Source organism: Telopea speciosissima, chromosome 11 (genome assembly GCF_018873765.1).
Source record: "Telopea speciosissima isolate NSW1024214 ecotype Mountain lineage chromosome 11, Tspe_v1, whole genome shotgun sequence".
NCBI lineage: Eukaryota > Viridiplantae > Streptophyta > Magnoliopsida > Proteales > Proteaceae > Telopea > Telopea speciosissima.
The window spans coordinates 38,656,576-38,800,754 of record NC_057926.1 but is presented as its reverse complement, the minus strand read 5'-3'; the positions used below and the strand labels follow the sequence as shown (position 1 = coordinate 38,800,754).

Genomic DNA, 144,179 nt, shown 5'->3' with positions numbered 1-144,179 from the left:
GCCAGCCACCCAGATGTGTTTGACCCATTCGCAGGATAAGAAGAGATGCCAGTGAGATTCGATACAGTTGCCACAAAAAACACAGGTGGGGTCGATCGTTGGCCATTTGGAAACTGAAGCCTTGAGCGGTAGTCCTGCATGAATCACACGCCAGAAGAAAATCTTAAATTTAGGGTGAATTTTTAGTTTCCAAAAGAACTTCCACCAATTGGTAGACAACTTATTTATGGGAGCAGGGGAAACGAGAAGAAATTTTGTAGCTATTTTTGTGGTCAATATGCCATTTTTATGAAAGATGCACCACCATTTATCATCTGAAAGGAGCAAATTAAAATTAAAAATTGAGGGGTGCATATGAGCAGGTAATAAGGATCGGGAGGAAAGACTGCTATCATCCTCACCCACAATCTGAGAGACTTTAGTTCGTTTGGCAATATAAGATAGCGGGCATAGCGCGTGGTGGGCTAAGTAAGTTGAAAAGGAAGCATTCCATCTATCAATCCAAAAGAAAGTATCTTTACCATTGCCCACCTTTCTATTATAATAAAAACCCCAAAAAACCAATGAAACGAAGCCTTTTAAAACAATTAACCCACTAAAGGGTTATTTGGTTCTTTTAATTGGAAGGGTAGAATAGGTTCTTCATGTCGTAATAAAGGCAGAATTGTCTTTTAAAACAATTAATCCGCTAATATCATTACTTAACAACCCTCGACTAACGGTAGGGGGTGTGTGTGCAATTTTTTTTTTCTAAATTAAGGGAATGGGTGATAACTTCCATACTTCGTGTGGGTGCCTTAAAATATTGGCAAACCTCAAGGGTATTGTTGGTGAAGTCTGATCTCAGTTCTAGTCCAGAAAATATTGTGGTCATTTTTCGGCGGGCCATTTCGCCTTCGAAATGTGTCAAAAGGACCAAGAAGTGCATGCATCAACACCATAAGCTCTAAGCCTTAGAGAGCTCGTCGAGAGCTTCGATTTAATATGTATTTTTGTCCTATGTTGGTTCGGACCGGACCGGACGGGTTACTGGGGGCAGTTTTGTACTTTCTGGGGTTAGGGATTTCCAATATATTGTTGTTATCTCTTTGTGAGATGTGAGTAAGGGTTTGTATTTGCTTCACAAAAATAGTGGATTCATACTATCTTTTGGTCGTGGATGTAGCCTTTCTTTTTGGGGGGTGAACCACGTAAAATCTTGCCTTGTGTGTGTGTGTGTGTGTGTGTGTGTGTGTGTGTGTGTGTGTGTGTGTGCGTGCGTGCGTGCGTGCGTGTGTGTGTGTGTGTGTGTGTGTATGTGTTTCCTCTGTTCCTTTGTATTTCTTCTGCAAAATCGTCATTCTGTTGTGTTATGTTTCTAACAAAGGGGTGACGCTGAAAATTTCCCAAATATTTATCATTTGCTGGTTTGGTGAAACATAAACTGTTTGAATTTTTCGAGCTTGAGTTTTTTCACGTACCATATGACTGTCAATCTTGATATGTTCCATTCGTTCAATTGGATTTGCCGCAATATATATGGTAGCATTAAGGGTGTCAATTTGGGATCGGAACGGGAACCGCCCCAATACCATCCCGCTAAAACCGGGACGGACCGTCCCATTAGTAAATGGGACGGATCGTATCTGATTTTGGTACCGAATGATAAATGAGACGGGATGGTTCGGGACGGATTCCCAACGGTACAAAGTGCGAAATACCAATTAGGTGACGGATGGTACCAAACTACTAGTACCGTTTAAAAAGAAAGAGTACATAAGATCTTTTTTTTAAAAAAAAGAAAGGGTATAAGAATTACGACTCATTAGGGTTTCATTAGTTGCCTTTTGAATACGAAGAGGAGCAATAGGTCAACAGCCATAACTTGAAGTATCTCCTCACGTAACCTCGCTGCGTGCCACTCCCTCCTCCCCTCCTCCTCGACCAACTACCTCTACCAGGTTCTTCCTTTTTGCACTTCGTCGTGCTTGCACATACACTACCATGTGACATGTGTGATAAATAGAGTTTTGTTTTGGAAAATCAAAGAGGAAACACAATGGGATTCTTCCATTTTGTAGGACTTCTCTAGATTTAAAAAAAATGAGAAGCTTATTACATGTGATCTTAGGGAGTTTAAAGAAGTAAAAATATGATTTCATAATTTAAGTTGCTTTATAAAAAGCAGTAGAATTTCATGATAGTGAAAAAATTCCACAACACTAATAAACCCGCCTTGTTAGAAACAATTAAACTTCTTCTTCCTTTTTCTACAGTGCCAAGAACCGTTTAAGAACCGGTACCGTCCCATCCTGCTAGTAATCGAGATTGGGATCTAAGTTTGGTCCCGTTAACTAAATGGGACGGTATTGGGATTGGCACTTTTGGTATCGATACCGGTCCCGTCCCGTCCCAAATACCGGGAACCGTCCCAATTGACACCCTTAGGTAGCATTATAATCACAATATAAATCCATAGGCTCTGAGTGTAGTACTCATAAGTCCTTGAGCAATTAACGTAACCAAGTCAACTCACAAATCGTAGGAGACATGGCCCTATATTTAGCTCTAGCAGAAGATTGTGAAATAGTTGTGATAAACCCAAAATCACCCTGACCAATCAGGGGCCGCCATGTGTCCTAATCCAAGAAGGGGGACCATAACCCAAAATGGGGAACCAAGCTAAATTCAACCCAGACCGGACCCGGGCGCCAACCCTGGGCACAGACTCGGGCGCAGACCGCCAACCTGGGCATGGAATTGGGTGCGGACCGCAAACCTGGGCGCGGACCACCAACCTTGGGCCCAGACTGAAGACCCCGGGCGCAGACTTGGACTCGGACTCGGGCGTGACCTCCCCGAGCATGTCATCCCCACACACGTCATCCCCGCGGCACGTCATCCCAGGCACAGTCTCCCTCAAACACGGCAGGAACCACCGCCATCAACAAGGCAACGTCATCAAGGACTCTAGGCCACTGCCTATCGAGTCACGTGGAGTGAACGGACTCATACACCATGAACTTCATCTACCTCGTAGATGATCTATCCATCAAGGATACCAAGGCCATCAGGACACTACATCCCACAGGAAGGCAACCTCCAAAGACACCACATCTCTAAGGAAGGCAACTACCTAGTCTATCAATGACACCACATCTCTCGGGAAGACAACTCCCAAGTCTATCATGACACTATGTCTCTCAGCAAGATGACTACTAGGTCTATCGTGACACCGCCTCTCACGGGAAGACAACCTATCAAGGATAAACCCTACTACTCAGGAACTCTATCACCTACGACAAACACTCTACATCAACTGGGACTCTCCACACCGCCATACACTACTATAAAAGGCAAGGTACACAACCCCATCTAGGGGACAATCTTAACTCACCTTGAATACTACTATTCATTCATCTGTTTGCTCAGAGAAATCTAACTTAGGCATCAGAGAGTCCTAGGCCGGAACCACACCGGTTCTCCTTTGTTACCCAGGGTCTTTTGTAGGTTACAGCACTCGAAGGACTGCTGAGCGATTTCTTGACTCAACAGATTGGCGCCGTCTGTGGGAACGACGCTAGCCATCACCTCTACTAGCCTGTTCCTACATCTGATTAACTATGGCACGAAGGAAGACCGCTTCCTCCACCAACAATGCCCCAGGAGAGGGGAATGGATCTCCACCTCCAAAGAGTTCACGTCGCAGAGTCCATGACCATGCCTCACATGAGGAGGAGATCCTCGAAGACCAATAGGTTGAGGTAGCCAACCTCAACCCTAAAGCCGCCGTTGAACACATCGTGGAAGTCATACCTGATCCCAATGCACCAGCCACTGTGGGTCAGATTAACGACCTCCAGCATCAAATCCTCCGTGGCCAACAACTGTTCCGTGACTACTTGAGGTAATGGGCGACATTTCACCGTTACAAGGTGGATCCCCGACAGGAGCCAAGTCCCAAGAGGTCACCTCATGGGGGTGATAGATCTGGAAGACATACCAGGTAGTGGGGAGAACCCTCCCAACCTCTGAGGAGAACAGAAGACCTTCCGTACGGTTGGACCAAGGAAGGACACCATCACACCGATCCATAGTACCTGACCCCAAAGGGTCTATGCGGAGGTCAGTGTTCAATGGAAGACTTGGTGGGAGACATGCATCAGAGCGAAGCTGAACCAACCATGAAGAAGGCCTCTCGCATTCACGCCAAGGTTCATCACGACTTGATTCCACCCCATCCTACCAACAGTCCAGACGGGAGGGGAGCTCCAGGAGAGGACGTGAACGAGGTCGTAGTGAACGACCCACCAGGCGAGGGACACGGGATGAAGAGCTAGACAAGCGACTTTGAGAGTTAGACGAGAAGCTGGAAGGGTTGAAGAAGCAGACCAAGGGCGAGACACATTCCATACCTGGACAACACCCCTTCTTAGAGGAGATCATGTCTGCGACACTACCATCCAGGTTCAGGTTACCTACCTTTGAACTCTACAGTGGTACTACCGACCCTAAAGACCATATCAATTACTTTAATGGCATGATGACTCTATATGGTGGATCGGACGTGGTATCCGATCGAGCATTCCCTGCATCCCTCAAGGGTGTAGCAACTTCATGGTTCTCCCGACTACGACCACGGTCGATTGGATCATTTGCAGAGCTATGCAAACAGTTCGTGACCCGCTTCCAAAGCAGCGTCAAGCAGAAGAAGACCAAGGTCAACCTACTGAACGTGATCTAAAACCCTGGGGAGTCCCTCAGGGAGTATGTCAGCAGGTTCACCAAGGAATCCTTGGAAGTCATAGACTTGGATGACCAGACCCAGCACGTCGCCCTAGTAGGGGGCATCCGAGACATGGAACTAATCAAGGACTTGGCATGTCATGAGACCAAGACCATGAAAGAGCTCCTAGAGCGATGTAATGAGTTCGCCAACATGGCTGAGATAGTGCAGTCGTGGATAAAGGCAATTGAAGGCAAGACCCAGGACAATAAGAGGTCAGCACCGGATGACCGCAGGGACAATAAGAGGTCAAGGACTGAACGTCGACAGGAGAAGGGCGATCCCTCGTCTGAAAGAGGTGATCGTCGATCAGAGAGAGGTGAAAGGGCAAGCAGTCCAGAGTTCACACCCGGGAACACTACCAGGTCACAGATCCTCATGCAGATACAAGACCGTGACCTAATAAAATGGCCACGACCTATGCTGGCAGGACTTGAGAAGCGCAACCTTAACAAGTACTGCCTCTTCCACAAGGACTAAGGGCATGACACAGAGAAATGCTACCAACTGAAGAGAGAGATAGAAAACCTTGTGAAAGCAAAGAGCCTAGACAGATACATGAAGGGAAGACGCAAAGGCCGTTCGGGCTAAGGAGAGCAAATCGAGACAGAGAAAGAGATCGCACTGATGAAAGAAGAGATGCGGCAGAACCAAGTGGCACCAAGGGAGCCCCCATCCTTACCATACTTAGAGGACCGGGGCAAGAGTCAATGAGGAAAGCCAAAGCTCATGCCAGGTTCGTGGGAGTAGGAGAGAAGCCAAGCAAGATAGCAAAGACCGAGATGGTGATTTCCTTCTCGGATGCAGACTTACGCCTTCCACATGAGGACGCCCTAGTAGTATAAGAGGAAATAGCCAACCGCCCAGTACACAGGGTGTTGATTGATACAGGGGCATCCGTGAACGTGCTATCACTGGAAGCATACCGCCAATTTGGGTTCGGAGATGACCAACTCAAGCCAGAGCCCACCTACCTCCATGGATTCTCGGGCGCCACAGCCTCCATCAAAGGCACTATAGAGCTACCCGTCACCTTTGGGGAGCACCCTCAACAGGTGACCATCATGGTAAATCTCATGGTTGTCCGGTCTATGGTGTCACTCAATGGACTCCTAGGGCGACCATCTCTGACAGCCCTCAGGGGCATCGTATCTCCAATCTTCTTGAAAATGAAGTTTCCCACGGACAATGGAGTGGGTGAAGTACGAGGTGATCAAAAGAAAGCCAGAGAATGCTATGCCACCTTCGTTAAGAAGAACAATGGCAACACACGAGGGATGGCACTATGCATAGAGAACCTGGTCAGTGACCTGAGAGATGAATTGACAAAGAAGAGAGCAAGACCAGTTGAGGACCTAGTCCCATGGCCACTCAGCAAGGATGACCCTTTCAAGGTCATACAGATTGGTTCACTATTGAGCAACGAGCAGAAAGAAGAATTGGGACACCTCCTGTAGGAAAATATGGATGTCTTCGCATGGTCAACTGCAGACATGCCAGGCATACCCAGATCCATAGCAGAGCAAAAGCTACATGTAGACCCAACCAGGAAGAAGAAGACCCACTTGCAACCATCAATGCAAGGTCAATAAAAAAAAAATTTGATGAATGTAGATACTACATGAAAAATCAAGAAAGGAAGAACAATACTCACCAAGGACATCGACCGAAGCAGGGTAGGCGCAGACTGCCTATAGGCATAGATCGAATGAACCAAGGGCGCAGACGGCTATGAGCGTAGACCGCCTACAAGCATGGATCGGCCAAGCAACAGGGCGCAGACCCCTACGGGCATGGACCACCTATGGGCGTGAACCGCCTACAGGCGCGGATCGGCCAACAAAGCGCGGACCCCTACAGGCGCTGACCACCTACAGGAGCGAATCGGCCAACAGAGCGTGGACGCCTAAGGGAGCGGACCACCTACCGGTGCGGACTGCCTACAGGCGTAGATCGGCCAAAGCAACAAGACCACCTACGGGCGTGGGCCACCTTGGGCACAATCCAAATGTAAACCAGGGCAAGAAAGGAGTGCGTAGCACAAAGGACAAAAGCCAAAGACACCAAGCCAAGCAAAGCACCAAGGACAAGGCAAGGGCCTAAGAGCTAAGAAAAATGCCCCTCCTTATGACAAAAGATCAAACACTTGGGGGGCATAGTCATGGAACACAAAAGCCAAGGATCAAGCCAAAAAGTGAAAGAAGAAAAAACGAGGGAAGAGAAAAAGTTAGAAACAAGAGAGAAAGAAAGAAAAACAAAAAGGGGGTCTTTGGCCACGGCCAATGACCACAATCGACAGGCCATGGGCATGGACAATGTTCAAAGTTCAAGGATCGAGGTTCGAGGTTCGAGGTTCGAGGACCGAGGTTTGAGGTTTGAGGATCGAGGATCGAGGTTTGAGGATCAAGGATCGAGGTCCAAGGTCAGAATTTACAAAGGTCCGAGTTTAGAGACAGAGTCCGAGGAGTTCATGAAGTTCGAGAATGCCACCGCTGACACACTACCCAGGCTAGCCAAGGATGAACTCAAAAACCTGGTCAGGGCAGTGTACGTATTGCACATCAGGAAAAGCAGGTCAATGAAATTGAGGAGGGGCCTAGCTAGATGGACTCTATACTCAACTACCTATAGAATGACATCCTACCTGAAGACAAGGTTGAAGCAAGGAAGATGAGAATGAGAGCGGCAAAGTGCACCATCTTGGACGGAGTACTGTACAAGAGGGGGGCCACAGCGCCACTACTTCGATGCCTAGGGCCCAAGGGGGCACGGTATGCCCTGGCAGAGGCACACGAAGGAATCTGTGAAAGCCACATGGGAGGAAGAGCTCTAGCCTATAAAATCCTCCGACAAGGACTCTACTGGTCAAGAATGTAAGAGGAAGCCATCCAGTATGTCAAGGCTTGCGAGCAATGTCAATTGTTCGACCCAGTACCCCAACTACCCGCCACCAAGCTGACATCGATCCTCAACCCCATTCCCTTAGCCATGTGGGGGGTAGACATCTTTGGGGACTTCACCGCAGCATCAGGCAACCACAAGTACCTGGTGGTCACCATAGACTACTTCACCAAATGGGTGGAAGCCAAGTACTACAATGCCAGGGTACGTGAACGGTTATTCCACCAGGGGGACCTAGTCCTAAGGAGGGCAAGTGCATAACCTCCACGGAAGGAAGGGAAGCTATCACCAAACTGGGAAGGACCCTATATAGTTTCCTAGCAGATACATCTAGGGACATACCGATTAAAAACTCTAGGGGCAAGAAGGTAGACCGCACCTGGAACTCAGAACAGCTGAAGAAGTATTACCAGTAGAAGCAATATTGAGACAGCATCATCAGCAGTAGCGGCAACAGCACTGCTTCAAGGATAATTTGAAAAAATTTCATAAAGAGTCATTTCAAGAATACTCGTCTTCCATTACTACTCAAATCACGACTACCACACCAAGGTCCAGGCACGGATCGAGGCTTGGGCGCAAATTGAAGCCTGGGCATGGATCAAGCACTGGGCGCAAATTGATGGACGCCAACCACAGGCACGGATCGATGGAAGACAACCCCTGGGCACGGACTGATGGGCGCCAACCCCCTGGGTGCAAACCGATGGGCGCCAACCCCCTGGGCGCGAATCAATGGAAGCCAACCCCGGGCACGGATGCGATGGGCGCCAACCCCCTGGGCATGGACCGATGGGCGCCAACCCCCTGGGCGCGGATCGATGGAAGCCAACCCCTGTGCGGACCAATGGGCGCCAACCCCCTGGGCGCGGATCGATGGAAGCCAATCCCCAGGCGCGGACTGATGGGCGCCAACCCCCTGGGCATGGATCGATAGAAAATAACCCCTGGGCACGGACTGATGGGCGCCAACCCCCTAGGCGCTGATCGATGGAAGACAACCCCCAAGCGTGGATTGATGGACGCCAACCCCAAGCGCAGATCGATGGAAGCCAACCACGGGGCACGGATCGATCACCAGGATCGTCACCCTCTAAGGCTCGGATCGCTGGAACGAAAGCAGCTTAGCCACACACTAGTAGCACACATCCAAGAAAATGATAAGCACAAGATGCATGAGCCCAAGCGGCAGAAGCACAAGAGACGCAAGGGTAAGAAGGCAAGAAAGAAGCCACGCACTATCCCTTGCCACCGAAAAGCAAACACTTGGGGGGCACCTAAAAGCAAAGGCAAATGCCAAAAAAAAAAAAAAAGAAGAAGGAAGAGAAGGACTGGAGGTGACAGGTCATGGACAAGGACGAGGTTCGAGGTCGGAGATCGAAGTTCACGAAGGTTTGAGGTCCGAGGATCGAGGTTCATGGTCCAAGGTTTGAGGATCGAGGTTCGGGGTTCGAGGTCCGAGTTCGTGAGGGTTCGAGGTCGAGGTTTGGGCAAAGGCGTGTCCATGGCCAAAAGACCAAGGAACAACAAATATTTTATATACTAGAGAAACAGGCATGGACCAACAGAAGTAGAAGCTCTGGAGGCCCTAAGACCCCTACTAGGGGTAGAATCTCCAGAAATGTCCTCCTCCCCATCACTAGCAATAGGGGAGGACAAAGAAGAAGAAGTATCCACGGGGGAAGACAACCCCGAAGAGGACTCCTCAACAGATCCAACCACGACCGCAGTCGGATCAGAATCGTCAAAGGAAGACATGGACAAACAAGTAAGCAAATAGGCTACTTACTCAAAGACGATCTCCCAAAACCAAGTAACCGGTGAGAAGAGAAGGATGCCAACCTGCAACCACCAATGCAGAACCAATTAAAAAAAAAAAGGAGAGAGAGAAGAAAATTATGAATGGGCGCCATCCACCAATGGACGCCGCCCAAAAAATAAAAGAGAAAAGTAGGAGGAAGGAAAAGAGAAAAGAAGAGAAAGGAAGAGCAACACGTACCAAACGCAGTCCAAGGAGCGGATCACCCTGGATGCGGCCTAGGGCGCGGATCGCTTTGGGCGTGGATCGAAATACTGTGTGCCGATCGAAGCTTGAACACACCTAGAAGGACGAGCGTCAATCGAGGCAAGCCACACACAGATCAATGGGCATGAGAGCATGAGCATAAACCAAAGGCCAAGCACTAATTCATGCACGCCAAAGCAAGCCAAGTCCAAGGGCAAGGCTAATAGCCAAGAGGCATTAAGCCAACAAGTAAAGTACACTACTGTTCACTGTGACCCAGAAACAAACACATGGTGGGCACAATGAATAGTAAGCAAGCTCAAAGCCCAAGAAAAAGTGGAAGATGCAAAAAGCAAAACTTGGAAAAGCAAGAGACAAAGAAAGAAAAATATAAAGGGGATCTTTGGCCATGGTCAAGGACCGCGATCGACAGGCCATGGGCATGGACGAGGTTTGAGGTTCGAGGTTCGAGACCGAGACTTTATGCCTAAGGCATTATGCCACCACCGAGACTTTATGCCTAAGGCGTGATGCCACCACTGAGGCTTTATGCCTAAGGCAGTACGCCACCACCGAGGCTTTATGCCTAAGGCAGTATGCCACCACCGAGGCTGTATACCTAAGGCAATATGCCACCACTGAGGCTTTATGCCTAAGGCGTTATGCCACCACTGAGGCTTTAGGCCTAAGGCGATATGCCACCACTGAGACTTTATGCCTAAGGCGTTATGCCACCACTGAGGCTTCATGGCTAAGGCGTTATACCACCACCAAGGCTATATACCTAAGGCGTTATGCCATCAAGGCGTTATATCACCAAGGTCCGTAGACCATCAAGGGCGTCGCCACGAAGGTCCATAGACCACCAAGATTCAAAGCCACCAAGGTTCGACAACCGTTGAGGCTCAAATAAAAAATACAAGGTCTACTCTCTTGAGCACTCCATTCCAAGAGAGTGGGGGGCAAATGATAAACCCAAAATCACCCTGACCAATCAGGGGCCGCCATGTGTCCTAATCCAAGAAGGAGGACCATAACCCAAAATGGGGAACCAAGCTAGATTCGACCCTGACAGGACCTGGGCGCCAACCTCGGGCGCGGACTCGGTCGCAGACCGCCAACCTGGGTGCGAACCACCAACCTTGGGCGCAGACATGGACTCGGACTCGGACTCGGGCATGACCTCCCCGAGCATGTCATCCCCACACACGTCATCCCCGCGGCACGTCATCCCAGGCACAGTCTCCCTCAAACACGGTAGCAACCACCGCCATCAACAAGGCAACGTCATCAAGGACTCTAGGCCACTGCCTATCGAGTCACGTGGAGTGAACGGACTCATACACCATGAAATTCATCTACCACGTAGATGATCTATCCATCAAGGATACCAAGGCCATCAGGACACTACGTCCCATAGGAAGGCAACCTCCAAAGACACCACGTCTCTAAGGAAGGCAACTACTTAGTCTATCAATGACACCACATCTCTCGGGAAGACAACTCCCAAGTCTATCATGACACTACGTCTCTCAGCAAGACGACTACCAGGTCTACCGTGACACCACCTCTCACGGGAAGACAACCTATCAAGGATAAGCCCTACTACTCAGGGACTCTGTCACCTACGGCAAACACTCTACATCAACTAGGACTCCACACCGCCATACACTACTATAAAAGGCAAGGTACACAACCCCATCTGGGGGACAATCTTAACTCACTTTGAATACTACTATTCATTCATCTGTTTGCTCAGAGAAATCTAACTTAGGCATCGGAGAGTCCTAGGCCGGAACCACACTAGTTCTCCTTTGTCACCCAGGGTCTTTTGCAAGTTACGGCACTCGAAGAACCGCTGAGCGATTTCTTGACGCAACAAATTGTTAGCTTTTTGGTTTTGCAATCCGAGTCAATATAGTCAATGCCATGATGGGTGCTAGAAGACAACAACAAAATGTTGGACAAATTCTGTCAAATTAGTCAATATTCCAACAACTCTCTTGGAATCTATTGGGATTAGAAATAAGGTCACCATCATCACCACTCAATTTCAAATCTTATTGTGAAAATTAACTGGTTTGGATCCAAGTAAATCTGCATCACTAAGCATCTCCACTGTACATTTTTTCTGGGATAAAAAAATGCATTTAGTTGACCTAGCAACCTCAATGCCAAGAAAGAATTTTAAGAAACCTTAGTCTTTTATTTGAAAACAACAAACAAAGGAACAATTTCAAGGCATTGATGGCAATATTGTTTCCTATAACAATTATATCATCAACATACATTAAGGTTGAGTTTGATATGCATTCTCGTTGTGGGAGATGTCCGGCCATAGGGCCCGGACTACTTCCTAGCCGCACTTAAAAGCCGAGTACTCTACCGTTGAGTTAGCAACCCGAAGAATTATAGTTTATGATATGATCGGAATTAAATAAAAAATAACTAAAATAAAGAAATTGCAGTCGCCATCTTCATCACTCAATTTCAAATTTTGTTGTGAAAATTAATTGGTTTGGATCCAAGTAAATCTGCATCATTAAGCATCTCCAATGTATATTTTCTCTGAGATTAAAAAAAGGCATTTAGTTGACCTACCAACCTCAACACCAAGAAAGAATTTTAAGAGACCCTAGCTTTCCTATAACAATTATATTATCAACATACACTAAAGTTGTGTTTGGTATGCATTCTTGTAATTCATTCTAGGTTGATTTCACATTCTCGGATGATAAAAATAGTTGTTTTTATTGTTTAAAAATACGAAATCGACCTAGAATGCATACTAAACACAACTTAAAGCAACTATAATGCTAGATCTACTAGAAGATACAAATAAGGAGCAATCAACTAAGGATCGTTTGAACCCGACATGTTGTAAAGAATATGTAAATTTGAAAAATCAATAGCGATATATTTGTTGCAAACCATATATGGACTTGCAAAGATGACAAACAAGATTATGCTCTCCCTTTCGAGAAAAACTTGGCGATAAAGACATATAAACCTCTTCATCAAGATCACCCAGAAGAAAATCATTATTAACATCCATTTATGGGGGAAAAAAAAAACAACCTATAATGGAAGCAATGGCAAGGAGACATCTTTTTTTGATAAGCATGGCAAAGGGACATCTCATAGTAACTAATTTTGCAACTGGTGAAAAAGTTTCATGTAATCAACACCCTCAACCTAAGTAAATCCTCTAGGGGCCAACCAAGCCTTACATTGTTCTATGAAGCCATCAGCATGATATTTAATTTTGTACACCTACTTGCATTGGACAACTTCTTTACCTGAAGGAAGTGGTTACAAGGTACAAGTCTGATTGAGTTCAAGAGCCTTGATTTTTGTAGCCATAGATTCAAACCATTTGGGATTTTGAAAAACCTCATCAAAGTTATGTGGTTCAGAATAAATATTGGACAAAAAAGCATGATATGTTGGAGAAAATGCTTAATATGAAAGAGATTGACTGAGAGGATCAGAACAAGAGGTAGATGAATAGGAAGGAAGAGAAGAAATAACGCTAGTCACATGAGTACTTCATTCCTAACTGGAAGTAGTTTACGCCTGAAGAGCTTAGAATAGAATAGTATATAAAGTTATAAACCCGTCATTTTCGTGGTCCCCATTATTGCCCTGTTGTCTGATCCTATTAATGATGCATTTTTCATTACCTCGGCTTCCTTTTACATTCTGGTTCTCCGATGACACGGACAAGCATTGTTCCGCAATAGCTCTCAACGCTAATTTTTGGTCCAATCGTTTCCATTCGGATCTCTTGGGGGCTAAATTCCTCCGGTTAGTCATTTATCTTCAATGAAGCTTTAATGGAGATTTCTTGTTGGATTATTCTTCAATGCCGTTAATTTCAGGTGTTAAATGCTAATGGATTTGAAATTGAAGAATGTAATGTACAATTATATCTTTGCTAGGGCATAATTATCAAAATGCCCTCATCTTCGTCAAATCGTTTCCCGAGATTCATCTTTCTTGTTAGGGCATAATAATTGTACATTACATTCTTCAATTTCAGGCTTTAATTTAACTCCTGAAATTAACGGTATGGACTTAAATGACTTTAGGTTGAAAAATAGGGGTGATACGTGGAATTTTCAGGGGGTGCATGTGGACTTGTTAGAACCTTAGTTGGGCATGAGGAATGTTGGGTGTATTTAGGGGGTATGTGTATTTTACCCTCAAAACAATCAGAAAAATAGAAAAAAGTGAAGAATGCCTATTTTTTGTGAAATAATGGAAAAAAAATTTGAACATACTTGTAATAAAAATGTAAGAATCTTAGAAATATTTTACAAAACAATTTTTTGTGGACCAAAAACCTAAAGACTTGTGACCTATATTGGGTCAGATTGGTCGATCCAGATCGGATATCAATCTGAATACTAGGGGTGCAAGTTTGGCTCTGTCGGCCCGAACCCGCCTTCGGCCGTTCTGAGCCCAAACAAGGCCTGGGCTAAGATATCTTGGCCTTGAGGATGGGTCAGGGCTGGAAATTTTTAATTCTGAGTCAGGGTCGGATCGGGTCAAGGTTGAGGCCTTAGGCAGAGCCTGGCTCGGACCGGCCCGACCCTGTTTTAAGTTATACTATAAAATATATATTATAAACTTTAAATGTCATCCACCTTTTGTTATATAATATATTATATATGAAGATAATAAGTGATAGAAACATTTTATCATAATGTTATTTTAAGTAAAATTGATAATTTTCTCTCCGACACAGTCCAACCCATGCATCTCCCTTCCCCCTCACCAAGATCAAGGCCAATCAGGATCAGCCCTGCCCAACCCTGAGGGCTGGTCAGGGTTGGATTTTTCATATCCTAAGTCAGGATCGGGTTGGGCTTGGGCCCAGCTAAGGAGACTCAGGGTTGGGCGTGGGTTTTATAAAGCCCGGCCCAACCCAACCCTATTGCACCCCTAAATCTAATAGCCAATATCGATTCCCATCCTAGGTTCGACCAAGGATCGATATCGGCCTCAGTCGATACCGTGCCAATCCCACAAATCCGATACCGATACTTCAATCCATGTTTAAGGCTCAAATCCCTTTGAGTAAAGAAAATTTCAAAGCATGATGATCCTTTTGGAAATTAGTTTGACAATTGTGAATATGAGAGTTCTATGGTAATGATTCATCATATAACATGTAAACCCAGGCCGAAAGCGTTACAACTAGTTGCCCTACAATTGGGCCAGCATCCAAAGCATCTTTCAAGCATCAGGATACCCTATGATTGGGCCACATAATGAGTACAATTCAATCGAGGTCTCAGCCGTTTGATAGAATCCCACACCGTTGATTGGTCCAGTGATCCAGATCTCATCAATGTTACATTCGTAGTCCTTCTCTGGGGTGGACTTATAAAACGCCCGAACCAGATAATGGAAAGAAGTTCCTAATAGAGAGTCCCTCTCTCTCCTTCTCTAACTCGAACTTAAAATTTTTTAGAGTTGTAGTAAGGGTTGGATTGGCAAACACGTATTCACCTCTTTCTTTCATGCAGAGTATCTATATAAATTAGGCCCTTCCGCTACACTGTACTGAACTTCACAAGTCATAACTCTCGATCGATCAAGTACCCAATTCTCTCTAATGGCGATCTTCAAGTCTTCCCTACTGGTTCATACTTCTTTCCTCTTCCTTCTTATTCTTCTTCTTCCTCTGCTTCATCCCTGTACTGCCACTCGATTCGTCAAGAGCTGTTCATTCAATGCAATGTATCAATTTGGAGACTCCATAGCCGATACCGGCAATCTAATCCGCGAAGCTCCAATCGGAACTCCGTTTGGTCATCTTCCCTATGGTATGACATTGTCCAATACTCCTACCGGTCGATGCTCCAATGGTCTTCTCATGGTTGACTATATTGGTAAGTCACTCTCCCTAGCTAGCTAGTTAATGTTTACAGTTTAATCTTGGATCAAATCATTGTCTACTAAACTAATTCTCTACCTTTTTGATGAATGGCTTAATTAACAGCAATGGCTCTTCAAGTCCCCCTTCTTAATCCTTATTTGAAACGAGATGCCGATTTTAGTCATGGAGTTAACTTTGCAGTAGCTGGATCTACTGCCTTGGACACTACTGTTCTTGCCAAACAGAACATTTATGCCCCTGTAACCAACAGTCCTCTATTTGTCCAACTTGACTGGTTCAAGACCCATCTAAAAACCATTTGCTCTACTGAGACAGGTAATTATAATTCTACATGAACATATGACTTCAATTAATCTATTCACTTCAATGGTCAAATTCCATGACTGAAATATTTGTGTTTTTGTAATTAATTAGAGTGTAGACAGAAGCTTGGAAAGTCTCTCTTTATGGTTGGAGAGATTGGAGGGAATGACTACAACTATGCATTCTTTCAAGGGAAAACCATGCAAGAGGTTGAAAGTCTAATTCCTTCTGTTGTTCAAAGGATCAAAGATGCTGTCACTGTAAGTTCTTTGCTAATTTTATTCTTTAATTATGGAAATATTTTCTTTCCCTTTTAATCATCCTTCTGAATTATACTCTTATATTGCTGGATATACAGGAAGTGATTAAACTTGGTGCAACAAGAGTGGTGGTTCCTGGAAATTTTCCTATTGGATGTATACCGATCTATCTCACTGCATTCAAAAGCAATGATTCCGCATCTTACGATGAACTCAAGTGCCTGAAAGGATTAAACAGTTTTGCAATGAATCATAACATACAACTTCAAGGAGCTATTAGTTTGTTGAGGGAAGAGCATGGTAGTAATATTGATATTGCATATGCTGACTACTACACAGCTTATCAGTGGGTGCTTTCCCATGCCCCTTTCCTTGGTAAGCCAAACTTTTGTTCTTTAAGAGTTTATAATTAGAAACATAAATACAGAAATATTGCATACTAATTAATCCTTTCTTCCTAATTTTTTGTTTTTAAGGTTTCGATATGACCTCCATTCAAAAAGCATGTTGTGGAATTGGGGGAGAATACAACTTCAATGTGACAAAGATGTGTGGAGCTGAAGGAGTTCAAGTTTGCTCAAATCCAGAAACACATATGAGCTGGGATGGTGTTCATTCCACACAGAATGGATACAGGTTGATGGCAGATTGGCTCCTTCGTGACATCAAGCCTAAAATCCGATGCTTCTTTTGAATTAATTAATTTTAGTTCAAATAGGGTTTTAGAATTTGATTTTCCTTTTTCAGAATTGTAACTAGATGATTATCAGTTGTTCTTAATTTTACTGGTTTTATAAGGGTAGCATTGCCTCTGATTTCCAAATCAAGTTATTGAGGTTGTACAATGTTACAGTTTCATTAAGATACCTGTAATTAATGATACTTTGCCAGACACAAAAACCATGGTGAAGCAGACATCTTCAACATTAAACTTATAGCATATAACAAAGATCATTACCCAAAATTAAAGCCAGAATGTCTTTAACAAAGAATATCAAAGTCGATGCTTAAAGTCCTTTATAGAATTAACATCCAACAATAGGGATAGCCTGTTCTACATTAATAATACTTGGAAACTAAACAAAGAAAGAAAGTAATATTCCAAAAAGCCTAGACAAAGATATTTACAGAATTTCAGCCACTCAAAGGATCAATCCTTCCGCAGGTGCAGGCCCAGGTTTGGTCGGCTTCTTGTCTGCCTCAGCTTTCGGAGACTCGTCCAGATGTACCTTAGCAAAATCGCTCACCATTTCTCTTTTGTGTTCCTCCTCGGCCATGTCAACCTTCTCTTTCGTTTTCTGCCCAACTCCCCCAGCTGCCTTAGCAACATTATTGAAGGCCCCAGTTACCCATGACGCCCCAGTGAGTATATACCGGTTCTTCATGATGGCAGACCCAGCAGTACTGACCGTTTGTTCAGCAGCTGCAAAGGCAGATTTTGTCTTTTCAGAAACTTGAAATTTCTGGTCCATTTCCCTGACTTTGTCGTTGACAACAGATGTGCCCATGGTTATTTTCTCAGTAAGCCCTATCTTTTTGTCTAGTGAAGCAACCTTGGCAGTGGCTGTGGAAGTGAACTGATGCGTTTCATCGAAGGCCTTTGCTTTGTCAAGGGCATCCTTGCCCAAGATAAAACCCTTGGCAAGCATGCTGCTAACAACATCTTCTGCTTTTTGTACCACAGATTCAGCACCACTAGGAGCTTTGGTTTCCTTTGGCCAAAGAGATTAGACAATCAATTATAAAGTAATTTGGCATATAACATAAATAAATACAATATGAAGAAACCAGCCTCAGCACTAGATCTTACTGCAGGTGGAGCTGAAGCACCAGGTGGCAACTGGTAATCTGGAGCTAGAGTTATGGCGACAGATAGATCAACTATTGTTGCTCCCTATGATATCAAAAAATGTTTGGTCATATCAAGAAGAAATATTTCATGAAAAACCATTCCATTAGACAATGTCAACAAATCATGTTGATATTTCAACCACAGCTGGTAATGGTATTTCAATAAATGAGGGGGCAAAACACAAAAAAGTGAAGCCTTGACCAACAGCTCACCATCACTCACCCACCCCCCAAAAAAAATATTTAAAAATAAAAAAGAAAGTATTACATTAAATGATATCTATTTATAGTATTATCTTTGAAGAAATCCTCGAGTGAGAGTCAGGACATTGTCGATTGTTTAGAGAAGCCAAACCCATAAAATATGCAACTACACAGGTCTGGGTGTTATATGAATTCTTAAGAAGTAAACAGCCAAGGGTTATAAGATAATATGGGAACAGAATACCTCCCAACCATGTAATAAATGAAGCAGAAACAGAGTTTCTGATGCAAATAAATCGCAGAATATGTATAAGCCTTGGGTTGAGTTTTATACTCATTGTACTGTGCCACCTTAATGAGCTTAAAATATGGATTGGAGGAGGGAATACAGGATTATAACTTTATTAGCTAATTTAGTTAGAGCCATATTCTTTAATTTTTTTGTTATTAGGTGTTTCTGTTGAGCTGGATGAGAAATCTATTGAGTCCAGCCTTGTTTTAAGATGTTTACCTTTATTTTAGGTTGAGTTTTAGTTGTAGTAGACTACCTCCAAGGTAAGCTATTGGCTAGAGGAGTTTCAACCTTAGTTTAAGTATTTTATATAAATTAGTAAGGGGCTACAGCCCTACCCAAGAATTTGATGATGAATTATGGTTTCTGCCTCCATTGTTCTGTGAGGTCCAGAATAACTTGATGTGCGATGCAGTGAGATCCTTGGTGACATGCTAAGGAAGGCTTGCTGGGATTCCAAAGTAGGGTTTAAAGGGATGCCAGCTCTAAGGGTCAAGTGGGGATTCCTGATTCATATTCTCTTCTTTATTCAATCAACAACACCCCCCCCCCCAAAAAAAAAAGAGTAAATACATGCGCATCCCTTGTTTCAATTTTCTGATTTCTGTTCTAGTCTTGCACATACCCTACTTGATGGAACTTCAAATTCTTTGTTGTTTACATCTGAGATTTCATATCAGACATCAGATTTGGCAATAGGATTACATTCTAAACATATTCACAGTTTCGAAATTTGATCTTGTTACTGTTTTCTTAGAGTCCTACTTCAAATTGGATTCCTAGTTCTACTCTGTTTTCAGATCATTATTTGATTTTGTGTTTCAGATTGGCATCCTTGTACTATTTCTGAAATCTGTTGGATTCCCATTAAGATCTGCTATCAGTAGTCAATTCTACAATCTTGTTTTAAAGAATCCTATCCCAAATAGGATATTTTTATAACTGCAAATCAAAACATCAGATCAGACTCATCTTTTGAGCAGTTGTTCCCCTCTACAAAATACAAATCAGACCTTCAACCAAGGTTTCCCTCCAATCTGAGCTTCTGGTTGATATTTGATTTCTCATAAATTTGGTCTTTTCTCCACTGCGGTTCTGGTTTTCAACTGAGTTTCTAAACCTAATTCCTTAGGCTTCAAGGAACCCATCAAGTGAAATCAGAGCTATAGCCACCAGTAGTTCAAGGAAACCTCACATGGCTAGTATGGCAAAAATATTGGCTGAGAAGGTTAGGAAAGCATCAATACATGTTGATATGTCTAGTCAACTGGTTAATAGAGTTGATGCTCCAGTTCAGCAAAGAGGGCATATCAGAAAATAACTCTGATATGAGGTTTAATGAGCAAACTGATTTCCCTTCCAAAGTACAGGCTGAGCTAGAATTTGCATTGCCAAAGGAAGATGAAACAACACTAGTGAACTAAGCGGAGCCTGAATTTGAGGATAAAGTTGAAGAAAACATAGTAACCTACAACAACAATGAAGAGGCAATACTCGAAGACTTTAAGATGGACAAACATCAATCAGAGGCTGCTAATGTGGAGGATCACATTGCAGAGGTTAACAAAGACACAGTTAGAGCAGTAGTACTAGATGAGGTCAGGATTAAGGAAGGCTTTGAATACACGCTGCATGAAGCTGTCACCACCCCGGATGCTATTCTTACCTTCAGAAAATTTTTTTGGTTTGTGATTCCACCACACTAATTTGAAGAGAAAGCTCCTAGAATTGAAGACTTTCCTATTGTCCCTACATCACCAGAGTTTTGTTTAGGACTGATCAAAGTTGCTACTCACATGTTATCCCATCGTCACTAGAAAACTCGTGGATGAGTTTTTTCTTTGTTTTTTTCCAAGCAGGAAGAATTGATTCAGATAAATTACAAATGTGTGCCTATTATAGTGGAAATAAATCTTGGGTTGAGTTTTATACATGTTGGTGCCTTTGGTCAACGGGCATTGTAATGGGCCTAAAATATGGGTAGGAGGTAGGAATAAAGGATTTACTTTATTAATTATTTTAGTTAGAATCCTATTCTTTCTTCTATTTGTTATTAGGTGTTTCAGTTGGGCTAGATTAGGACTATTGATCACAGCTGTCACGGTGTCTAGGCAACCCAAGGCATTGGAGGGGGTCCAGACACAAGGCGTCCAAGGAGCCTGCCTAGGCAACCAAGGCATCCAAGGCGACCAAGGTGCCTGGACACCAAGGCATCATCTTGACAACTATGTTGTTGATTCAGAATTTCAGCAAGAAGAGACGATGGGCTGTTGTTTTAGGTTTGGTTCAAGTTAAGCTTAATTTTCAATGCCCAATGGGTTATATGGGCCATGGGCTTAGTATTTTTGAGTTTAATATTGTTATGTGCCAATTCTATAAGCTCAAATATTAGAGATTTAGGTTTTGTATGAGATTAATTAGTTAGTTTCTATTTTGGTTACTTAGTAGTTCATCTTTAGTTTCGAATTTTATTCCCTTGATGTACAAGGCACACTACTACATATGTGGGCCTATTTTTAGTAGTTTCTATTTATTACTTTCTTTTTTTTAAGGTAGTAAACTCCTCTTTATATTGTAAGAGCCATAAAGCCTCACTCATTATTTTATGAATAAAGATTGCTTTGGCTTCATGCCTTTGTTGCTGTGAGAAACAGTGAACTTGGTAAGAATCCTTGCAAAGCATGGTGAGATGCCATAAGGATAGTAAGAGCTGACCTAAGCCATAGGTGAGAGGCCTTGATCATATCCCCCTTATACTTTCCTCCTCCATTCCTTCTTCTTCTGTGTTTCTATTTCTGCTACTCCTACAATCCCTGCACTGTAGAACATCTGACACCTTCAACATCAGTGCTATTGTTTGTTGTTTATGGAGAGGAAGTATCGATCTCATCAAAACATCAACATGTATAGATTCTGTGGCAATCATCCTTGAACTGCAGCATTATTCTGGAGGTTATTTGCAGTAGATCTTCAGCAACTCCTCTTCTGGCCAAAAGATTCAACCCTTATTTTGAGAGTGCAGTCCCGCCTTTGGGACCTCCATTCGATATCAGATTCAGCCCCATCCATTGGCTGGATTTCCTTCTGGTCTGAGTGGCTATTTCTCTCTTAGTTTCTAATTTCATGTCTCTGTGTTATCTACAGATCTGACCATCAACTACCTACAGAGTTTTGAAGAGTTTTACTACTGTTAATAGCCTACCTCTGACCTCAGATTCAGTCACATCCCATGGTTGGATTCTGCTATAGGTATTAAGTTACTACTATCAGTCCTTCTATTATATCTATTAATCTAGCCTTCATCTTGCTGTGACATTTGGAGGTATAACTCCGTTGACCAAGCCCTACGATTGAACCAATTTTTGTATTCATCCCTCCAATGGATTGTTACTTCTGGTTTGTTACTAAATCTGTTACATAGTTTTTCTATGTTCTGTTTGTGATAGCCATTGATCCAACCCTTGGATCATCTCCATATTTTAGGGTACTGTTCTCCTACCCTAGCAACCCTTTTGACCAGACTTTGGGCTTCATCTGAACGATGATCCTTTATCTACCGGGTCCACTTTGATTGGTGGAATTTTTTGTTTTCATTCCTACCAGTCGGATGGGTATAATTCTTTCTGCTCAGTGAGTTTAGCCCTATCACTTTGTCCTACATTGCTTGAAGCTGTTTTCCTTTATTTTAGGCTGAGTTTAGTTGTAGTAGACTACCTCCAAGGTAAGGTATCAGCTGAAGAAGTTTTAATCTGAAGAAATCTTCTACATAAATTTGAAATGGGCTACAGCCCAACCCACGAATTTGATGAATGAATTGTGGCCTTTCAGAATAACTTGATGTGAGACCCTTGGTGATATGCTAAGAAAGGCTTGGTGGGATTCCAAGCTAGGGTTTGGTGGAATGCCAGCTCTGAGGATCAGGTGGGAATCATGAATCATATTTTCTCTTCTTTAAGTTTCTTATTTTTTCAATCAGAACCAACCCCACACACCCCCCCCCAAAAAAAAAAAAAAAAAATCAAGCATGTATCGTCGCATCCCTTGTTTCAGTTCTGATTTCTGTTCTGTTCTTGCACATACCCTACTTGTTGGAATTTCAATTCCTCCATTGTTTACATCTAGATTTCATATCAGACTTCAGATTTGATAATCGGAAGGCTCGGCTCCCTACTTGCCAGAGAGCATCTCTCCGTCGAGATGCTAACTACTGATTTCGGGTTCCGCTGTGCTTACAGGGTCTTTAGACAGGTTCCTTATTACATTCTAAACATATTCACGATTTCAAAATCTGATCTTGTTGCTGTTTTCTTAGAGTCCTACTTCCAGTTGGATTCCTATTTCTACTCTGTTTTAGGATCAGATATGGTTTTCTGTTTCAGATTAGTATCCTTATATTATTGCTGGAACTCTATTTTTTTTTTAATCCTATCCCTAATATGATATCTTCATAACTACAGATCTGACTCATCTTTGGATGAGCTGTTCCCCTCTACATAATAGACCTTCGGCCAAGGTTTCCCTTCAATCTCAGTTTCTGATCGTTAGATATTTGATTTCTGCTAACTCTGGTCTTCTCTCTTCAATGTGATTCTGGTTTTCAACTGAGTTTCTAAACCTAATCCCTTAGGCTTCAAGGAACCCTATCAGTTTCTGGGACCAATAATCTGATAAATAGATTCCCCTTTGCAATTCCATAGGTGAATCTTTTCTAAATAATCCATTTCACTAAATGGCTATGATGATACTATCCATCAGTCTTTTACATAGCCCTAGAACAAGGAAGATAAATTCTTTACTTGTGAAGGTATGCAAGTCACCTCTTTCCTTTAATTTCTTCCTCTCACACCATCTGGTGAGACAAAAATCTGAAAATTTAATGGAACCTGAAATGATTTTATCAGAAAGCTTGTTAGTTGCCTTACAAGTTGTCTTCCAAAGGCAAAAGACTTTCTAAGATACTCCGTGTTTCTAATTTTGAGCGTTGCATTTTTGCCTAAACAGCAACTTTCTGAAGGAAATAAAATGAGGCCATATATTAGTAATTAGACTTATAATGATTTACTGTCCATTCTATCCTCAACTAGATGCCAAAAGGATGTAGGCTTCACCCTCAATCCCACCCCCAACCCATTGTGCAAGTACAAGGCTTCCATGTGCCTTAAAGGAGGAAAAGAAATGTGGAGAGAAAAAAATAAACAAAAGGAAAAGGAGGCAGGAATAGAATAGTTAAAGCTGGTTTATCAGATGAAGAATAATTAATTACCATATTTGATTAGACATGTTTCAACATTAAAAATATAACCAGATAACCATTGATAAAATGAGAAAGTGTTTGGGCATCCCCCATTGAGCAGCAGTCAAGAGTAACCTCATAAAGGAACAGAATCTAGACCATTTTTATATAAATAAGGGAAAATATCATCCCCCTCCCCTCTAAGTTTGCCTTATATCAATCCAGTACCCAAGTTTTGAAAAATATCTTCCCCCTCCCCTACTTTATAAAGTTACTATCAACCGTACCCTAACCGTTAAAAACTACTATTAATTGATGACGTGGACAGGTCCACTTTATCTAAAACCCCAAATTACCCTTAATTTATTTTAATTTCATTTTTACCCCTCCAATCCCAAAATCCCCTTTTTGCAGGATTCTGACACGTGTAAAACAGTTAATCCAACGGCTAATTTTGAAAAACTAGAAAAGTTTGAGCTAAAAGCTGTCAAAAGTCTTGCAAACCAAACGGACCGATGGCTCAAACCAAAACCGGTCATGGTCCAGCTCGGTTTTAACTAAAACTAGAGCAATCGTCCTCTTTACTTTCTGAAACCCATTATTCCGAATTCCAGCGATTTTTCGAAGAAGAAGAAGAGGGATGGAGGAAGATCAAAGAAGAAGAAGATGAGTTCGAATTGAGGTTGTAGCAGTGGGGAATACTTTCGTCCATGTGAAGCTCCTTTTTTCTTTTTTCTTAATTTTCTCTTATGCTCAAATTGCACAAGACAGGAGAAGCAGAGGCAGCACCGGTGAATACTTTCGTCCAAACTATGAAGAACCAAAGAGGTTCTTTCTTTTGTTCTTGGCCACCCCATGCTGTTGAGCACGCAGGGGTTAGACATCTGGGGTTGGATTCCAGACTTGACTACATAAACAACGTACTCCCCCCATCAACTCGAAAGATTTTGAAATGCTTCTCGAATTGGTGTTGAACAAACTCCCTAACAATAATAATCGTTGTAAAACCCAGATCAGATGTGGAGGAAACAACCAAGTAGGTGCAAAGGATTATTAAATTTCTGAAACAAATGATGGCCAGGACTTTAAAGGTCTTTCAGTGTATCTTCCATCATGGTTGTGGTAGCACCATGGTATAAAATCTCGCGAAATATCGGCGATATATCGCGATATTTCGTGAATCTCGACATGACCGAGATACGAAACAAGGTCGAAATAAAAGTACAATAACTCGTCCGATATATCGAGATATTTCGACGATATATCGTGGAACTCACGATATATCGCGAGATATCACGATATATCGCGAGATATTGTAAAGTGACAATAGTGTCACATTCAAAATCCTTATAAAGTTCATATTTCGCAGCTCTTGGTCGATATTTCGACCGAGAGCTGCTGAAAAGAAATTTTCTCTCTTCTTCCTCCCTTCCAAGCCTCATTGAAGCTCCTTGTGCGGGAAGACGTCGGAGGGTCATCTAAGCTCATCATCCAAGCCTAATTTCATTATTTAAGGTAAATTATATTTCTCTAAAACAATTTTTTTAAAAAAACTTTGTACAAATGTTGTTGGATGTTGATGATATTAATATATGTTAGACACCGGAGGCCGATCTACAGCCTCACGGTGTCAAATTTTTTCCCATATGTATTTTTTTATTTTTTTCTGGTTTTAAAAATTCATTTTCCTACAACTAAAATAGGAAATAATTAGGGGTAATATGACTTAGATGGTAATGAATTAAATATATGTTAGACACCAATGGCCGATCTACGGCTTCACAAGTGTCGGATTTATTTTTCTGTTTTAAATAATTCTTTTAATTTTCGAAAATTAAGAAAAATATATAAAAATTAAAAACAGAAATAAATAAGGAAAAATATGAGTTTTAAGTTTAAAAAATAATGAAAAATATGAAAGTTATTTCTATATGTTTTGAGATGCATTACATGTATATTATGTTTACTAATTCATAGTTTTGTTGTGTTAGGTCAATACTTATATTAACATTATATATAAAAATTGGTTTTAATTTTGTGAAAAATATAAGGGTTAGGGAAAAATATTAAATAACTATACAAGTGTATTAGTAATCTAAAAGTGTCAATTGAAGTGCATCTACATTAAGTTTTTTAATTATTTGTGTTACTTACATTGCGTAAACAAGTATCATTATGGCGGATCGTGATAGACAACGTGCGAGGGGCAAGCAAAAGGTGGGGAAAGTAGTCAACAAAGGGGCGGACGGAACAAAGAGAACAGAGGGAACAAGAGAGACCAACCAGCCAAGATAGGGGTGACATTGCATGGTTACATGGTACTCCCATTGATGGGGATAAGAGAAAATCTATATGTAATTATTGTCACATGCAATTTATGGGAGGTGGGTCCAGAGACTTAAACAACATCCGATCGGAGGATCTAAAGATGTTGTAGGTTGTCATATGGTCCCTCTGAAGTAGCCAGGAGATTGGTGATAGTTTGAGGGGAAGAAAGAAGAGGAAGGCTGACAAGCAAAGGATAAGAGAACAACTTGAGGATACAGTGAGGAGTTCGATGGGAGGAGGAAGACGATACAATGATGATGATGACTCCTCCTCCTCCTCGATGATGACATTGCGATCTGATGACATACAAACAGCGAGAGGAGGCTAGGGATTTTAGGCGGACTGTTTAGGAGTAGAGGAAGTTTTCAAGATGATCAAGAGAGACAAAGAGTAGGGGGTAGTGGAGGAGCCGGCGTGGAGGTCCTAAAACTTTGAATCCTTTTAAAAGATCACAAAGTGTGAGGGCAACCCCAACACCTCTACCAGATGCATTACCACCATCAACATCCGATCCTAAATTGCATAAGAAGAAAGGAAGCAACAACCAGAATCAAAGGAGCATGGAAGGGGATGAAGGGATTGGTTAAAGAATCAATAGCTAAGTGGATGCTATACCATACCATCCCAAAGAAACATCCTAGGCCCCCATTATGATACCATGATAGATACCATTGCGAGGCTGGCCCAGATTCAAGGGCCCCACCCCATATGAGGTAATGAATGTTTATCTACCTCAACAAAAGAGTGAGATTGATGAGTACATTAGTGAGATGAAGAATATGTGGGAGACATATGGGGTGACTATAATGGCGAGATGGATGGACTGGGCCTACAAGAAAGTCCATCATCAATTTCATGATTTATTGTGATGGGAGGACGGTGTTCTCAACTGCGGATGCATCCAAAGAGATAAAGGATGCAAAATATATTTACAGATTGTTAAAGGAAGTAGTGGAAAAAGATGTGGGTATTGAGAATGTTGTCCGTTGTAACGGACAATGGAAGTAACTTGGTGGCGGTGAGAAGATGATGAACAATAATAAGTACCGGCTCTTCCGACTCCTTGTGCAGCCCATTGCATTGACTTAATGCTAAAAGATATGGGAAAGTTAAAGTTGGTGAAGACTGTGGTTGAAAGTGCAAGACAAGTCACCAACTTTGTATACAACCACTCCTATGCACTCAATCTATTGAGGGAAAAATGTGGGGGTGACTTGGTTAGGCCTGGCATCACAAGATTTGCCACCAACTACATTGCCTCAAAAGCATTGAGACAAAGAAGGTTGGCCGAGAAGCATGTTTGCTTCGAGGAGTGGTTTCAATGGAAGGGTTCCAAGATCCGCAAATGGGAGGGAAGCACAAACAACGATGTCATCTCGAGGACTTCGGACCAAACTAAGCAAAGTGGTGAAAGTTTTAGAGCCGATGAATTCAAGTTCTACATGTTGCGACTCCGCTCGAAGGGCCCAACCATGCCAGTCCTATATCTGCAATAGACTTGATGAAAGATAGTGTCTATAGTGTGGGTCCTCGCAGAGCAAACACTTCTTAGATATCATAAATGCTCATTGGGAGAATCAACTTATGCATCCACCGCATAAGGTGGTGAGTAAATTTGTTTTATGTTTACTAATTCATAGTATTATTATTTACTAATTACCTATGCATTTGACAATACCTCTATTCTATATGTCATATTTCAAGATACTACTTCAACCCTAAGTATCAATATAACAATAGGCTTGGGTTGGAAACTCAACTTATTGATCTTGTGAAACAAGTAGTGAAGAAGTTGGAGCCGATGGTGCACTACAAGCAATTTGCAACAATGAAGTGAGTTCATTTGGAAACTCAACTTATTGATGCTTTCAAATAAGTAGTGAAGAAGTACTTACTAATTTTCCACTGGGTATAGATCAAGGTATTTAGGGATGCATTGGGAAGTTTTGGAACCGAGGTGCGATCTGGCGAGCACGTGGTGATCTTGGTAATTCTTTTAAGTTTTAAATTACATATGTATTGAAATTTGAAAGTTGAAAGTTGAAACAACATTTGACACATGTCTTTTTGTTGTAAACTTGTAATGCAAATTGAATGGTGGGTGTTGTATGGGAATCGGTGAAAACTTAAGAAGAATAGCAATTAAAGTCCTTGCCCAAACATGTTCTCGCATCCGTTGTGAGAGGAACCGGAGTACCTTTGCACTCATCCACTCCAAGAGGCGCAATGATTGGGGTCTCAACGTTTATCCGACATGGTGTATGTGCGCACTACAACTGAGGCTGAAACGCAACACATACGCATGGGACATGAGGGACGAGGGGCACCATTGATCTAGCCGACATCTTTCAAGTTGACTCGGACGATGAGGACCCTATTGTGGATTGGGTGAGGATAGAGGTGAGCCGGTGTTGGATGAGGAGGGAGGTAGGCCCGACCCCATGATAGCTTCCGAGATTGGTCTGATGTGGGCGAGTATATGGGCGACGAGGGTCGATACATGCGAGGGAAGCCTCACCCATACCATTCCAACCCACCGGTGGCAATGTTCTTGATGATGAAGACTGGTCTAAGTCCTCAAATGATGATGATGGTGATGATGGTGATCGGTGGTGGTGATGGTGATCTTGGTGGTGGTGATGTTGGTGGTGGTGATAATGGTGAAGAATATGACGGCATGCGAGAGCGTTATGTGGTAGGCCAGGAGGCCCGGGATTCGGCACTGTAGACCCACTCCGATTCACCGGAGAGACACGCTTTGATCATGCCACACAAGATACGGACCACGGAGCACGTGCCCCGCACCCCGCCTCGAGAGGGCCCCTACATACATACAACAGGAAGCGTAGGGGTCGACAAACACGATTGCAACCCGATCAAATGGACATTGATAACCTATCTAGCTCTGTGGTGGTTTGAGTATGGGTGATAGGGAGGAGGACCGACCGGACATTGGCGTGCCCCATCTTTTGACGCACATGCCACTCCATTGGCATCGGATTATGGTGCATCACAACCTTACGGTGGATATGGATATGGATCATCATCATATGGGCATTTAGTGGGGTAGGGGACTATGACTACTACCCCCCCAGGGGACATCTTGGATCATCTTTTGTAGATAACATCTTTGCATACCCTAAGCGGACCTAGATACCAACCTCACCGACCATACATGCAGCCAATGCCATCGCCTCTTCTGGGCGCCAACATCATATCACAAATGGATCATCTTCTTCACGGATCGGATCGATTGGTAACCCTAGTTTATATCCTAGGATAGGTTACCTACGATCGTTGATGATTCCATTTACGTGACACTTGTGGATGACTACACTCGTTTCTTCTCCGATTCTATACCGTGGTCCACATATGTCATTCAAACAGAGAGCGAATGGGCGTCGACTCGCGAGGCATGAGTGGGATTGATCCAGGAGGCACAAAGCAACTACTATTAGCGGTTTAGCACTGTAATTTGTAACTTAAGTTGTGATTTCATTAATCTATGTGTATTTAACTATTTATACATTAAGGTCGGCGACCGTATGTCAATCAAGGTGCAAGCCCAAAACACCAATTTGAATTCACATTTTTACAATTTTATGGTTTAAATGTGTTTATTAAGCTTAAATAAGGCTGTCCATGAAGTTTCAGGCCTAAATATGGCCAAATACCCCGAGATGGACCCCGAAATATGCAGAAAAATGCAATATTTCGGGAATATTCTGATATCTCGGATATTTCGGATATCTCGGTAGGCCCGAGATACCGATATATCGCGAGATATAGTACTATGGGTAGCACCAGTGTCAGTTCACCTCACCATTTTGACTCTTATACTCTTGGTCCATCTATTATAGCAGTTGTTGCCAAAGCACGAAGGATATCATCAGCCTGGTAATGAATAGTTTAATCGTCTTCACCATTTGAAGGAATATGATTTGGGTTTTTTGTTTTTTCTTTTCAACAGTTTCGTTAGCATACGGAGTTGGGTTATCTCCATTACTTTTATTTTTTTCCCGTTTTCCTTAGCCCTCTTGATTAGAGCTTTCTCCTCTGGTTTTATTGTCTGAGGGAAACCTTTGTTGCTGAAGTAAAACCAGTACCCCCTATGTTTTCACGATTTGCAGAGAAGGAAGCTTGAGATTCACGGTTCGGAGGCGAGAGGAAGAAGACCCATTTAACGATTTGCAGAGAACGAAGCTCGAATATGAGAGGAAGAAGACGATGGGAGTCAACGCAAAAAGGGAAGAAAAGAAATCTTCTAAACAGGGGATAAAACATAGGGGTGGTTTTACTTTTTCCCTCGACAATAAAACCAGAGGAGAAAGCTCTAATCAAGAAGACGAGAGGAAGAAGACGATGGGAGTCGATTGCAGAACCCTTTTCTCCATCATGAATCTCACATTTTGAACTTAGGGTTTTGTTTTGTTTTGTTTTGAGTTCTGGTTTGGTCGGTTTCGGTCCAACTGAGTGGTCGGTCTTGGTTTATCACATCAAATCATATTTCAAAAACGAAAGGCTTTTGCCTTTTAACTCTACATAAAAGGGTAATATAGTCTTTTCATAAGCAAGAGAGAAAAACATATGCTTTCAATAGATATTAAAAAGGGTAATTTTGTCTTTACACATGTTTTTTTTAACAGCGTTACATACTTAGGGTACGGTTGATAGTAACTTTATAAAGTAGGGGAGGGGGAAGATATGTTTCAAAACTTGGGTACTGGATTGATATTAGGCAAACTTAGAGGGGAGGTGGATGATATGTTCCCTATAAATAACTATTTCCCACTGGAATGATGTTCTGAATGCAAATTAAACAAGAGGGAAACAAGAAAGATTTTAAGTGAATTCACCGAAAGAAGTTGTGCAGTCTCTGCCCCCTGAGCATCCTTGAAAGTAACATATGCAATTTGAGACCGCTCATTCTCACTGTTACAAGCACATAATTAGGGTCATCCTGAGAAAGCTTCAGAACACATGAAAATATATGAAGCAATGTTTAACATAACTAACCTCTGCATCTCAACATATTCGATTTCACCAGAAAATGAGAAAAATTCCTTGATGTCTTGTGCTGTTGCACTTAAGGAGACATTGCAGATTTTCACTGTCCGTACCTGCAATCATAAAGGGATACAATATACATAGTGTCGTCAGGTTCTAATACAACATGGTTTCATACATATATCTATTATACATATAATTGCAGTCACAGAAGAAATAGTTCTGGTTTGTTCGATCCTAATTTAGAAATTGAGTCTAGGTCAAATTAGGATTATATTGTACTGGTTTATTTTTATTTTCAGGATATTTTAAATAGTTTCATGGCTGACAAACTAAAAAATATTCTGAGGAAGAGTCACACTCATCAAAAAGCAACCTATCTAACCATACTAATCTTCATCTTCTAGATGACCCCGAATAACAATAAATTCGACAAAGACAAAAGAGTTTGCTTCCACAATCCAAATGGGAGAAAGGAAATATGTCTTGTTAGTGACTAACGAGCATGCTTTCTTAAAATCTATAAAAATACATTGCATGTTAATTAGGAATTTGGGGCTAAATTTTGGTTTTGTACCCTTAAAAGCATTGAAAGTATGGGAAGGAGATTTGCATCATTAGAGGGAAGTCATTATTGTTAGTTTTGGTGTACAAGTTTAGGTTGGAAATAAAGATAGTGAGGAGATAGAGATAATGACCAGCATACAAAGGGAAACCAATTGAGCTTTAAAAGGCTCTTTATTGAATGTCAGTCACGATATGGCGTTTACACAACTCATCATATCTAAGATAAAATAAGGAATGAACAAATTAGAGCTAATTTAGAAGTAGCTCTGATACATGATAAGTTGCGACAAAGTCGTTTGAGGTAGAATGGACACGTGCAATGAAGGACTTTGAATGCTCCAGTACAGAAGGGTGATTTGATTCAGAATGAAGCAGCTAACCAAACCAGAGGTAGGCCTAAAATGACTCTAGGAGAGGTGGTGAGGAAAGACATGCATGACTTGGAACTAGTAACAAGTATGGCTTTGAATAGAGATGATTGGAGAAAAAGGATTCATGTAGCCAACCCCATTTAGTTGGGATAAGGCTGCTTTGAGTTGAACTGTATATCTTAGATATTGCGATTACTATTGAATCATGGGGCAATCACACTATCAAGAGCAGCAAAAAATAAAGTGGTTTGAGACTACCAATGACCACTACGAATGTTTTTTCCTAATTTCTTCTTTTTCTGTCCATAGGGCAAAAGGAATTCTTTAAAGTTGTTGTCATTTACTATTTTCCTCCTTACTAACCAAAAGAAAGTAGACTAAGGCCATGAGAATGTGGTTCAACTTCAAATTCAGAAGTTATAACTTAGTCAGAACCAAATGAGTATCAAGAAACTCCTTTGCCACTTCAAAGCTATGAGACATTATGGGATCTACCAGCTTCTTCTCAAAGTTTTATTGGAGAATAAATCCAGCTGAGGTAGACAGGAGAACCTGGTTTGTATATGGAATCCATAGTTGTCAAGGCGGCAAAGCAACCCAAGGCGTTGGTGGGGTGGCTAAGCGCTTAGGCGACAAGGCGCCCGCCTAGGCGGCACCTAGGCGACCAAGGAACCCCCAAGTGTTATTTTTTTATTTTCCCCTTTTCTAACATTATTTAGTATGCTACAATATTTTAGTATGCTACAATATATACCTTATATCATCAAAAATCAACATTAAGCCTCCTCAAGTCATCAAAAATCAAAATTAAGCCAAATTAAGTCACATCAAGTCATCAAAATCAATATTAAGCCACATCAAAAATCAACATAGAACTAGAAGACAAAAGAACTAAAGAAGCAAGCTATTGAAAGTTTGAAACAATCAAACATACATTTGGTTTATACTAGTCTCACATTTGGTTTATACTGTTCTTAGTAAATATGATCTTATATATAAGTAATTAAATTGTTCTTGATTTAGAGAAATGTTCTTGTTCTCCAAGAAGTTTGACTAGTCATATGATTTTATTTTTACATCAAACTTTTAGTATTAGGTACAGCATAAAACCAGCTTTCCAACAAATCCAAAATTGCTTAAATCTGATTTATATTGAAGAAGTTATATTCCGTTCAAACCTTATTTGGTATGCATGAATGTTGTCAAAATCGCTCTGAATGAAAATATTTTTTTAGATATCAAAACAAAGGAATATTTTGCCGCACTTTTGGTTTTTAGCAAAGTTTTACCATATTAAGATTTAGAGAATTTCTAGATTTGAGAAAAACGCCAACATTAGAAAGTTGAAAATTTTACCTACCGTCGAAAATTCAATTTTTGTTCTTGAACTGGGGGTTTTACTTTTTATCCTTTTGGAATTTTATTTTTTAACTATTTTTATTGGATTCAAATAGGGGGGTTGATGCAAGTTCATCATAGATATTGGCTTATTTCTTTAGAAATAGGCCTAGGGTTGGGTTATATACATGTTGGGCCTTTGTTCCCAAGGGTTTTCTATATATTAGGCCACTTTAATGAGCCTAAACTAGGGGTACATAGGTTGCATACGGGATTAGCCCAATACTTAGTTTATTTTTATGTTTTCTAATTGAACCGGTTCAAATTGGTTGCATCCAATTGGTTCAATTTAAGTGATCATGTGACTTGGTTAAGTGGTCATGTGACAACTTAAGTGGTCATGTGACAACTTAAGTGGTCATGTGATGTAAGTTGGGCTGGATTAGGACTCTATAAGTCCAGCCATGTTTTGAGTCTATTTCCTTTAGTATTTAGTTTCCTAGTCAATTTAAATTACCTAATAGGTTAGGGATAGGATTAGGCCATTCCTTTTTAGTGTCTAAGTCTATTTTTGAGTCTTCTATATAAGTTTGTAAAGGAGGCCAGCATTGTACACGAATTTGATTAATGAAAAAAGCTTTTGCTTGTTGGCTGCCATTGTTGTTGCTCCTGTGCTCCTTGTGAATGTGCATCCTTGTGGTTCTATCAAGGTGGAAAGGGACTGGTGGAATCCGGTTGACTCCTTACGTCGTGACGGCTGGTAGGATCTTCTTCAAATTCGAAGGTGGCTTTATCCTTCACAACTGTCGAAGCTTGCTGCCAGTGGAATCTCCAGTAAGTTTGACGCCAAAATTCTTCTTCTAATCCTCTAATCCTTTCCCCCAATTGATCCCCATTATTTTTGGTTTGAATTCCATAAACCCTAACTCCATTAAAGCCCAAAATCTGCAACTCAATTCTGTCCAAAATTGCAGAATTTCAAAACTCATCCAAACCCTAACCTTTTTATACCATATTGACCCCCTAGACCTGCCCATTAATACCCTATGAACCCCTTTCCCAATATCCAACCCAAACTCTAGGAATTGACCTAAATCCTAGTGCTGTCCATTCGAACCAGCAACCCCTTTTGTTATTTGATCCGGTTGTTTGGCTCCTAGTAGGTCTCCTACCTATCTAGGACTACATTAGGGGTATTTGCTAATTTATGAATAATATCTTAAGTAAATAAAATACCAAATGATATTTGGCATAAATAAGGGCCAACACCGAGTTTGATACCAATAAAAACCAGTGCAAGGCGCCTTGCAAGAAGGCGGAGGTCGCCTAGGCCCCAACATAACCGCATGGACGCCTAGGCGGCGCCTTGACAACTATGATGGAATCATGATGACTATTTTATGATTTTACACCATCCTCAGGTGATTTGCTACATAGCCTCTTAAACAAACATGATTTGAAAAATCCTTCTACCAAACCCCACCTCCAACCCAAAAAAAAAAAAAAAACAAAAACAAGATAGCTAAGGATAATATTAGAACTAGCAACCACCAAGTCCACAAGAAACAGCTTCTTTCAGTATGTGCTTTATAACGTAATAATAAAGTGGACATAAATCAACTCTCCATCCATTGTCCTTCTGCACAGAATTTATTATATTACATTATAGAGATCACTAGTAGTCATAGTTACACCTCTTGAGAGGGACCAGATTTTACTGTAACAATATCTCATTATTAAATTTTAAAAAAAAAAAAAAAAAAGACAGGAGAGTTGATGCAGACTGGTATCCAACAGTTCTCAGAGAATATCAGATTCCAACCTGCTCACAGGCCAACAATAGTTGGAAACAGATAATGAATACTGCTAGGTGCTGTAGGTAGGAGAGAGAGAGAGAGAGAGAGAGAGAACAGATCGTAAGAAGAGAGAAAACCCAATCTTTGGGGGTGGGGAGAGGGGAGAGGGGAGAGGAGAGAGGAGAGAGGAGAGAGAAGAGAGAACAATTTCAACTCAAAGCAAATTAAAGTATTAAACCTAATCGATTCCATTCAGTCACCTCATGGGGATGGCCATAGGCCTACATTTCTTTATAAAGACTGAAAACAGGAAGAACTATAAAACGAAAAAGGATTGAATAAACAGAAACAAACTAGTAAATCCTCCTCTAATCGTGAGTTGATTTCGGAAGCTAGGACACCTACTAATTACAAAAGAAACAACCTAAAAACTAACAATAAAAGAAAAGAAAATAAACTTCTTAAAATAACCTACGATTTGGAGGAAATAAATTCCAGAAAATATGGAATTCTTGGAGCCACAAGCAGTGTAGAGATTTCCAAACTGGCCCCATGGATAAGCCTACTGGCTCACAAAACCAGATATGAACCAAAACTAAACCATGGGTCAGGTTTGGACCAAATTGACCAAACCCAAATCCGCAGGGGCTGCTTTCCAGCAACAAGACCATTTCGTAAATAAAATTGGGGTTGAGAGGTCCAACCCTGAAACGTACACACACACACACACATAAAAAAACAAAAAAAAAAAGAAGGTGAACTGAAAACCATGCAAGCATAAAAATGCATGTATGAATATCACACTTCTGCTTGCTTTTCTTTGGAACATAAACAGATGTCACTATATTCCCACAGGATTTAAAATGACATTAGACAAACTTATTGAGTGGGCCCTCCATATTCAAGGAGTTAAAACAGTGCATCAATTCACTGTATACATGAAATCCTGTATTCATATAGCAGGCCAAGGAAGAGAAAACCGATAATTGCATGCCTAAAGAATATAGAAATTTCAAAAAAAATTTATTAAGCTAAATAGAACGAGAGCATGGATAGATCTTAAAAAACAAAGACGTAAGCCCTATTATATATCCCATCCAATTACTTGTAGTCATAAAGCCTCAAATTACTGATTGTCATAAAGATATAGTATGGTCACATTACATGGAGGGGAGAGGGGAAAGGGGAAAGGTTCCCTATATTGTGAAACTCTTGTTTTGTCTCTTTGCAGCAGGATTTGGTGATATACATTGATGCAGATTGAGATTAGAAAGAAAGGAGGATAGCCTATGGTGGGCCCGTGTTGTTCTTGGAACAGTTCCTGGACCAAACTAGACCCAAACCAGATCTGACGGTTTGGTTTTCTGGTCCAGCTAAGCAACCAAGTTTTGATGATTTATTACAAGACTGTTAACCAATAAATTCCTGAATTTCAGTAGGGAGAATGTCAGGCTAATGCAGTTTGTGACTTTGTGTGGGAGATCTTTTTATGGGGCCCAGCTGTTAGAAGTTGTAATAACTTGTGGATCAGATTCCTATATTTTAGGATCTCATTTTGTCTAATCTTTAGTAATTTCTTTTTAGTTAAGATATTGTAATTAGGCAGGACACTTTCTATAAAGTCCACCTGTTTTTAGTTAGATTCTATCTTCTTAGTTTCCCATTGGATCAGGAATATGTCCATTAGGCTGTGTATGGAGTCGTCCACTCAGTTTCTAATTTTGTTCCATTACTAGATAGGGAAGTTAATTTGAGGCTGGTCCTATTTATATGCAAGGCTGTAAGCAGCCCCCCTCCACCTTTCAATTTAGTTGATTGAATGAATTCTAGTTTAATGCCTACTATTCTGTGAGAAGCAGAACTGCAGTGAGATGCTGTGATCTCCTGGTGGGATGCTGGGGTGATTAGTGAGATGCTAATCTAGATTTGGGGTGAGAGGACTCAAATCGTATCTTCTTTTCTTATTCTACTCATCTTAGTCTCGTATCAGCGGTGTCAAGGAAGTATCTGATTTTAATCCTGCTTATCTAATTCTATTCTGTGGGTGTTTTGGAGACAACTGCCGCTGTTCTTTGTAGCTTGTCAGGCTGAAGTATATTGTGGTTCACTGTTGTAACTATACCTTGCGATGTCCCTGCTTCAAGTTACGGTTCAGCAAAGAAGGACCAACTATATCTCTCCATTCAGCCATCGGATCTCAGAGGTATTTGGAGGCTTAAACCTGCTGGAAAATCACAGCCTTCGAACCCAAATTTGATGAACAGATTGGGAGATCTTGGTAGTTACTAATTTTGAAATTCCTAGTTTCTAATTCTGAAGCACCCTTGTATCAGCCTATCCAACCATTGGATTGGAATCAAACTTTGAGGGTTTGGAGCACTAGGGGAGACCTAGTTTCGATAGTGATTTGGGACTGATCTGAATCATGGATTTGGAGTAATTAAACTCTTTCTATACTTTTGGCTTTAACATCTTGCAGTTCTGCCTGTGGGTAGGATTCTGAAACCCACTTAAGTGTTGGTTTGGATCCATCATACACAGTCTTTCATGGAGCGTCCCTATTTTTGCAGATTCTGGGAATAAAATGTCTTCATTAGATGAGGGTTGTGCATTTACTAGGTATCTTGGCATCTTTCTTTGCCCAGGTAAGGGCATCATCAGCTGATGCCTGCAAGACAGCTTTCTGGTTTGGCATTGAAGGATTCCCCTGTGCCTTCCTCGAAAGGCTTCCATTTTTTTATTTTTTTTTTTTTTTTTTTGTGTAGTGGGTTTCTAAGGCTTTTATTTTTACTCTAATGTTTCTTTACTGTCTTTTCCTTCTTTTGACAAAATCTTGTCGATTTCAGCATGGCAGAAACTTCTCAATAATTTGAAATTCCATATAGTAATATACCCTACAAGTTCCTACGAAAAATCAGAAAAAAATAAAATAAAATTTTTTAGCAGAAATGGTATTATTAGATCATCACTGTACCCAGGACATATAGTAGCCAGTTACTGTTTTTTATTTTAATGAACACTTTAGTGAAACATTTGTGAATAAGCAATTAAGCATAACACTTATCACTTTAATTTGTTTTTAAGTTTCTTCCTATACAAGTGCACTTTCACTGTTTTAGGAGAAAAGAAAGTCTCAAAATGTTGATTAAAGGAAACAAGATTCATTGAATAGACAATATGTTTTTTATAAGGAAGGAAAATTAATGGAAGTGATTTAACATTCAGATTGATACAAGACAATTAACAGGATTCCTACTTAATTTATACACTATATTTAACCGGCCACTTTGCATGACTCTCTTGATCTGAGTGCCAAAAGGAGATTAATGTATATTCATTTTTCTTCTTTTTTTCCCTCAGTGCGGTAAAGGTAAATGAGTGAAGCATGATTTCTTATTGATAAATATGTAATCTCCTGTTGAATAATGAAATCAAATATTGGTCAACTGCTTTTGTATAAAAAATGTGCTAGGATAGAGAACCATAATAACAGATTATTAAAAAAAAAAAGCACATTAAAATAATGGATATAGTAATGAAGAACCACATTCTGCCTGAGAGGTTCTAGATAGAGAACCACAAGTCCAGATCTTTCAAGCATATTTTGGCCTCTATTGCCTTCAATATCAGAAGCAAATTATCTTTGGCCTCCACCCAGTGCATCAATTCCCCTAGGAATAGGCTTGCTGTGGATTCCTAGGGTATCCCCATTTCATTGTACCTTCCTCATGTCGCCTCTAGCTAAGGGCTGACTTTAGCTTTGTATACTTGTTTCTTTCTCCCCACCCCCTTCAGCAAATTATCTTTGGTAATGAATTTTTATTCACCCCAAAAAAAAAAAAAAAAAAAACAAATTCTGCCTGAGTGGGTTGTTTTGGAGAGAAATAATGTGGAGTAAAACTCACAAAGTTCATCACATATATCAAGTAGGAAATTCTAAAGTAGTACCAGGGTCATGATTCTGGAAAATAATTATTTAATTTAATCCAATTTTTCCATAAAAAAACCTCAAACACATTTAATGTTTGAGAAATATTAAAAGACCGAACTCTCAAGCTTCAAACGCATCAAAACCAAACAGATCTGAACTCATTACAACTTTAATCAGTCAATAACTAGAAATCAACACCAAAGTAGAAGAAAATCAACCATCAATGAACAACTCAAAACACCAAAATTCAATCCCAGGCTTAATTGATCAATTAAACTAAATCCATAAGTACAACAACAAAAACAACCTTAAAACACCGAGATTTAATTTCAGAGCTACTCAACATATAAATCTGAGATAAATCCGTAAGGACCACAACCTTAAACCCCAAAAACTCCATTGCAGAGTTACTCAACTGCAATCTCAGATACATTCATAAGAACGATAACCTTAGAAAATGTATTCACGAACACCATTTGAAGGTAAAATAACCATTAAGGTCGAAGAGCTTACCGACATCGAAGCTGGCTTTCGTAAATGATGAAAACGATTGAAACTGAAATGAAATAAGTAAACAGATCCCTGAATATGCTCAACTCCAAATGAAAGAAACACGATTTCTCTTTGAGATGGTATAGCTTTTCAATAAGAAACGCGACGTGACAGTAGGATTAAGCCCACGATATTTATAGGACGTGCAGAAGATGCAGTCCTGCTTTAATTTGCCACGAAAACGATAACAATTTTTGTTATCTGCGTGCGGCGGTGGTCCAAGGATGTCAAAAAAAAATCGAAATTCAATCGAACCGTTTAAATCCAACCTATGAAATCATTTAATAAATTCGGTTTTGGTTTCAAATTTAAGACGGCTTAATTAAACGGTTTAAACTGACCTTAACCATTTAAATATGGTAAAGGGTTTAAATAAACTATTAAAACCGGTTAATATCTACATGGGAGAAAGAACGCTAACCAATGTTGTGTCTGGGCCAACGAATTTTTTTTGTGTACGGTTCCCTGATCGGTGCAGTTCCCTAGTTCCTCTCACAAGAGGAGGGTGGACCCCACTTGGGCAGACTGTTTGGTCAAGACCTCCAGGTGGGTCCCACCCCCCTCTTGTGAGAGGAACTAGGAAACCACACCAATCAGGAGACCGTAGACAATAACACTCCTGGGCCAACACGAAAAGACCATTGCTGCCCTAGAAAGGCAAAAAGGAACAGGGCCAGTGCGGATCTTTTTCGTATTGGGCTTTATCTGGGCACTGGTACTTACCCATATACAACACCAGCTAGCGTTCCATTTCCCTACATACATATACATAGTAAATTAGGTCATTTATTGTCATAAACAATTATGGAAAAAGAGTACTAACAGGTTGTGGTTAGCGTGGTTAAGTTCTGCCCCTAGACTCAAATCAATGATTTTGTGTACGGAAAGACCGTTCAAGTCCTCAATGAAATAAAAAATTGCATCCAAAACCAAAAAAATAAAAAAATTGCATCCAAACAATATTTTCATTGGCTAACGCGTTGGTCTAAGGGCTACACGACTGGTTAGCGTCTAAGCATCCTCTTGCCATTATCTTACGATTATTAAAAACATATAAACAATAGCTTATTGGTCCGGTCATAAACAGTTTAGGTTTCATTTTTGAAACCATTTGATTTCAGTTTCTACTAAGGGTGTCAATTTTGGATCAAAACCGAATTGGAACCGGTACCCACTCAATTGATTATTGGTCCAGTTCCAGATTTAACAATAATTATTAGATTTCAAATCTACCAATTAGGAACGGAAACAAATTTACATCCTAACCTTATATATAATTTATAGAGTGGTGGTAATTAATACAAGACAAGAGGTAATATAAACAGGTTCTGTGATTTGAAAAAAAACACATTAAGCATATCTCATGTGATTGAAATTAATGTCTTATTATAAGGGGAATTATTAAATATATGTAACATGTGTTAGGGAATTTTTTTTTTTTTAAATTGAATTGTTTGAAATTGTTTAGGAACCTAAATCGGCCCAGCCATTAGTTAATGGTCTTGGATCTCAAATTTGAAGCCGATTAGCTTATTAATCCGATTTTGATCCTGACCCCTAGGATTAGAACCGTTAAAAAGGAACCGGACCAATTGACACCCCTAGTTTCTACCCCTAAACCATGGAACCAAATCGAACTAGACCATTTAATACCCTTTGGCGGTGCGGGTGTTATTTAATACTTAAAAAGGGCAATTTCTGTAATAATCTCTACTCATCTAGTCTATTTACGTAAACATGCGTAGATACTTCTTGCTCCCTTTTGATATGATCTCCCACCAGCAGAGACTGGTAGGTATCGGTCTGGTCGGACTATTGAAGGTCAGATTCCGGTTTTGGGTTAGTGACGGACTGACGGTTGTGGACGTGTTGGGGTGTAATCGTGTGAGAGACGCTCACGCGTTTTGGTTTTCAGTGTATGCCAGAGAGATTCTTTATTCTGCACAATTACAAAATTGCACCTTCTATATTGAAGAACGACTGGCACGTCGTCCTATAACTTCTCCCCCACGTCCCGCGTCTCCACGTCATTCAGACAGAAAAAGGAATCAAAGGGTTGTTTTCGAATTTTATGCTGTCCTGTTCCTGTCCGGTAGAGTGGTCCAGTTCCACTCATAGGGACGTGGAAATGACGTTTTAATCTCTCTCTCGAGCAGTGTGTTTGGGTAGAGGGTTAGATCGTCATTTCTGGTTCCCAATGAGTGGAATTGGATCACTGTACTGGGCAGGGAATTGGAGACGATAATGATCCAATTGTTTTGGTTTCAAGCCTTTAGAGAATGTCGATATGACATGTATCATTATATAAGTGTTAGGGACGTGTTCTCTATGGTTTTTGGTCGATGCTACATCCAACAATGCCAAATTCGAATGATCCATTTTTTTTTTTTTGTATTGCACTGCACTAACAAATGCAGGCACTAGAGAGGATCTTTTTCCTGGTTCCTACGTTGTACATACCCAATCAACGTCATCCTTTTGGTATAATTCATGGGGGGCAAGGAAGTCATTTTATAGGGAGAAGGAGAGAAACAAACAAGATCCAATCAATGACTCCGTTTTGGTTCAATCCATGGAGGGCAAGCAAGTCATTTTATAGGGAGGAGGAGGAAGATAGACACAGGTGTAGGCACGGGAGCCACGCCCCAGGATAGGAAACTTTGTTCCATTAAGGTGTGGTTTAGAGCCATAGGTCATAAGTGTATTAGATTTTGGATTGAGTTTCCCTCCACCCATGGTGAATGGGAATCCATGGTGTGTGATAAGCGAGAGAAGGCATCAGGATGGTATTTTTTAAAACATATTAAAACCCTAGGATGGACAGTGAATCGTTTACCATCCTCAACGGGTGGAGGAAAACTTTTTCCTTAGAGTTTTACGTCTTTCTTTGAATGTTTTTTTATTTTATTCTTATAAATTATTTAAATCAATATAAAAAAAAAATCAAAATAATTTGAAAGATCATATTAAAAGTTTACCACAATAAAAAGATCATTATTAAAAGTTTTCATTGTTTTGCATATTTTTTTTAATATACATGTGAAATAATAAGATTTATCCATTAAAAATGTATTATACTAAACAGACAAATTAATAAGATTATAAATTATTTAAAATCGAGTTGCCTTACAACCACAATGAATGAGAATCCATTCACCCAGACGGTTCAAATGCAAGCAAAGGTATCGATCGGATGGTATTTTGAGAAAGGGAAAAAGTTTTCTATCAGGGAGTGTGGCCTACGCCAGCATTTCCATGAGTCTATCTCTCTCCTTAAAACAAGGGGGACAAAGGTGTCTTTTCATCTCTCTCCTTAAAACAAGGGGGCAGAGGTGTCTTTTCACATTGAGAGAAAAGAGATAGACTCATGGAAGTGCTGGCGTAGGCCACACTCCTGTACAGAAAACTGCTTTCTTTTGAGAAAAATACTAAAACCCAGGTAGGTATTTGCCAATCCTAGGATGGTGGGAATCCACTCACCAAAATGGTAGTGGATGAAAACTTAATCGAATTGTTTAACACCTTTTAGGGTGTCACTAAGAAAATATTTCTTCATAAAATTGGCTTTGATTGGTATAAACCTGTCACCATGACGATATTGCCCATTATACAAACGAGTGGTCATGGATTCTTTAAATAAATAATAGGGGGCTGAGATATTTTGGTAATGAAACTATCAGCCTCATTTATACTTTATAGTATCTTTTATACCATATATTATACTTTCTTATCTTTTTTGTGCCATATGGAATGATGACAAGTGTTACATGAAGATTATAACTGATAAATCGCTTGCAACGTAAAGTAAAAATAAAAGGGAACGCGTGTTTTGTTCGGTAGCGTGGTTCCTATGCCAGCATAGGGTCAATGGGAGTGTACATAGGAGCATTAAAAGGGGTGGCATTTCCGCCTATTATGGGGGTGAGGTGGTCTTTTCACCCACTCTATACTTGGGCACAGCATGCACGCTCTTGTATATAGTTCTTTTTCCAAAAAAAAAAATTAAGGATAAAGAACGTTAACCGGTCGTGCTGCGCGACCGATTAGCATTGCGCTTCCCTAAAAATTAATTAAAAAAAAAAAAGTAAAATCACAAGCTACAATGGCAGCTCAAGTGCTCAATGACAAAAAAACAGTATTAGTGTACGTATCATGGGCTAGGGGATTGTACCAAAGACAATACACTAGTAATCATTGTGCAATGCTCGACCACCGTTGGAAACCACTTGATGTAGTGGTGGAATGGACCGGTATCCTCTTTCATGCGAAATTTACCTTTTTTTTTTTTTTTCTTTTTGTTGGGTAAAGAGAATTTCATTCAGCTGAAGAGGAACTCATAGAGTCCAAATTACAAAGATGAACAATCCATGGAGAGGAATTAGGCCATGTTACTGATCTCTCCATCGGTAAGGTCTTCCGGGTTAGGGTATCCACAACATGGTTGAAAGAGAAAGAACATTGAGGTAGCTTGCTGAATGTCGTTGATAATGGGCTGGATTTCTAGTGGGATAATAGATACGTTAATATCATTAACTCCCCAAAGTAGTAGATATTTGCAATATAATCGAATCAATTGCATAATACTCCCTCTACTAAACAATATCGCATAATGAACATAAGGCATATAATTTAATTACTGCCAGTCCATTGAACATGCTAGTATAGAGATTCTATGTTAGAGATTAGATGATTTTTTTTTAAAAAAAAATTGATAATAAAATAATATTAGTTTTCAAAACAATTTGTAAAAACTCTTTACAAAATCAATGCCGAATCTAGTTTTTTGTTCAATCATATGCTGACATTCTCTTTCATCGATATTCCCTAATAAGGTAATGGATCCCGTACGTGTTGAGCATCTCTCTTGTTCACGATCAAACATCATGAACCCAATACACTGATATATATTCAGGGAAACATCAAACATTGGTGTGTCAAAATTAGGGCAGCAACAGTTGGGTTGGGCTGGGCTTTACCCTAGCCAACCCTAAGTCCTCTTAGGTGGGCCCAGGCCACTTGGTCATTTCACAGCCCCTTGTGAAATGCGGGCACTGTCGGATAGGTATATTTTTCAGTATATATAAAAAATTCTAAAAGTTTTTCTAGGAGGTCTCACCTAGTTCTACCCCATGGAAGGTGATCTACCGTAATTCTGACTGTCGGATTCATAGGTACTGGTTTGGATTAACCTGTATCTATCAAGTTTCAGATTCAAATTCAACTAAATACCCCCACCCCCATGTATATCTGTGAGGAGAGGGCGGACCTTGATACAACGGTAAGATTGCTCTATTTTGACTTAGTGGTTGCAGGTTCGAGTCAGGAAACAACCTATTTGCAAAGCGGAGGCAAAACTGCATACAATATGACCCTCCTCAGACCCCACAGCGGCGGGAGCCTCATGCACTAGGTACACCTTTTGTGTATATCCATGCATCTCTGTATCTGTCATCCATCCATGTCTTCTTGTGCACCCTCTTCTGTAGTCCTGAATCTTTCATTCCTTTATTTTACTTGTGAGTAGAGGACCCTAGGGTCTGCTTGTCCATAAAGTGACAACCCCATCTGCCAAGCCAAGTGTTGTCCAGATTTGGGGTGGTGGGGGGGAAGGGGGAAGGGGGCTAGAAATTCTGCTCCTGCTTAGTTTAATGTAGCATTAATGATAATTGAAGGTTTCAGTCACCCTCAAAACAATTAAAGATCGAGCGGATAATAAAGCTAAAACAGAAATAATAGAAGGTTCATTCCCCATGTTTAAAAACATCATCGCATTAAAATTGGAACTTTATAGGCTAAAAGTGTTCCAAGAAATTATGAATGTTTCAAGTTTTTTGATTTAGCAATGAGCAAAGGAAATATTGATGTTACAACAATCAAAAGAGTGGTTGATAAGGCTGAGATAAAAGTAATAGCTGATACAAATTTGGCATGTTCAGAATTTCCAGAAGGTATTTTCCATACAATGCTGGTCCTAAATTCAGAACCCTCAGTCACTGACATCCATATACAGTTTTGATGCTGCAAATTTTCTTCTATACTGCAATTAATGAATAAATCTGGCAGATCCATCTGAATTGTTAAATAACCACTTCCAAAAAGAGGTTGCAGGAGAATGATGTTTAGAATATCAGAAAAAGCTTTCTCTGTGAGATCTGATTGAGATGGAAAAACCATGTGTAGCTGTTCCACAACAACTAAAACTAGACACAGAATATACTTTCTAGCTCAAAATTTATTCTGCTTTTGGAAGGGATTATCCCTATTTGCATAGCTTATCATATTTCAAGTGGTTCACTAGAACACCCTTTTCATTTTCTTCTATAAGAAAAAATTTACATTGTACCACTTACTCAGAAGTAATCCACTGTATCAAAAGAGAAAAAAAACCGAGTGAGGACTGAAAAGAAGACATTTAACTGAGAAGAATAAGTTGCAAGGATAAGGAAAGTAGAACCGGACTAGAAATGGAATTAGTTACGCAACACCAAACTATTAATAGAGTAAGCAAAAAGTTAAAGTGGACCATCTCAATGTCATGATATAGAGGCCCTGACATAGTTATCAAGGCATAGGCGTCCTTGGTCACCTTGGGCGCCTTGCCGCCTTGTTGGTGTCACCTTGCTATTTGGACCCTCTCCAACGCCATGGTCGCCTGGATAACTATGGGCCCTGACACATCTGGTAGGACAGGAATTGTCTAGACAGCTTGAATAATTTTTAACAGCACATTAGCAAGAAATGGTGGACTGTATCATGAACCAATTATAGGAAATCATGGAATATCCATCAGACTGTTTCGAGACTAACTATGTTTATTTCTGGTTTACTTGTTAGGAAAACTCACCGGATATCGTGCATGTAATGGAAGCCCTATTCATGTGAATCTCAACAACTGATTGGTTGGAAAGTGCAGAAGGTAATTCCAAATTTGTGTCTCCAAAAATAGCAGCGTCCATGAAGACTGCAACAAACCAATGTAACACAGTAAGTGGTGGACAAGTCTCACTTGACTAGCTAGAATATAAAAATGAGATGGCTCCTTACCATCATGCTCAACAAGATGTTGTAGTTCAAATGGGTCTGCAAAAGCTCCAGAGGGTACTCTCTCAATGATTATGGCTTTGCAGGAATGACTAGGCAGCTCAGATATGGCCCCTGGCTGGATATTAATTTTGATAGAGGAAATTAAATGCCGATGTGAACCTTCCCCAATCAGATGACACGGTAACATTGACATCATTAGTTTGGAACTAAGATCAAGTGGCAGCTCTTTGCAGGAGCCAAGGGAAGATTCATGTGCTAAGAAATCTTGGGAATTGGCATCCAGAAGGCTGTCATGTTTTCAAAGAATGATTCCATAATATATCTCAGAGAGTATGGCAAGGAACTGGCATTTTGGTTGCTCTTGTAATCAACATTCAGATTACGTCTACCTACCTGAAATAAGGAGAGTAATACAGTAAAAAATATAAAAGTGAATAAAGGAAATCAGTGACAATGATACCCAACATCAATAGAACAAACAAATTCCTTATGTAGCATATAGGCACTTCCAAATACTTTTAAGGGTCCATTTCTTGGTCAAGACAAATAAAATTGATTAGACAATGACAAGGTTGGTTTTCATTGAGCATGTTACCAGGATGGTCTACCAAAACATAGCAGTATCACACATATGTAAAGTGACTGTGACCCACAAATTTATTTGTCCAATAGGATGCACGATGTAATCTAGAACTACATATGGATACAAATGGATAAGAAACACAGATTCCATTAATTTTAGAGTTCTTCAACCTGAAGCTAACACTAAACCCCCTTCTCTAGTAGTTCAGTAGGTTAGCCAGTGATGACAAGCATCTAAGTCTATAATTTCAATGTGCATACTTTACAATTTACAGTATCTGTTTATAGCATTTTAGAGTCCCATTCAGATATAAATTTAAGGACAAGAGGAAAGAAATCCAAGGTCTCTGATGCAGGCAGCCCAATTAGATTTAATTTTAAGTCCACAATGGGTCAAAGACTTTGGGCTATTTGGTTTTGGTTTATTCAGTATTTGTTGTAAAAAGACGCTTTATTGGGCTGTTATTAACGGTGGTTCTAAGGTATACAAAATTAGTTTTTTATTTCTAGTATTTTCTATTTTCAGTTTTCTATAAATTTTAGGCTAAATTTATACTATGTTGAGTTTCTGTCTTGGCTTGTTTCTATTTTTGTAAAAGAGCTTAATAATCTGGTTATAGAAATTCTAGAAGTTCTAGAAAGTTTCTATTTTCAGATTCCTCGGTTCCCAAGTCTAGGAAATTAGTAAGTTTCTAATTTGATGTCTAATATGGTTCAGTCAAGTTAGCCCATAAACATATCAAATTGCAACTATCAATTTGAAGGCTTTGGAATTAATGAAATTGAATGTTGTTTGTCTAGCAACTATTGAACCTATTGGCTGCTGATTGTTTCTTTCTTCCTCTCCAACGATTTCTTCTCTCATCTCTTTTTCTTCTTCTTTAAGATTATGTTCATGAGTACTGTTCATAAAATCCTAACAATGTCCTATTTCTTATTCATTCCCCAATCTATTCTTGTTCTTGAAATCTTAATCGCTCTAATATCTTCCCCACCGCACTTCCTTGTAGTTTAGCCTTGGAAAATCCATAATCGTAGACTGTACTATACATTAGTCTCAGGTGAGAGAATACTGAAATCTGATGGATCTACAAACAAATCAAGCCAACCATATTCTCTAGAAGCAAAGTGGAAGGACTCAAGTTACTCCACTGTTAGATCGTTTTCCACTGCTGTTATGTTCCTTCAATCCAAGACAATTATCCTCAAACCAGTCTTTACTTCACAACAACTACAACTATTAGATTGCTTATAACACCATTTTTTTTTGGATGAGAGGTTATTATACAATTAATGCAACAACTTTGAGTTTTTTTTTGGTAAAGATGCAACAACTTTGAGTTAATCATGCCAAATATGAAATCACATTGTTTTGTGATTTGCTTATCCAATGGATAACCTTTGTAAATAAAACTAGATTTAATGGAGTCTCGGAGAGGAAGAAGATGAAGAAGAAGAGAAGTGGCTGTAATCCTTTGGGGAGAACTATCAAATAAAAATTATTCTCCCCTCTTCACCAATATTATTAATAATAGGGTAGAGCTAACACACAAGAGAAATTCCCAAACTGCCCCTGACTAACAACTTTCATCTTCTAGTTACTGTTCACATGAACAATGTATGGTACTGTTCACAACACTGTTCACCTGAACAGTACCCAAAGCACATTAACACTCCCCCTCAAGCTGGAGCATAGATGTTAATCATGCCCAGCTTGTTACAAATGTAATCAATTCTCACACTTCCCAATGACTTAGTAAAAATATCAGCAAGTTGCTCCCCTGTACGAACATGTTGTGGAGCAATAAAACCTCTTGTAGTTTCTCTCGAACAAAATGGCAATCAACCTCTATATGCTTTGTCCTCTCATGAAACACAGGATTGGAAGCTATATGGATAGCAGCTTGATTATCACACCACAGTTGTATAGGTAACTCCTTCGTAAATTTCAACTCAGTCAACAAATGTTGCATCCACATCAACTCGCAAGTAACCTGTGCCATAGCCCGATACTCTACCTCTGCACTAGATCTTGCTACTACTGGCTGTTTCTTGCTCTTCAAGGAAACCAAATTTCCCCCCACAAAGACACAATGCCCAGTGGTAGACCTCCTATCCACAGGAGAACCAGCCCAATCAGCATCACAAAATCCCTCAACACGTCCATGACCATGATCAGTGTAGAGTAGACCACGACTTGGAGTTTTCTTGAGGTATCTCAGAATTGAATCACAGCATCCCAATGTGACGTCCTAGGAGAGGACAAAAATTGACTTACTACACTAACCGGAAAGGCAATATCCGTTCGAGTCACAGTGAGATAATTTAATTTTCCAACAAATCTTCTATATTTTTCCGGATCATCAAGAGCATCACCACTATTAGCTGTCAACTTCAAATTTGGGTCCATTGGAGTATCCAAAGGTTTAGACCCAAGCATACCTGTTTCGAAAAGCAGGTCAAGAACATATTTCCTCTGGGAGAGAGAAATCCCTTTACTAGACTGAGCTACAACTCCAAGAAAGTACTTCAACTTACCAAGATCCTTGCTCTGAAATTTACACTGCACATGTAACTTAAGCTGTTTAATGCCTTCAACATCATCACCAGTGATGACTATATCATCTACATATACCACCAAAAATATCCTGCCAGCCTTGCTATGCCGGTAGAACACCGAATGATCACTGCCACACCGAGTCATCCCAAATTCCAGAACAATATCTGAAAATCTCCCAAACCAGGCCTTGGGAGATTATTTCAAACCATACAACGACTTCTTAAGTTTGCACACTAAACTAGACTCCCCCTGAGCAACAAACCTAGGAGGTTGCTCCATATAAACCTCCTCATGGAGATCACCATAAAGAAAAGCATTCTTCACGTCCAACTGAAAAAGAGGCCAATGATGGGATGCGGCAAGAGAGATCAAAAGACGGACAGATGCAAGCTTGGCAACAGGGGAAAAGGTATCAAGATAATCAACTCCATAAACCTGTGTATAACCTTTGGCAACTAAGCGTGCCTTCAAACGAGCCAAAGAACCATCAGGGTTCACTTTAACCATATATACCCACCAACAACCAATAGTCTTCTTGCTAGTAGGTAACGGTACCAAGTCCCAAGTGTGATTTTCAGCTAAGGCAGCCAATTCCTCCTCCATAGCTGTCTTCCAGCCAGAGTGGGATAATGCCTCTGAAACAGACTTAGGGGTAGGATAAGACTCAACAGTAGAGAGACAAGCAGTAAAGTTAGCAGATAAGCCTATATAAGAAACAAAATGAGACAAAGGATGTTGAGTACAACTACGAACACCCTTACGAAGAGCAATGGAAATATCAAGATCAGAAGAAGGAATACTTAACTGAGGAGTAGGATTCGCAAGCGAAGTTGAAGTTGGAGGATCAATAGAGACCGGGGGTGCTGTATCATCTCGAGGACGCCGAACAAATGTAAACCGAACAGGAGGACGGGCAGGCCGAACAGGAGGAGGCGGAGGCGGAGATAGAGCAGCAGCCGGTTGACCATGGGAAATAGTACGTTGCACCACATATAAAGGAAGATCCTCATCCAACTCCGAGGAAACAAAAGATGTATCATCATAAGCAGTGGACTCAAAAAAGTTCACATCAGCAGAGACAAAGTACTTTCGAAGAACTGGTGAATAACATCGATAACCTTTTTGAGTGCATGAATAACCCAAGAAAATACATTTAATAGCCCGGGGATCTAATTTGGACAGACCTGGACGATGGTCACGGATAAAGCAAACACACCAAAAAATTCTAGGTGGTAAAACAAAGAGAAGTTCAGTAGGAAATAAAGGAGAATGAGGAATCCCACCCTGTAACACAGAAGATGGTATACGGTTTATAAGGAAACAGGCAGTCAAGACAGCATCAGCCCAAAAGATTTTTGGTGCTTTCATCTCAAAAAGAATTAAATGGGTCACTTCCATTAAATGTCTATTCTTCCATTCAGCTACACCATTTTGTTGGGGTGTATCTGAACAAGAAGACTGGTGCAACATGCCACGGTCAGCCATAAAAGAATTAAATGGAGCAGAAAAATATTCAAGGGCATTATCACTACGTAAAACACAAATATTCTTATTAAACTGAGTCTGAATTTCAGTAACAAATGCACGAAAAATGGCAAACAGCTCAGAACGACTTTTCATTAAATAAATCCAGGCGACTCGAGAATAGTCATCGACAAAAGTAACAAAATATTTAAATCCCATCTTAGAAGTAACAGGGAAAGGCCCCCATACATCACAATGCACTAAAGAAAAAGGGTACGCAGACCGTTTATTGACTTTGGGGGGATAACTCACATGGTGGAGGTTTCCAAACTGACATGACTCACACTCTAAACTAGAAAGGAAACTAAAACGAGGATCCAATTTCTGTAAACTCTGCAAAGACGGATGGCCCAGCCGACAATGAACTTGGTGTGGAGACAAAACACTGGAATAAGCAACTAAAGGAGAGTCTTCAAGATGATACAACCCCCCTTGCTCACGTCCCCTACCAAGCATCTTCTTCGTCATAAGATCTTGAAAAACACAGGAATCAGGATAAAAGGTCACTGAACAATTGTAGGCTTTAGTAATTTTACAAACAGAAAGCAGGTTACAAGGGAAGTCAGGTAAATGGATAATAGAAGACAAGGACAAGGACTTAGTTGGGTTGACAGTACCCGTGCTAGTGACTTTGGCAAGGGAACCATCAACCAATGTAACATTAGACTCTGAAGACCGAAAGGAAGAAAAATTACCTGACACACCAGACATATGATCAGAAGCACTTGAATCAATGATCTAGGGACGAGAAGTGGAGAAACACGTAGTGGCATTACCTGTCTGGGCAAAAGTAGCCGTGGAGGAAGATGTAGAAGGCCGAGAAATCTGAAACTGTGTGAATTGAGCATAATCCTCATCAGATAACCTTACCAACTTACCCTCAAAAGGTGCAGCAAGAGACTAGGTACTAGCTGCTGAATTAGCATACTGCTGTTGCGGTGGCTTCCCATGAAGTTTCCAACAAAAGCGTTGGATGTGTCCTGGTCGATCATAGTGATTACAAGTCTTCATAGAACCAGAATTTTCACCACCATTACCACTACCACTGCCTCTTCCACCTCCACGGCAAGCTATACCACCACCACGACCCCCATTACGTCCACCATTACCTCTCCCTTGACTAGAAGCAACAACGGCAGAGCTCTCACCAGGAGCAACTGCTGGTTTATGGGAACTATCACGGGAAACACAAAGAATGCGAGAAAAAGTTTCTGCAAGTGAGGCAATTTTATCTTCTCCAAGAATAGTGGAGCGTACTGAGTCATATTCTTGGCCCAGTCCTCCCAAAAATCCCATGACCGCAAGTTGTTCACGTTGATCTTGCATCTGTTTCACATCTGAACTAATGGGCAGCAATGCATTTAACTCTTCGAACATTCATTTATAATCGGCAAAATATTGGGTCAACAGACGTCCCTTCCTATCAGCACGATAGAACTCCTGTGACAGCTCATATATACGGGATAGATTATTCTGTCCAGAATACAAAACATGTAAGTAATCCCATAACTCCTTCACAATATCTATGTGAGTCACTAAGTCAACAATCTGTGAATCCATACTATTCAACATCTGTCCCAGAATGCGTGCATCTATAATTTCCCACACTTCATCATCCTCTGGTTTGGCCTTTGTAAGATGTTTCTGTTGGCCACGACCAGTCAAAACAACCCACATAATTTTCTTCCATTGCTGGAAATTACTTACCCCTTCCAATCTCTTCTCTGTAATAGATTTGGAAGAACCCGAAACAACCTCAGAGATAACACCTTTAGAATCTTCAGTTGGGTCACCCATCTCGATCAAGCAAACCGATGCAGAAATTCACCAACAACTAATAAAAACTGAGCAAAAGTGATGAACTAGCAAGCAAACACAATCGCCAACAACCAACGAAAAATCCAGAGATCGATTTTAATCCAGCAAGGATCGATTCAGGGAAAACCTTACAAAGAACCTTCAAACCACCAAAAAGAAGAACTGAAATCGAAAAAATAATCACCTCCCAAAACCCTGAATCGATATCAAGCAATCACCACAAAATCGAGACTAGGTTCCTTTATATAATCATGAACTAGTCTCAGCAAACTCCACCAAAATGCAGCGTAGGGTGCTGCAGCCCCTTCAAAATGTGGTCACGAAAACCTTCAAATATGAAGCCTTCAAAATCGCAACACTGTCTTGATCAATTTGAGAGTAATCGAGTAGGTCCTAGGATGTAGAATTGACTCCTAAGATCCTAGCTCTGATACCATGTAAATAAAACCAGATTTAATGGAGAAGATGGAGAGGAAGCAGATGAAGAAGAAGAGAAGTGGCTGTAATCCTTTGGGGAGACCTATCGAATAAAAATTGTTCTCCCTTCTTCATCAATATTATTAATAATAAGGTAGAGCTAACACACAAGAGAAATTCCCAAACTGCCCCGGACTAACAACTCTCATCTTCTAGTTACTGTTCACGTGAACAGTGTATGATACTATTCACAATACTGTTCACGTGAATAGTGTATGGTACTGTTCAAGATACTGTTCACTTGAACAGTACCCAAAGCACATTAACATTAAATTCAGTTTAACAGCTACTTAGTTCACCATCCTTAAGAGGAACAGCCCCAACATTTCTACTCCTACATGCAAGGTTTAAAGTATCGGTATTAGGCAATGTATCGAAAAGCAGACTTGACGTATTGCCATATTGGGATACACATGGATATGCTCTAAAAGTTAAGAAATGCTTGGATATGCATGAATACTTTTAGGATTACGGTTTAAAGTAGCAGTATGAGGTAGATCAGAAAGCAGATTTTAAGATACGTATGCGATACATATCAGGAAACAGTAGAAAAATTAAGTTACACATGGATACACATCAATACTTATAGGATACTTGTAAACTTGTTATTTTTAAGCATAATTGATGGGTTTCTAGAAGCCTAAAGGACTATGTTTAAGAAATTCAGTTTAAACCAAAATTGCAGTGGATGTTGTGTGACCAGATTCAAGAGAAAGTAGATATCTAACAATCAGAAGTTCAGATGCAGGTAATATTCTGATCGAAAGTCTAATTACAAAGGAAAATTGCTTCCCCAAAGATGATTCTGATCCAACGGTGATCTGAATTAACAAAGGTGTCCTATTGAGAATAAAACTCTTGGAATTAAGGTTTCAGCTCACAGAACCAATCTCAGAATTATATTGGAAGTCAGACCAGTAATAAGAATAATTAAAGAGCAATATAATCAAGCATTACAGTAATATATAAAGTGAAATAGGAAACCAGAAACTTTGCTTGAGAAATTAAAACATACTTGAGGTTTCCAGCAACTCATATAGCTGTAGGACCCTATGAGAACTTCAATAAATTTAAATTATGCAGCCGCATGTAAGCTTATAATAGGTTCTGATTACCAACAGCAAGATCTGATCTGAAATCTCAATAGGATTCTTAAGGGAAATAGAAATTCCCGAAAATAGTATGCACAGCAGCAAAACAGAATCAGAGAGTACTAACCTGAGAAAATGGAGGATAGAATAGAAAAAGAAGAAGGTAAGAAAGATATGACCTGAGCTTCAACCCAAGCCTTGACCAGCATCCCACCGATCAACCTCACATCACACCAGGCAGCAACAGCATCCCACAGCTTTCCAACAAATCCAAGACTGCTTAAATCTGATTTATATTCAAGGAGTTATGTTCTGGTCAAGCCTTATTTGGTGTACGCGGATGCTATTTAAAATCACCCTGATTGGAAATAGATTTTGACATCAAAACAAAAAGATTATTTTACCGCTCTTTTGGTTTTTAGTCATGTTTTGGTATAATAAGATTTATAGAATTTTTAGCTTTGAGAAAAACCCTAACATTTGAAAGTTGAAAATAAAAGACTTTGTACATTCATGTCTTAAAAATAAATGAATAATAGAAACATATCATGCATATTTAAATCACTAAAATATATGGGTTTGGATCAGTAACGTTCACCATCGAAGTTTTGAATCCAGTAGACGATGATGCAGCAGTTGAGTCCTCCTTAGATACTGCTACTGCAAGCTAGTGTCTTACGAAGATAGGTTTGTCCCTCTGCCTTATCCGTTATTCTCACAATAAATGGGTATGTGCGATAATTGTTGGTAGAGGGGGGACCTAGGTTTTCACTTATAAATATAACTCGCCAAAATCCCATTACGTCTGACGGTTACATGGGGTAACGTCTATCCCATTTTACCTCAATCTCCTTAGAGATAGGAATGGTGGAATCCAAAGATTGTGACATTATACAACGTCTATGTGACTTGGTCAAATGACCCAATAAAATTGGATATTCTAGGGAAAATCCTACAGAAAATTTTACCTGCGGCCGAAAATCCAGTTTTTGTTCTTGAACTGGTGGTTGACTTTTTATCATTTTGGAATTTGTTTTTTAACTATTTTTATCGAATTCAAATAGGGGGTATTTGCTTATTTATGAATAATATATTAAGTAAATGAATATAAAAACATTTACGAAAATGATATTTGGCATAAATAAGTGACAAACCTAGTTTGATACCAATAAAACCAGCGCCTTGCACTAAGTTCACAGTCGCCTAGACAAAAAAAAATAAAAAACCCCGCTTGGATGCCAAGGCCTTGACAACGTATGTAATCTAACTCCTTTTATTTGCCCCAAAAAAACCGCATGGACGCCAAGGCAGCGCCTTGAAAACTATGTCTGTAATCTAACTCCTTATTTTGCTGGGGCAAATAAATTCATCAGCTCCTCCCCTAAACTCTCTGGCTCTACCCTGCTCCTGCATATGTGTAATCGGCTCGGTGCCCTAGCCTGCCATATCTGTCTTGCCTCTACCTTTGTCTCCACATTTCCAAGCATGTAGTCTTCATCAGTGTCAAAATCAGTGAGTCCCCTGCTCGTACCTCTACCTGTCTCTCTAGAATTACCCCGTCAAGCTCTTCCCTTGCCCTTTGCTTATCTAACTTCCTCTTTATTCCTCCCTTCATTAGGGTAGCCATGGCCTTTTGCACCTCAAGAGGAACCTTGGGGCATTTGGTCACATCTCTGTATCTACCTGCCAAATGCCACTTCAATCTAGTGGCTCACCTTCCATGATTTTCTTCCGACAATAATTGCACTCAGATTCCTTCTTGTCATTTCCAATGGGTACACCATACCTCCATGCTATGTTACCCCATCTCCTCACTGAGCATCCATGATGTACTTTTCTTACACTGTTGCAACAAAAAGTGTCACATTATTAAATTTGCTACAACAATTAAAAATTATATGCGAACAAGAAAGCCATTTCCTACCTAACTCTAATATTTTTTTCTTAATAGTTATAATTCTTTAAAATAATAATACCCTAATTAACCAATATTTATGTATGGAATAACACATTAAGCATCTTTTTGGATTGAAAAGAAAACAATACTTTCAGAAATTATCAAGCCAATATAATATTTTCCATAATTTTCATAACTTTTTTTTTTTTTTAAAATTTTAGAAAAGTAAAAAAAAAAAATTTCATGTTTTGGTAGGAAAAAAGCGACACCATGAGGCTGTAGATTGGCCAACGGTGTCTCACATATATATATTGAGTTCCAACCAATAAGTATTAAACTTTTTTTTATTTTTTTTATTTTTTTTATTTTTTTGATGTAAGAAAATTTAATTTTTTAAATCAAAAAATTTAAAAACAGAAAATCAAATCCAACTCTGTGAAACCGTTGATCGGTCTATGGTATCTAATATATAAAAAATTGAAGCCTAACCACTACTTATTTACCCTATTTTTTGTAAAAATTCTTTAGGTAAAAAGGATATACCTCAAACTGCGAATATTCAAGAAATCTCTCTCAAATGCATCAAATCTTTGCTGTAGATGTGTTGTACATGCATCTAACATGTTGTTTCACCAAGATTTGCAAGTGGAATGGCCAAAAAAATTCAAAAGCAAGGTATATCAGTTGAAATCGCAGGTTTCGATCGACTTCTGTTAAAATGGGTCAATGACCCATTTCGACTAACTTATGGTATTTAAGTTAAAGGTTTCTACCGTTTTGGCGGTACGAAACCAAAATTCTGAAACAGTACGAGATCTCGACTGATCGAAACCTTGCATGCCCATAGAGCTGAATAAAATTTTGTTTTGATCTCGTTCTAAAATCGAAAACATTCTCAAGAATTCGGTTGAAACAACCAAAATCTGGAACCATAGCTGAAATTGACCTTTGGGTAGTTATATTATAGGTTGGGCCTTTTATTTTTTTGGTTTTCATTGTAATGGACCTAATTTATAAGCCCATAAAATAGGGATAAAGGTAGTACAGGGGATTAGTAGTTAAGTGAAGCATTTGAGTTAGATTAAAATACTTAATAGCTAGATAGAGTTATGTTTTGAGTTTATTTACTTTATTGAGTGCATGAGTGTGATTAGGAGTCCTTGTTTTTTGGTCAATTTAAGAATTTTAAGTCTTTATATATGTAATACACCCCCATCAATTAGAGATGATTTGAGTAGAGAATATGAGTTTTTTTTAAGAGTTTTGGTGCTATTGAGTAGTGCATACGGAATTGGTATCCCAAACCTGATTTCTTTTCCCTCCTCTTCCATTGATCTGATTTCCTTCCTTAGCTACATGATTGCTTTCTTTATCTCAGATCTGATCACAGATTTGATTATTGGGTCTGCTTGCATTCCAAATACATTTATGGATTTTCAGATTGCATTGAAAACTGTTTGATACAAATGTACGTATCGAAGTGTATAAAGCAGTATTGGTTTGATACAATTCGATACAATTGCTACACTTGGATATATTAGAATTTTGTGTATCCATGTGCATCTCATATCAGTAAGTTGATTTCCATACTTATCGGTCGATATGATAGAATACTTTAACCCTTGCCTACATGAACAGAGTTCAAAGTGGGATTGGAAAGTGATGCCAAAGAGATAAATTGTAGCATTCAATTCATCAGTTACCCTAAAAAACCAAAATGGAAAGTGAACCAATAAATTTATCTATCTATAATTCTATATACGTGATCAAATTTTATTACACCCAAAAAGATTACATTTAAAAAAAAAGAGCATCCCAGTGCACGAGGCTCTCGCTACTGCAGGGTCTGGGAGGGGCAAATGTACGGAGCCTTACCCCCTGCTTCATAGAGGAGGCTATTTCCAAGTTTTGAATCTGCAACCAACAGGTTGCTATTGCGCAAGTTAAACGTTGCGCCAAGGCATAAAAAGAGCGTCCCAGTGCCCGAGGCTCCCGCTACTGCAGGGTCTGGAGGGGCAAATGTACGGAGCCTTACCCCCTGCTTCGCAGGGGAGGCTGTTTCCAAGTTTTGAATTTGCAACCAACAGGTTGCTATTGCACAACTTAACCGTTGCGCCAAAGTAAACTGAACCAATAAATTTATCTATCTATTTAAGTGATCAAATTTTAAGTATTTTCCACCCAATGGAGGCCGTAAATTACTAACAGTAAGTATGTATATTTACTGCAATTTCTTATTGTTTTTAATTCATCATAATCTCACAGAAACTATCTTATACCGCATTGAAAATAATTTTTACTGCCAATGCATCAGATATCTTTAAAACATCAATGAAAAAGAGACAGAGAACTTCACTTCCCACCATGGTAGCACAATATGAGAGTTTTGAAATGTGCTTAAATTTAGGAGAGTTTCTAAAAAGAATAACCTTCTCAACTGTAGAAGTGAGGTTCCAAAGAAAGAGTGTCAACCAATATATGAGGTTTGGAGCACTAAAACTTCTCCAGTTTTTCTCATATGAGAAATCTTAAATATTAAACAAATTTTCACAATTATTAGTTATGGAATTAACTGAAATAATGCATTCTGAACTCCCACTAGAAGAAAAAGAAGAAGAAGAAGAAGAACCTAACCATGTGTTTCAACAACAAAACTGATTACAAGCAGCTGAAGCATATAAAAATACATCCATCTAATATAACCCAAGTAGTAATCAGCAGGGGAAAATGAAAAATATTCATGCTCAAAACTGTTGCTCTATGTCTATCAGGGTAAACACAAGCAAAATAACCCTCTGACCTCTCTTGGAAATGAAGAGCTATGATCAGAAGCACCAAAACCAGACAAAATCTGCCTGATTGAATAAGGAGCATTAGACACATATAAATTTGAATAGACTGTTGATTCTCCATGGAACACCTGAAACAACCAAAATCACGTCAATGTCTGAAATAGAACAAAAGCAATTACTGAGATGAAATGTTAAAAAACTGCTATCTTCTTCCAGTTGAAACTCAAAGAAGTGATCACGGTGACCCACCAGAGAAACACAGGAAAACGAACTCCAGTGCTCCCTGAATCTGCAAAAATCCCCTCTAGGCTTTAATCAATCCAAGGCTCCCTGATCTCTCTGAACTCCGGATAAAAGGAAAGGAAATAGTTATAAACCTTAGATGATTTTACAATTTTACCCCTCATACGTGACATTTTCAACACGTGCTTCTTAAGTTTTACGCGGGAATTAAATTCCCATATCTACCCTGGTGTTATTACAGTTTACCTGAGAGGTTCGCTGAAACGCTCAGAAAAGCAACTGAAACATCTCAATCTTTGAAGCTCTTCGAAGTGGAGCTCCAACAATGGCGGCTGGACGAGAGGTCTCAGTGGTAACAATCGGAGGTAAAGGCTCCTCTCTCTCTTCGTTATCGGTCTACGCCATTGCCAATGGTCTCTCTCAGGTAAGAATTGATTCTGCAGTAACTGATAAGCTACCGAAGGAACACCCCCTCTCTACTGTTCCCCTGCACAACTTGAAATCGAGATTTTTAACCCTAGAAGAATCCCGAGCTGCTCTTGTTGTCGTCCTGAACAAACTCGCTCTCTCCAACGCTGGTATTCGTGACGTTCTTCCTGATTCGATTGTAGAAACCCTAAATGCTGGATTCGACCCTGAAAGCTTGGATTTTGGTTCTGTATCTGCGTTTCTGGATTCATTGTTTCGGTTAAACTCGAAGAATCCCGAGGAGGTTGGGGTGACGGATGGAGAGCTGGCTGTGTTGGAGAACTCTTCTGCCGCTTTGGTTGGAATTTCTGCGCTTTTGGATCATTCTTCTTCCGTTTTGTCTACTGTTACAGATGCAGTTGCTGCCATATCATGTGAGGCTACAAAAGCCGACATATCAGCGTTTAATTCTCTGGATTCTGGCGACGGTTTCTCTGCAAAGGACGAGACTGCTGTCGCCAGTGACATGAAGATTTTACTTGCTGATTCTAAGCTTGTAGGTCGGGTTGATTCGGATGCGATTTGGGAGATTCCAAAGGTTCATGGAATTTTCAGGGAAGTGGTGAAGTCGGTTCACACAAGGATGCGGGTCGAGCTGAATTCTTTGGTGAAAGTGGGTAAAGGGAGTTCTGGTAGTAGTGGGTGTGGAAAAGTGTTGATGAATACATTGTGGCCATTGGCGTCGGCGCTTCAGTTTCTAGGTGAGAGTAGTTTACGTCGAGCAAAATTGAATGCGGAGTCAATTAGTTCTGTTGATTTAAGGACTCAAGTGCTGGAAACGCTTGAGAGAAGTTGCCCTACTTCTAATGTTTTGAACGATGTGTTTCGTTTGATATGGGAAGCTAAATGTGAAGTTGATTATGTTAAATTTTTTCACGAAATTTACTGTCTATTGCTTAAGGTCAGAACAGTTGTTGCTTGGGAGGGAGCGTTAGCATTATTTTCACTTGAGAAGAGTGAGTCAAATGAAAAAGCCCAAGGGGCTGCACCTGCAAGACCTGAGGCTAATGTAGGCAATGCACGTGCCGAAAGGAAGGGTGAGAAAAAGAAGAAGGTTTTGGGTAAGGGAACTATTGTTATAAGGCAAATTATTAAAGACAGGGTGCAAAATCAGGATAAGGATGCGGTTGAAAATGTTGAAGTGCTGGCTCAGTGGGCTCAAAATCTTTCCTTGTTTTTTGATCCTAAGGACCCTGAACTTGATATTTTCCTGCAGAAAGTAAAAGAGATTGTAGAAAGCAATGAATCTAGAAGGATTCCCAAGATTCCAAAGGTGAGAAGAAAACATGCATTTGAATATTAATTTTTTTTTTAAATGTTTGTGTTCTATTTGAGGATTTAAGTCATGATGCTGCATTGCAGATGCAGTCACATGTTTGAGTACTGCTTAACTCCGAACAGATCCTCCTGTTGTATTTTTTTAGTGAATAGAAATAGATAGTGTTTGGTACTGATATGAATAAATAATTGTAAACTGTGTTAATTGCTGTCATGCTCTTCATCAACGTTGTCCACTGCATGACTATATATTTACTCATTTTTAATGCTGTTGTTAAGTATGCAGGGTTTTCCATGAAATAAGTGAAACTGTTTAGCTTATGTTACTTTCATATTCATTAGGGTACTCGGGATTTCGCTAAAGAACAAATGGCCATAAGAAAGAGAGCATTTTCAATCATAGAAGAGGTATTTGAGATGCATGGAGCAACGGCCCTAGATACTCCTGTTTTTGAATTGCGAGAGACTCTCATGGGAAAATATGGGGAAGACTCAAAGTTGATATATGACCTTGCGGACCAGGTAAGTGTGTTACAATATTTTGGGTGTGCCTCTTGGAGGATTGTCAAATATTTTCTGAACTACTGTTATAGCATCTTAAAATAACAAAGGGATTATGGATGATTATTCAGAAGCAGTTTTGCTACTTTGCTCTGTCATATTCCTCAAATAACCAAATAGCAACAAAGTTTGGTAAAGTGGTCAGCAAATGCACTTTCCACACACTCTCCCGCACTCTTTGGACAACCAAACATGGCCTTGATCAAGCCTTTTCGATGTGCCATTAAACACAAAGCAATAATCAATATATTTTCCCTCCTCCTGAGCTGATAAAGGGAGTGGTTTGTTAGAATGAGAAATCTGAATTCATGTTTTGGAGTAATCCTATACTATCATCCATTTAATCTCTATAATCAAGCTATGTGACTTCTTAACAATCGGTCAAATCTCTTAAGTAAGGGTGTCAATTCTGTTGGTCCTGATCGGTTTCGGTCAGGCTGGCATCAGGATCTTGTTAGGCCAAGACCGAAAGGATACTTGGTCCAAGTATCCTTTCGGTCAGACGGTCACAAGAGCCCAAACCAAAAATGATTGATAAACGGTTGGTCGGTTTCGTTCTCACAAGTGGTCTTGGTTAATTTTCGGCTGGTAGTCAATAATCAGGTTTGTCAGTCGGTCTTGGACTCTGTTCAAAGCTTTCTTCTTTAATGGATGAAATGCGAGTCTACTTCTACTGTAAAACTCAAAAGCTGATATAAAAAGTTAAAAGACCAGAACAAATTGAATCTGAGAATACCTGCATATGTCTGATTCAGCTTCAAATTTGAAGGTGCCCAAAAGTTTTTTGCTTTTGGAAATGGTAAAAGGTTTTGTGTACGGCCGTGCATGATGCACGACCATGCACACAACCGTTGGATGGGGGATGAGGGTCTTCGCTACACCCCCCTCAACCCCATTCGACGGCTGGGTGCATGGTTGTGCACCATGCACAAAACCTCTCTCCTATGGAAAGTAATTAATATTGTGAGAGAAACAAAGAGATTCAAGTTTCAGGACCAAATGTTGAATCGGGTTCCATCAATTGCATTCTTTCCACTATGCCATGCCTGATGTAGAGAGAGAAATGGGCTTATTTTACTGGAAATAAGCCTTGGGTTGGGTTCTATACATGTTGGGCCTTTGGTCCAATGGGTTTTTATTGTAATGGGCCTAAAATATGGGTGGGAGGTAGAATACGGGATTAGGGTCTTTTTGGTATCACTTTTTATTTTGTTTATGGCCTATTTAAAAAAAGTCATTAATAAAAATCATTTTTGATAAAAAAAATAAAAACTGTTTGGTAGCTACTAGACATAAAAGAATATAGAAAGAGAAACCGTTTGGTAACTACCTGTTTGTAAATAATTTTTACAACCATTTTAAGTGGTGGGCGAAGAGATTCTCTGTTCACCCATGTTCTTTCCTAATTCCATTTCTCATTTTTCCGTGGACCAAAACTGCCAACAGAATACGAAAATGCTGTTTTGCCTAAAAGAGGATCGATGCTAGCGGCAGGCTACGACCCCTCCACTGAGACGGAGACCAATGTCCCGGCGAGAGGAAAAGCCCTAGTTCCGACGTATTTGAACATTGCAATACCAGAAGGGACCACGATCGGGCTTGGCATGGAAAAATTCGATTGATGTGGGGGCTGGTGTCATTGATGCCGACTCTAGATGTCCTGTTGGGGTTATCCTTTTTAACCACTCTGATGTCGATTTTGCAGTAAAACTCGGTGATCAGATTGCCCAGTTGATCCTTGAATAGATCATAATGCCCGAAGTGTTGGAGGTTGCATATATGGACTCAACAGTGAGAAGCGATGAGGGATAAAAACAGAAAAATGCAGAAAAGGGTATTGTAAGTTTGTAACCCACAAAATTCTAAAGATTATCACAAAAGATATCAGCGTAACGATCCAAATCAGATTCACAGAGGTCAAATAAATCTCAAGATTCATTAACCATTTCTTTCGAGGAATTATAAAAATCTAAGAAAACCCTGCTTGTGTCCGGCGCCCTTCTCGACCTTGTGACACTGAGCATACTGTAGTCATGAAAGCTTCAGGAATTACAAGAGGGTTTGGTTGCAGTGAAAAACAAAAGAGGCTCTTCTCTGCGGAAAAAATAAAAAACAGTCAAGACAGAAGTGTTCTTCTCTGCCCTTCTCTTCCGCTATGTTTGCTTCTTTCATCTTCTTTTTCTTCCAAAGCTACTACAACACATCGATGCAAGTCAGGTACAGGTAACTCCATTAGTGTTGAGGAAGCATTCCGCTGATACCACCGAATGGTTCACTCACAACCCTTTCCAAAAATTGTTGCTTTCAATCAATTATTTGGGACACTTGCAAGATGCAAACACTATTCCATTGTGATTTCTCTGTTCAGAAACATGTTTTCCTTGCAAATACAAACCGATTTATTTACACTGAACATCTTACAAGGCTCATACCACTACGGCAAAATCAACATCACCCGCACCATCAAGCTTGCCAACACTGTCTCCATGGTCGACGACAAGCTCCGCTACACCATCAATGGCATCTCCCATGTCGACACACCTACCCCACCCAAGCTCGTAGAGTACTACAGCCCAAAGAAGAAGAAGAAGAGGAAGAGGAAGGGGCTTTTCTAACATAAAAACTAAATGTCTATTTTACCCTCACTTCTTCTCTTATTGAGCACATGCTCATTAAACTTGAGCGAAAAAATGAAGCAAAAATGATTTTGGCCAAAATCCATAATAGACTCTTGAGTCTATTATCATTTTGGGGGTGCTTCCATTTATTTTAAATAAAAACAAGTTTCAAACGTGATACCAAACACATAAAAAATGAAAAATTGTCAGTTGTGAAAATGAAAAATGATACCAAAAAGGCCCTTAGTTTAGTCGAGTCCTATTTCTTTATTTTGAATTGTTATTAAAGTGTTTCAGTTGGTGGGCAATTAAGAAGCATCATACAGATAAACTTAGTGTAGCAAAGAGTCAGAGACGAGGATGCTGAGATGGATGAGTGGCAAAACTAAGAAGGATAAAGTAAGGAATGATCATATTAGAGCTGGTCCGGGAGTAGCTCCGATACATGATAAGCTACGAGAAAGTTGTTTGAGGTGGCATGGCCATGTTCAACAGAGGCCTTTGCATTCTCCAGTATGGAGAAGTGATTTGATTCAGATTGAAGGAACTAAAAGAGCCAGGGGCAGACCTAAAATGACCTTAGGAAAAGTGGTGAGGAAAGACATGCATAACTTAAGTCTTGTATCAAGTTTGACCTCGAATTTGGAGGGCAAGGATCCATGTAGCCGACCCCATTTAGTTGGGATAAGGCTGAGTTGTTGTTGTTGTATTAAAGTGTTTCAGTTACTTGTTTTAAGATGCAAGGGTTATGCCCTGTACACGAATTTGATGAATGAGATTATGGCTTCAGCCTTTGGTTTTGTGGTGATGCAGTAGGCTACTTGGTGGTGATTCCAAGGTAGTGTTTCAGGTCAATACCTTTAGATCTCAATGGCAAAGGGCAACTAGTGGTCTTGGTTCAAGAGTGACGCAGAAGTTCTGAGTTTTGTACTAGAGAGTGAAGAGCCCTAAATGCATTTTCTGGGTTTTTGTAAAGATGTAGGATGAGGAGTGAAGTATGAACATACACATACACAAACATACTGATGCAGATTTATCACCAAACTGGGCTTCAGCCTTTGGTTTTATGGTGATGCAGTAGGCTACCTGGTGGTGATTCCAAGGTAGTGTTTCAGGTCAATACCTTTAGATCTCAATGGCAAAGGGCTACTAGTGGTTTTGGTTCAAGAGTCATGGAAAATTTTGAGTTTCGTACTAGAGAGTGAAGAGCCCTAAATGCATTTTCTGGGTTTTTGTAAAGATGTAGGATGAGAATAGTTGTCATGGCGTCCTGGCACTGGAGAAATGGCCATATTGACCAATGCCATGGCGTCCCTATTTCCGTAAATCTCATATTTTAGCCTTATTCTCACCATTCGGTTGCCAGCAGAATTTTGGGGCTATTTCTCATAGGTCTGGGCTATTCATCCTTCCAAACCTTTGGCTCAGCCCCTTTCAACATTGAGGCTCCATCGCACATCAGACCTTCACCTCCATTACTACCGTTAGATTTGGTTCAGTTCCATCGATCTCTTGGTCGCAGGTTCTTTCAATTAGATTCTTGGTGCCCATGAGAGAACAGGTTGTGGCGACTCTTGCCTGAAGCTTCGTATCAATTGGGTTCTTACGAGGAAGGCTCACCTTCGAAATAACTTCCATTCTGCCACTGGGTTATGGTTCCTTCTTTGGCTGAGGAGTCATGAGGTTGAAGAAGACTGAATTCCTTTGTTTTTTTTTTCTCGATTTCTTATCTATGAAACCCATTTTCCTTAGTTCCCAACATTACCCTTTTCTTTTACTTTGATTCCCACCATCTATTATTTTCCATTTTGTTCCAAGTATACTCTTTACCCATCAAACGTGCTATCCCACTTCCTGGTTTATTTTCTTTATTAAATTGATTTCCATTAATTACAATTTTGCCACTCCTTTACAACTTCAGATTAATTACAATTCGGCCATTGCTCTTATACATCTTGACTTATCTACTAGTTTGCCATTCAACTTTGGATTTAATTACAATTCTGCCATGGTCGACATGATCGCCATGGCGGGCGACGTGTTGATATATTGATCAGACACCCCTCCATTGACTTGGATCACTATGACGCCATGACAACTATGAGGATGAGGAGTGAAGTATGAACATACACATGCACAAACATACTGATGTAAATTTATCACCAAACTGGGCTTCTTTACTTAGGAATAAGTCTAGGGTTGGGTTATATACATGTTGGGCCTTTGATCCCATGGGTTTTCAATGTAATAGGCCACTTTTTGGGCCTAAACTATGGGTAATAAGGTTGCATACTTAGTCTATTTTTTGAAGTCTTATGTTTTTAAAGGTTTCAACCGGTGGTTCAATTTAATTGATTTTAGTAGTTTTCTTTTATTTGCTTTTAAGCAATGTAAGTTGGGCTGGATTAAGACTTTATGAGTTCAGCCACGTTTTAAGTTTATTTCCTTCAGTATTTCAGTTTCCTAGTCAGTTTAAGTTACCTAATAGGTTAAGGATTGGGTTAGGCCTTTCCTTTTTAGTGTATACGTCTATTTTTTAGTCTTTTATATAAGGTAGTTAATGTAGTCCTAGATAGGTAGGAGACCTACTAGGAGCTTGTTCAACCAGGATCTGATCTGAACAGGTCATCCGAATGGGACAAACTTGAGTTTTAGGTCAAAATTAGGGTTAAAGTTAGGTTTAGGTTGAGGTTGTCTTATATAGTAATGATGGGTAGATGTAGGAAAGTCTAATGGTATAGGTTTTATGATGTTTGAGTGAATGGAAGTAGGTTAGATGAGTTGGACAGCAAGATAAGGTTATTGGAGACAATTCCTAATGGAGGTAGGAGTAGGGGATTCTAGGGTTTAGGATGGTGGGGGTTTGATGAAACTTGGATCGAGTGTCAATAATGATGTAAGGGATGTATGCTGAAAGTTTGGTTTGAAACTAATGGACAGATTTGAAGTTATGGAGGAATCCTAGTTAGGGTAGGAGTGAGAAGAAGGTTTAAACAAAGTTCAAAGTCAAACTTACTGGATTTGAAGAGATCTTCAATGGTAGCAGCTTTGAAGATGAACGATGGGGTCTCTCGATCTTCACGATGCAAGGAGTCGATTGGAGATCCACCAATCCCTTCCACCTTGATAAACCCACAAGGATGCAACACTCTCAAGGAACAACAGCAGCAACAAAGGCAACAAGCATAAAGCTGAGTTTTTATTAATCAAAATTCGTGTTCAATGTGGGCCTCCCTTACAAACTTATATAGAAGACTCAAAAATAGACTTAGACACTAAAAAGGAAAGGCCTAACCCTATCCTTAACCTATTAACTAACTTAAACTGAGTAGGAAACTGAAATAGACTCAAAATAGAGTCCTAATACAGCCCAACTAAACAACTAAAAGAAAAACTAATAAAATCACTTAAATTGAACCATTGGTTGAACCGGTTCAATTTAAAACACCAAATAAAAAGCTAAGTATGAAAATAAAACTAAGTATGGGAGCTAATCCCGTATGCAACCTATTTACCCATATTTTAGGCCCATAAAAGTGGCCTATTATATTAGAAACCCATGGGATCAAAGGCCCAATATGTATGTAACCCAACCCTAGACTTATTCCCAATGAAACAAGCCCTATTTGGTGATGAATCTGCATCAGTAGTAAGGGGGGCAAGCATTGGACACTAATTTTGATTAATGAAAAGCTTGTTGCTGTTCTTATTCTCCATTAAATTTTTTTTGTCTTGTGTTTGATCAAGGCTGAAGTAATTGGTGTTTGATCCAATTGACACCTTGCGCTGGGAAGCCCGGGTGGATCGTTTGGTGACTTTATTGCATCCTGTACTGCTGTTCTTCAAGTTTGAAGGTTCTATTTCAGCTTGCTGCCATTAACAAGTACAAAGCTTCCAAACCTGCAACTTGGATCTCCCCTTCTAGAAGATCATATGCAAGGTGATTTTCGAGATCTACCAAACCAGCCATCCAATTGAACTTAGATTTTCTCCATACCTCCATTAACCCTAATGTGGGAAGTGATTCAAAGTTGACCTAATTCCTGTGACCTGATTTGAATATACTCATATTTTCCATTCTGTCCCTACCCCCATTAAAATACAGTTTCAGACCTTCAACCATAACCGATTCTGATTTCATGCTCACAATAAGTAGCTGATTTCAGGATATATCAATTCTGAAATTAGTAACCTAATCATATCTATTAACCCTAGTTCCAGTACCCTATTTACCATAATACCCTCCCTCCTACCCAATTAGGATTCCTCCATAACTTCAGATTTAGTCATCTGATTGAACTGTAACTTTCAGCATCTCTTCTCTCCTATATAATCCACACTTGACCTAAGTTTTAAGCCCATTCAACCAGCTGATTTCCTATTATCAAGTTTTTCCCTAATCTGAACTGTCCTTTGATGAAAGGATTCTGTTTTGGTTCCTGGTTTGAGCATTCAAATCCAGGACTACATTATATACACACATAAATGGGAAGAGAGAGAGAGAGAGAGAGGCTTGAAATGGCGAAAAAGTGAAGAAGAGAGGCTTGAAATGGCAAAGAAGAAGAGGATAGATGAAACATTTTTGTAGTTGTTTTACAGTTTTACCCTAAAATACTTTCTTTTACCAGGCGTTATATCAGGTTAAGCAGTTTCGATTTGTAAATGGGCATGCTGGGTTCTCGGTTGGGATCCATTGGTCTAATCAACAAAGACTGGGACTGATTGATTACCCGAGTTATTCTCAAACCCCAAACCAAAACGAAACCTACTAATAAATGATCGTCCGGTTTCAGTGTTAGCCAGTCGGTACGGTTTGGGTATTTGGGCTTGGTAGATCTTGACACCCTTACTCCTGAGCTTATGATTTAGATATCACTTAACCTGACACTTGTTATTCTTTTTGTCAGAACTTTTAACCTTTTATTTGATGTGTTCCATAGGGCGGTGAGCTATGTTCCCTGCGGTACGACTTAACTGTGCCTTTTGCTAGATACGTAGCCATGCATGGTCTCAGTTCATTCAAAAGATACCAGATTTGTAAGGTATACAGAAGGGATAACCCATCTAAGGGGCGATATCGTGAATTCTACCAATGTGATTTTGATATTGCTGGTCACTTTGAATCGATGGGGCCTGATTTTGAGGTTATCAAGATTTTGACTGAACTTCTTGATGAATTAAACATTGGTGATTATGAGGTATTCATCTCTTCCTGGATCTGGATGTTCATATGTTATTATTGGTGGTTCTTGTTTTTTTCTTCTCTTTTTTTTTGTAAAAAGTTTCATTGGACAGCCATCTTGATCAGTTAGGCAGGATGGCAGTTTGATTTGAGCCATCTTAGAAGTATGACATGGCCTATCTAACCATTGTATGGGTGGAAATCCAATTTTACTGATCACATGTCAAAGTTGGGCTCCTTTGTGTGGCCTACCATGTATCTGATTCTTTCCTCTGTATTTTTTGCAGTCCAAATCTTGGACTGAAACTTTAGGTCAAAATAGCCAAAGGCAAAAGAGTATTACTTTTGCCTTGTGAGCCTTTTTGGACTGAAATTTGGTTCTGGGAAATAGTGGAGTTTTCCTGCCTTTGTTTATTGGGTGCTCATTGGGATATTTTTGGTAGTCTAAATGCTTTACTGTTTCATCTTTCCTTCAACAGATAAAGTTGAATCATCGGAAATTGCTGGATGGGATGCTGAAAATTTGTGGCGTACCTCCTGAAAAATTCAGAACAATATGCTCTAGTATTGACAAATTGGACAAGCAGTCATTTGAGCAAGTCAAGAAGGAAATGGTGAGAAGACAGATTCTTTGTCGTTTATATTCAGAAATCTAGTTATATTATATTATATTATATTATATTATATATATATATATATATATATTGCAGCATCCTTTCCATTCTATAGTGGTTCTCTCTATTGATTATCACTTTAATTTGTAAGGTGTAAGAATGTACAACTTGGAATATCAAGCTGACTTTGCTTCTGAAAAAAGTTATTATGTTGACTTTCTCTTTATAGCTCATCCTTTCAAAAATTTTATTGCATGTTGTATCTGGAAACTTAGGAAGGCCTGCTATATATGCGTGAAATATTTGATTTTTATCTATATTGGAGGTATATTTGTGTGGTAGAATAGTCTGTACTAGATCCATCGCATTGTCTGCGTGGGGAACTTTTCAGTTTTCACTTCAAATTTCTCAAGAGGGTGATTACTGATTAGAAATTTCTATTTTGAATTTTTCTGACAGTCATTAGAGTTAATTAGTATGCTATGCTTTTAAGCAGCATAGATTAATTAAGATTTTGATTTTTAATCTTTGTGCTGATTTGAGAATTGATCCTCTGGTTCTGATTATTATTAAGAAGCTCAAATTAAAAAGTTCAGCAGTTGATGGGCTTTATGTACTGTTACAAATCTTTTGCTTTTTCTTACTGATCTTTGACCGTACTGAATGAAGAGGGGACCTTTTAAGCTCTCCTGCATATATTATATTGTTACGTTGTACATGATGATTTATTTGCTTCAGTGACTAGGCTAGGGAATTGTGGTGGGAATTTGTGGATGGTTTCTTAGAGCTGAATTTGTAATGATTGTTTTTGGGGGTGTGAGAAGCATGGTGACCGCCTTGACAACTAGTGTCGCCTTGGTAGCCTAGTCGAGCATTTTGGTCACCTTGCATCCGCTCCAGGCCCCCTCCAACACCTTGGGTCGCCTAGACGCCGTGACAACTATGGATTGAGAAGCTTACACTTTCTGATGAATATGTGAGAGTTACATCTTTGAGGCTTGCCCCAATGTGAGCATTAAGAAAAAGGAGGCTTGCCTCAATGTGGGCATTAAGAAAAAGACCTGAAGCCTTACGGCCTGCACTTCAATAATGAGGCATGTGACAGCATGCCTCACTATGTGAAGCAATCTGAAAAATCCAGATTAAGGATCTCAGATGCAAGCAGGCCCAATAATCAAATCTGTGGTCAGATCTGAGATAAAGGAAGCAACTGCGTTGTTAAGGGAAGAAATCAGATTGATGGAAGGCGAGGGAAGAGAGATGAGATCGATCTTCTTAGGAGGAAGAAGAGAGAAGAAGAGAACAGAAGAGAAGTGAAGAAATCAGGTTTGGGCTACCAATCCCGTCTGCACTGCTCAACAGCACCAAAACTCCTTAAAAAAAGCTCATATTCTTTACTCAAATCATCTTTAATTGATGGGGGATGTATTACATATATATAGACCTTCTAAAAGTCCTAATTTGACTCATAAAAGGACTCCTTTAATCACTCTAATACATTCAATAAAATAAATAAACTCAAAAGAGAATTTTATCTAGCTATTAAGTATCCTAATCTAACTCAAACACTCAATTTAACTACTAATCCCGTGTACTAACATTATCCCTAATTTATGGGCTCATAAATTAGGCCAATTACATCAGTACACCAAAAAATAAGAAGCTCAAGGTACATAGAACCCAACCATGGCCCAAAATAAAGTCTTCTAAGACCCAATTGGACAATCTTAACTGCATCACTATGACTCTCTTTGATTGGATAGCTATTTCAATTTAAGATTGATTTCTTAAATAAGTCAACAGTTAGTTTTTTGGTTAAGAAATTGAATTTGTTTGGTTGCATCAATCGAAAATATTTTAAGAATAAGAAATCCATTTGGTAGTTCAATTATATGAATAGATTCTCTTTATTATGATAATAATGATAAGATAATGATAATGATGATAATAATAAGAATGATGACAATGATAATACTAATATATATATATATATATATATACATATTTGATTTCTGGGTTGCTAGGCCTTTCTGATTTTGCTTTTATTACTGGACGACTAGTTTTATCTATGTTATTTTTTTGCCTTTAACTATTGCAATGGTGGTCTTACATACTTTTCTGTCAACTATAATTATGTGATTGTGTGGGTAGGTGGAGGAAAAGGGATTATCTGTCGAAACAGCAGATAGTATTGGAACTTACGTGAAGAAAAGGGGACCCCCACTGGAAATATTATCCAAGTTGAAACAAGAGGGTAGTCAGTTTTTAGAACACAGTGGATCTGCTACTGCTTTAGATGAGATGCATATTTTGTTTAAAGCTTTGGAAAAATCCAAGTGCATAAACAAGGTGATCTTTGACTTGAGTCTTGCAAGAGGTCTTGACTATTACACTGGAGTAATATTTGAAGCAGTCTTCAAAGGCACTACACAGGTAAATATTTGATATTTGCCATTGATTATTTTCTTTCCGTTTCACTCATGTGCTCCGTTATATTCACTCTAGAACTTGGTTCTAATTCTGCGTTGTAGTTTTCTCCCTGATATCTAATTAATTACTCTATATTTTCTTGCTGGCATAGAGATCAGTGGTTCTGAGAAACCTCTTAGGATTTAAAATTGTCACTAGTTACTGGCAAGCATCCATTTTTAGAGTGTATGCCCTGCTTCTCAACACTGTGTGGTATCGGTATTGCTGGTAACCGATACCGATACCTGACCGAAATGGTAGCTGTATTGGTCTGTACTGAGGGTAAAATGGTTCAAAAACTGTCTTTTATTTAAAAAATGAGGCCAAAATCGTCCGATACGGCCTGTATTGGCCACGACGGATACCATTCCCAATACCGAGATTTATATCCATGGTTTGCACACACATGGAGAGAGAGAGAGAGAGAGAGAGAGAGACCAGTTTTCTCATTGCAGGCCAACTCAGGATTTTGAAGCTTCCTCTATTTTGTGCTGTTTGTTTCAGACATGCAAAATCTGCTTTGGAGCAAACACATTGGGTCCTTGTGTGTTCCATGCAGATTCTTTTTCACATGTCAAGTCTTGATGTATCTATGTTTCCCTTCTTTATCTTGCTTTGTAGTCTACTGCTCAAGCAATTATAGTTGATTTTATTCCCCCCCCCCTCCCAACAAAAGTTGTAGGGCCTGTGAGTAACAGAACTATTTGATAAATCCTAACATGGTGAAACTTGGCTTTGGATCAAGTCATGGCATCTGATTGACCATTGCCTTCACACCTAATCAGTGATGTAAAACTCAAATACTTAAACCAACTCAGCCTAGTTAATACTGAGTTTTACAGAATTGACTCATTAGATTTTGACAAATTATAACTGATCATGTCAATGGGACAAGTCTAACTGTAATCAAGAGATGAGTCAACTTGACTGAGTTGACTGTTATAGTTCTGAAACAGTGTCGCTGGCCATAGTCTGTTTGCAGAAGAAAAAGAATGATGAAATAAAAAAAAAAAATTCTCGTCTTTTTTCTCTTGCATTCTGCACTTGATCTACTTAGTGGAAAGCCCAACCATGATAAAATTTCTCCCATTCTTGGGCTCTTGATTCTCACTGGATACTTGACTGTCACTACTGTTAAGAAACTTTTTCTCATGCACCAAGTGAAATTTCATAATGAACTTCCATATTGGCCCAGGTCGGCTCCATTGCAGCTGGTGGGCGTTATGACAATCTTGTAGGAATGTTTGGTACGAAGCAGGTTCCTTCAGTAGGTGTCAGCCTTGGAATTGAGCGCGTGTTCACTATACTGGAGCAACTTGAGAAAGATCGCAACCAGGTAATCTTGTATATTATATGAAGTGTCCTTCCTGCACTTTTGTTGATGTATTGGATGGGACTTATTATGTTCTATTTCTACGTATAAAAAATTATCTATATTCTATATCAAGTTTATAGACAAACTTCTATTGTATGATATTATCATAAATTGGTAAATTAAGTCTTTGCTGGGCTTTAAGTTGCGTTGTCAGTTTTTTTGTTTTTTATTTTTATTTATTATTTTAATTTTAATATCCTTCCCTGGGGAGATCTCACCTGTCATATCCATATCATCCATCTTATAGGATTTCTCTGGATTAGCCAGACGGTTATTGATACCTCCACATGAGTCTCCTTAGGCCAGCATTTATTGAGAGTAGTTACACAGATAATCCTTCAGTGTTCCTGCTTTTAGTTGAATTTTCTTTTAAATAAGGATGGAAAAAATCCCACTTTTTGCCACATGGCAGAGGTGGCCATTGGCTGAAACTGATCCCATGGAAAGAGTGTGTGACATGGATAAACCATGGTTAGAAAACCCGGTTTTGACTCAGGCAAGTTGAATAGGCCAAGGCAATTTTGTGCAGAACATGATTAAGAGTCATGGAAAATCAGCTAGGCTTGAAAAATAAAGTGACTTGGTCATAGTCATACTAAGTTTTATTGAATTGTTGTGCGTTGACTGATTGTCAAGTCAACCAAAACTTGTCAAGTACTCGAGTCAATGCTAACCGCCAAGTCATGGAAGTAGTTCTGCTCACTCTAGGAGACCGTATCTTACCCAAACCAAAATTTTCAAGGTTTCGTGAAATGTTAACAAAAGAAGACACCTCCCTCTTCAGAGAGAGTGGCTATGGATCGACATGACTTTTGGAGGGAAGACTATATGTGACTCTGCTGGCAAGCTAGCCTTTTGCGCCACTATCTCTCATATTTGGATGGAACGTAACCTTAGAAGATGGACTTCCAACTCTCGCTCTCTAGATAAGATTTGGAATGCCATCTTCTTTGATGTTTCCTCCAAGATTGCCTTGCTCCCTCAAGCTCCTGTAAAGGACTCCCCAAGGAACAGGCTCATTGTTGTGTCCTGGGGTCTTCCTATTTCCCTTTTGCGGCCGGACCCCCCTTAGGCTCGCCTATATCTTTTGTTCTTTCTTTTTGCCTTTCCCTCGGGCTTGTATATTCTTCTCTTTTTTTTTTGTAATATATTTTTTACTCATCCAAAAAAAAAAAAAAAAAAAAAAAGGTTTCACGAAATTTCACAAAATATTTCAGTTTCGCAAGATGTTGAAACGAAACTATATGCGATATGTAAAAGTGCAAGGTTTCAGATGAAATTTTGTTGTTTCGGCAAACAGCAAAATTTCGACTATATGTGTATTGTTTCGACCAAAACAATACAAACCTTTAATATAAAATGTATAGTTTCGATCGAAATGGGTTGAAAGGTTTTGCTGGTTTTCACTCTTATGGTTTGTTGAAACTTGGTTTTTGGCCAAATCACTCTCATACAACCGTGGAACAAGTTTTTGGGCAGTAGTAGAACACATCGAAAGCGACGATTTGCTGCATTTGTGGAAATTTTGTTCTAGATTCAAAGTTGTGAATAGGCCATATTAGAGAATGTATACAACAGTGTACAACGTATACTACCAACCTAGGGTCTGAAGTCAAACTACCATTTTGGGTTATTTTTTTACAATCTAATATTCCACTATGTTTAGAGGGCTTAAAATAGTGTTTCCTTGAAGTTTCAGGACCTAATTTGGTCATTTGGACCTTGAAACCATCCACTGAAACCTGGGACTGATATTTTGCGGTTTCACCAAATATTTTGGTTTCGAGCCTCATCAAAACCGAAACCTGGAACCTTGACCCAAACAGGACTCTGATCAGAGAGGACTCTACTTTTGCCCTTCACTATTCATACGAGAGTCCAAATATGATAAGAAAATGTGGGATTTGCTAAATCTGTTCATTTTGTTATGAGAAAGGAGATAATGCACTGCTAATCTAGAACCAGTGGGAGATCAGCTTGCAACAAGATCGCAGGTATAGGGATAGAACCCGAATTGAGAGAAGACCAATTAACTCTATTTAAACAACTCAGATATGCATGAAATTCTGGCCAAATGGTATTTGTTGAGAAGAACAAGTCTGTAAAATCTGATGTTGATGTAATGGTCAGATTTGAAGATATTAGGTAGTCTCAAAAATAGCAAGTCACCAAAAGAGAGACCAGATGTAGTAGCTAACAGAAAATAATATTTAGGAACCAAGAAATAGGAACTCAAACTCAAAATATAAACAATGTTCAGATTTAGAAACAAAAGCGGACAGAAAGTAGCAAGTAACTTCAGCCATTAGAAACTTGAAGAATATAGAAACTAAGGTAGAAGTACTGCTGTAACAGCATTGAAAGATGGGAGAGCAAAAACAATGGTCAGTTGACAGATTAGAAAATTGAAGAACAAAACAGAATCTGAACTTGTCTGCACTGGAAGGGTAAACAACAGAAAACTGACATTAAGAAAAGAAGAACGATATAAGAGAAGGATATGGACTAGGCCTCTCACCTAGAACTTGACTAGTATGAAGTATCTCACAAGTTCAACTTGGCACCCCACCAAGGGCTTGACTGCATCTCACAGCAAAGGAGCTCTGAATCTCATAGAACTAACACACAAAAGCTATGTTTGAATCTCAAAATCGAATCGTAGGGGAGTTGTGTTGCCCCTTCTCTTTATTTATAGAACTAAGAAATAACAGAATTAGGAAACTCTTCATGCACAATGTTAGGAAAGTCCCTTACAACTTAACTCTTGAAAATAGGAAGTATCTAGAACTCTGAAAATAAAAACAAACACATAATTTCGTATAGGCCTCAAATTCCTCATATTTGGGTTTGTAGAATTGGCCTATAAGCCTATTACAATAGGAAACCCCAAAATACTAAGCTCATGCCCATATAACTCAGTGGGCACTCAAAATTAAGCCTATTGGACCATTCTTGGTCCAGTCTGACCCAACCGATGGCCCTGATTTGCTGCTGCATCAGGAGATATAAAGGAATGAGCATATCCATCTTGACCTGAAATAGAAAGAACTGGAAAGACCTGCAAATCTTCACTTCTCTTTCTTTGCTTCTTTAATATTTGAGTCTTTTTCTCTTGAGTCAGATTCTTCCCTAGGGAGCAAATTTTGAGCAAGTTTAAAAATGGCTGTAAACAGTTGCACTGATGAATGGTTTTGATGTTGTCTCTCTGTTTCTCAGTGCCTTATTTCTCCTTACTTTTGGAGCTTCAAAGTGGGCTGAATCCCTCTCTCTTTCCCTCCATTTGGGATGCCACCTCTGATGCCCCCATTGCAGATGTGTCTCAGCAGTATACCCTTTGTGCCACTGGGGGGTAAAAAAGCCCTCTGTATTGATGAACCCAACCCCTCTATTCCTCCATCATCTCCTGAATACAATAGAACCCCCTCAAACCCCAACAGTCCCACGCTTACACTCCATAGTTGTCACGGCAGGCAACTCTAGTCGTTGGAGGGAAAAAAATCAAGGCAACACCAACAAGGCGCTCTTCCAGCAAAGGGCGCCTGGACGCCTATGTGGTGCTTGACAACTATGTTACATTTGAGATTGATTTGCCAGTGACTTGCCCTTATTCCAGTTTTTTCCTATATTAGGATAAACACATGGATCCATTTGGGATGCCACCTCTGATTACCCCATTGCAGATGTGTCTCTGCAGTACTCTTGTATCCTATTTGATGCAGATTCGTGGTTGAACCGACACGAACCCAGGAACCCAGACCAAGATGAACTGGGTCCAAACCTTGTTCTGGTTCAGTAGGATATTTAGAATTTATCTTATTTGGGAAAGACACTGTGTAATCTTTTGGTTTGGGATAGCTATTAGACATGTAGGTAAATTTCCAGTTTTGAGTTTCTATTTTGTTAATGTTTTAGGAAGTAATTAGGAGTCTTTGTTCTTTGTTTTTTATAAATAGTTATGTAATCCAACGATTGGGGTAGTTGGAAAGGTGGAATATTGAGATTTAGAAGTTCGTGTGTCCTGTGTTTGTGCGCCCTCTCTCTCTCTCTCTCTCTCTCTTCCCTACGTTCTGATCTGATCCCCATTCCTTCTTCTGTTCTCTTTTTTTGCCATACTGTCATTGTTTTGTCAGTTCGGTTCTGGCAGTACCAGCAGCTCCTATGTTGACTTCGATCCCTCTTCTCTCCTCTCCTTCTCGTCCTCCCTCAGATTAAGGGTATAAGATCCCCTCCCTAGGGCATCTAAGACCCTATGTCTCTGTCCCTGATAGTTCCTCTATCATGAGATCGAATCAGAAATGAAATCTGGTTTGATCATTGGGTCTCATGTTGGGTGGATCAATTACTATGCACTCTTCAACGTTGAGTATGAATGGACGGCTTAGATAAGAAAAACTCTAAAAAGGATGACTCAGATTTGACGTGACTTACAAAAACATTATAAACATTTGCGACACCAATAACTACCCTTGTAAAATTCCAAGACCAAATTTAATTATACCCTCCCATGTATGTTCGTGCATCCTTTTTGTCGCCCAAACATTCATGCACACCTTTTTGGTAGTCCTCAATTTCTTTCAATACAATAGTTTGTCATGTGATTACTTCCTTTTGAGTTGAAACTTGACATGTGAGTATTTTCCTTCTCTATGGATTTTTTTTGTTGGGAAGAAAAAAATAAAGGTTGATTCCTAGGAAAAAAAGGATACAAGAACTCTTCTCAATGCATCCTTGCTTTCTTCTTATTTTCATTTATTTTGCATTATCTGAAACTTTGTCATCCATCTGTCTAGTCTGCACTCTGGAGAACTTAATTGCTTATATTTGAGTTTTCAGTAACTTGTAGGACTGTGTATTGAAGTGCTCATTTAACATGTAGTATATTGCTCTCTTTTTTGTGGAAGTTGCATATAAATCGGTGACTGTTTTATGGGAAGGAGGAAATTTTCATTTCCTTCGAATAAAATGCCAATGAAAAAACAATTTTTGGGTTCTTTCTTTGGCAGTCAATCCGACCAACGAAGACACAAGTTTTGGTGTCGATTTTTGGGGAGGACCTGTCTCTAGCTGCTGAGTTGGTTAGTGAATTGTGGGAAGCCAAATTGAAAGCAGAGTTCATGGTCAACAAAAGACCGATGAAACATATTGACCGTGCCAAGGAGTCACGTATCCCTTGGATGGTGATTATTGGTGAGCGGGAACAAAATGAAGGCATTGTCAAACTGAAAGACGTAGAAGCCAACAAGGAGGAGGTAGTCCCAAGAAGCAGGGTAGTAGAGGAGCTACAAAGGCGGTTGAACTTCTCTTCCTCATAATTATTTTAACAGTTTTAAGTTTTTTGCAATGCAGGTACCAATATCCATTAAAACATGAATTCTACATAAACTAAGGGACTTTCCCTCATTATATGGATAAAAATATACAGATGAATTATTGACGAGGATTCATTGACATTGTTCCATCAAGGGATGCATCTGGTAATCCTAAGTTTTGGAGACACGAACAATTTCAGTTGGAATGAGACAAATCCCTTGGAAAAGCTTGTACAACTTGGTAAAATTTTTGTGTATTTTTTGTCTGGCAACTGATAAACAATGGAGCATGTTTGCATATCGGAGTTTCAGTAATTTGCAGAATGAAGAGTATGGTTGTACTCTTTTTTTTAAATTTCTTTTGGAAGATTAAATTCCACAACCTTTGATTAGAGTTATTCTGTATGTGTTGGTAGAGTGTTTTGAGAGCAAGGGTGATAAAAGGAGACAGATCTACAATAGGGTTTATTGTCATCCGACTCTCTACCCGTCTACCGCCGTGAAGGTTCTAACCACCAAAGCCATCTTCATGATTTGGTTGCAACCTTGACGAGGAACCTGGGGTTAGAGGTGCATGTCGACATTGCTCTAACATAAAACCTACTGACCAAGATTAAGCTGTGGTTAACTGGCTTGTAATTTTTTTCCCCCTTTTGATGCGAGCTTGTAATTTGGTTTGGGTGTTGCTTCAGGCCATTTAGTGGGATCTGTTCGTAGGGAAAAATGAATAGAGCGGGGGCACCAAGTATTGGGGCTTTCTATTCCTTAGATGAGGAAGAAGCAGAGAATGAAGGACTCAAGCATGATTTGAACAATGGACCTATGGTGACCTGTTAGGTTGTTAAACACCCCAGCCCCCCGTTCGGTCACTACCAAAAAAAGTGTGGGAACTGGGAAATGTATGAGTTGGATATTAATGGATTTTATTGTTGACTGGATTAATTTCTAACTGAAAACCGATCTGGTGGCCTGGGCCTTTGGAAGTCACTGACCCACACCAAGGCCCTAATCCTAAAACTCGGTTGGAGACTCCTGAATGAGGAATCGTCTCTATGGGCCAAGATTTTCAAGGCTAGATACTTCCCACGGACCTCCCTGTTTGATCCAAAGACCATTTCCAAAAAAGGATCTTGTACAATGAATAATATTGCTGCCTTATTACCAGAGGAAAATTATCCTCTCCAATTCTTTAAAGTGTGGCAGTGCGGCAGTGCTAGATGGAGATGTCAACACTTGGCAGCTGTCGCATCCAACGGTCCATATCAATAAGCTCAGACGGTTGGATGCGACAGCTGCCAAGTGTCGACATCTCCACCTAGCACTGTCACACTTTAAGAATTGGAGAGGATAATAATCTGCATGACCCTAGGATCCCATCAATTCCAGGGATCTCAATACCAAAGGAGATTCCTCCAATCCCAGCTTTTAATAAAGTTAAGGATCTGATTTTTAACAATGGTTGGGATCCTGCATCTTTCAATAGTTGCTTTCCTGATATTTTCATTGATGGTATTTTGAGAATCAATATTTCAGAATCTAATAATCAATGGAGATGCTCCTTATCTAGAATTGAGTCGTTTTCACTCAAATCAAGGCCAAGTTCATTGATTTATCTATTCACTCTCGCCCCATTAGTATCAAATGGTGGCATTTTTTTTGAAAAATCAACATTCATTTGAAATTTAAAATGTTCTTTTGGCATATCTTAAATGCAGGACTACCTGTCAAATCTACTATCTCGGAAATGGATTTCCATCGAGCCTACATGTGTTTTCTGTGGTTCTTGTGATGAATCCACTTGGCACATTTTTCTGTCATGTGATTGGACTACGCGTATTTGGGCATCTAGCCCTCTCGGATTGAGAACAGAGCTTCTCTCTAGCCCTTCAATGGCACAACTGTGTGCTTCTCTCCTATTTTCTAAAGTGCTTGATAAACAATCTTCAATTTGTTTTTTTTTTTTTTTTTTTTTGGGTAAGAAATTGCTATTTTATTTGGAATGTAAGGAAAAAAGTAATTAAGGAATTGGCTAAGGCTGATCCTATGCTGGTTCTACGGGATGTACTGAAATGGCTCCCTGATTTAAATATCCACCCTCCATCCACTACATCAACCTTAAATGCATCTCCACAAATCACACACCCCACCTCTGTGATGCATCAGGTTTCTAATCCAAATTTACAATTCCTTGATTTAATTTGCGCAGGCATATATGATCCTCATCTAAGATTAACCGGTGGGGCATTTTGCATTTTGCTAGCTGAACAGTGTGTTTTAACATCTGCAGGTTGTCTTCCAACTCATCATGTGATGGAGGCCGAATTAGATGGACTTCTGCAGGGGTGGAAACATGCTGAGAAAGTTAAAATCTAACTCAAAGGTTTTTGATGCCACAATAGGGATCTCTGCTCTTTTCTACACCCATCTGACCGATGTGTTTGCCATGGAACTTAGTTAAAGATTGTTTTGAATTAGTGATGCAATGACAATTTTACTAAAATTAGAGTTAATCGGAGTAGTAATGAACTTGTTTATAGTAATGTGAAGCTTATGGCTCTCAAAGCCCTAAGGGATCATTGTCTGCATCTTACCAATACCACGATGTACATTTCAATCTTTAAGTAATGTATAGCTTTCTTCTTTCATTTAAAAAAAAAAAATGAAAACCAATTTCAGAAACTCACCAAATCTATTTGTCTTTGGGTGCCACCCTATAGGAGTGTCGACCCATCCGGCTTAGTCCCCTCTAATTTAAGGCCTTGCACTGTTATCGACTATCTGGGCAATCGGGCCTCGTAAGCCAGAGTATGAACACACTTCTATTCCGCTAGTTGGTTACCATTCCATAATGGGGCACATGGTAATTGGGTTATAAACGGGCTAATTAGCTAATCGGACTAGGTCTAGCACCAGGCCATATACTAACCAATTGGTCTAGTGTCATAAGTTTTATTTTAGTTTTGGGCTGCCCTTGATTCCATTCTTTGATGCAAGAAATGATGGTCAGAAACAATGGGAATCGGCAAAGATAGTTGGTTACCATTCCATAATGGGGCTCATGGTAATTGGATTATAAACGGGCTAATTAGCTAATCGGACTAGGTCTGGCACTAGGCCATATACTAACCAATTGGTCTAGTGTCATAAGTTTTATTTTATTTTTGGGCTGCCCTTGATTCCATTCTTTGATGCAAGAAATGGTGGGCAGAAACAAGGGAATCGGCAAAGACAGTGTTAAACAGATAAATAAATAAGAGAAATTAACTAAGCTTCCGATAAGTCAGGACACCTCTACAACTCTACATACCGACCATCTAGGAAGGTTTTCCTAGGTGGTCCCTTTTCCTATGATAATTGTTTTATTATATTTGGAAATAGAATGCTACCCGATCGTGCGCCTTGCATGGTGACCACGCCTAGACACACAAATCGCCTTGGGCGCCTGGAAATGACCGCCTTTCCCTTTTGACACTTCAAAAAAATTTCTGTCGGAGGGGGGGTGGGGAGCCCCCCTACACCTCCCGACAGAGGGTCAGGGAAGGTGAACAGTATCTCCTTCTGCATTTGGTAAAATGGTTTTTCTTATATCATTTTTAGAGATGTGAGGGTGATATGGCTTGGGTGTAGGGGCAAGAGTCTTTCTTGAGAGAGATACCGATATTTGTTCGTGTCCTGACCATCGCCGAAGGGTGACAAAATTCAACGTCTACACCAACCCAACTAGGGTTGGAGAAGCATTATTGAGAGTCAACTTGTACTGTTATTAGGTTTATGTTGGACCATTCGAAATGGTGACATGATCAATCCTTGGAGTGACAAATGGATTCCAAATCTTACTGATTTTCAGGTTATTACTCCACAACCTAATAATTCTATTTATACTACTATGGCTGATTTCATTGACCATGAAAGTTGGGTGTGGTGTAGAGAGCTATTGGAACAAAACTTCTATGCTTCTGATGTTGCAGAAATAATGAAGATAAATCTGATTTTTTTTAGCAGTGTGGACAAACTTATTTGAGCTGCGTCAAGAACAAGTGTCACACCCCGGCCCGGTTATTAAGGGCCAAGTGTGGCGGGATGTCTCTGACATCCAACCAATCCCCAAGGATCACAAGTGCAGTACCCTATTCATAATCATTGCTCACAGATACAGTAATCAGAGGCAGCGGAAACAATTTAATTAATAGAGATAACATCATTAGTAAGAGAAGTCTAAATGATATTTCATTTATATAAATGATAAGGCTTGTGATACAACTATATAGTTCTCAAAGATACCACAGAGTAAAAGTATACAAGAAACTATACTATAACTATATAAAACATTTATAAAGTATAAAAGAGTGGGGAGGTAGCCTGGACTATCAGGCCAAGATCAGGAGGTTGTGCAACCATCACGTGCGCACGAAGTATCGTGCACTTCAAACTCCAGCGCCGCAAATCCAACATTAGAAGTAACTAAATCACCTAAAAAAAATAAGGATATCCACAGGGGTGAGCTCTCAACTAAGCCCAGTAAGGGGGGTACAAGCATACAAACACAATAAATCCATGATGCATGTGCTAAACTAACATGTTCTTAGCATAGATACTAAGTCTCATGGGGTATAAGTACAACTACTAGTGGTAGATGCTAACCTCGGTCCCAGAACTAACCCTTCGATCACCCGAGCGAAACCATTCTACCACGGTGAGGACCCGCCAGTTCCGGAACTAACACATCGGACCCCGACAAACCCCCAAATGACCAACCCTGCCTGTTTATTCTCATAGCGGAATTAGGGACCCGCTAACATGGGACAGAAGATGGCATCCCGGAACTAACACATCGATCTCTGCCACGGGTTGTCCAACACCTTTCCCCCTGTTGGTAAGGGGCGCAGTACTGGATAATGAATATCAACCTAGCCCAGTGCAGTCTAAATATGATGAGGCAAGCATGATCTGAGTTATAAATTACCGAATTCCATCATCATAAATTCACATCATATAAATAATCAATGCAAATGCAATGCAGTATGTCTTTGTGTAACCTATTTTACATGCAGTCTAATGCATTAAATAAAAGCTAAAAAACTACATGTTCCAGGTATAGAGGTAATGATGCATGAGCATGGCATTCAGCATAAAGTTAAAATTAATGTGATAAACACGCAGGAAATTAAGGTCGAATCCCCTTACCTGTAGTTGTAGCTAGCCTAGGTGAATAAACTCCAATAGGCAGGCAAGAATAGACCAAGACAGTCCTATAAGACAAGAATATTATAGATTAGTTATAGAAGGAATTCTAAGTCAGTTACCCACCAACAATCCAACAAACCGACTAGAAAACAGTAGAAACAACCCTAAACAACATACCAAACACCATGCAATAGGTTCTGGGATGGTCCAAGGTCAAGTCCCAAGGGGTCTAAGTCATAAGGGCACAAAAATGGGGGAGCCGGATGCAGACTTCCAGGGAGTTTGGCCAACCGCCCCTAGGCTCAGCAACAAAGATCCTGCCGTTGTCCAAATTTGGGGGTTTTGCTCCAATTGTATGGATCCTTGTATGCAAGGCCCTAATTTGATGATTTAACACCAATTCAAGGCGGGTCAGTCTATTTGGGGCTCCAATTTCATATTTGGCTTCCTAATTTAGGGATTTCATAATTTAAACCTAAATTAGTTGACTTAGGGTTTATGGTTTGCCATTAGAAATAGTAACTGGGCTGATTAGAGGTACAACCATAAAGATTCAGGCATAGCTGAACCTAAATAACACTAAACAGTAAGAAATTAGGTGGAACTTCCACTGTTTAAGCTTGGATTAAAAGCTTTAATGGCAGAAATCTATTTAGGCATAGTCTAGGCTGAAATTAGATCAAATTTAAAGGAGGAGGAGATGGAAACAGCAGGGATTCTCAGAGTTTACCTGAAATCAGCAGCAAGAAGGGAAGATGGCAGCCTTGCCTTTATGCTCCAAGGTCTCTAATGGAGGTCTCTAAGCTTCCAACCTTAGTCTAGGATGAATTTCCAAGGTATGCTTCTCATTTCCCTTCTTCTTCCTCTCTTTTTCTTCTTTCTTTCTTATTCTCCAAGGCTGGAACGATTTTGGTTCCTCTTCTTTTTGTTGGTGAATAATGAATAGTATAAAGAGGGTTATATTTATAGAAACTTAAGCACTAAGGGGCAGAATGGTCATTTGATTATAAATTATTTCTAAAATTGATTCTTTTGTATTTATTACCTTATTCCAGCTACAGAATGATGTCATGCGACATCAGGGATGATCCGAATACGGGTAACTATCCGGAATTACATTCCCCACTGGGAAACTGGGTCCTACAGAGGTAAGTTTACTAAAATACCCTTCTAACTCTATTTGATTGTACAAAACGTTATATAAATATATTTTAAATTATACTTACATTGAGTTTCATTATGAGGGAGGTCCTGCAGCCTGTCCAGCCAACAGACCCAACACAGGTAGCTCTGGTGCGGGGTCCCACATGGTAAAAATTACTATTCTGCCCCTAATACACTAATTAATTAAAAATACAACATATATACATATAAAATGGGATTCTTTCCTGGGATTCGGCCTAAAGACAGAGAGAGGCTTTGCAGGCCATCAAACCAGCATGCCAAGCATAGGAAAAAGATGTGATGCTGCCCATAGCTTGAGGTTAGCATGGAAAATATTGAACCAAAATTTGAAATCACCCGGGTTCCAAAAGTTTAAATTTATTCAGAAATTTGATCAGGTTTCACAACAAGAGCTTAATCGGCAAAGAGTGCATACCACTTACTCTCCAATCAATGTGAACTTACTGCTCGGTGTGCGCCATCCACTTCCTCTTCCTTATTATCAAGGGTTGTCTCAGAGGGTGTTTGGAAACAAGTGTGAAGCTGAACTTTACCAAAAATACAAAGGTTTGTTTAGTATGCTTGGTCTTCGGGTATGACCACAACTGATGCTTTGAGATGACAGTGTATTGAGGCTGATTTGGTTTGCGGGAGATGTGGAAAGATAGAAACGAACAGTCATATATTATTGGGTTATGGATTTACCTAGGCTGTTTGGTTTGGCAGTGTTCTTGGTATCTCTATTCCATATACTAAAGACCCGTGCCTTCTTTCTTAGATTGAACGATGGAAGGATTTTGCTTCGCAGGGTAAGCAACAATGTCATGATATCGTTACTCATTATTCATTTGTTTGTTAGTTTTTATGTTAGCAAGAAATGAGTATCTCTTTGGGCGTCACGACTGGTTTACGAAGGAAGTAATTCAATTATCAAATCATGCTTACCAGGAATTTCAGAGTGCTCAAATCTCTTCCACATCTGATGGTACTTCTCCACAACATTAGAATATGCCTACAATAATATCGTGGTGCCCTCCTCCAAGTGATTACGTGAAGGTAAACTGTGATGCTAGTTGTGTTGCATATAGGTTGTCATTGTTGGCAACCAAGCGCAGAGCAGTGATGAGATGGCCAATCTTGAGGCTATGGCAGTGTCCAGTGGCTCAGAAAATTTTGTTGGTAGCAGTTCAGAGCATTGCAAGCATAGGCAGTAGTGATACAAAGTGTTTGGAGGTGTTTGGGGGCTTATGGATTCATTCTTGTGTCCTAATTCACAGGTCACTACAGTTGTGGTACTTTTAGGGATTTTTTCAGTGGATTCCACGAAAGATTTTGGAAAACCTATGAACTAGAGAAAGTTAGTTCGTCGAGTCCTCTTTCCATCGGTTCAAACGGTTCATTAATCCGATGTCAGACGAGGGAGTTATGAATTTTTTCGTATGGGTGCGCAGAAAAGAAGCAAATCTGAAACATATTTGAACTCAATTCATGCTCTCGGCCAGCAACGTAGGTTCAGTTTTTGTCTCAGGGGTTTAAATACAAATAATTAATTGTTATATCTACAGTGACATAAATAGGTGAAATAAGGGGGCTTTCTAAAATTATCAAGAAGTTGGAGAGATTTCAAAAAGGTGGATCGTTGGTGTATCAAGTGAAAGTCATGAGTGACTGTTTTTTAAAAGGGGTTTATAAGTTCTTAGATTCCTTTTTTGAGCATTTGATTTGCTCTCCAAAAAGCATCTTGGAAGCCGTGCAATCCTTTTTGAATTCTCCAAGAAGTTCATTTATCTATGCTCAGTTTGAAGATTCTTTTTTGGATATTTAATTGGTCCATCTAAAAAGAGTTATTTGGTCCTTTTACATGTTCTTTTGTTAAAAAGAAAAGAGAAGTGGTTTTTTTTCTTTAGAAGGGTACAACAACAGAGTTGTGAGAAGAGAAGAAAAAAAAGGAAAAAGGGTTTTCCATTAGAAAAAAAAACAGAGCAATCAAAAGAAAATGGAACGAACTCCTCTCTCTCTCTCAAGCCTTGTTTTTTGAAAATAGAAGACTGTTTCAGATGCATTAAAGCTTACTCTCAATGGGTTTTTGAAGATTGAGCAGTGTTGTTGAAGCTGTGTTTATGAAGAAGGTGGGGTTTTGATTATAGTTTTGGGAAAATACAAGAAGAAGATAAATACAAGAAGAGGAAGAAGACAAGAAGAAAAGAGCTGTTGTGGTCCCCTCCTGGCAGAGCTTACTTGAAAGCTCAAATCTCTCCACAAAGGATAGAGTTGATACTTCCAGTGGGCTCTAGTTGATCTCAATAAAGCTCAGACCTCTTGTGTGAGGGTTGTAAGCATTCTTATCACTCTTTATTTATTTATGCTTCATCCCTGTTAGTGGTGAATGTTAGAAATAGGTGAACATTGTTGATAGACCTATTCTAGTTCGTGTTTATTTGTATGACATTGCTATAAGCCCAAAACCCTATTGATTTTGTACTGTATTTAGTGGGTGCTAAATATTGGGAGTGGGTGCTATTTTGTACTGGCATTATTTGCCCTCTTAGTTCTATGCTGAGAAAAATTGGGTGTTGGTGCTCCTAGCTATAGGTGCAACAAAAGTTGAGTATTGTGCAAATAGGAAACCCATAGTGGAATTGCTTTGTGGATGTAGGCAATTTGCAGAACCACATATATCTTGTGTTGTGTACGTGGATTTGTGTGTTTGTTTATCTTGCATTTGAAGTGTGTGGGCTGCAGGATGGGTGTACACACTTGGTAGACTGGGGTGTGTACACGACCTTGCGAGTTGTATTCAGTTTCTGCCAGTAACCATCAGTATCAGTGGGGAAGAAATTGAAAAAATTTCAATTACTGATTCACCCCCCCTCTCAGTGACAGCCATCGAACAACAATTGGTATCAGAGCTTGGACTCAGTCACAGTCTCATCGACATCTGAGTGATCAGGGTCAACATGGCTACAGGTGAAGGGAGTTCAAAAGACTCAGGGAGAGTTCCTATTTTTTATGGTACTGAATATGTCTTCCGGAAGAAAAGAATGCAGGTATATGTAGGGTCTCTTGGGTATGATGTATGGCAATCAGTTGTAAATGGTTATACAGAACCAACCACTCCATTTACAAATAATGAGACCAAGAAAGCTTATGGAAACAATCTCAGAGCATTGAATGCTATCATGACAGGGTTGAGTAAAGATGGCATGGCTAAAGTGATGGATTACAATACAGCAAAAAAGGTCTGAGACAGGTTGAAAAACATCTGTGAAGGAGATGCCAAAATCAAGATGGCTAAATTACAGATTTTTATAGCACAATTTGAGAGTCTTAAGATGACTGAAGAAGAAAATATTGACAGCTACATGGTCAGAGTTAATGAAGTTGTGAATTCCATCAGGGGAGTTGGAGAAACTTTTGAAAATTCTGTGGTATGTCAAAAGATTCTTAGATGTGTACTGCCCAGATATGATTCCAAAGTCTCAGCCATTGAAGAAGCCAAAGACTTGGATACAATAACACTTGATGAAGTACATGGTACACTCAAGACTTATGAGATGAAAACAGAAAAGGGCAAGTCAATTGAAAAACAGGCAGCATTCAAGGCAATGGAAAAATTAAAGCTGAAGGAGCAAGCTGAGAGTGAAGAAGAGGAAGACAGTGATGATGATGAGGTCATAGCCCACTTCACCAGAAATTTGAAAAAGGGGACAGGGAAGTATAAAAACAAACTTCCATTTAAGTGCTTCAATTGTGGTAAAGTTGGACACTTTGCATCCAAATGTCCTCACAAGGACAAAATAGAAAGTGATGATGATGAGGAAGATAAAAGGAGCAAAGTCAGAGGAAAAAAGAAACATGTTTCCCATAAAAGCAAAAAATTCAGGTCCAAAAAAAGTAGTGACACATCTGAGGAAGAATCTAAGAATGATTCAGATGATGTAGATGATCATGCCATGTTCATGGTGTTTGAAGAAAAAGAGAATGGTTCACCTAGAACAAGCACAACCTCAGAAGATGAAGAAGAATGAGAGGTGGACTTTGAAGCTGAGTTGAGATCCTTAGCTCTCAGAGATCAACCCACAACAAATTCGGTCTTGGATTTGTAGAAAAATCATTAAAGAGTGTCAAAGGAAAAGGAAAAAGCACAACACAGAATCCCATTACTATGAAAGACAAGAGAGTTGAGAAAAATCAAACTCCACCCCATAAGACTAACCATGTTAGACAACAACAAATTGCATGGCCAGGCAGGAGAGTAGAGAACTTTGGTTATTGCTATCCTCATTGTCTCAAGTGTAATACTTTTGGACACAAAATTTCAGATTGCAAATTCAATCTTGGTCCACCAAACTTTGTTGACAGGAATCCTTTTGCACCCTTAATGGATGTGATGGTTGAGTGCTACAGATGTAGCAATTATGGACATATTATCAAGGACTGCAAAATTGTATTTCCTCTACAGAGATCATATAACAGAGAAAGACAAGGCAATGTCAGAAGTGTTAAAGCAACCAAGCCTAAGAAACAGATTCCTAGAGAGAAGCAACTAGAGAAACCTCAATCAAGAAACAGAGTTTGGGTTCAAAAGAGTAGTGCAGAAAAGGGCAACAGTTCTATGGTTGAACAAACCGCTTTCAGAGCTCAAGAGGACTCAACACCATGGATTCTTGATAGTGGCTGCTCAAGTCATATGACAGGAGATAAGAAAAGGTTTGAGAAGTTAGAGACCTATGCAGGTGGGTCAGTGAAGTTTGGGAACAATGATGATGCCAAAATAGTTGGAAAGGGTACCATTAGTCTCAACAATGGAAAGGAGCAATCCCAAGATGTGTTGTATGTGGAAGGGCTTAGACACAACTTACTCAGTATCAGTCAAATCTGTGATAGGGGACATGAAGTGGTGTTTAATAGCCAAGGTTGTGAAATTAGAAGAACAAGCACAGGGAAGTTGATGGCCACAGGAAAGAGAACTTCAAGAAATCTCTACACCTTGACAGAGACAATTAAAGACACTTGAATGGTAAGCATGGAGGAAGAGACATGGTTATGAGACTGGAGGCTTGGACATATTGGGTTTAATAGTCTTAAAAAAAATTTCTTCAAAGAAGGCTATTAGAGATATACCTATTTTGAAAAAACCATTAAACCATATTTGTGGTTCTTGTCAGAAAGGGAAACAAACTAGAACATCTTTTAAGTCAAAAGAATACCACACCAGTCAACCATTGGAGTTGGTACACACTGATATATGTGGTCCTATGAGGACACAGAGCATCACAGGAGAGAGATATTTTATCTTATTTATTGATGTCCACTCCAGGATCTCAACAATGGAAAGGTGCAATCCCAAGATGTGTTGTATGTGGAAGGGCTTAGACACAACTTACTCAGTATCAGTCAAATCTGTGATAGGGGACATGAAGTGGTGTTTAATAGCCAAGGTTGTGAAATTAGAAGAACAAGCACAGGGAAGTTGATGGCCACAGGAAAGAGAACTTCAAGAAATCTCTACACCTTGACAGAGACAATTAAAGACACTTGAATGGTAAGCATGGAGGAAGAGACATGGTTATGAGACTGGAGGCTTGGACATATTGGGTTTAATAGTCTTAAAAAAATTTCTTCAAAGAAGGCTATTAGAGATATACCTATTTTGAAAAAACCATTAAACCATATTTGTGGTTCTTGTCAGAAAGGGAAACAAACTAGAACATCTTTTAAGTCAAAAGAATACCACACCAGTCAACCATTGGAGTTGGTACACACTGATATATGTGATCCTATGAGGACACAGAGCATCACAGGAGAGAGATATTTTATCTTATTTATTGATGACCACTCCAGGATCTCAACAATGAAAAGGTGCAATCCCAAGATGTGTTGTATGTGGAAGGGCTTAGACACAACTTACTCAGTATCAGTCAAATCTGTGATAGGGGACATGAAGTGGTGTTTAATAGCCAAGGTTGTGAAATTAGAAGAACAAGCACAGGGAAGTTGATGGCCACAGGAAAGAGAACTTCAAGAAATCTCTACACCTTGACAGAGACAATTAAAAACACTTGAATGGTAAGCATGGAGGAAGAGACATGGTTATGAGACTGGAGGCTTGGACATATTGGGTTTAATAGTCTTAAAAAAATTTCTTCAAAGAAGGCTATTAGAGATATACCTATTTTGAAAAAACCATTAAACCATATTTGTGGTTCTTGTCAGAAAGGGAAACAAACTAGAACATCTTTTAAGTCAAAAGAATACCACACCAGTCAACCATTGGAGTTGGTACACACTGATATATGTGGTCCTATGAGGACACAGAGCATCACAGGAGAGAGATATTTTATCTTATTTATTGATGACCACTCCAGGATGACATGGACATATTTTTTGAAACACAAATCAGAAGCACTAGAAATATTCAAAATCTTCAAAAAGCAAGTTGAGAAACAAAAAGGAAAAGTTATTTAATTGTCTGAGATCTGATAAAGGAGGTGAGTACACTTGGAAAAACTTCAAAGAATATTGTTATGAAAATGGCATTAGAAGACAGACCTCAGTTACAAGAATACCTCAACAAAATGGTGTTGCAGAAAGAAAGAATAGGACTATTCAAGAGATGGCCAGAACCATATTAATTGAAAATGACATGGGTAACAAATTTTGGAGAGAAACAGTTCACACTGCAGTATATATTCACAATAGATGTATGTTGAGAGTTCATGAGAATAAAACTCCCTATGAGATTTGGTTTGACAAGAAAGCTACAACAAGATATTTCAAAATCTTTGGTAGCAAGTGCTACATCAAAAATACAAATCAAGATTTGGGAAAGTTTGATGATAGAGCTGATGATGACATCTTTTTAGGCTACTCCACCACAAGTAAAGCCTATAGATGCTACAACAAAAGACTTGGCAAAATTGTGAAAAGTGCAGATGTCAAGGTTGATGAGAAAATAAATTTCTCTACTAGCTCAGGAGTTGATCCTAGTGAAGTTGAAGACCTCACTGAGGTGAGTGAAGCAGGTGAGGATAGGCAAGAAGGAAGAGATGGACATGAACTTGACAAGACTGACACTGAGGCAGATGAGCAAGAAAGGCAAAGCAGGACTGTTAAGAATCATCTAGAAAATCAAATTATAGGTGATCCTAGTGCAGGGATGAGAACCAGGAGTGCAGGTAAGCAAACTAGAAGAGTGTACTCCAACACCTACTCTCTTCTCTCACAAGTTGAGCAAAAAACTGTTGAGGAGGCAAGTAGAGATAAGAGCTGGATGAAAGCGATGAATGAAGAGCTTGACCAGATTGAAAGAAATCACACATGGGACTTAGTTCCTAGGCTAGTTGACAAAAATGTAATTGGCACAAAATGGGTCTTCATAAATAAACTCAATGAAGATGGTCAAGTTGTAAGAAACAAGGCTAGACTTGTATGCAAGGGATATGCTCAAGTAGAAGGTATTGATTTTGAGGAGACTTTTGCTCCAGTAGCAAGACTTGAGGCAATTAGATTGTTTCTACCACTAGCAGTTCACAAAGGCTTCAAGGTGTATCAAATGGATGTTAAGTTTGCTTTCTTGAATGGCACACTGGATGAGGAAGTTTACATAAAGCAACAGGATGGATTTCAACTTAGTGAAGATTCCACACTTGTCTGCAGATTGAGGAAAGATTTATATGGGCTGAAACAAGCTCCCAGAGCTTGGTATGCTAGAGATTGGACACCTATTTATGTCATTTGGGTTTCAAAAAGGGCTTGGTGGATAGTAATTTGTATGTGAAATCAACTGTAGATAGTCAGATTGTGGTAGTTGTGTATGTAGATGACATCATTTTTGGTGGCCATAAGGATGAGATGTGTAGAGACTTTGCAGAGAAGATGTAGGCAGAATTTGAAATGTCTATGTTGGGTGAACTCTCATTCTTTTTGGGGTTGCAGATCAGTCAGCTAAAAGAAGGAATTTTTATCTGTTAATCTAAGTATGTGAGAGAAATGTTGAAAAGATTCACTATAGAAGACTGCAAATCTGTCAGTACACCCATGATTACTGGATGCAAGTTGACTAAAGATGATGCATCCCCATCAGTTGATCACACCACTTATAGGTCAATGATTGGAATTCTCTTGTACTTGACAACTAGTAGACCTGATATCTTACAAGCTGTGTGTATGGTTGCAAGATTTCAAGCTGGGCCCAAAGAAACTCATGTAGCAGCTGTGAAGAGAATCTTCAGGTACTTGAAAGGTACTAATGACTATGGCCTGTGGTATCCCAAAACCAAAAACTTCACACTGTCAGCTTTTTCAGATGCAGACTGGGCAGGTGATGTGGATGACAAGAAAAACACCAGTGGTGGTGCATTTTATTTGGTTGGTAGTTTAGTGGCTTGGCATAGCAAGAAGCAAGATTCAGTCTCCCTTTCTACTGCAGAGGCTGAGTATATAGCAGCCACATCATGTTGTACATAGGTGTTATGGATGAAATAGATGATGAAGGATTTGAGTGTTGAGGTTGATAGCCCTGTGGTGATTTATTGTGATAATACAAGTGCTATCAACATCTCAAAGAATCCAGTTATGTACTCCAGGACAAAGCACATTGCAATCAGATATCACTTTTTGAGAGAGAAGGTCATAGAAGGAGTAGTGACATTGAAGTTTATCCCCACAGCAGAACAGTCAGCAGATATCTTCACAAAACCATTACCCAAGGAGCAGTTTGAGTTCCTCAGACAGAAGTTGGGAGTGGTTCTTATTCCCAGGCACTGAGGTGCAGAGGGGCAGGGGGAGCATGCTTATTGTAGATTATTTGCTCCCATTATGGGCTCAGGGGGAATCCTTGTACATCCTTTTGTACTTGTTGTCAAAGGGGGAGAGAGAGTCCTCATCACTGTATGGGGAGAATTCCTGTCCTTAGTAGTGGCTCAAGGAAAATGCAGGTTTTGCAAGTAGGGGGAGTTTGAGTATATGTTGTGTATGTTGTAGATGCAGGCACACAGTTGATGAGAAGGTTGCCAACAACTCCAAAGGGGGAGATTGTTGCATATAGGTTGTCATTGTTGGCAACCAAGCGCAGAGCAGTGATGAGATGGCCAATCTTGAGGCTATGGTAGTGTCCAGTGGCTCAGAAAATTTTGTTGGTAGCAATTCAGAGCATTGCAAGCATGGGCAGCAGTGATACAAAGTGTTTGGAGGTGTTTGGTGGCTTATGGATTCATTCTTGTGTCCTAATTCACAGGTCACTGCAGCTGTGGTACTTTCAGGGATTTTTTCAGTGGATCCCACGGAAGATTTTGGAAAAGCTATGAACTGGAGAAAGTTAGTTCGTCGAGTCCTCTTTCCATCGGTTCAAACGGTTCGTTAATCCGATGTCAGCTGAGGGAGTTATGAATCTTTTCGTATGGGTGCGTAGAAAAGAAGCAAATCTAAAACATATTTGAACTCAATTCATGCTCTCGGCCAGCAACGTAGGTTCAGTTTTTGTCTCAGGGGTTTAAATACAAATAATTAATTATTATATCTACAGTGGCATAAATAGGTGAAACAAGGGGGCTTTCTGAAATTATCAAGAAGTTGGAGAGATTTCAAAAAGGTGGATCGTTGGTGTATCACGTGAAAGTCATGAGTGGCTATTTTTTAAAAGGGGTTTATAAGTTCTTAGATTTCTTTTTTGAGCATTTGATTTGCTCTCCAAAAAGCATCTTAGAAGCCGTGCAATCCTTTTTGAATTCTCCAAGAAGTTCATTTATCTATGCTCAGTTTGAAGATTCCTTTTTTGAAAATTTAATTGGCCCATCTAAAAAGGGTTATTTGATCATTTTACATGGTCTTTTGTTAAAAAGAAAAGAGAAGTGGTTTTTCTTTTTTAGAAGGGTACAACAACAGAATCGTGAGAAGAGAAGAAAAAAAGAAAAAAGGGTTTTCCATTAGAAAAAAAAAACAGAGCAATCAAAAGAAAATGGAACGAACTCCTCTCTCTCTCAAGCTTAGTTTTTGAAAAATAGAAGGCTGTTTCAGATGCATTAAAGTTTACTCTCAATGGGTTTTTGAAGATTAAGCAGTGTTATTGAAGCTGTGTTTATGAAGAAGGTAGGGTTTTGATTGTAGTTTTGAGAAAATACAAGAAGAAGATAAATACAAGAAGAGGAAGAAGACAAGAAGAAAGGAGCTGTTGTGGTCCCCTCCTGGCAGAGCTTACTTGAAAGCTCAAATCTCTCCACAAAGGACAGAGTTGATACTTCCAGTGGGCTCTAGTTGATCTCAGTAAAGCTCAGACCTCTTGTGTGAGGGTTGTAAGCATTCTTATCACTCTTTATTTATTTATGCTTCATCCCTGTTAGTGATGTATGCTAGAAATAGGTGAACATTGTTGATAGACCTATTCTAGTTCGTGTTTATTTGTAGGGCATTACTATAAGCCCAAAACCCTATTGATTTTGTATTGTATTTAGTGGGTGCTAAATACTGGGAGTGGATGCTATTTTGTACTGACATTATTTGCCCTCTCAGTTCTATACTGAGAAAAATTGGGTGTTGGTGCTCCCAGCTGTAAGTGGAACAAAAGTTGAGTATTGAGTAAATAGGAAGCCCATAGTGGCATTGCTCCGTAGATGTAGGCAATTTGCAGAACCACATATATCTTGTGTTGTGCGCGTGGATTTGTGTGTTTGTTTATCTTGCATTTGAAGTGTGTGGGCTGCAGGATAGGTGTACACACTTGGTAGACTGGGGTGTGTATACGACCTCGTGAGTTGTATTCAGTTTCTGCCAGTAACCATCAGTATCAGTGGGGAAGAAATTGAAAGAATTTCAATCACTGATTCACCCCCCTCTCAGTGACAGCCATCGAACAACAATTGGTATCAGAGCTTGGACTCAGTCACAGTCTCATCGGCATCTGAGTGATCAGGGTCAACATGGCTACAGGTGAATATAACTCGTGGATTGTGCAGTTGTGCACATGTTCGACAATCAGGCCTAATTCCAATATGTGGATTGTGGAGTTGTGTTTTTTACCCATGAGTTAGACACATTGATATAAATAATACTTGCCTCGTGTTACCAAAAAATTCTAAAGATTATGGTCCACCTCAATTCAGCCTAATACTTCTGCATAGTAAGTTCCAAATGCCTACTAAACACTCTTCGTGTGTGGCCATAGCGGATGTTTTGAAAAGACGATGCATTGAGGTTGATCCTGTTTATAGGAGATGTGGACAGATAGAAACGACCAGCCATATATTATTGGGTTGTGGATTTGCCTAGGCTGTTTAGTTTGGTAGTGTTCTTGGCAGCTCTATTCCATGTACTAAAGATCCGTGCCTTATTTCTTAGATTGAACGATAGAAGGATTTTGCTTCCCAGGGTACGCAGCTATGTCGTGATATCATTACTCATTGTTCATTTGTTTGCTAGTTTTTATGGTTAGCATGAAATGAGTATATCTTTGGGCGTCACGACTGGTCTACAGAGGAAGTGATTCAATTATCAAATCATGCTTACCAGGAATTTCAAAGTGCTCAAATCTCTTCCACATCTATTGGTGCTTCTCCACAACATCAGAATATGCTTGCAATAATATGGTGGTGCCCTCCTCCAAGTCGTTACGTGAAAGTAAATCGTGATGCTAGTTGGGTGCAAACAGTACCATCGGTGGACTGGGTTTTATATTAAGAACCAACATGGACATCCTCTCTGGTTCTACCCAAGTGCAAGCATTGGTGAAGCTTTGGCTCTACTTTCAGCCTTATTAGAAGTAATCCCACGGGAAAGTGCACCACCTATACCTCTGTGTCTTATATTTGAATATATTTTTTTATTAACTTCTTACTTAGTGAGAGATGTCAACACTGTGGCTAACTCCTTGAAAAGGAAGGCCTTGTGGATAATGTGTTCGACGGTTTGACCTAATTCCAATCCACAGATTGTAATCTTGTAGAGCTTGTGTTCCTCATCCATGAGTTATCCACGTTTCGGTATGAAAGCCTTTAAAAAAACTTGCCTCAAACAAACACTACAATATGGCCCCTACTCCCCTACACCCTCTGGTTGCTGGGAAAATCTTCGCCATGGCACAGGTTCAAATTTAGGTCTCTTCGGAGACATCCGATAAAATTGGAACGATACAGATTCAAATTTAGGGTTTAAAATCCAGTGATTGTGACAATGAGCAGTTCATCACCAGCTCATTCTTCGGTATCTGCGGCCACCAGCGCCGGTGGTGGAGGTGGACAGGGTGGAAGCAGCAGCAATGCTGCATTGGCTTCCGACGACAACTCTTCCTTCCATTTTCCTTCCGATCTCATTTCTGCTCAAGATCGCAAGGAAGAGGCACTACTTGGTTTGTTTCTTCTTAGACCCCTCTCTCTCACTCAATTGCTCGTATTTTAGGGTTATTATTATTATTATTATTGTTTCTATGACGCGTAGTCTTTTTTTTTTTGTTTGGAATTTTAGTTCTGAAGAACGATTTGATGTCTGCGCTTAACAAGGAGGTTAAGTCCATAGATGAAGATAACTGGAAGTTTGCCGGACCTCGCTCTCAAATCCACCTCATTTCAAGACCAGGTAAATCTTTCTTTACCGAAATTTCAATTTTGGTTCTTTAAATTCTAGGTGTCTTGTTTGTAAGGTATGATCAAGACGACTCCGCTTCTGTTCTTGTGAAATTTCCTCATGGTAGTTTGACGAATTACGAAGAGACATTCAGAAACTCTAATTGGAGAAATTCTTATTGAAAAGAGAAACTATAATTGGAGGAATCCATTTAACCTGAGCTGTAATACTTATCTAATACTAAGTTTTTTGGGTGACGTCTTTAATTTCACTCTTTCCTTTGGTTTTGTGTGCTAGGTCCATGGTAGTAAGTCTCTTACCCAATTCCTTTTGCATTCAATACCTCACCCTCTGGATTCTCTTTAATCATAATATCTGATAGGTTGGTGGAAGCCACCAACAGTGGGTGCGTTTCACCCTCAGTCTTGCTGCTCTTCTTTCTGTGCTTTGGTAGTTGTCTTGGCTGGCATGGAATGATTTTGGAGCTCGGTACCATACAGATAGCCTTAGTATTTAGAAGGTTTTGTTCAAAGTGACTAGTTTGAAATTCAATGAAGTATATGGATTATCATCTGAAAATTTAAACCTTTTCTTTATCTAAGCCAGTCATGAATAATCTCACTGGTAATTGCTAAGCTTCCAACCTACCACTTTAATGGCTAGCTGAAATTAGACATCAGTAATTTTCTTTTGGGAAAGAGTAAGCCACTTACCCTAACCTTCTACACTAGAATAAAAGATATTTGTGACTGCCTACTGTAATATTGTTTGACTTGCCCTTTATTTTGAAGGCGTTACCCATCTATAGTACCAAACTAATCATTTCTATGTCTTTTATGCCAATGGAGAACATCTTGGAAATTCAATACTTAAAAACTATTTGTGTTTAGTCATATTGCACTCAAGCTCTTGATCCTTTTCTGTTTGTGGGTCGTATTTTCTTTATCATTTATCTTTCTTCCCTCCCATTATTCACCTTCAGTTTATAAGTGAGCTTGCCTCCATCTTCATTGTAGGATGTTTTTTTTTTTTTCTTTCTGTTAACTAGATTATACCCTTTCTCACCTTTGAACACTTTATAAGCTCAGACCACATCTTTTTTCATTGTACCAATCCTATATTTTACTTATTGAGAAATGCCTTAGAGCCTAAGTAAGGTTGACTTTGTGATCAGTTTAGGTACTTGTAAACTAAATGAACCAAATGCAGTCCAATCTTTTCGTGTTACAGTCAAAAATAATTTTATCAGAAGTGTCAGGTTGCCTTAGTATGATAGTGTTCTGATTAGTCTATTAGTAGAATGAAGATCTATGTCAAGATTAAAACTGTTGAAAGGTTATATTATGTCTCATGGGCTATGGCTTTAGGTTATAGTGGAAACTGCTTTTGAAGTATGAGCCCAACACAATTAGTTTTTGTAATTTCATTGGTTCTAGTTTGAGTCAGGCAGGGATTTAAGTGAATTTTACTGCCATTTAGAGAGTAGGAGGCATTTAGTTTTTTTTTTTGTTGCCCTTTATTTCCTATTCTTCATATGCTTTTCTTCCTCCTCCCCCAGTAGAAACCTGTTATCCAATATGTTTATTGTCTTTATTCTTTCTGATCACCTCTCAGAATCCTGCTTCTTTTTCTTTTTCTTATTTTTAAAAATAAATATTGTTCTTAAAACCATAATTTTGAAAACTGACTAGGGTACCAAAACCAAAAACTGGTTCTGACCTGTTTTGGGCATTTCGACAAAAAAAGAAAAAAAAAAAAAAAGAGGCCGGTCCAGTTGGTTTTCAAAACTATGCTATGCTTAAAACACAACTTTGATTTCTAGTGTCCTGCCCTAGCCTGACTTCCATTTCCTGCACTCTTTGTCTGCCTCTCGAGTCTCGACCTCTCAATTACCTAGCTATTCAGAAAGGTAGTGTATCTCCTACGTAACTTGTGAAAGTTCTTTTGGAATTTACTTTTAGCTGTTGATAATTTAGTAGACTGGTTAGAACTTGACTTATCATTGATATATTAGATATTTAGATCATCTCCAGAAAGAATGATATATTATTTTCTGAAATCCTGTATGCCTGAAGCAAAAATGTTGTTAACTCTGCAAGTTCAGAGGAAACTTTTACATTGTTGAATACCAACTGGAGTCCTCTCGTCCCCCACCCCCCCCAAAAAAAATCACCTCCTGAGGATTTTTTTTATTGGTTTTATCTTCTATATATTAATGTTGTGCTAACTTGGTGATAATGACTTTGATCAATTGAGGGGTTTTACATTTTCTTTATTTCTTCATTTATTTATGTTATAAGAAGTAACAGAATTTATTAAAAAGAAACTACGTCCTTGGAGGCCTTTGGAGATCAACATGCAGGAGAACTCTGTCCCCCCCCCCCGCGGACCTTTATCCCCTGAGGTTTGCTGACCGGTACAGTTGTGCGGTTCCTCTCATAGGGGGGGGCGCTGAAATGACGATCTACCCCACTTGGGCAGTGTGTTTGGGTAGGGGGTAGGTCGTCATTTCAGCCCCCCCATGAGAGGAGCCGCACAAACGTATCGGTCAGCGGAACCTCAGAGGATAAAAATTTCCCCCCCCCCCCCAAAAAAAAAAAAAAAGGAAATGAAAGAAAGTGATGGTAGCTAAGAACTTGGAGATAATTCTCTTTTGCTAATGGAAGCCCTAAAATCCAAATTATAGATATCTCGGAAGTCCTTCAGAATAGAGGACCAGAAAGACAATGTGTCAAACACATGGTTTAAGTTATTGGAACCGGATTGGATGAATGTCCCGATTTGAATCAGAATCAGCCGAGCTCAATTCCGATTCTGATTCCAGACAATTCTTGCAGCCATTTTTTATTCCCTTATTATTCATGTTTGATCTTCAATTTTTTCCATTTTTTTCTTCTTTTAGTTAGTAAAATAGCAGAAAATCAATGAAACTTACCTCTTATAGCATCATCCCCTAGTTTATTGATTCAGAAACTCCAAAAAAATCACTGATTTTGGGAAATCTTTGCTTCTTCCCAAATCTAGTTTTTATGGTTTGGCTATTCTGACCAATTCCTATATGATTCTGATTGGAATCGGTGGAGGCTGATCCCATGTCCAATTCTGATTACTTAAACCTTGGTCAAACATTTTCATGATACCTTGTTCTTGGAGCAATGTTTGTCTTAAAAAAAAATGGCTGCTCCTTTCTTCCATAAGGTTTAACATGCCACTAAGCCAACATTCTTCAAATAATCCTGCTCCTTTAAATGAGAGAGAGAGAGAGATGAGCAAGTTGGGGTCTTTAAGCTTTAAATGAGCAACTATTATCATTTCCTTCTTTTAGTTTTATTTTGCCCCACAGATCCAGTTCAAGTATTTCATAATTCATTCTTATATGACACAAGGAAGAACATTAATGCAGTCAACCAGAGAATTTTGTGGTGGCTTATGGTTTTAAATTGTTTTGTCATCATTGTTGTTAAGTTTACCGCTATTATGTATGGGGGTACATGACTATATGTATCATGGGGTACATATGTGTCATATATACATTATGCTTTATATCTTTAGTCTTTCGGTTACCTAGGATTAGTTGTCTTTCTTATCTTTAGTTTAGACGAGTTTCCCTATCTCTAGTATGTTTCCTATTCCTAGTTTGATTCCTGGGTTGTAAACATTATAAATTAAGTGTGGGAGGTGAGTCTCATGTACTCACTATTTTACATGCTTAGAATCGCAGAGTTGTTTCCTCCCTCTTCTTCTTCTTGCCTTCTTTTATTGCTGGTTTATCTTTTCTAGTTCTGTTACATGGTATCAGAGAGCCAATAAATTAGTGATAGTTCTTTCCCTTATGCTACTTTGGTCCTAGTTATTGATACTACGAAGATGAACTAGGACCTCCTTATTGCCCTGCTATTATTAAAGTCAGAATTTGAAGATTAATGAAGATTATGCATGCGGTTTCAGATTTTAGAATTTTAATTCAATCTTATTGAAGATCTAATTGCTTTTATCTCCACCACCTGATGAGCCTGGTTTTCTAGGAGCTGTTTACTAGCATCAAGAGGTACACTCGATCCAAATTTGAGGATCAAATTGTGGCTGGATTCTCTGGAATCTGTTTTCTTGTGCATCCTTGTGGCTACTCTGTTTTTAGATCAATTTTCTGACCTCTTAATTGACTGATATCTCCTGATCCAACCAACTGATCAGGCTGATATTTTGGGATTTATCCCCCCTACTATAGTGCTCTCTTCGGTGGTATTTACAGGTCAGTCTGACCTCTTATTCTTTATCAGGTTTTTCTTCACCAAAACCCAAGTCCGCAAGCCTTTATTTGGCTCTCTCTTGCTGTCGGCTAGTCTTGTGGACTCCCAATTGATTCTCCACTCTTGTTTTGAGTGGATTAAGATCTGATCTGAAGTTGTGTTGCTACTAGACTGCTATTTGGGTTTTGCATGATGTCTGATCCTAAGCCCCAGTTGATGTAGTTTATGTTCAGATTACCAATATTTAAATTAAATGGGGTATCAAATTACATGCTCTGGGCTCAAGCTGTTCAAGTTTATATATATGCTAAGGGTAAGATGAAATATCTTACCGATGATCCTCCCACATATGATCTGAAAGACTCGGCTTTTGTGAAGATTCCACCTTGAAAATATGGTTATGGAACCATATCAAATCTTTACCAGGAGGTAAATCTACTAGAGACCATGCCTGACGAGATCTTGGGGCATCCATTTCTGTGTCCATTGCTCGTTTCCACCCAGAGTGAGATAATGCCTCATGATGATTTTTAGGAATGGAATGAGTGGACAGAGAAAAAAACAACATAATTTTCAATGGAATAAGCAGCCAAGGACTTTTGAGTGCAAGAATGAGTATCTTTTCAGATGGCAATTGGAAGTCAGAAGAGAAACCTCAGTACTACTGAGTTAGTAGGAACAGGCTGGGGAGATGACAGTGTAGGATCCGGAAGTTCCAAAGGAGGAACTTCAGCAGGATCAGACTGGGTAGAGGGCACAGCAGGAACCATTTCAGTATTAGACGGCACTGGCTTCTGATGCCATGTATAAGCCTATAGAGGATGCACCGAAGTGACTAGCACAACAACAGGAAGAGGAGCATCATGATTAGTAGGGGTAACTTGGGAATCATGATTAATAGCTGCAACAGGAGCAGGAGTAATAGGAGAATAAAGGGGGTATTCTCAAAGAAAGTAACGTCAGCACTAACATATTGCAATGAGTAATAGGATCATGACACTTATAGACCTTTTGACACGTATAGCCCTTTTGAGTATACACTTAATAGCACAGGGTGACAATTTATCAATATGAGAATGCAAAACATGGACAAATTCATCAATTTGTCATTGTCATAATCATGTTGCTGTTGTTGTTATTCCTATTGTTTTTATTTTTATTTAATTTTTTGATGGAAATTGTTGTTCCTGTTGTAAATTTTAATTTTATTATCTTAAAGGAAAAAAATTTCCTCTACTGGCTGTATGAAATGGTTTTTCGTTGTTGGCACCTCAATTTGGTCATTTAACCATTAGATAAATGGTACCCTCTGTGTTATCCTATTGCAATTATATGGGATACCATGTATTGGACTCTCCCCCCTTGTATTCAAATGGTTCAAATTTTTTTTTTTGAAGCTTTATTTCAAACCCTGGCTTTTGCACATGGTGAATTTTTATGGGTGAATCTTAGAAAAAAGTGTGCAGGCTGATGCGGACATGTCCACAGAGTTTTAAATGCCAACCAAAATGCCACATGGCAGAATATAGCACCAGCACAAAATCCATTTTGGTGACTAGCATTGGAGGAACCCCACTTCCTTTCTTAAATGCCTATTTCTTCGCCTGTTTTATCGGCCTTTTTTGAGTTTTTTTGGCTATTGTTCTTTTCTAAGTATTTATTCATTTTTTCTACTTCTGAGGATCTTTCAGGTGCGTTTCTACATAAGCAGACAGAAACTGCAAAGCAGTTGAATTTGGCTCAACGAAAATGATGAGATTTAAATGTTAGTGAGTGCTTGTATGTGCATTTTATTTTTTATCCTCTAATATGTTTGTAAATGAAATTCCTTTCTATCAGTAGGTCCCATTTTAAAGATTTTATAACCTTAGAAAATCAGCTTGATCAGATGATTTTTACCATGTAACCGAAATGTTATTCTTAAATCATTTTGAAATCATACCTGTGAATCTAAAAAGGGTTAAGGCTCTGGATTTGCCATGTGGGAAGATGGTTTTTGCCTTCCGTGGATTCTCTATAATGAATTGGCCTTCCAAAGATTCAAAGTTTAAATTAATCAAATACTGTGTGTATTGGCAGGGCTCCCTACTCCCTATGTATTTCATGCATACCCACCCCAATCAGACCACTATGTGTACACTCTCATAGATTTGGATTTTGAACTTTTGTTATCAGAAAAAGATTTTGAAGGTTCTTTTTTACCACAGAAAATTCTGATGGATTAATGCTTGACATATGAATAGGAGACTCATCTGATCTACCACATAGTAGTTGTTGACATTTAAAGTTGCCATGTAGGAAGGGGCGTAGAGGAACTGGCCACCAAATTATTAAATGCTAAATAATAATTTTTTTTAATAAAACATAGTGATTCAGAAAAAGGAAAGAAAAAAAAAAATGCAAGGTGCTATCCACCTTACATGGGTTTAGTTGAAATCATAGTTAATACATTTGCTTATTATAAATGTATAAGCATATTGTGCCATCACTGTTATCATCAACTTCATCAAATAGGGGGATATGGGTTTTTATGTCATTTTAGATGGACATTTATTCTAATTGGATTCCATTTAATGCAGATTGTGCACATGCACGGCCGTGCATGAAAATAAAAAAAAATTATATATTGTGTTGCAATTTCTAAAAATACTTTTCATTTAATTTTTCAAAATTTGTAAAAAAATGCATATTTTAGGATCCCTAAGTATAATACATGTATAGTTCATAATATGTATAAATTAATTTGAAAAAGGGAAATTAAAAATGGACATCCGTAAACATTAAAATTATCTTATATTAAGTAAAAATTTTTATTTCAATTATGATATTACATGTATGTAAGGGAATACTCACCCTTTCCCCAACCCTTTTGATGAAAATAGAGAAAAAAAATAATAGAAGCTACAAAGTCAAAAACCTCCATGTCCATCATAAGGTTCCACCTATTGACATCATTGTTAACACATTTAAAAGAAAATTTCTGAAAATTAGTACAACCCAATTGAATGTCAAACAATATCTTAAAACTCTCCCACAACCACACCACATCCCTGGCTTTTGGGATCAATAAACATAGCTTATTAGAATCTGTCCATGTCTCTAACTGGTAGCCCGTCTTCCTACTTGCTTCAATCCCCTGAAGAAGATCCCTGACCTCTGTCTTGACCTCATCTCTTGGCACACCATAACCAAATCCCGTAAAGATAAACTGATTTTTGAAATATAATAATGGTGGCCCAACCAGCCTCATTGATTGAGACATCAAAACTACCATCTGAGCTAATCACTGTAGAATTCAAGCAAGTATATCCAAGGTTTTCAGTCTTAAAGAATGATTGAGGACTAGGATCACTCTTCAAAGGAGGTAAAGCATAGGGGATAAACATAGATCACAAATCAAACACACTAAAAAACCATTGAGATTCAAGGATTGAAAGACCACTACCATTAAGTATGGATGAACAAATTCCCAAAATCGGGTAAAAAAAAAAAAAAAAAAAAAAAAAAACTAAAATACCACTATCATCGACCTACAGATCTGGTAGATGCTAGAGAATATGGTGAAAAGAAATGCAACAGATGCAGAGCATCGCCCACGCAGGGTAAGGCGGTCATTGCTCGCGCAACTGTGTTTGCACCACTCAGGCCGCTACGGCAGCTGCAACGTAGAGGATCTGAGTTGTTCAATAACACTTCCTTACCTGCATGAAACAGAAGTTTGGTTTCCACCCTTGAAGTTATTATCAATCTTGGGAGAGATATTAAAACCTTTTGAAATATCAAAACCAGTGGGCAAACAAAGGTATTTTTTCAGGCCTGAATCGTAAGGAATTTTCAAATTAAGGCCAAATGGATGGAACATCACTTAAAAGAAAAAACTCTATCTTAGAAGAGAATTCAATAAGATTTCTGTCCAGAATTCAAAAGAAAGATAAATATGAAATAAGATCTTCATCTGCCTACAAAATTGTGGTGCTCTTTATTCTGACTGTTTCCATCTCATGCATCTCTTCTTGTGATCACTTTAACTACGAATTGCCTTTACAAACATGAAAGGAAACTCTGTGTTCTGAGACAGAGTCAGCCATCTCTTCCCATTCTCTTCCATGATACCGATATTACCACATTCAACATGACATGACTCGCACACGCTTGGGCAATATGCAATAATGTACTCAGGGCTGGAGTTGGACCTGCTGATCTGCTTGATCTTGAACCAGTTTCTCACTGTTGAAGAGCCAGGGTGGCCTGGTTGGCCTCCGATTGTTACATACCTCATCTGACTCTTCGACGATGGCGAGTTATGTGATTCTTGAACTTGCCATACCACAGGCATCTCTGAGAATCTAATGTTTACATCAGTTGCCTCGTTGATGGTTCTCTCATGAGAAGGTGATGGGGTGTTTCCAAAGAACATCTTCTTTATTGCAGACTCGAAGGTTGAACCTCTCTGGATAATCATATCATCATGTGAATTTGATGCTGGGGAGAAAGACACAGGTGAACCAAAGTTGGTGTTCGAAGAATGCTGCTTCACCATGGAAGATTGAGAGCTCTGTCTTCTGTCAAGTGCCACACCACCTCCATTGCCTGCTCGGGCAGCTGAGACAAGGTAGTATGCCTGCCCAGCTTGGAGTTCATTGCCATCGGTATCAAGCACTGCATTGTTATGGGAATGAGACCAGGAAATGGCCTGTGACTGAAGAGCCAAGGCCAAAACCAACAGTACTGAGGAAATCATAAATCTGGATTGCATGGTTATGGATAGAAGTGATGGAAAGGATTAATATCTTAAAAGGTTGTTGATGTGTTTTGGAGATACCTCTCCCTTATATAGAGTGTTTTGGAGCTCAAAAGGTTAAACAACTTCCCTTAAATGAAGGCATTAATAATGTCTGAGAAGGTGTCAAAGCCACAGATCGACTATGATATCCTATAATTAGGAATTAGGGGTTCAGAATTGCACAAAGAACGATACAAATGAGGTGTTCATGCACAAGAAAACAAGTGGAAGCCCAGACATCTGACTTGGAAACCTATGATGTACTTGCAAATTCTCCATTATATATATTTTTTCCTTTTCCTTCATGTTTGGATGTCAAGAAAAGCAAAAAAAAACATAATGAAACAAAAATCATGATGATGTAATGATTATTTTATAGTCATCTAGTTTGCTATCAATATTTTCCACGTGGTAAAGCATGTTGTGGACATAATGAAGCTTTTCTATGAAGCATTGGATGTCTGAAAATCCAAGGGGATATATTGATACATGGGATGATACATGATTGAATTTGAATCTGAAATTTGGTATGTGGCATTTTCGGCCATTTTCTACCCTTCCACATGGCAAAATTTGGTGTTGGACTGGAGAAACTTTCTTGTATAGTTATACTAGAATATTTTTTATTTTTTTATTTTGTCCAGTTAGATTTATAAAAAATACCAAAAGTACAAAACATTAATCATTTACAAATGGGAAAATGGCACTTGGCCTCAAAAGCACAAATTAGAGTCCTCCGTGGCAGAATCCTCTCTGATTACCCCCTCCAAACCCAGTGTTCCAGTAGAGTCCAATCTAATAGTAGTCGAAAAACTGCAACCAAAAACCTGTTTTAATTCGTTAGAAACCCCAGCCCCAGTCTCATTAGGGTTTTAGTAAGTGGTATTGGTATCGATCTAGATCGGTCATGTTTTCTTCAATAAAATTTGATTTTTTTTACATGTTTATCCTTGCCATATCGATCCACAAATACGAGATCTGTCAAATATCTGTATAGATCTCCACCAATACCGATATGAATCGACCGATCCAGCCGATCGAATGCCGATTCCTCAAACCATGAGTCTTAGAGACAACTCCCTTAGGTTCACACTGGTTGTGTAGAAGTACTAATAAATAACCACGCTCTTGCCTCTTAGCATTATAAATTTTAATACCCGGTAATTCGGGTAACCAGGGCGGGTCATCACCTACCACCAATGGATTAGGCCCAGCATGACCCGCTAAAGGAGAGCGATAATAAGCCCAGGAAATCTGGAATTAAATAGCAACTTCTCCGGCTAAACAACATGTTCATCAGAAGGAAACTGAGAGAACATCAGAGCCTTAGCTGAATGAAACAGCTCAGTGAAGGGCATAGAGGACTTATCCATAAACAAATTTTTTTTTTTTTTTTTTGGGTAGAGAATTCCATAAACAAATTTGTTGTTTCGAGGTCGGGTGCTAATTTCCCATTTGTTTGTCTGTTTTTTTGTTAATCTATTTTCCCATTTGTAAATGATATAGGTTTTCTACTTTCCATATTTCTTGTAAATCTATGAGAAATTTACTTGTCCTCCTCTTTATTTTGTCTTAATTAAGCTTTCTTTGACTTTCAATTATTACACTTGGACCCCCACTGTCTGACGGTGTTAGTCTGCTGTTATTTATAATTTGAAAAAAACTATTTTACCCTTGCCTGGTGTTAGTTATAGGTTGGTTTAATGTAAAAGGTGGGACCTTCTTCAACCATCGTTGCACCCCATCACACCCTCCACTGTGCACCCTACTGCCTCAGCACCGCTGAAACATCCGACCAACTCTGTGCAACTTGATGCAACTTCCAATTAAAGGAGGTAGCCGCCCCCCCACCCCCTACTCTTATGTGACACATATGAAACCCTTAAGCCCAAACTCGGATTCTTCCATGTAGTAAGTGTTTCGTCCCCTGACCTTCCTCATATCATCTTTCGAGATCCAAAGACCTTATTACAGAGAAATAGAAAAAAAAAAGCTCCAATTTGAAGCTTATCTATCCCAGAAATAAAAAGAAGAAATAAGGGAAAGTTGCTATTTAATAGGTACATGCTTAATTTGATGGGCAAAGTAGTAATTTCATGTTCAAAATAAAACACCACCTCCAATGCAAGTTCAACCACCACCACCACTACCACCTCCGCCACCTGCACTACCACCACCGTCACTACCTCCACCTCTGCCATTGCCACCACCACCACCACCGCCATCTCCACTGCTACCACTACCACACCACCACCACCTCTACTTCTGCCAGCACTACCACCACCTCTACTTCTGCCAGCACTGCCACCACCGCCACCACTTCTATCTCCACCAATATTTTGGGTATTTAATGGTATTTTTTAAATTTTATTGAAATTCTAGAAACAAAAATGATTGTGCATACCGAATCTGTTTCTCATTCTTTTCTGGCCAAGAAATAGAAATTAGTATGCGTTACCAAATGTGTTTTTTTGCCCATAAATTTGGCCCAGTAATAGAAATACGAAAAATCATTTCTGGGATAGAATCATGGCCCAGAAACAGAATTGTTATCATGCAGGCCCTAAATTTCTCGATTCTTACCGAATACAAACCAACCTGAAGAGATTGAAAATCAATTTGAAGAAATGAAATTGTTTTACATCGATCTTGGGTTTTCAACTTAGATCTGGTTTCCTTAATAAAACCCTCAGACCCAGAGACTTCTTGACATGTAAAATTTACGTAGGGAAAGGGCTGAGAAGGTTGTTGATTCAAAGCTGGAGAAGGTGAATAAGATGATGAGAATCTGTTCTTGAGCCAATTCTACCGATGATTCGGTTGGACCCATCCATCCCCAGCCCTTTTCTTACGATTTCATGGGTCTTTCATGGCCAGCTCTGACATTAAATAAATAGTAACAAGGATGGGGGTGAGGGGGATCTTTATCACCTCCAGTTTACTGACCGGCCCAGTTCCCCAGCTCCTCTAACAAAGGGGGCTGAAATGACCTCTCTACCCATGCCCAAACACCCTGCCGGGTGGGGTCCACCATCCCCTATTAGAGGAACTGAGGAACTGGGCCGGTCAGCAAACTGGAGGTGATAATTTTCCGGGGTGAGGGAGGGACAAGGATAAGTGGTGGGGGTGGGCAGTTGCCGAGGGTGGAGATGGGAGATGGGATCAACAACAAGAGTGAGGGCGGAGATTGGAGGAAGTAGAAGAAGAAAAAAAAATCGTTTTTATCCCAAGGGTAAAAGGGTTACATGCACCGAGGATTATTCTGGGCATTAAAAATTTTTTCGTACTTGGCCACAGACACTAACGGGTTGGGTCTAATTGTAATAGATCATAAATCGGAGGCGAGAGGAGAGTAATAATTGAAAATAGAGGGGCTGTAAAGATTTCAACAGATACATTATGCAAAGTAAGCAATTTGATTTCTTCTTTTTTTTCTTGGCATTGCACATTTAAAAGCCCCTTGGAGTACCAAGGCACTGGAAAGAACCCACTTTTTGATTCAATTCATTTTATGACATGCTTGCACATTTTTAACTCATGCCGTAGATTACCAAAAAAATAGTGGAAACAGAACACCTCATGCCAAATTTTGGACTCAAATTCAATCATATATCAACCCATGTATGGATATATCCCCTTGCATTTTCAATCATCCATTGCTCTATAGAAAAACTTCATTATGTCCACAATATGCTTTACCACGTGGAAAATATTGATAGTAGATTAGAGGATAAAATAATCATTGCATCATCATGATTTTTGTCTCATTATGTTTTTTTCTTTTCTTGACATCCAAACATGAAAGAAAAGAAAAAATATATATATTTATATACTGGAGTATTTGCAAGTAGATCATAGGTATGATTAGGGGTGTAAATGAATAGCCAGAATCCATTTCCGTATCTATGTTCGTATTCGTTTAGCACTATCCAAATCCGGCCGAAAGCTAAACGGATGCGGATACGAATAGGCTATAGTTATCCGAAAAACTATATTTACATGTAAACAGATAAAATATCCGATCCGTATCCGTGTCTGTATCCGTTTAGCACTATCCGAATCCATCTGTAAGCTGATCGAATATGGATGCATATATAGCACTATCCGAACCGAATCTGGTCCGTTTACATCCCTAGGTATGATGGATTTGCTCAATTTTGTGATTTAAACTACAATTTAACCCGGGGCCCCAAGTCAAATGTCTGGGCTTCCACTTGTTTTCTTGTGCATGAACATCCCGTGCAATACTGAACCCCTAATTCCTAATTATAGGATATCATAGTCGATCTGTGGCTTTGACACCTTCTCAGACATTATTAATGCCTTCATTTAAGGGAAGTTGTTTAACCTTTTGAGCTCCAAAACACTTTATATAAGGGAGAGGTATCTCCAAAACACATCAACAACCTTTTAAGACATTAATCCTTTCCATCACTTCTATCCACAACCATGCAAACCAGATTTATGATTTCCTCATTGTTGGTTTTGGCCTTGGCTCTTCAGTCACAGGCCATTTCCTGGTCTCATTCCCATAACAATGCAGTGCTTGATACCGATGGCAATGAGCTCCAAGCTGGGCAGGCATACTACCTTGTCTCAGCTGCCCGAGCAGGCACTGGAGGTGGTGTGGCACTTGACAGAAGGCAGAGTTCTCAATCTTCCATGGTGAAGCAGCATTCTTCGAACACCAATTTTGGTTCACCGGTGTCTTTCTCCCCAGCATCAAATTCACATGATGATATGATTATCCAGAGAGATTCAACCTTCGAATCTGCAATAAAGAAGATGTTCTTTGGAAACACCCCATCACGTTCTCATGAGAGAACCATCAACGAGGCAACTGATGTAAACATTAGATTCTCAGAGATGCCTGTGGTATGGCAAGTTCAAGAATCACATCACTCGCCATCGTCGAAGAGTCAGATGAGGTATGTAACAATCGGAGGCCAACCAGGCCACCCTGGCTCCTCAACAGTGAGAAACTGGTTCAAGATCAAGCAGATCAGCAGGTCCAACTCCAGCCCTGAGTACAGGATTGTGTATTGTCCAAGTGTGTGCGAGTCATGTCATTTTGAATGTGGTAATATCGGTATCATGGAAGAGAATGGGAAGAGATGGCTGACTCTGTCTCAGAACAGAGAGTTTCCTTTCATGTTTGTAAAGGCAATTCGTAGTTAAAGTGATAACAAGAAGAGCTGCATGAGATGGACACAGTAAGAATAAGGAGCAAGGTCTAGCTTGCTCCCGGTTGCTCACAAGCACCAGAACTTGTAGGCAGATTAGGATCTTATTTCATATTTATCGATCTTTCTTTTGAATTCTGGACAGAAATGTTATTGAGTTCTCTTCTAAGATGAGTTTTTTCTTTAAGTGATGCGCAATCCGTTTGGCCTTAATCTAGTTGCTAGTCATGGTTTTCTAGAATATTGAAGATTCCTTATGATTCTAGCATGAAAAAATATCTTGGTTTTGTTAAAATAACAACGTAGCAGACTGTCGATTTTGCAGAAGAAATGCAGGGGGAAAGAGAAATCACACACACATGACAATATTTTACATGGTTCACCCCCAAGAAGGAAGGCCACTTCTGGCCGAATGATAGTACGAATTCACTATTTCTGTGAAGCAAATATAAACTCTCTCTCACCTCTCTCAAAGAGATAACAACAATATACAAGAAAACCCTAACCCCAGAAAGTACAAAACTGCCCCTAAGAATCCACCCGGTCCGGTCCAAACCAACATAGGGTGAAATATATATAAAATCAAAGTTCTCGATGAGCTCTTCAGGGGTCAATGCCTTTGGCGCTGAGGTATGCACTTTTTGGCCCTTCTGGCGTGTTTCGAAGGCGAAACGGCCCGCCGAAAAATCACCACAATACTTTCTAGATTAGAACTGAGATCAGGTTTCACCAATAATATGTTTACCCACTGATTTTGATATTTGAAAAGGTTCTATGTTTCAGGATTTCTCTGCCAAGATTGATAATAAACTCCAAGGGTGGAAAACCAAACTTCTATTACATGCAGGTAAGGAGGTGTTATTGAAGTCTTTAGTTTTTTTAAATGCCGAATTATACTTGTCTGCACTTTAAATTACATGCATCATAACACAAACATATATCTTCGACAAGCAATGAAAATTTCTTCTGGGATGATAAAGATGGTCATCCTAAATTGAACTGGATTTCCTAGCATTGTTTGTGTCAATCTAAATAGAAGGGGGACTGGGCTTTGTGATCTATCTCTTCACAACAATGCTTTACTCTCAAAGATTACTTTGCGGCTATAGTCCGATTCTGATTCCTTGTTGGCATGTTTCCTCAAGGCTATAGACTACCCAAACACTAATTTATTTAATGGTTAATTTGCGTAATCAACCGAGTTGGGCTTGACGAAGCATCATAGATTTGTTCAAGAGAGTTGAGATGTCTATAAACTGCTTGTAAACACTGAATTTTGTCATCCCCATGGCGATGACGACAACAGGACACGGATAAACATTGGCATCTCTCTCGAGGAGGACTATTGCCCCTGCACCTAGACCTTGTCACCCTTGCATCCGTAAAAATGATTCAAACTGATTATTTTTACCAAATTTTGAAGGAGGTACTGCTCACCTTCCCTCTGGCGATGACGACAACAGGACATAGACTTTTTATGAAGTATAAAGTGAAACCCACCAAAAAAACCCCAAGAAAATAGCAAAAAAGGGCCCAAAGACCCCCAAAATTATCATTTTTATGGGTAAGACCACTCCCCATTTCGAGGAGTCCCTTAGTCTCAGTAGGAATTGCGTTGTGGAGCCTATTTTCTCATTTTTCTAGTGCTTGTGTCCCAATTAATGCCCCCTTGGCCATCCATCATTCCCCCAGTTCAATCTTCGACCCCTTGGCATCCTGTCCACATCCCAATTGGTCTGAACCCATTGTTTTACCCTCCCATATACCAATTTTCTTATCTTTTTGTTATCCTCAATCTTTTCAATGCATCTTGAAAGGCCCATATAGCGTCATTACTCTATCTAAGAAATAGGGGATAGGCTTGTGAAATCCCTCGTGACGCTGTCACTCTACTCGAGATTCGAGTGAGCAAAGTCCTTTTTACAGCCGTCACTCTACTTGAAGTCTAAGTACCAAAAGTCTCTTTTACAACTGTTACTCTACCTGAAATCCGAGTAACTCGAATCCATTTTGCATAGTCGTTAATCTGTATGACAAGAGAGAGCCAAGCTGATTGTTTGTCTCCACCTGAGCGGTGGGACACCTCATATTTCGTACCTTTTGTATTTTCTTTTCTTTGATTAATTTTGTTCATGAATATACATTTTTACCCTTCTCTTTACTTTTGAGACAATGTAGACCATTAAAGTAATTTGTAGTGTAAATAGTAATTTTTATTTGTTGAAATATCAAGTTTAATTTCTTTCTATCTATTTGATGCATTAAAAATTTGCCTTGCATGTTAGTATAGAACACATAATAATGAGAGAGTATTCGAACACAAGCTTTAAGTAGAAAGATTGGTTTATCTAGGCGAGATGGGTGGTAACACCTTCCCACTATCGTAACATGATTAGTGACCACTTACCCAGACTCTTTAACTAGGCCATTTGGAATTACGTGGCCATTTCCACTCAACATGGATGGGACTACCCCCATTAGGTCCTAGGGTCAAATCCTAGGTGGCAACTTTGTTTATTTTATATATGTGTGGCATGATCCCAAACCCCCCCGTTGCCAAGGGACCCCAAATCAAACGTATTCCGGCCACAAGGAGGAACACCCACATCTAGAGGTCACGGTACCCATAGTGCTTTCCTACCCCTAACCCCCCCACCCCCCAAAAAAAGAACTCATAAATGAAAAGTAAAAAATAAGGTAAAAATTTTGGGCAAGAGATCTCTACTTGATCGCATGGTCTCTACACAAGCATCTGAGTCAATAGGTGAGCACCCCTGGGTATCTACCTAGGGAGCAGAGGTGTCATCTCACGGTGCCCTGTGAGAGGGCGTAGGAAACACCACCAAGTAGAAATCTTTTTCCCAAAATTTTTTTATGGACTTTACCAAATCTTAGGACACCTACTTCAACAACTTATAATTATAAGGGTTAAATATGCATGCACCCCCTAAGTCATCCAAAAATTTCACACGCCCCCTTGAGATTCTGACAAGTCCATACGCACCCCCTGCTTTTCAAATTAATCCTATTTAAGTCCATGCCGTTAATATCATGCGTTAAATGCTAATGGATCTGAAATTGAAGAATGTAATGTACAATTATACCCTCGCTAGGGTATAATTACCACAATGCCCTTATGAGTAGATATACCCATTCTCTTCCATTTTTGCGCAAAAGAAGAACGCGGAAAGACCAAAATGCCCTCATCTTCCCCAAATCATCTTCTCCTGTTACCACAACACCCTTCCCCTCTCCATCGACTCCCACTGCAACAAGATTCAAATCTTCTACGGTGCAGCTGCCCGTCTTGCCTGTGTTGCTCAAACATAGGACCACGCGCAAAGATCGCCTTACCCCCCCTCAGGTAAGGCGCTCGGGTAGGGGTAAGGCGGTGTTTGAGTGCGGCCCTATGTTTGTGCAGCACAGGCAGGACGGGCAGTTGCACCGTAGAGGATCCAAATCCATTGCAAAAACACCCCTAGCCCTTTTGTTTTTCCCTATTGTGGGCTATTCTTTATTTCATTCTGAATTTATAAATATATAAATGATCTCAGAGGAATCTCTTGGGCTACCAAATACAAAGTACAGCAAGCGAACTACTTTAGGTCACTCACCCAGGACTCAACCATTCGAGTTGGATCGTTTAATGTGAAAGAGATTTATGCTCCTTACGAGAGCTTACTCCCCATGGTATTTTAATTCACTGCAAATTCATGACTTCTCCCCTCCCCTTTAATACTTTTGAGTTATTGATCTTCTACGCATCGGTTACACAGGTGAACCCTGATGATATTATTTTTGGGGGTTGGGATATAAGCGACATGAACTAGGCGGATGCCATGGCCAGGGCTAAGGTCTTTGACACTGATTTATGAGGCAATTAAGGACTTACATGGGATTCATGGTTCTGTTGGGTTTTTGGGCCCAATTATTATGACTTGATTTATTGGGCTCATATAAATCACTTAAAGGGGATTTAATCCAGATCGTCCATTGTGGGGATGGATTAGGTCTGGGGTTTATTTATAGCAATCCTGGGTCCCTACCGTCTCCTAATTCAATTTTGTGACTTTACTCATGGAGTTACAGAGGAATAATATTGTTTGAGAAAGACGGGAGTAATCTAGGGTGGGTCAGAGCGTGTGGCTGTTAATAACAAGATAAAGCTTGGATCTACTATAAACGGTTGGAGAGGTATGAATATTATTCCATCTCCTATTATTATTCTGTTGATTGTATTATAGCCATGTGAAGCATAGAGATCATGATAATGATTTAGGTCTAACAGTGGTGTGTAGACTAAGAAGTCTCTCTATGGATTAAAACAAGCTTCTAGGCAATGGTACTTGAAGTTCGATGAGGTTATGTTTTTCTTTTGGTTTTATTGAAAATGTCATTGATAATCGCATCTATGAAGGTCGATGGGAGCGGTTCATCTTCCTAGTGCTATATATTGATGACATTCTCTAAAGATGATAGGACCTGCTCGGAGACTAAGCATTTTCTTTAAAATTTTGAGATGAAGGACATGAGTGAGAGTACTTATGTTCTTGGGATTGAGATTATTTACTGACGATAGTGATGACTTCTCGTCTGTCCCAACATGCATACATTGATAGAGTTCGAAGAGATTCAACATGTCCGTGTTCGGGAGTGATGCACTCATTAGTAAAGGGACAAGTTGAATAAAGGACGTGTCCAGGAATGATGTTGAGAGAAACTCCATAAAAGATAAGCCTTATGCTTGTTGTTGGGAGTTTGATGTATGCACACTGCATCCATCTAGAGATTGCTTTCACGTTGGTGTTCTTAGGAGGTTCCAATTAGATGCGGGATTGGCACACTGACTGCTGCCAAGAAGGTAATGCGTTACTTACAAAGAACAAAGGACTTCAAGCTGGTTTTTAGCAGGAGCGAGAATCTCAAGGTGGTTGGCTATTCTGATTCAGATTACAGTGGTTGTACTGATGACATGAAGTCCACTTTTGGCTACATCCTTTTGATGGGAGGCAGAGCTATTTCTTGGAAGAGTGTCAAGCAGACCATCATTGCTTCATCCACCATGCACGCTGAATTTGTGGTGCTTTTTGAAGCAACAAAGCAAGCTGTGTGGTTGAGAAATTTCATTTCTGAGCTGAAGGTTGTCGATTCAATCTCCAGACCTTTAAGAGTATGGTGTAATAACACCTCGACGGTTTGTGGTTCCAAGAACAACAAGAAGACAAGTAGCTCAAATCATATTGAGATCAAGTATCTTCTTGTCAGGGAGAAAGTCTGCAACAAAGAGGTTGAGGTTGAGCATATCTCGACGAAAAAGATGGTGGTTGATCCGCTCACCAAGGCTCTTGCTGTGGGAGTCTCAGGGGACATGTGTCTAGCATGGGTGTTGTATACTCTTTTGATGTATTTGGTTAGTGGGAGTTTTGTACCCATATGACCTTTTAATGTACCCATGGTTTAAGCTTTATTTATGACTCAGTTTGAGCTGTTTTATTTTCACTCTGTATTGGCTATTCAATTGATTATTTATGTGATTGCTGATCTTCGAGTGAATTGTTTATTTCTGACATGTCATGGTTTATGGGCGGTATTTAGCCAAAGTTATGGTGGTGAGCCATGGGTGGTATTTAGCCAAAGTTTATGACGGTTAGCCATGGGCAGTATGCCAAAGTCTGGTATTAACCAAAGTCATGGGCGGTTTGCCAAAGTAATGGTTAATATCAAAGTTCACTATCTGTGAGATTTTCAATATAGTCTGATCTCCGATCAAGAATGGACTTGTAAGAAAAGAACACTGCATGTGATCACAAATTGTGTTTGTTACCTTGTCTATATCCCAAGGTGATTTGTATTAATGAGTTGCCTGCATCTGTGATAGTCAGATAGTGGTGTGCCGTTTATTGAGGCACATTTTCTACTGATATTCGATGTGAGAAACTTATTAGTCATATCCAAGATGTTGTAAGTGATGGAATAATATGGGGATTTATTATGGCCTATGCCAATAAAGAGATAGTTATAATAATTTGGCTCAAGTGGGAGATTGTTGGATTTTTAGGCCCAATTATTATGACTTGATTTATTGGGCCCATATAAATCACCTAAATGGGATTTAATCTAGACCGTCCATTGTGAAGATGGATTAGGTCTGGGATTTATTTATAGCAATCCTGGGTCCCTGCCATCTCGTAATTCAATTTTGTGACTTTACTCATGGAGTTATAGAGGAATAATATTATTTGGGAAAGACGGGAGTAATCTAGGGCGGGTCAAAGCGTGTGGCTGTTAATCACAAGGTAAAGCTTGGATCTACTACAAACAATTGGAGAGGTATGAATATTATTCCATCTCCTATTATTATTCTGTTGATTGTATTCTAGCCATATGAAGCCTAGAGATCATGATAATGATTTAGATCTAACAGGTTCCATTTCCTAGAATTTACAACCCTGATTTCATAGCTGCCAATCAAGGCTTTAATCTCAGCTTACCTGCAGCCAACAGAGAAGGGTTTTTGAGGTTTGGTTCTATTCTATTCAAGCTACACTCGATCAGTCTTTGAAGCCCTTGTGGAAATAGATCTTGAAGATTTGCAATTTCTCTTTGAAACTGATATCGGCATACGAATCCATCTCTTTCTTTCGTAACCCACTGCCCATTTCTATTCCTCCTGATCCCCAAAGCCAACTCCCCACCACCATCCCTTTCCCAGTAACCTCAATCAACCCCCTTCAAAGGTTGTGCCAAAAAAAAAAAACCCCTCTCCTCTCGGTTCCCAAACCTCTGCATTATTGCTACCTCATTCCATCGCCTTCAACTGCAACCTCAAACCCACCTCCTCTTTCCCTTTTTTTTTATCTGCAACTTCTTTGATCTCAAACCTCACCCTCGTGCTCCACCAATAGCCAAAAAAAAAAGAGTAAAGAAAGCACAGAGAGAAAGAGAGAATCAGAGAACAAAAAAAAGAAAGAAGAGAAGCAGAGAAAGGGTTTTAATGGTGGGTGGTGGTGGTGGTGGGTATCTAATTTGTAAAAGAAGAAGATGATTTGGGGAAGCTGAGAGTTGGGCAAAAATGTCTTTTCAAATTACAGGGGTGGTTAGAAGAAAGGGTAGTTTGGCCAATAAACAAAAATTTTAACGTCTAACACCGAATATTAACTGCACGGACTAAAACATGGATTAATATGAAAGGCAGGGGGTGCGCGTGGAATTATCAAGGGGCGCGTGTGGAATTGCTAGAATCTTAGGGGGCATGTGGAATTTTTGGATGACTTAGGGGATGCATGTGTATTTAACCCTAATTATCATGAGGTGATTTTGACTATTGGATATGTTAAGAAATGTTTGGTTTGACTATATAACAGATTTTTAGACTCGAATTCAATCATATATGGTCTTCATATATTCATAGTTAATCCCCATATTTTCAACCATCCATTTCCTTTCAAGAAGATTCATTTCCATTGGATTTTCAAAGCTTTATCATCATTTAGCCAACTTCGATTGGATTAAAACTTAATGTGAGTAGGGTATTTTGGGGTTTATCTATCTACAAAATTTCAACCCCATTAAACTTACCATGTGGCAGATGATTTTGCCATCCAAAGATAATTCTCTTAAGAAAAAGTTTTTTTTTTTTCTCAGGCGGGCATGTTTGGAGAGGCCATTAGATTAACCAACATTGGATTTTCAAAGTTTTATAATACCACATAGAATATTTTGATGGGACTAATACTTGACGTATGAATAGGCGACCCATCTAATTTGCCATATAGTAGTTGTTGATATTTAAAGTGGGCATGTAGGAAAGGATCTTTATCCCCTGCAATTCTCTGCCCGATCTAGTTCCCTTAGTGCCCCTAACAAGGGGGGCCGCAGTAACCAGTCCACCCCTGCCCGAACACTCTGCCCGGGTTGGGCCTGTTAAGATGCACCGCCAACCATATGTTGCTGTTGAGGAGATTCATTGTGAAGCTGACTGAATCTTGTACAAAATAAGGAACGGCCATCTGAATACCTGGTTTGTAGGAAGTAGTTAGGCGTTGCTATATTTAAGGGATTGTTGCTTTTATTTAGGAGATTAGTTTATTTAGAAGTCTATAAGTTGTACGTTTGGACTCTGTTTTTAATCATCAAATAATACTCTATAAATGTCTCTATTATCCAGTGAAAGAAGTTTGGTTGCTATCTCTTATTATTCTGATATTTTTCTTAATAATTTGGTATCAGATCCAGGCCCTACGTCACGGGTTCGAGTCATAGTAAGGGCTACATAGGAGAGGGCTACTTGGAGTAGAGTGAAAGCCGTCAAGAAAGGGTTACCTGTCGCCAGGAAAAAACCCTGGAGCAGAGTGGAGCCGCTTGAAAAGAGTTACCTATCGCCATAGTGAAAGCTATCTAGAGTGAGAGCCGCCGAGGACGACGGCTACGGAAGCGTGGTGGTCTGTTATGTGCCTAATGGGGCCCACTCTAGTGTATGGATGATAGATTGGGCCAGCCTAGTATGGGATAGGTTTAATGGCTTAATTTAACACGTTCCATCAGTTTCGGAGCTTTTGATGTATCGGTCAAGTACCTAACAGGGTCCACCCCCTCTTATTACAGGCACTAGGGAATTGGACCGGGCAGGGAATTGCAGGAGATAATTTTCCATGTAGGAAAGGGCATAGTGGAACTAGACTACAAATTATTAACTGGTAAATAATAAGTTTTTATAAAACATGGTGAATCAGAAAAGGAAAAAAAAAGTAGCAAGGTGTTATTCACCTTACATATGTTTAGATTGGAATTGTAGTTAGTACATTTGCTTATTACACATGTATAAGTGTATTGTGCTATCATTGTAACTCATATATATTGTGTTGCAATTTCTAAAAATATTCCTTCGTATAAATTTTCAAATATTGTAAAAAAAATGCATATTTTAGAATTCCCAGAGAGAGAGAGAATGAGTGCTAGTTTATGGTACATCGGCAGTGTGTCCAGATTTTTCCTTAATTTTAATTTCAATTACTTATGATATTATTTGTAAATAAGAGACTAGTTCCCCCCCCCCCCCTCGTTTATGAAAATTGGAAAACAAAACTAATTAATAGTAGCTACAAAGTCTGAAACATCAATGTTTACCATAAAGTTTCACTTGTTGTTCCTCGCCTTCCTAACCAATAAACGAGTAAGCTCGACCACATCATTGTTAATACACTTAAGAGAAAACTTCTTACAATTAGTAAAACCCAATTGAACATCAAACATTATGTCGAAACTTTGCTTTCAGATGGAGGAACCTGTGTCCCCAAGCTTTGTCCAACCCTTCTGTCCTCCAATGGTGGGATCTGTTGGCGAACTCCTTCCCACGACCACACCACATCCTTGGCATTTGGAATCAATGAATATAGGTTATCAGAATCTGTCCATGCCTCTGCTGATTAATATCCCATCTTCCCACTTGCTTCAATCCCTTGAAGAAGACCCATGGCCTTTGTCTTAAGTTCATCTACTACCACACCATAACCAAATCATGCAGAGATAAACTAGTTTTAAAATATAATAAGGATGGCCTAACCAGTCTCTTTGGTTGAGACATTGAAACTACCAACATAATATGTATAGACAAAGAGGAATGAACTGAAAATGAAACAATAGACTACTTACCCTTTTGCTTGATGCGAGGGTCGATGTGGCAGTTCTAGATTGCACTAGCACTCGTCGAAACTGTTTTGGGGTCTCCGGGAATCCTAGTTACTCAATGTCTTGGGGGATAGAAGAACTAAAAGAAGAACCTCATTAAGTTTCTTCCAGTCCTTTAGGGCTCTCATCTCTCTCATGGGCCACCACCCCAAGCTTCTTCAAAATGAGGGGGGATCTCTATTTATAGGCATGGAGTCCCCTACCTCTGCAGCCCCGCAGGGGCTGAATCTACGGTACTGCAAAGGCAAGGCCTGAGGTGCCTCAATGGTAGTGTCATACGGCACCTCTAGATTGGTAGAAAATGTCTTTTTGTGGGCCAAAATTTTAATTGTGATATCTCTCACTTCGTAAGTCTGATTTTCGTGATATAGGTGTCTTTTGAAAGGCATTGAAAAGAACTATCCAACGATATAATAATTGATTTATGATTTGGCCAAAAATATGTTTAAAAGTGGGCCCGAAGTTTGAGGTATTTCTTAGGGAAAATTTTTGGCAAGACAATGGCTAAATCAAACCATTCTGCACAATTTTTTAGGATAGGCTTTAAAATATAAAACACACTTGTATGAAAATTTTGGGACCATGCAGAGAAGTATTGGGGGTTAAAGTGGTACTTTCAAGATTCAACAGTTTTGTGGTCTTGAAATAGTAATCTACATAAATAATTGTCGAACATCATCGCCTTCACGTCAAATTTTATATCTAGGGTAAATCTACCATAGGAGCTTTGATCAATTATAGAGGGATTTGGAGGGTGCACCTAGCCCAGGGGCCATTTTGGTCATTTTACCTAGCAATGATCCTAATTTTTCGATATTGAGATTTCCAATGAGATTCCGTTAGATTCCTTCCATCACTGTTGATGCACTTTCCAGGGTGAAAAATCCAAGGCCTACAGGGAGGAGATAGATAAACACCTTTCTTGGGCTCAAAAGAGCTTGTTGTCTCAGTTCGGAAGAATTTCAATGGTTATGTCATGCTCCCAATTGAATTCTAGCCTTCAAGGGTATTTTGGATATTTTCTCATTTTTGGGCTTTGTAGGGGTTTTTCGCTCTCACAAGGGTTTCTCAAACTTTTCTCTAGATTTTATGCTTTCTCCAGAGTTCTGGGGTATCTGAGCTACTGAGGTCTTAGAGGTGTTCAGTTGTGCTAAGAGGTATTTTGAAATGAAGGGAAAGGCCCTATTTATAGGATTTTAAGACCCAGGGGTAGTTTGGGGATTGAAAATTTTGTGGTGCCACCAAAGGAGGCCTGGCAATGCTGCTAGATCTCTCTTTGTGGTGCCACCAATAGGGTGCCACGTTGCACCCTCTAGTTGGCACCTTTATGATCGGTTTCAAATTGATTTTGGGAGATCAGACTATCAGATTTTGACGAGGCATATATAGTTTAAATTTTTTTTTTTTAAGTACTATTCATTGATGCACTGATCAACCATAAATTTATCCATAAACATAGTCAAAACCATGCCTAGGTCTGCAAAATAGGTATTTAATGAAATGATAGCCATATAATGTTGTCTTCATACTAAGGTCTAAAATTATCTTTTTTATGATAAGAAAGTTATTCTAAAGTTACGGGAAATTTTGATAAGCCTTGGGCACCCAATTCACCCTAGGAGCAAAATGTTCATTTTTCGTCGAGAAATTCTAGGAGTAATTTTAAGCTTTATTATCACTATTGGAGATCCCTTGGGTGAAAAATTCCCAGTCTACAAGTTGCAATAGTGATTGAGAAACAAAACATCTATCCAGATACTCCTTGATTAGATTTGGTGGTTTTTTGTTGATTAGACCAAGTAGGGGACCCTGAATTCTTATTTCTTCCAAATTATAGCAAAAAATAGTATTCTTTAAATCTTGGGTTGTAAAGGTCCATTTGGATCAGAGAACAATCCCCAATTTATCCAAAGAGTCAAGAATTTTATTAAGGGTAAAGCTGTTTGTAACCAACCCGGTTACAAGAATGTGTTGTAACCGGTCTTATTTGCCCAACTCACTATACTCATCAACTTCTTGAGGTAAGGGGTTTCTTTGTAATTTCGCCCTCATGCTCCCTCTTCCTCTTCTTCCTCTCACTTTCCCTTACCCTCTTCCCTTCTTCTCTGTTTCCTTTTCTTCTCCCACTCCGACTATCCCTCTGTCGCCAGCCTACAGCGTGCTCGGGAACAAGTTCTTGCAATGGAAACAAGGGGTGTTCCATTTCATAGCAAACCTGGAACCCCAAGGGCCTGAACTTCTCCTAACTAAGTGACAAGTATAAGATCCCCAAACAACAATATCCTTAGAAGCCATTACATACAAGTTGTTTGGCCACAAAATCGGTTTCAGACATGCAGTGTCTGTTTCGATTAATGACAATTTGCCAAGAAAAATATGTTGGTGAATGGATATCTTTGGGACTTTCAAGTTCACAAAGAATGAGAGACAAGGGGTGGCGTTTCCTAAGAATGTCGAAGACCGGAGGAAATTGCAGACTAGAACTCCCACCTCTGCTCATCCACATCACCCCCTCTACAATCCCCGCCCCCACCCCTTTGGCAACCTCCGCCACCACCCCCTCTTCTTCCCCGCCCTCCATCCTTACAGACCATTCCACAGGCTGCCCTGCCCCAGCCCCTGTTTGTTTTAATTCCTCAAACTAAAAAAATGCTCTTTCTGTGGTTTAAGGAGACCCAGGCAATCTGAAAACACCAATACGCATACAAGACCAAAAGGAAGAAGAGATAGCTAAAACCCAGGTTTTATGAACAAACAAGGCGGGTCGATGGTCTCAAAAAATTGATTCTCAGAGAGATAAGTTGCCATGGCGAAACAACAAGAGGAGGTAAAACCAAAAGTGGAAGAAAAGGGAGGAAAATCACCAATGGCTGATCCAGTGATTTTAGCTTTAGGAACTTGCTTTGTTTCAATTCCTTGATTGATTATGTAATGGACAATCTTTTTTCTAAAACCAACATCTTTCCTCGCGTGTGAACTACAATCTGCTGTACCCTTCTCATCTTCGGTTGCTATCCATCTCTTCAGAACGGAAGAGGAGGAAGCGAAGGCAAACTGGCAGAGGCGAAGTGATAGGAGAGGTTTAAGAGGGGAGGTTAGACTATTTTAGGAAATTAAATCATTAGACATTTAATTATATTGCCACATCATTTTGTGAAGGACAAAAGTGTCTGGTTACAAACTCTATTTGTAACTTGCTTGGTTACAAATAGACGCACCCCTTTTTATTAAAGTCACCAATGATAGAGAACATACTGTTTAAAGAGTTATAAGAAGATAATGTGGCCTTAAACGCAGATCAAAGAGAAATGAGGTGGTGCATGTAGACAAATCAAAACCCAAAGACATCCCTCCACCATCGAATCCTCCACTGATATGGCAATAAAGTTTGGCATAAAATCTACATTAGAGATACGGATTCTAAGTGAAGCCAATACCCATAAGCCTCCCTTTAAGCCTTAGACTCCTTCATTGTTAATAAAACCAACGGATTTAAACAATCAGAAGGGCTTAAGAAGAGGAAACCTATCACGATCACAACACACTAAGTTTCGTAGAGGAAAACCACATCAGAGTTAATTTTACACACATGATGAGAAAGACAATTCTTTGAGGTTAGAAGATTGAGAGAGAAGATCAAGGGAAACTGACACAAGGTCTCGAATTCAGCATCAGGAGAACCAAGTGCATCATCAAAATGTCTCTTTCGTATCTTACCTTGAAGCATTGGAGAAGAGATCTTGTCATGGTCAGAATCATCCATGGCAAAACTTAAGAGTCCTCCAATGGAATGTTCCCATTGGAGAAGAGATCTTGTGATGGTCCCAGAACTTCCCCGCCTACTCTTGTCATTGAATCTATAAGCTTTCCCTGTTGGATTTTGTGTTTCCAAAAAGTAGTTTCAAAGCTTTCCTTTTTTGAAATATAAGTTTCAAATATGAAAAACCCTTTCCCTCCACTTTGTTTTGATTTTGTTGGAAACACTTATATATGTGTGTGCATGGTGGTTTGAACCAAGGACCTCTTGTGTAAACTTGTAAGGAAACTTGAAAAGGCATGAGAACCTCTTCAAGTTTAATCCCACATTGGTTAGGGACAAATAGAAAAGTGAGCTAATATAAGCTCATGTAGCTTACAAGGGACAGAGGGTTCTAAGGGAAGTCTCCCTTGTCCCATGTGTGAGGTTGGGGTTCGGGGTGCTTTTCACACATGCGCGTGCCGAGCCTAGCCGGACCAAGCAGTGGCCATGGCCGAGGTCAAGACGGGGCGGGTGTGGGTGTGGGTTCATATGATGTATTCTTTTTGGTAAAATACATACACCCACATACATGCACATGCACCCGTTATCCGAGATGGCATCATGCACATGCATTGTAGTACGTATAGGCACATGCATATACATGCACCCATACGTAGGGACTTGGTATGTATACATATCTATACGTAGAGGGGTCTGTATATGGGGGTATAAATGTCTATACATGTACAAGTGTGTAAAGACACATCCCATACGTACAGGTACTAGTGGGCCTATATATACAGATGGGCTTTGGGCTTCAAGATATACAATTCGTGCAAGTGTTTCTTATACTCTTCAAACAGTGTGTTCTCTGCATTCTGTTTGTTTCTCTTTTTCTTCTTCCTTTCTGATTACTAAGTAATTACCTTCGGGTACTCCGTATTGTAATCACTCTTGGAAGCTGCCAATTGTGATTGAAGTGGTTTTATCTTGGAGGTAGAACGCCAAGGTCAACCCGGATCTGCACGTATAGGGGGGGTTCAACACCTTAAGGAAAGTACTCTCTGTACGACTCCACTTGTGTTGCTGTTTGCTACTTAGGAAGAAACAAGGAGACAGTCGTTGTGGTACTGTAAGTTGTTTTATTTCTGTATTTATTTTGATATTTCATTCGGATATATATATATATATATATTATATACAAGCAGATTCTGTCAAGTCTTATACTGATTGCCTAGAATCCTATTTCTAACATTCCCTTGTAAACGCTTCCTCTAGAGCATTAGTAGACATAGCAAGGATTGAAGCAAAAAGCAAGAGAGAGAGAGAGAGAGAAGAATTTCTAGTAGAGGCATTGTGGAACGATTATTTTGGTAAAATTTTTATGCAATTTATTGATTATCTTACTTTTTATAAAGTTCATATTAAATGTATGCATATGTTGAATAACAAAAGTAAGTAAAACAATTTTCAAACAAAATTCAAGTAAAATCCATCTGACAGACTCAGGGTAACCAAACAGTTTTTCATATGGATTCAGTATGAATCCAACTGACGGACTCCGGGTAACCAAACAGTTTTACAGATGGATTCAGAAGGATTTCATCTGACAGACTCCGGGTAACCAAACAGTTTTTTTTTTTCTCAACTACGAATCCACATGAACCAGATTCTTAAGAAGCTGATCCAAAATCAGAATCCGACTCCGCCGACACCTCCAACTAAACACGACCATATGGTTCACACTAGATGTGTAAAAGTGCTTTATCCCCACAATTTGCTTGCCCCTCAATTTCCTCAATTCCATCTAATAGTGGACGGAAATGACCACCCCAACCCTCTACCCAAACATACTGCCTGAGGTGGGGTCCACCTCCCTCCATTAGAGGGAATTGAGGAAATTAACGGACAGGCAAATTGAGGTGATTTTTTTCCTGATAAATGACCATACACTGAGAATTATAAATTTTCATACCCGGTAATTGGGGTAGCCGAGGCGGGTAATCACCCGCTACCACTAAGCCCAGCATGATCCCCCCCAAAGGGGAGCGCCAATAAGCCCTAGAATTAAGCAGCAACTTCACTGGCTCACCAACATGGTCATCAGAAGGAAATTGAGAGAACATCGGAGTAGGAGTGTCATTTGGTCCAGTTCGGGGCTATCGGTCTGGTTCCTTAACGGTTCCGGTCCTAATGGTTAATGGGTTAGGACTAGAATCGGACCAATAAGTTAATTAGTTCCAAACATGAGATCCAGGACCATAAACTAATGGGTGATGAGCCGGTTCCAGTTCCTAAACGGTTCCAAAGAGTTCAAAATAAAAATAATTCTCTAACACATGTTACATATATTCAATAATATTACACTAAGATATTACTTTCATTCACATGAGACATGCAACCCACTATCATTTTTTTCTCTCAAGTTAGGGAACTAATCCATATTACCTCTTCTTTTGTATTCAAATTAAAAGTAGGAAAACCACCACCCTCATTAGTTAGGATTATTTTAAAGTATGATCTTAAGTTAACATTCCCAAATGGACCTTTAAATTAACAGTTAAATCTTTGATAAAATTGTATATGAGACAAGTGGTACCAGCCAAATTGAAAGACTAAAAAAATAAAAGGTTTGGCCTTAACTTTCATGACCTTAAATCTTACAAATTATATAATATATAGGATTAAGATGTGAATTTGTTCCGGTTCCACCGGTTTCTGGAACCGTTGGGAGACCAACAACTTAATTGGAAGATCCGAAACCTGACCAATAAATTATCGATAGATCCAGTTCGGATCAATAAGCTATTGGGTGAGTCAGTTCCGGTTCCTAGCTAACGGGTCAGTTCCAGTTCGATTCCCGATTTCCATCGAAAATTGAGACCTTTACATCGGAGTTTCAACCGATTAAAGCAACTTAGTGAATGGGATAGAGGACTTTTCCATAAGCAAATTTTCTAAAACAAGATCCTCACAATCACCCAGAAAGCTCTAAATGTTTTCAATGATCGAACACCCATCAAAAGTCAAAATTTGTGGTTTCGAGTACAAGTGTCATTCCCATTTATAAATTATTAGCTAGACTAGAAAGCTTCTCCAGTCCAAAACCAAATTTTGCCATGTGGAAAGGTGATATGACAATATTTACCATATAAACGAGTAGAAAATGGCCGAGAATGCCACATGCGAAATTTCATACTCAAATTCAATCATATATCATCCCATGTATGAATGTATCCCCTTGCATTTTCAGCCATCCATTGCTTTACAGAAAAGCTTAATTATGTCCATAATATGCTTGACTAAATGACTCTACATAACTAAAGGGGAAATATATAATGGAGTGTTTCCAAGTAGATAATAGGTTTGATTAGCTTGATTTGCTCCATTTTGTGATTTGATTCCGACTTGAACCATAATTTAGACCTGGGGCCCCAGTCAAATATATGGGCTTCCACAGCGAGTTTACTGATTAAGTACTCAAAAAGAATATCCGATATGTAAGCCACTTGTTTTCTTGTGCATGAACATCTCATTTGTCCAATACTGAACCCCCTAATTCCTAATTATGGGATATCCTAGTCTCTGGCTTTGACACCTTCCCAGACATTATTAATGCCTTCATTTAAGGGAAGTTGTTTAACCTTTTGAGCTCCAAAACACACTATATAAGAGAGAGGCATCTCCCCCACTCAACAACCACCTTCAGACACTAATCTTATATTCATCAATTCTAGCTATCCACAACCATGCAAACCAGATTAATGATTTCCTCACTGTTGGTTTTGGCCTTGGCTCTTCAGTCACAGGCCATTTCCTGGTCTCATTCCCATAACAATGCAGTGCTTGATACCGATGGCAATGAACTCCAAGCTGGGCAGGCATACTACCTTGTCTCAGCTGCCCGAGCAGGCAGTGGAGGTGGTGTGGCACTTGACAGAAGACAGAGTTCTCAATCTTCCATGGTGAAGCAGCATTCTTCGAATACCAACTTTGGTTCACCGGTGTCTTTCTCCCCAGCATCAAATTCACATGATGATATGATTATCCAGAGAGATTCAACCTTCAAGACTGCAATAGAGAGGATGCTTCTTGGAAACACCCCATCACCTTCTCATGAGAGAGCCATCAACGAGGCAACTGATGTAAACATTAGATTCTCAGAGATGCCTGTGGTTTGGCAAGTTCAAGAATCACATCACTCATCATCAAAGAGCCAGATGAGGTGTGTAACAATCGGAGGCCAACCAGGCCACCCTGGCTCCTCAACAGTCAGAAACTGGTTCAAAATCAAGCGGATCAGCAGATCCAACTCTAGCCCTGAATATAGCATTATGTATTGCCCAAGCGTGTGCGAGTCATGTCATGTCGAATGTGGTAATATCGGTATTATGGAAGAGAATGGGAAGAGATGGCTAACTGTGTCTCAGAACAGAGAGTTTCCCTTCATGTTTGTAAAGGCAATTCGTAGTTAAGTGATACAAGAAGAGATGCACGAGATGGAAACAGTAAGAATAAGGAGCAAGGTCTAGCTTGCTCCCGGTTGCTCACAAGCATCAGAATTTTGTAGGCAGATGAGGAACTTATTTCATTTTTATCTTACTTTTGGATTCGGGAAAGAAATGTGACTGAGTTCTCTTTTAAGATGAGTTTTTTCTTTAAGTGTTCAATCCATTTGACCTAAATCTAGTTGCTGGCCATGAGGAATTTGTTACAAATCAACATAAGACTAACAATAGCATTAGCCAACTAGTCTATTACTCTGTTGGCTACAAATCCTGAGGCTACGTTGCATGTCATAGTGGCCAGCTGAAAATGCTTCTCTATACACAGTTACACACCAGAAAGCCAAAAAAAATACCAGTTCGCAAATTAAGCAAACAAACCAGTTAGTTTCAACGTGGTGAGTTGCAAAATCATTGCAACTCCAAACTAAAGTAACCTGTGTGAAACCGACTCTGCTCGAATTGGCAAGGAGCCTTACAAGTGAGTCTGGGAATCACTACTGTATCTGGTCTAGCATGACATAAAAACATATTTTCCTACAATTTCTTCCTTCAAACCTGCGTCAAGTGGTTTGGCTTCCTCTTTTTTTAAATGATGGTAAGAAAAAACAGGATGGTTAAACAGCAGGGCAGCTGTTAAAGGAAAAGATCAAATAATAGGATTGTCCAAATAAGATGAATTTCGTTTGGCTGGTTTGATCCATTTTGACCAGTAAGTTGGCTCTGATCAGAACTTCAAACTACTATTCTCCAACTGGCACTGTCAGCCAGGTCAAACACATACATATGTTGTTTTTAAACACAAAAGCCAAACATTCAGTTCAATAAATAAGCAGGTGCTCATAGATTGTCCTTATAGGGGCCAAATAATTGATAAATCAGAGTAATAAGCCCACCTGAATGTACTGCAACAGTGTAGGTTTTACAGACCAACGGTATATAGGTGCATTGGAATTTACTAGATGCCCTGTGCAGGCATATAAGAGCCCATATACATGCACAACATATCTATAAGAAAATATTAATGCACAAAAATCCTATTCAATTAAAATAGGCACCTCCAAACTCTCACCACTGACCCTGCGGAGGAATTCATCCGGGATATCACCTCTCAGAATCTGCACTCTGAACTTGATAATCTCACTAGTGTTCGTCATGAGATCAAAAACACAGCCATCTCCAATCTTCAAATCGTTGTCAACTGCAAAATGTTTCCAGCTGGGATCAAAGCGTTTTAAGTTACGATCTCCATAATATGTCACCTTCCAGTCCTTGTTCCGGAAAGTAAGAACCACAGGAACCATGGTTGATGGAAGCAATTGATGCAGTTTTACTGGAATGACCTGTGATGTGAGAAACTGGGAAAGATTAGGTACACTGATCTCTAATAATTTAAACTGATAGTGTATGAACTATGTGAGGGTGGGCCTTGGTGCAACGGTAAAGGTTGCTCCATTGTGACCAAGTGGTCACAGGTTCAAGTCTGGAAACAGCATCTCTGCGAAAGCAGGGGTAAGGCTGCGTACATTATGACCCTCCCCAGACCCTGCAGTGGTAGGAGCCTCGTGCACTGGGTACACCCATTTTTATAGTGTATGAACTATGTCTATCCATCAGATAATTTCTCTTGCAAATAAAAAAAACAAGAATAGTTTACGTGAACAGTCAGTGAGATTACGGATGGGTTGACCATTTCATCAAGTGCCAATCTCAATTCTCAACACTAAGTTGATGAAGCTTGGGGAGGACCCAATTTTCACCCAGCAGACAGGAAGAAATTGATGAAGACAATTCAGTATTCATGGGTGACACATCAGTATATGGCACAGGAAAACAGCCTGCAGCACCTCTCCATACTGGAAAGATCCAGTAAGAGAAAAAAAAAAAGAGAGGATCCGGAGTCCCTGAGTGGGCCTCACACCCTACTCTCACACTTCTCTTATTCAACCTCTCCAGCTCCAGGAGAGAATCCTTGCACCAAGACTCCAAGAGAACCCTCCTAGAGACACATCTTGGAGACTTGAAACTTCACCAGGGAAGATTACAATACACAGTGCCATACAAAGCTTATTTGGACTATACAGAAACTCTACACAAAAAAATTTTGCAAAAATCCCAGGTGGTGACCTATCTGATGAATGATCCGGATCGGCCAGGTCATTAGTCCTCAAGCTGATAATTAGACACTAACTGCCTACCCATAGAGTTGTTCGTTTTTTTTAAGGGTCACCTAGAGGTTTCCTAAGGGCCACTTTTGATAGTAAAGCTCAATATCTGTTGATAATGATATCATGAATTCTTCTCATTTATATTACAGCATTTATCTCTAATCATCTTTTCTTTTAACCACATCTAGCTCTTCTAAGTTGGCCAAAAGTTCCAGATCAAACTTGACACTCCCGTAAGAAATCCAAGGTTCAGGTATAGCCCACCATTCATCCTGGGGTGCCCAAAAAAGGACAAACGAATCAGCCATAAGTGGAAGCGCCACCACGACCAAGATGGCATCCACCATAAAATTTTATATATTTATTTTAACTAATATCTGCACAATTTCTAACCATACTAATCAGAAGAGTGTGCTAGATCTGGAGTCCGAGAACAACGATTCAAATCATTTTTCTGGTATAGATCTCATATTCATTATCCATGGATTAGTGATTTCACACTGTTCCATCTTCTGTAAATACTAAATACCCTAATTGGTACCTCATATGGTCAAATCTGACACCTTAGAGTTCCTCTAATGGAAGTTACGAAACAATTACCAGCTGAAAAGGGGGTTTCACATTTGATTTCACCATAATGCAATGAAAGTAAGGGTTCCCTGAGAGCGGCATAAGTTCATCATCATGGACCACATTATTGATAGGTTTCAACAGAGGCTGGTCCTGTGGCTCAGTCGCATGGTGCTTTGCATTAGAGCCTTGGTATTGCAGTTTCTCCCTTCTTTTACCTACAAAAAGGTGAAAGAAAGACTCCAAGAGAATCAGAGCACAGCTACAACTTTCATTCTAGCAATTATGTAGATGTAGCATATATGTACAACCTTTATCATTTCCTTGTCCAGAGGAAAGAGCAATTTTTCCAGAATCTTCATACTGAATATTTGGACCACCTGCCAAATGATATGCCTGCAAAATACATCTAAAACCATTTAAGTTTTGGCTAGTGAACATATCTAAATTTACATCACTAGGCAAAGAGGAAAATTTGTCAGGATTTGTATTAAAAGAGGAGCCTGAACAGAGATGCTGGATTAAGTTCAAGTATTCATGGTGTTTGCAAGCTAAATTATATATTTAGGTTAAGGTTGATTTCCAATCATCATACAAACTGAAAAGCCTGAGCACAATTATTGGATGAAGTTTGATTCTTTTGCCTCATTTGGGAACCTCCAAATATCTGTCCAATACGATATCCATGTTTCCCTTAGTTCGACATGGCACTGCAATTGAATAATGCAATAAAAGGGTGTGTTTTTATTGACTTGAGGATACTCTCCAAGAAGTATGAAATCCGGTGAACTAGAGGAAAGAAGTGCAAATATTATCTGCAACATGACTATGAATGGAGTAGTTCACAATCTGATCTGCAGTGCAACAATAAGTGAGCTGATGCCCAAATAAATGCAGCTACCACAAGCAAGGCATGACAAGGACGGACCAAATCCTTTGCAAAAGGGAAATAACACACCACATCATCAAGATAAACTGCTGAGAAAGGTTCAATTTTATTTATAGATTGCATAACTTGTGGTTTGGCATGGATTTGCGAGTGATCTGCAATCTCGGAAATTTGGGACTACATTTCTTCCATTTATTGTGATTGAATGCTCTCCTATTCCCATAATGAGATACTACTTTCAATAACAAAGGCCTTCATAGGCTCGTGAAGGAACCATTGCGTTCATGTTCCACTATTTTGAGTCACTTGGAGGAATGATCTGAATGAATGGGCTAGTCTCAACTCTCAATAAACACTGTTTAAGCAGACTCCAAACACGCGAAGCTTTCTAACTCTCTCCATTTTCTCAGCCAAACGGCCTGGGATCAATACTAACGTGGAGTTGTCATTGGGCATCACATCTTTAATATGATCTTAATCCACTTGTGAACACAATGTCCATAACTTCCATGATTTCTATTGGTGATTGAATGGAGAAAGGGTGCTTCGAATGGACTAAAGCAGGCGACGAAGGCTTCCCTTTAATCAAGAAGAAGATGCCTTAAGAGAAAAGAAAAGTGCTCCTATACTCGACCTGCCAGATTTCGAAAAAGTTTTTCAATTAGACTGCGAGACTTCGCACTTGGGTACAGGCGCTGTCCTAAGTCAAGAGAATAAACTGTTGGATGGTTACAACAAATTTTCGTTAGCTACAAGTCAAGTTTTAGGTCCCATTATGAACCACCAATTTTTAGAAATTTTACACTTCTCAACCATTTTTATAATTGTCGTGTGGGCTGATACTTATAAGAAGGATTGGGCGTTACAACACACACAGTCATCAAATGATCTACATAAAAAGAGCTAACAGAAAGTTACTATAGAAACATACAATCATTTGTTCTGATTTTCGATTAACCAACATAATGATATGAATAGATAGTCCAGACTAACGTGGAGTTATCATTGGGTATCACATCTTTAATATGATCTTAATCCACTTGTGAACTCAATGTCCATAACTTCCACAATTTCTATTGGTGATTGCATGAAGAAAGGGAGCTTCGAATGGACTAAAGCAGGCGACGAAGGCTTCCCTTTAGTCAAGAAGAAGATGCCTTAAGAGAAAAGAAAAGTGCTCCTATACTCACCTTGCCGGATTTCGAAAAAAGTTTTTCAATTAGATTGCGAGGCTTCGCACTTGGGTATAGGCGCTGTCCTAAGTCAAGAGAATAAACTGTAGGATGGTTACAACAAATTTTCATTAGCTACAAGTCAAGTTTTAGGTTCCATTATGAACCACCAAATTTTTTGAATTTTACACTTCTCAACCATTTTCATAATTGCCGTGTGGGCTGATACTTACCAGAAGGATTGGGCGTTACAACACACACACACACACACAGAGTCATCAAATGATCCACATAAAAAGAGCTAACAGAAAGTTACTATAGAAACATACAATCATTTGTTCTGAATTTCGATTAACCAACATAATGATATGAATAGATAGTCCAGACTACTTGTAATGTTATAGCCAACTTTTCCTTTTAAATTTACCTCCAAAAAGGGAAACTACTTTAAATTTTTGGATATAATTTTAGTGCAATAACTAAAATAATAACTTCAGCAACAATAACATATTATATAAGCAGACTGGGATCCGAAGACGCTTTTGATTTTTAAATCTTCACAAATTTGGCACTTCATTTGGAATCTGCTCCCAGCTCTCACTCTACATCGTACTCTGGTTACACAGTAAGGAATTATAGCATAATAAGGTTGATCTGCAATGTTTTTTTCGACTTCCATATTCAAACTCTCTTATCAAAACAGAACTAATTATGTAACTTTCTCCAACTGACCTCATATACATCACTAGAGGATCCACCTCTCGATCTCTAAAGGCCAATTGCAGAGTCGTGAACGAACAGTCTTAGTTGAAACAGTCTACAGACTTGGTGCTTAAACTTTGTTGTTTGTCAACTGTCAAGTATGCTCCAGTCTGGTGCTCTAGTAAAAATCTTAAGTTATACAAATAAAGCTGATGTGATGCCAAAGCAGAGGCCATGGCTTTACTTGAGGGACTGAGATTCTCTAACGATATTGTAAAAACAGACCAGTGCCTAGATAGTTGAGAGGGTTGCCAAAAAAATGGTAGGGATGTTCAAAAATCATGGTGCAATGCTATGATTACCAGAGATTCCAATCATTTTCATAATTGATCAGTATGATGAAAATCAAATATATGCGGCCACATATTTTTTGAGATATTAGTGTTCTTCTATTTCTACAGGGAGTTCTGTCAGACATTATTACAACAATACAATGCCACCCTAGCTAGCCGTGAGATTTTAGTTTTTATTTTATATCTGCAATTTTTTTCTTGACTTCCATATTCAAATTCTCTTATCAAAACAGAACTAATTATGTAAAGTTTCTCCAACTGACCTCATATACATCACTGGAGGATCCACCTCCCAATCCCTAAAGGCCAATTGCAGAGTCATATCATGAACCACCCTAAAACAGTCTAGCTGAAACAGTCTACAGACTTGGTTCTTAAATTTTTTTGTTTGTGAAGTATGCTCCAGTCTGATGCTCTAATAAAACTATGTTATACAAATAAAGCTGATGCCAAAGCAGAGGTAATGGCTTTACTTCAGGGACTGAGGTTCTCTAAAGAAACAGAGGCCATGGCTTTACTTCAGGAATTGAGGTTCTCTAAAAATGTTGTAAAAACAGTGGTGGAATCACATAAGAAGAAAAGAGGGGGAGGGGGGGAAGAAGATCGCACAACCACTTTGGCCACGCAGGCACTCACTTTGACTCAACCTTATACGACTAAGTAAAAGAATAAAAGACCACAAGATAAATCCAAGCTAATAAATCTAAATATCCTACTAGAATAAATCCCAGATTTGGACCCGGTTCATCTCTGTATGGGTTTCCAAACAGCTTTGAGTCGGTCAAAGGTAGTGCACCTGCATCAAATAGACTAGTGTCCAGATAGTTCAGAGGGTTGCAAAAAAAATGGTTGGGATGTTCAAATTCATGGTGCAATGCTATGATTACCTGAGATTTATTTTCATAATTGATCAGTATGATGCAAATCAAATAAATGTGGCAACATCTCTTTTGAGATAATGGTTTTCTTTTATTTCTACAGGGAGTTCTGTCAGACATTATTACAACAATACAATGCCACCCTAGCTAGACGTGAGATTTTAGTTTTTTTATTTTCTATGAATTTTTCGAACATCAATATGGACAATGTGATACCACTTAAGACTTGAGCATCCTTGCACACTAGGACTTTATGGGAGTAAATATACTATGAGATGCTACATTGGAATTTATATTTGTACTTCCATTTCTTCTTTATATGTAGGGGTAGACTTAAAAGGAAGTCTTTTGCCTTTACATTTTGGGAGTATTAATTATTGCATAATTAATGCATAATAATATGCTTCCAAAAAAATAAATAAATAAACAAACAAAATAGTGGAAGCCTGAAATTCAATTGAAGCATTCAAAATGCATCAGATAAAAATTGGTTTCTAAATAAGTATTCAGAATTGGTTTTGAAGCAGGAAGCTCCCTTGTCTCTAATGGCAGTTACACAATGCCAAATGTTATACAAGAAAGAAACAGGATGGTTAATAAATTTTGAGGGGAAGTTTTTATTGTTAGTAGTTATTGGAGTATTATCAGCCTGGATGATTTTCTTTCTTGAGATAAATGTTATGCTCACGAAACAAGACGAGTATGCCTCAGTTCTTCATTCTGTTTGATGCTTTTTTATGCACTGTCATGAAGCATAAGGTACAAGACTGGTCATCTATAGAATGTGGGACGGTTGAGTCTATATTACTAAACCAATAATAAAATAATCAGTAAAAATGTACCAGAAACCATTAAAGACATTGGCAATTTGGCATGTTTACATTAGAAAACTAGTAATCAGGTAAAAAAAAAAAAAAATTAATTGTAAACAGCAACCCGAGTCTGATAGTCAGTTGGGTTCACAGAACTACTCAATCAAGGTGTCAAAACCTAATTGTGTTCCTTAATAAAATTACTACCAAGTTCAGTCGATATCCAAGATTTGTTTTAATCTACACAGATCATACACATGAATACAAAAAGATGAACAAATGGGGTCGCATGAAAATGATATTAATAACAATAAAAATGGCAACAAGAAAGAGATATGGAAGAAAAGGGAAATTTTGAGAGACCATCAAAAGAAACATCACAGATTAAGGCATTATTGAAATTTAGATGAAGTCAACTACAAATTAACAAGAATAATATATAAGAAAGAAGGATCAAGAAGCTAGGGTGATTTGGAACAGAAGCAAGCTTACCATGACTTGTTTTCAGCCCAATTCCTCACTCCCTCCCAAACTCCCGCAAGCGACCCAGACGAGAAGAGGAAAAAGGAAAGAGAAACATAACAGAGGTGAAAAGAAGTAAAGAGAAGTAAGAGACTATATAAACTGCCGAGGCAACTACTGCCAGACCTCAGTAGTCAGAAGCTCTTAATGACAAAAGGAACGGAAAAGGGTGGGAACAATTTTCAAACATCATAAATTGTTCGCAAGCAGAGTTATCGCTGAAGCTGACTGACAATTGACGGCCGTGATCAAAAGATTAAAGTGTCTCACACAGACATAGGGAAGGCGTAATGAGTAATGACCTTAGTAAGTAAGTTCGGAACCGCAATTGTACGGGACGGATACGTACAGCAATTAAACAGATTAGACGGTAATAATGTTTTTAAAAAGTTCAACTTCATAAAATATATACAATAATAATACGATATGCATTTAATATGTATATAATACGACATAGACGGTAATAATACTTTTTAAAAAATAGGCATTTATTCATTATATAACATACATTCACCACCTAATAAACAAAATAATATCATAATTTTATGAACTAAAATAAACACAATAATATAATATCCTATATTACATCTTTAAGATTATCATTTAACATACCAAAATATCAATAAAGTAGTCTCTAAACCATAAAATATCAATATAATAGTCTATTATAGAGGATAGGTCCAAAGCTACAAACATTTCTTTTATTTGCAGAATGTGGACCTAGCCGTTGCGATTAAAGGGGCATTCATAGGCCTGTGAATATACTTTTATGTGAGCTTGAGGCTATAATTAGAAGTGGAAATAGAAAAGGCTGGAAGGGAAGAAGGGGCAAAATTATAGTAGACACAACCAAAAGAGAGAGAGATAGAAAGAAAAGCCGACATGTTTTCAGTGCGGAATGTGGATTGTGGTGAGAATCAAAAAGGCTTTCCGTTTCTATTTTCCATGGAGATGCAGTTGGAACTTGTGATTTTTCGTTTGATTAGCAAACAATAGGAAATAAAGAAAGGGATACTAACCACAGTGGAAGAAGAAATAAAGAAAGGGATACTAACCACAAAGGAGAAACGTCGCTGCTGCCGTCGCCGTCGAAGCTTTGATGATCGCAAATGTTGAACAGAGATGGGGAAGATGGTTGGAGATGGAGGGGGGTTGCTGTTGCCTGCTAGGGTTGGAGTGTTCGACGCAAATCGCAAAAGGGAAAGTGAAATCGTTTCTAAATTCTAATCTTTTGGGTTTTTTTTTTTTTTTTTTTTTTTGTTTTTAAACATTAGGGTTAAAACTTAAAAAGTATAAACCTTATAATACCCGAATTATACGAGTATAATACTCGATCGGTTAACATATGTATTTTTTTATAAAAATACGGGAAAGTGCGGGGACGGGAGTATTATTCGTTCAAAAGTTCGGGTACGCATATAATACGTGTACTTACTAACTAAGGTAATGATCGCATATATCAACGTTTTTTATTTTTTTTTCTGGTAAATGGCATCCAGGCTTCTAAGGTGTTGATAAATTTGTAGTTCAGGTATTCAACATTTCACATATTGTAATTTTTTATATTGCCAATTTTACCCATGCAAAGAAATTTTTTTTTTTTTTTTAACATAAAAACCTAATGGGACTGACATCACCGTCCCCCTCTTCTTCTTCATGTTCCTCCTCCTGCAATCCCACCGGTCCCCATGTCCTGTTGCAACCCAACCAAATCCCACCCGCTCCTAACCCCTGTTGCAACCCAACCCACCACCATGCCCCGCCCTCCCTGTCTTCCTCTCCCTCTGTTACTTCCCCAACCCACACCCCCCCACCACAGCCCCGCTGTGACACCAAACATGTTTTCCTCTAGGTCATCATGATTCAAGGCTTCATCGAGAATGGCCCTTGTCACCACTCTGTCGTTCTCTACCAACATATGAGAGATTTGGGCGTTGTACGTACCCGACAATTTTACGTTCCCTTTTGCCCTCAAGGGGTGTGTGCAGCTTCAGGATGTCGGATTAGGGAAAGCGGTTCACAAGGCATTGTGAAGTTTGGGTCCGATTTTGATGTATTTGTGGCGAATTCTCTTGTTGCCATGTACAGAATGCGAAAATCAACTTACAATGCATACCAAACACAGCTTAGTTTCATAGAACTCCTTGATAGGTTCCTATGTACAAAACGGGTTCTACAACGAAGGTATGTCCTGCTTTTCGAGGATGTTGGACGATGGGATCAAACCCAATAGAGACACAGTTTTGAATGTGATACCTTTGTGTGCATCAAGAGTATGATGTTCGTGGCGTTTGTGAGGTTATGGTAGATTGAGGTCCACACACTCATTATATCAGTCTTGTAAAGAAAGTATTCAAATGGTTTGGAATAGGATGATTACCTTATTGCATTGAGATATATTTATACGAATCAAATGAATGAAATCTAGGAAGCCAATATGGCAATCCTTATCTACAGGAAAGAATCAAGGGATTCTAAGAAAGGAATCATATCTATAGCTACTATGATCTTATCTATACAACCAAGCAAATCAAATTCAAAAGAATTTAAAATGATAAAATCTCGGTTGAGATTTTATCTCCAATACTCCCCCTCAAGTTGGGTTGTGAATGTCAAGAACACCCAACTTGGCCTTGTGTTGTAGAAATAAATCTTTCCCAAGAGCTTTGGTGAAGAGATCAGCTATTTGGGAATGACTAGGGATATATTGTGTACAAAGAAGCCCATTTTGAATGTTGCCTCGAACGACGTGACAATCAATCTCTATGTGTTTTGAACGCTCATGAAAGACGGGATTAGCAGCTATGTGGAGAGCCGCTTGATTGTCACAGTATAGGGGAATCGACTGTGTCGTGGAAACACCCAAATCGTGTAACAAAGTTTTCAACCAAAGTAGTTCGTAGGTAGTCACTGCTATAGAGCGGTACTCAGCTTCAACCGAAGAGCGAAAAATTGTGTGTTGTTTCTTGGACTTCCATGAGATTGGACTGGAACCAAGAAAAATGCAATAACCCGTAGTAGAGCGGCGTGTTATTGGACAACTGGCCCAATCAGAATCACAATAAGCCCGAAGAGATAAGGAACTGGAGGCTGATAATAAAATTCCTTGGCCGGTCATACCATGCAAATACCGGAGAAGCCGATTAGCTACATCCGTGGTTGCCTTGGTTGATGCATGAATTGACGTAATAGAGTTATAGAGTGCACAATGTCGGGCCTCATGATGGTGAGGTAAATGAGTCATCCAATCAATCGACGATATGGTGTTGCATCTGGTAGTAATTCACCATCAGTTGTGGTCAATTTAAGATGTTGTTCCATAGGAAAAGCAATTGGTCGGGCTGCAGTGAATCCAACATCACAGAGAATATCCAGGGTATACTGTCGTTGATTTAAAAAAATCCCTTGGTTGGAGCGGGCCGCTTCAAGGCCGAGAAAATACTTTATTCGGCCAAGGTCCTTTATACGGAATTGTTGATGTAGAGTAATGTTCAACATGGAAATTGTTGTAGTGTTAGGACCTACAATCAATATGTCGTCAACATACACCAATACAAAGATGGCAGAAGCTTCATGCCTTTTGAAGAAAAGGGAATAATCGGCTTTGGATTGGGTGAAACCAAGCTGTATAAGAACCTTAGAGAATTTTGCAAACCAATTTCGTGATGCTTGTTTTAGATCATATAGGGATTTATTGAGACGACAGACCACATTCTCCCCCTTTCCTTTATACCCGGGTGGTAATGTCATATAGACCTCTTCGCCCAGATCGCCATGTAAAAAGGCGTTTTGAACGTCGAGTTGATAGAGAGACCACCCTTCGATAGCTGCAACACTTAGTAAGGTGCGAACTGTTATGAGTTTCAAAACTGGGGCAAACGTTTCACGAAAATCGATGCCTTCAGTTTGTGTGTAACCCTTGGCGACCAAGCGAGCTTTGTATCACTTGATAGTACCATCAGATTTTCGCTTGATTTTGTATACCCATTTGCAACCAATGAGTTTCTTAGATGGGGGTAATGGAATAAGAGTCCAAGTGTTATTGAGCTCAAGAGCCTATATTTCAGCATGCATGACCTCTTTCCAATTGGATGATAGAGATGCTTTGGCAAAGCTGGTTGGTTATTTAATTGCAGACAAACACCTGATGAACTTGAAATGAGAGGATAAGAGCTTGTCATAATTAAGGGAAGAAATAATAGGGGATAGAGTACCTGCTTTAGAAGGAGATGACGTGGAGAGGGAAGCATAGCATTGGTAGTCTTCAAGATGTTTTGGGGGATGCCGTTCTCGACAGGGGTAGGGAGGTAGCATAAGGGCCGGTGGTGGAGTTGGTTTCGTTGGTGGGGGTGATGATGCTAGTGGTGCAACTGATGGTGATGGTGGTGCAACCTGGTGGATGGTGGTGTAGCTTGTGGGGATGGTGGAGGTGTAATGTTGGGTGGGGTTGGATTGGCAGGTGGAGTTGGGATGGTGGTTGGGTAGGGATCGATTGTGTCTTGAATGGGTAGGGGTAGGACAAAATTATGAGTTGTGGGTTTGGGGTAGTTTGAAAGGAAAAATTTGTCCTCTAGAAATGTGACTTCACGATTGATGTAAATTTTTTTTGACTCAAGATCAAACACCTTGTAACCTTTTTGAGTATAGGGGTAACCAATGAAAACTCCAGATGATGCATGAGAGTTGTGTTTAATGTTATTGTGATTGTGTCGATAACAAAGACAACCAAAAATTTATAGGTGCTTATAAGAAGGTGGTTTGTTGATTAAAATATGGAGAGGGGACTTGCCTTGTAACACTTGGGAAGGGAGGCGGTTTATGAGATGAGCTGCAGTAAGAATGCACTCACCCCAAAATTCTGGTGGTAGGTGGGCTTGAAAAGATAGGGCTCGTGCTACATTAAGCAAGTGGTGGTGTATGCATTCGGCGACCCTATTTTGTTGGGGGGTATGCACCAACTGTGGTGAGTGGTAAAAAAATCTTTGGAGGCATTGTTAAAAAATTTCCGACTATTGTCTGTTCTTAATTGCTTGATGGAACAATTGAACTGTGTTTTAACCATGAGAAAGAAATTCCGTAGATATGTCCAAGCATCAGATTTATGGTTTAAGAGATAAATCCAAGTGCATCAGGAGAAATCATCTACTATAGTAAGAAAATATGAAGCACCACATAGAGCGGGTATGAAATATGGTCCCCAAATGTCACAGTGTATTAAGTCAAAACATACATTCGTTGAAGTCACATTTGATGGGAAGTGTAGGCGGGTTTGCTTAGCTAAGGGACAAATAGAGCAAAAATGATGTTTAGAAATATTGATAGTAGAGTCTAATTTATTTAAAAAAGAAAAAACAGAATTAGAGGGATGCTCCAGGTGGGCATGCCAAAGATCAAGAGAGGGATGAATCGTGGTCGCTGCAATGGTTGAAGGGGATATGTCTAATATGTAAAGTCCACCATGCGCCTTACCCAATCCAGTCATCTCCTTCATTTGAAGGTCCTGAAAAATACAGTGAGATGAATTAAAAATTACAGAACAATGAAGGGTT

General features: G+C 39.5%; 8 protein-coding genes and 1 long non-coding RNA gene across 12 annotated transcripts; 5 read left to right on the top strand and 4 right to left on the bottom strand.

Annotated features, from left to right (window-relative positions):
* Positions 1-15,294: 15,294 nt before the first annotated feature.
* LOC122645075 (acetylajmalan esterase-like) lies at positions 15,295-16,836 on the top strand. The gene is made up of 5 exons (XM_043838421.1): positions 15,295-15,571; positions 15,682-15,894; positions 15,994-16,142; positions 16,241-16,517; positions 16,619-16,836. Exons 1-5 carry the CDS (start codon positions 15,295-15,297, stop codon positions 16,834-16,836), a joined length of 1,134 nt encoding a protein of 377 aa, XP_043694356.1.
* Positions 16,837-17,139: 303 nt separating this feature from the next.
* LOC122645987 (binding partner of ACD11 1-like) lies at positions 17,140-39,728 on the bottom strand. 2 transcript variants are annotated; one of them, XM_043839432.1, is made up of 5 exons: positions 39,574-39,728; positions 31,067-31,170; positions 30,907-30,982; positions 17,953-18,036; positions 17,140-17,860 (listed from the first exon to the last, which is right to left on the bottom strand). In XM_043839432.1, the coding sequence occupies exons 1-5, from the start codon at positions 39,577-39,579 to the stop codon at positions 17,285-17,287; spliced, it is 846 nt and encodes a 281-aa protein (XP_043695367.1). In that variant the 5' UTR covers positions 39,580-39,728; the 3' UTR covers positions 17,140-17,284. The 2 variants fall into 2 exon arrangements, with proteins under 2 accessions (XP_043695367.1, XP_043695368.1); XM_043839433.1 differs by having other exon boundaries at positions 17,140-17,854.
* Positions 18,246-23,277, top strand: LOC122645989. The gene is made up of 3 exons (XR_006330547.1): positions 18,246-18,475; positions 20,620-20,622; positions 23,137-23,277. It is a non-coding gene; the product is annotated as an uncharacterized LOC122645989 (long non-coding RNA).
* A 5,603-nt stretch (positions 39,729-45,331) lies between the features above and the next one.
* LOC122645074 (phosphatidylinositol-glycan biosynthesis class X protein-like) lies at positions 45,332-59,928 on the bottom strand. Its single transcript, XM_043838420.1, is given in 7 exon segments — positions 45,332-45,812; positions 46,457-46,573; positions 46,657-46,954; positions 46,957-47,049; positions 59,406-59,525; positions 59,647-59,686; positions 59,921-59,928. Coding segments are annotated over 7 exon segments (1,065 nt in total). The 3' UTR covers positions 45,332-45,423.
* Positions 59,891-79,649, top strand: LOC122645761 (histidine--tRNA ligase, cytoplasmic). The gene is made up of 7 exons (XM_043839121.1): positions 59,891-61,381; positions 61,729-61,908; positions 69,506-69,763; positions 70,227-70,361; positions 72,513-72,794; positions 74,026-74,166; positions 79,209-79,649. The coding sequence occupies exons 1-7, from the start codon at positions 59,966-59,968 to the stop codon at positions 79,515-79,517; spliced, it is 2,721 nt and encodes a 906-aa protein (XP_043695056.1). The 5' UTR covers positions 59,891-59,965; the 3' UTR covers positions 79,518-79,649.
* Positions 79,650-97,883: 18,234 nt separating this feature from the next.
* LOC122645476 (protein SAMBA) lies at positions 97,884-118,601 on the top strand. 2 transcript variants are annotated; one of them, XM_043838786.1, is made up of 5 exons: positions 97,884-97,939; positions 97,991-98,202; positions 98,319-98,429; positions 104,359-104,432; positions 118,590-118,601. In XM_043838786.1, the coding sequence occupies exons 2-4, from the start codon at positions 98,028-98,030 to the stop codon at positions 104,418-104,420; spliced, it is 348 nt and encodes a 115-aa protein (XP_043694721.1). In that variant the 5' UTR covers positions 97,884-97,939; positions 97,991-98,027; the 3' UTR covers positions 104,421-104,432; positions 118,590-118,601. The 2 variants fall into 2 exon arrangements, with proteins under 2 accessions (XP_043694721.1, XP_043694720.1); XM_043838785.1 differs by lacking the exon at positions 118,590-118,601 and having other exon boundaries at positions 104,359-104,495.
* Positions 106,692-107,423, bottom strand: LOC122645073 (21 kDa seed protein-like). Its single transcript, XM_043838419.1, has one exon. It carries the CDS (start codon positions 107,421-107,423, stop codon positions 106,692-106,694), a length of 732 nt encoding a protein of 243 aa, XP_043694354.1.
* An 11,222-nt stretch (positions 118,602-129,823) lies between the features above and the next one.
* On the top strand, positions 129,824-130,534 carry LOC122645072 (21 kDa seed protein-like). Its single transcript, XM_043838418.1, has one exon. It carries the CDS (start codon positions 129,824-129,826, stop codon positions 130,532-130,534), a length of 711 nt encoding a protein of 236 aa, XP_043694353.1.
* A 967-nt stretch (positions 130,535-131,501) lies between these two features.
* Positions 131,502-138,632, bottom strand: LOC122646605 (B3 domain-containing protein Os04g0386900-like). 2 transcript variants are annotated; one of them, XM_043840191.1, is made up of 4 exons: positions 138,601-138,632; positions 133,614-133,698; positions 133,333-133,520; positions 131,502-131,907 (listed from the first exon to the last, which is right to left on the bottom strand). In XM_043840191.1, exons 1-4 carry the CDS (start codon positions 138,601-138,603, stop codon positions 131,602-131,604), a joined length of 582 nt encoding a protein of 193 aa, XP_043696126.1. In that variant the 5' UTR covers positions 138,604-138,632; the 3' UTR covers positions 131,502-131,601. The 2 variants fall into 2 exon arrangements, with proteins under 2 accessions (XP_043696126.1, XP_043696125.1); XM_043840190.1 differs by lacking the exon at positions 138,601-138,632 and adding an exon at positions 134,314-134,512 and having other exon boundaries at positions 133,614-133,669.
* Positions 138,633-144,179: the final 5,547 nt, after the last annotated feature.

What these genes read in the sequence shown, in the direction of transcription:
- LOC122645987 (XM_043839432.1), bottom strand. An exon ending in GAATATGTTGAGATGCAGAG is followed by an intron (nt 30,983 to 31,066) that starts GTTAGTTATGTT and finishes TGCTTGTAACAG; the next exon opens with TGAGAATGAGCGGTCTCAAA. An exon ending in AGACTGCACAACTTCTTTCG is followed by an intron (nt 18,037 to 30,906) that starts GTGAATTCACTT and finishes TTGATATCATAG; the next exon opens with GGAGCAACAATAGTTGATCT.
- LOC122645075 (XM_043838421.1), top strand. Translation starts at nt 15,295, where the DNA reads ATGGCGATCTTCAAGTCTTCCCTACTGGTTCATACTTCTTTCCTCTTC. An exon ending in TCTCATGGTTGACTATATTG is followed by an intron (nt 15,572 to 15,681) that starts GTAAGTCACTCT and finishes CTTAATTAACAG; the next exon opens with CAATGGCTCTTCAAGTCCCC. An exon ending in TTCCCATGCCCCTTTCCTTG is followed by an intron (nt 16,518 to 16,618) that starts GTAAGCCAAACT and finishes TTTGTTTTTAAG; the next exon opens with GTTTCGATATGACCTCCATT.
- LOC122645476 (XM_043838786.1), top strand. Translation starts at nt 98,028, where the DNA reads ATGAGCAGTTCATCACCAGCTCATTCTTCGGTATCTGCGGCCACCAGC. An exon ending in CAAGGAAGAGGCACTACTTG is followed by an intron (nt 98,203 to 98,318) that starts GTTTGTTTCTTC and finishes TTGGAATTTTAG; the next exon opens with TTCTGAAGAACGATTTGATG. An exon ending in CCACCTCATTTCAAGACCAG is followed by an intron (nt 98,430 to 104,358) that starts GTAAATCTTTCT and finishes AGGATCTTTCAG; the next exon opens with GTGCGTTTCTACATAAGCAG.
- LOC122646605 (XM_043840190.1), bottom strand. Translation starts at nt 134,414, where the DNA reads ATGGGAATAGGAGAGCATTCAATCACAATAAATGGAAGAAATGTAGTC. An exon ending in CCATGCCAAACCACAAGTTA is followed by an intron (nt 133,670 to 134,313) that starts TGCAATCTATAA and finishes TGGTCCAAATAT; the next exon opens with TCAGTATGAAGATTCTGGAA. An exon ending in TGAAACCCCCTTTTCAGCTG is followed by an intron (nt 131,908 to 133,332) that starts GTAATTGTTTCG and finishes CTCACATCACAG; the next exon opens with GTCATTCCAGTAAAACTGCA.
- LOC122645761 (XM_043839121.1), top strand. Translation starts at nt 59,966, where the DNA reads ATGGCGGCTGGACGAGAGGTCTCAGTGGTAACAATCGGAGGTAAAGGC. An exon ending in TATATGACCTTGCGGACCAG is followed by an intron (nt 61,909 to 69,505) that starts GTAAGTGTGTTA and finishes TGTGTTCCATAG; the next exon opens with GGCGGTGAGCTATGTTCCCT. An exon ending in TTGAGAAAGATCGCAACCAG is followed by an intron (nt 74,167 to 79,208) that starts GTAATCTTGTAT and finishes TTTCTTTGGCAG; the next exon opens with TCAATCCGACCAACGAAGAC.
- LOC122645072 (XM_043838418.1), top strand. Translation starts at nt 129,824, where the DNA reads ATGATTTCCTCACTGTTGGTTTTGGCCTTGGCTCTTCAGTCACAGGCC.
- LOC122645073 (XM_043838419.1), bottom strand. Translation starts at nt 107,423, where the DNA reads ATGCAATCCAGATTTATGATTTCCTCAGTACTGTTGGTTTTGGCCTTG.